This window comes from Pelobates fuscus, chromosome 9, assembly GCF_036172605.1.
Source record: "Pelobates fuscus isolate aPelFus1 chromosome 9, aPelFus1.pri, whole genome shotgun sequence".
NCBI lineage: Eukaryota > Metazoa > Chordata > Amphibia > Anura > Pelobatidae > Pelobates > Pelobates fuscus.
In genome coordinates, this window is record NC_086325.1 from 14,831,676 (window position 1) to 14,953,571 (window position 121,896).

The following is a 121,896-nucleotide window of genomic DNA, read 5'->3' on the forward strand; positions in this document are numbered from 1 at the left end:
ATAGAATCCTAACATGTAGGAAAGTCCTCCAGTTAGTTCCAGAGACTTCAGGAAACGATGTAAGTGATCAGATGGTGCGGGACGGTATGGCCCAAGGATTCCATGATCCTTGCCACAGTAATAAACGAATCCCCTCCTTCTGTGCTATAAGTGGGCACCTTAGGCACCCATCCTAGCGGCCTCTGCTATGAAGCAGCCAACACTGCAAAATCCATGATTAGAGCTATAGAGTAGGCTGGTAGCAGCAATAGATTCTCCCATTTTCTGCAATTTGCTATACCGCGCAGTCCCATGAACTCACTGCTTTTTTTTTTTTTTTTTTTTTTTTTTTTTTTTGAATTCTTTATTTTTGCAGTGCATATGGTGGTAACAGACAGGCACGTGGTACCCCAAAGGCAATCCGCATGCATATTTCAAGACAAAGGGTGATAACATGGAAAGCATTAGGGTATGATAGTACAATGCACTATTTTTATATTTATGAACAGGCTTAGATCACGTTATTTTGGTATGTTATAGATTGTTTTGTGAACATGCTAAACTAGGCAATTTTATGCATACGTTAGTAATCTATTAAACAGACGATTATATTTTTGTTGAACATGCTAAACTAGGCAATTTTATGCATACGTTAGTAATCTATTAAACAGACGATTATATCAGCGTTAAACTCTTTGTAGATAACATTAGCTTGTCACAGTCGCTTAGAACATTTGCTCATACAAGTTGCCTAGAACAATAGTAATACAGCATAGTGGGGTATGCAGCTTGAGAGTGGGGTCTCGTGTGAAGACATACTGTTCTGCTGAGAGGGTGAGAAAGGGGCATCTGGCACCAACCGTGTAAGCCCTAGGTAAGTCCCGTTTTGTCCCTTAGGATGGGGGCTGACAGTGAAGAGTATAGACTGCTAGCCATCCCCAGCGATGGGACTCAGCTCCAGCAGTGCTTGCCGTGTGTGTAGCCTTACGGCTCCCCGATTTGCGGCTGTGGCTTGAAAGGGTGGTGACGAGCTGTGCCCTCTACTGATTCCCTGGTCGGGTGAGTGGCTGCTGTGGCGCATTGGGCTGGTGAGTTCGCTCTCCTGGGTGTGGGAGTAATCATGTGGGTTGCCATTGTAGATCTGCCCAGGTGCAAACTCCAAGCTCACTTGTGGGCTGTGTGTTGCTCCCACCCAAGTGTCATGCTGAGAGGCTGCAGCTTTCCCTTTGTCCTGGGTCCGGTGCGGTCGCCGTATCTGCATTCAGACGGCTGTTGTGGCTCCATATCGCAGGGGCAGTAGTGTAGGTGCTCTGAACCGCCGCCATTGTGGGTTTGGGCCTTGTGTGCCTGGCGCCTTGTAGTCTTCTTGCAGGTCAGTTTGAGTGCGCCCCAGTGTGGACCAGGATGACCCCCCCGGCCCAGAGGGGGGGGGAACAGGACCGGCAGGCATTAAGCACTCCAGCGTGGGGCAGTATAGTAGGGAGACAGGGCAGCGGCCGTCCACCCCGCTCCCCCTAAAGTAGGCCGCGGCCTCCGAAGTCCCGTGCTGCCCGTGTGGGATCCGGAACTCCCGATCTCGGGGTCCGCTACCCTTCCCACCGCTGTGTGAGTCGTTTCTCGCTGGTTGCGGGTTTGGATGACCGCCTATGTTGCCTCCGATGTCGGATTTCTCAGGAGCCCATCCGCCATGCGACCGGTCAGCATGGCGGACCGGCCCCGCCCCCCGAACTCACTGCTTTTGACGCGGTTATCACAGACTAGGTTGGTTTATGGGATCGTTATTCTTTGATAGTTTTGCCATTTTTATGAAACACCTTGCGATGTAATATATTTATGTCAGAGCTTTTGTAGCTGGTTACAGCAATGATACATTGCACGTGTCAATCTAAATACGAAAAGAAGTGGTTTACAGATCAGTTCTTTATATGATGTAGAGACTCGTTTTTAGAACTTTATCTGTAACTTAGAATAGAATGTATAGGGTTACACAGAGGAAAAGAAGGATCCCTCCCATTAAAGGGAAACTGTCACTTCACATGTGAGACATTAATCATGTACCATAAGTCCTCACGGCCAAAACATTGTGTCCTGTTCGTCTTAATTAATCCACAATAAACACTAGTTCTTCTTTTCACCCCACGTTGTGATGCCTGTGGATTTCTAGATTTTATTGTTCCTGGTGGGCGGCCGACCCCTTTCTACAGAGCTCCCTCGTACATCCACTTGTGTGCACTTTATGCAAGGATTTTTAATATGGTTTACTTACCTCTATATTTAACTAATATTTATGGGGTAAGGCACGGAAAAGTAAATTAAATCTAGAAACCCATATAGCTCTTTATCCTGTAACTGGCACCTCCACCTTCGCTCCCTGTCAATCATTGTTATAAGCTCCGCCCATTGCACCTAGCACTCCGCATAGAGAGAGAGAGCATACAGAGAGGAGGAGAAACGAAACAATGTTTCCATTTCTTCTCTTCATTTGCATTGTGGGCCTTGCCTGTGCCTTGTCTGAATTGCATTATGATTTTAATATTAATTTTAAATAAAAACGTTTGATCCTGAAGAAGGTTGACACAAGTTATTTTTTGAATGTTTAAATCAATGATGGTAATTCCAGACAAGTGACAGTTCCTGTTTAAGCATCCCATTACAAGACACATTGAACGAGGTACAGCGCACAGGATGAATTCTACGGAAGAGTTGAAACGCCCTTATTATATACTGATAAACCTTCCTAACTGCACTCCTCTGTGTCTGATTAATGTTAGGTTGTACATGAGGCTGGCATTAGTATAGTTTGTATTTTGAGTTACAGCAAAAACGCTCAGTCATGGAGCAAGTAAAGGGTTAAAGCATTGAAGAGTCTGGGGCAAGGCTCATTTAGAATGCTCCCAGGTATGGCCCTTTGTAATAGAAAGGACCACACCTTCCTTCCCCAGGAACTCAACTGATTGCTACAGGTGACAGCCCGACCAAGAACGAGCAAACACCCAGAATGCTGGAACGGGGACAAACAGCCTGGGCTGAACACAACAAACAGTGACTGAGCAGACCTTATGGGGGTGACAGCCAGCTTCTCGCGCAGGCCAGGCTCCGCCCCAAAAAATGCTAGGCATGGATATGCCAACGACTAAGATAGGGGTGATTAGGCGATGATCAAACACCCATACTGGAAAAGGCAACCACCCAGGCTGGCAGGACTAGACACAACCAAACACCTAGGCTGGTCAGAACTGACACAACCCAAAACACTCCAAACAGAAAGAATGTGCAGCACACCAGAGTTCATAAACAGGAACATTTATTTGGACAAAATGTACAGAGCAACGTTTCAACCAAGATGTAGATCTTTGTCACAGACCCACTGCTGGGTTCAAACATGGCGCAGTATATTTTGTCCCAATAAATGTGCCTGTTTATAAGCTCTGGTGTGCCCAAACCTTTTTCCTTTTTAGGCTGCCTAATGCACGGAGGTAGTGCTGGTCCCTAGTTTGGTTTTGCACCCATTTAGCTCAGTTGGAGGAGTGCGGTTACTGTTTATTTAGTAATAACCAAACACACAAGCTGGCCAGACAAACTCAAACACAAACTCCTACCTAGACTGTCAGAAAATACCTCGAAATAGGAGAAAACTATTTCTGAAGAGCACCAGACGGGTCTCTACCGGTCATAGAGTGATGGTGCCTTTCATGGACAGACAGCAGAGTGTTTGGACAGACACGCAGGATGGAAGGCCCAGGGCTCTTTCCTACCACCAGTTGAGATGGGACACTACTGACAGGGCCTGTTCCTTTATAAATGTTTCAGAACAGTGGGCCATGTGCCATACAGAATTCCACACGGTGGGGCGACATATCCAGCCTGCATACTGTAGCTGATCATACATTAAGATATTGATTATAAACCTCTTGTTCTCCTGCTACCTGTCCCCTCACCCTCCAGGAATTTCACTGGGTCCCTCACATGCCAGGACCTGATCAGCCCCTCAGGGAGGGCTGTGAGGGAGTCCTTGATCTTTACATTATCACAGTAGGTTATCCCGAGCCTGCTTGATCATGTTGTGATGGGGCTGTACAGATAGGACATTTCCTGACTGCGCCCTCCCCCAGTCTTGTTTACGACAAAAAAAAATTTATTGTTAGAATGGAAAGACAAACCTTTTTTCCCCCGGAAACTTACATTTTTTCAGGACATTAGAATTTTAGCCAATTGTCTGTTCGACTCTGCAGAATTTTGAAACTGAGATTTAGAATCAGAAACTGAATCTGGAGAATAAAAAAGGTGCAAAAATTGGCCAGTGTGCTGCAAACTAAACACCATATAACGTTTTTGCTGTACACCGATTTGGGTCACAGATCAAGTGAGAAAACCAAACCAACAGCGGGGAAAATGGAGTTAGAACAGTAAAAAAAAAAAAAAACTCTCTCTCTCTCTCTATATATATATATATATATATATTTCACGGTTTCATTCCTCCCCCCCGTTATTCTTCTCATTTCATCTGTGAAGAAAATCACAATTTTTTGCCGCTAGCCATCAATCATCTCTTTTTTTTGGCTCTACATGCGTAACTCTGAATCGTGACCCCCTTAACATGTTCAGGATTGCGCGGTTCTGTTGGTTCATGATTCGGGTACATTTGGGCTAAGAGTTTGGGAATTTAAAGAGAAACTATAGTGCCAGAGCAACAAGCCCCTCAGTCAAGCCCCCCCCACCCCCTGGGGGAGACCTAATAGGCATGCGTGGCATTGACAAACTCGCATTAGGATTTCACCATACAATGCTTTCCTAGGCATAGCGTGAGGACGTCCAGCATCATTTAGGCGAATAAAAGTTGGCTAATGATCTGGAAGTCCCTCTAGTGGCTGTCTGGTAGATAGCCACTAGAGGAGGAGTTAACCCTAGCAGGTAATTATTGCAGTTTATGCTCAGGGTTAAGGGTGATGGGACGCTACACCCAGACCACTTCAATGAGCTGAGTATTCTGGGTGCTTACAGTGTCCCTTTAACTGATCACCTGATTCGACCAAATTCGGATGTACTGCAGTTTGGCCCCCCCCAAAAACCTGCAAGTCTAGGACACAGTGCTGAAAGTGAAGGGTTAAAACGTTGCAATGTCTGATGTTAAACCAAACACAGCTCCTCTCTCTACAAGCAGGTTTTATCAAACAGGTTGCTGGATTATATAAGGGAAGGTTCGTGTTTGTACTACAAAAAGCTATAATAAATACACAACTGATAAGACACACCTAAGCGAGGTGATGATAAGGGGTGACATGGAAAAAAAAATAAAAAACCTTTACTGTAACAGGGATTGCCATGATGGAAAAAACAGTGGATTCATGGCACAGCCCTCCAGCAGGGTTGGTAGGGGATAACATGATGTAAGAAATGACGCCGGTTAGAATTTGGTGACTGGCTCAGCCCGTTTTACTGGTATTTCTGGCTCTTTCGGAAGATATCATATTTTGCATAATTTCTAAAGATTTATTTGAAAAAGACACACACGGACCTTTCAGACACAGGGAAGACATTCCATCAATCAACTACTTTTCATATTTTACAAATGAGAGAACGCACTATAAGACATTACATTCAAACCCACAAACAGGGCTTTATGAATCAGAAAGTACCTAGAACCCACACAACCTTATCACTGCCCTTTCAACATACCAAAACGTACCCAACATTATGCGTATTTTGTCTCACTGAAAATGCTTTACCCCACATTATATACAGTGTACCCCACAATATGCACACTACCCCCAAATATTATATTGTACCCCACATTATACACACTGTACCCAACAGAATACAGTGTACCCCATTGTACAGCGCTGCAGAATTTGCTGGTGCCATATAAATAATAATAATAATAATAATAATAATAATAATAATAATAATAATACCCCACCATATGCCCAGAATACAGTGTTTCCCACCATATGCCCAGAATACAGGGTACCCCACAATATGCCCAGAATACGGCGCGTCCCACCATATGCCCAGAATATGGCGCGTCCCACCATATGCCCAGAATACGGCGCGTCCCACCATATGCCCAGAATACGGCGCGTCCCACCATATGCCCAGAATACGGCGCGTCCCACCATATGCCCAGAATACGGCGCGTCCCACCATATGCCCAGAATACGGCGCGTCCCACCATATGCCCAGAATACGGCGCGTCCCACCATATGCCCAGAATACGGCGCGTCCCACCATATGCCCAGAATACGGCGCGTCCCACCATATGCCCAGAATACGGCGCGTCCCACAATATGCCCAGAATACAGCGCGTCCCACAATATGCCCAGAATACAGCGTGTCCTACAATATGCCCAGAATACGGCGCGTCCCACAATATGCCCAGAATACAGCGCGTCCCACAATATGCCCAGAATACAGCGCGTCCCACAATATGCCCAGAATACAGCGCGTCCCACAATATGCCCAGAATACAGCGCGTCCTACAATATGCCCAGAATACAGCATATCCCACAATATGCCCAGAATACAGCGTACCCCACAGAACCCCCCAATGTGTACTCACCCAGAAGATGGTGCTGTACACGATGAGAGTGAATTTCAGGAACAGGTAAGGAAACCTGGAGCAATAGCGAACCTCTCCAGACTCCATCAGAAACAAATCTGGTATATGGACTGTGTGTACACTATGTGTACTGGGTGTAATATGGGCTGTGTGTGCTGAGTGTAATATGGGCTGTGTGTATACTGTGTGTACTGGGTGTAATATGGGCTGTGTGTACACTGTGTGTACTGGGTGTAATATGGGCTGTGTGTATACTGTGTGTACTGGGTGTAATATGGGCTGTGTGTACTGGGTGTAATATGGGCTGTGTGTATACTGTGTGTACTGAGTGTAATATGGGCAGTATATTTAATATACAATATCAATGTGTGTAATATAGGCTGTGTGTGTGTGTGTGTAATATATACAATGTATCCTGCAGTGTGAGCGGTTAAATCCCCAGGAGAAAGCTGTGTGTGTGGGAGTGTGTGACTTGGGAGGGAATAACATAACATGGGGAGAGAGAGAGGGAGGGGGGAATGTGTCATGGGGGGAGCTAGGATCAGGTGCAGGACTGAGTCAGGGGGAGGAGGAGACAGGAAACAGAATCAGCTGGAAGATCGAGATAAACTTGAGAGCAGATTGCTGTGTGTGAATGGGGACAGATGGCTGTATGTATGAGAATGGAGAGCAGATAGCTGTGTGTGTGAGAATTGGGAGCAGATAGCTGTATAATATATATATATATATATATGTGTGTGTGAGTGAGAGAATGGGGAGCAGATAGCTGTGTGTGAATGGGGACAGATGGCTATATGAGAATGGAGAGCAGATAGCTGAGTGTGAATGGGGACAGATGGCTGTATGTATGAGAATGGAGAGCAGATAGCTGTGTGTGTGTGTGTGTGTGTGTGTGTGAGAGAGAGAATGGGGAGCAGATTGCTGTGTGTGTGAGAATGGGGAGCAGATAGCTGTATAATATATATATATATATATATATATATATATATATATATGTATATGTGTGTGTGTGTGTGAGAATGGGGAGCAGATAGCTGTGTGTGAATGGGGACAGATGGCTGTATGTATGAGAATGGAGAGCAGATAGCTGTGTGAGAATGGGGAGCAGATAGCTGTGTGTGAATGGGGACAGATGGCTGTATGTATGAGAATGGAGAGCAGATAGCTGTGTGTGAATGGGGACAGATGGCTGTATGTATGAGAATGGAGAGCAGATAGCTGTGTGTGTGAGAATGGAGAGCAGATTGCTGTGTGTGTGAGAATGGGGAGCAGATAGCTGTGTGTGTGAGAATGGGGAGCAGATAGCTGTGTGTGTGAGAATGGGGAGCAGATTGCTGTGTGTGTGAGAATGGAGAGCAGATTGCTGTGTGTGTGAGAATGGGGAGCAGATTGCTGTGTGTGTGAGAATGGGGAGCAGATTGCTGTGTGTGTGAGAATGGGGAGCAGATTGCTGTGTGTGTGAGAATGGGGAGCAGATTGCTGTGTGTGTGAGAATGGGGAGCAGATTGCTGTGTGTGTGAGAATGGGGAGCAGATTGCTGTGTGTGTGAGAATGGGGAGCAGATTGCTGTGTGTGTGAGAATGGGGAGCAGATTGCTGTGTGTGTGAGAATGGGGAGCAGATTGCTGTGTGTGTGAGAATGGGGAGCAGATTGCTGTGTGTGTGAGAATGGGGAGCAGATTGCTGTGTGTGTGAGAATGGGGAGCAGATTGCTGTGTGTGTGAGAATGGGGAGCAGATTGCTGTGTGTGAGAATGGGGAGCAGATTGCTGTGTGTGTGAGAATGGGGAGCAGATTGCTGTGTGTGTGAGAATGGGGAGCAGATAGCTGTGTGTGTGAGAATGGGGAGCAGATAGCTGTGTGTGTGAGAATGGGGAGCAGATAGCTGTATAATATATGTGTGAGAATGGGGAGCAGATAGCTGTATAATATATGTGTGAGAATGGGGAGCAGATAGCTGTATAATATATATGTGAGAATGGGGAGCAGATAGCTGTGTGTGTGAGAATGGGGAGCAGATAGCTGTATAATATATGTGTGAGAATGGAGAGCAGATAGCTGTGTGAGAATGGGGAGCAGATAGCTGTGTGAGAATGGGGAGCAGATAGCTGTGTGAGAATGGGGAGCAGATAGCTGTGTGAGAATGGGGAGCAGATAGCTGTGTGAGAATGGGGAGCAGATAGCTGTGTGAGAATGGGGAGCAGATAGCTGTGTGAGAATGGGGAGCAGATAGCTGTGTGAGAATGGGGAGCAGATAGCTGTGTGAGAATGGGGAGCAGATAGCTGTGTGAGAATGGGGAGCAGATAGCTGTGTGAGAATGGGGAGCAGATAGCTGTGTGAGAATGGGGAGCAGATGGCTGTGTGTGTGAGAATGGGGACAGATGGCTGTGTGTGTGAGAATGGGGAGCAGATTGCTGTATAATATATGTGTGTGTATGAGAATGGAGAGCAGATAGCTGTGTGTGAATGGGGACAGATGGCTGTATGTATGAGAATGGAGAGCAGATAGCTGTGTGTGAATGGGGACAGATGGCTGTATGTATGAGAATGGAGAGCAGATAGCTGTGTGTGAATGGGGACAGATGGCTGTATGTATGAGAATGGAGAGCAGATAGCTGTGTGTGAATGGGGACAGATGGCTGTATGTATGAGAATGGAGAGCAGATAGCTGTGTGTGAATGGGGACAGATGGCTGTATGTATGAGAATGGAGAGCAGATAGCTGTGTGTGAATGGGGACAGATGGCTGTATGTATGAGAATGGAGAGCAGATAGCTGTGTGTGTGTGTGAGAATGGGGAGCAGATAGCTGTGTGTGAGAATGGGGTGCATATAGATGGGTGTGAATGTGGACCAGAAAGTCGTATGTGTGTGAATGGGAAGCAGATACCTGAATATTTGTGTAAATGGAGAGCGGATAGCTATATGTGTGTGAATGGGGAACAAATAGCTGTGTGTGTGAATATGGAGCAGATAGCCGTATGTGTGTGCTAATGGGAAGCAGCTGTATGTATGTGAATGGGTGCAGGTAGCTATGTGTGTGAATGGTGAGTAGATAGATAGCTGTATGTGTGTGTGACTGGTGAGTAGATAGCTGTATGTGTGTGTGACTGGTGAGTAGATAGCTGTATGTGTGTGTGACTGGTGAGTAGATAGCTGCATGTGTGTGACTGGTGAGTAGATAGCTGTATGTGTGTGTGACTGGTGAGTAGATAGCTGTATGTGTGTGACTGGTGAGTAGATAGCTGCATGTGTGTGACTGGTGAGTAGATAGCTGTATGTGTGTGACTGGTGAGTAGATAGCTGTATGTGTGTGACTGGTGAGTAGATAGCTGTATGTGTGTGACTGGTGAGTAGATAGCTGTATGTGTGTGACTGGTGAGTAGATAGCTGTATGTGTGTGACTGGTGAGTAGATAGCTGTATGTGTGTGACAATGGGAAGCAGGTTGCTGTATGTGTGTGAATGAAGAGTGCGGCGAAAGTAACCTCGCCACTGGTTCTTGGAGGGGCCTGTTTGCTATTTTGTTTGGTAGATTGCATTCCCCTCCTATTCTAACATTATCCCGTTTGACTACCGAACAACCGCATGAACCAGAGACCACCCTGGAGCTTGTTAGCCCCTATTAACACCTTGGAACGGTTCTCACCGCAGTGTTCTAATTGTTCGTCTGGGTGGCCGCAATTCCCATGGACAACCACGAGGTGGCGACCATCTTGCTTGCATGAACGCAGGCAGCGGTGTTTGGGCGTGAATCTCATGGAACTAAAATCGGACACAAAAACTCCCGAACACCGCAGTATTCGGTGAAATCATTAGTCTGGATGAGGGGTACAAGCTCCAGGGTAAGAACATTGACTATGTTTGGTAGTTTGTTCGCTTTCCAAACTACCGAACTAGACCGACCGCAAGCCCTGATTCTCTGGAACTGTTTTGGGCATGGAACCATGCATGCGGTCGGTCAAATAAATGGCTATCTGGAAATTCCTGAACTGATTTGAGTGATTTTGGATATGTTAGTCACCTAGATCAGGGGATGTAACTTTTGTGGGGTTTGTGTGTTTTAAAGGTATTTTGGGTTTTTTATAAAAATGTGTGTTTCTCTGCCTGGAGATAATTGGGTTAGCACAGTCCATGACTCCATTATCTCCCAGGCACAGAGGAGGGATTATCTGATTATGTATGGAAGTGTCGTGGATCTGAGAGCCAATGTGGTTGTGTAATTGTTTATACTGTGGTTTGCTCCCAGTTCCAGGGGGGAGTGCACCTTGCATGGGGACTTGCATATAAGGCCAGTTGTGGCTCCCATTAAAGTAGTTCCTGTTTTACCCTTAACATAGAGCCTCATCTCATATGTGGGGGGGAAGGGCTGTATCTACCCTGGGGATTGCTATATCCCTACACTCCTCTGGAGTACTACTCTTCTAAGAGCTGTTCCTGCTACGCTCTCTGGAGTAGGAGAGGTCTGCCCACTGGAAGCTGGATCCTGGTCCAGGGTGGGTGGAGGACGGAGAGACCCCAGCCAAGCTGTAACGCTGGAAGTGGGGACTACAGTACTGATGGTGTTTGGTGCAGTGCTTGTGGTACTTGGTAAGCACTAAGGAAGCAGCGATTGGCACAGGCACCCATTTGGGGTGCCAGGCTATCTGTCACAGGGAGCAGATAGCTGTATGTGTTTGAATATGGATTAGATAGCTGTATATGTGTGAGTATGTAACTGTAGGTGTGTGAATGTGGAGCAAAACACAGTTTTGTGTGAATGGGGAGCAGATAGCTGTATGTGTGTGAGAGCATGTAACTGTAAGTATGTGAATGGGGAGTAGATAGCTGTATTTGTGAATGGAGAGCGGGTAGCTATATGTTTGTGTATGGGAGGCAATATGTGTGTATAAAAGACTGACAGATTGTGTGTGTGGTTCAATAGGTGGAAATTTTGGTCTATTAATGAGGGTGTGGATTTTCTCTGTGTGGGAATCGAAGGGGAAATGTGTGTATGTGTGGGAATGGGTTGAAGAGGTGTGAGAATAAAAGGCAGCTTGATGTGTTTAGGAATGCAGCAAAGCAGACTGCTGTGTGTGAATGGTAGGAAGGCTACTGGGTGTATGAATGGCAGGCAGGTTACTACTTGTGCATGCAAAGCGGGTTGCTGTGTGTGTGTGTGTCTGTGAAAGCAAAATAGGTTGCTGTGTGTGTGAATGAAAAGTGGGTTGCTGTTTATGAATGGCAGACAGGTTGCTGTGTGTGTGTGTGGAAAGCGGGTTGCTATGTGTGTGTCAATGCAAAGCCACGGACAAGTTGCTCTGTGTGTGTGTGCGCGTGCGCAAAGCGGATTGCTGTATGAATGGTAGGCAGGTTACTGTGTGTGTGTGAATGCAAAGCAGATTTGTGTAGGCAAGTTACTGTGTGTGGGAATGGCAAGCAGGTGGCTATGTGTGTGTGAATGCAAATCGGGTTGCTGTGTGTGTGTGTGTGTGTGTGTGAATGGCATGTAGTGTGTGAGTGAATAAATGTAATGTGGGTTGCTGTATGTGAATGGAAGGTGGTTTGCCATGTGCATAAAATAGAGCCCTGTCCCTGAGTGCATAAAATAGAGCCCTCCTCTTCCAAAATCCCATGTAGCCTCTCTAATTCACCCTGTGTGCAGCCATGTCCCCTCCCTCTGAGCTGTCACACAGTACTAACGAGTGCCCTCATCACTGACATCATCCGTCTGCCCTGTGTCTGGACACCATACGGACTGCGTGTGTTACTATATAAACACTGTTACTGCAGGGCTGATTTACTAAACTGTGAATTCTGGGGAAATGACTACGGAATGGGAAACTACACCAACACAGACACATTTTAAATGGTTTTCAGTATTTTCCATTTTGGCATCAGTTTCACAGTTAAGTAATTGGGGGGAGGGAGGGGGTGTAAACTAGCAAGGTGTGACACACATCGCCCCAATTAACAGGGTGACGCAGTCATTTAAGTGGAATGCCTGGAAAAGCATTGTGGGATTTGTAGTTTTTCAATTCCTGGGTCTGGCTGCATTGTGGGATTAGTAGTTCTTCAATTCCTGGGTCTGGCTGCATTGTGGGATTTTTAGTTTTTCAATTCCTGGGTCAGGCTGCATTGTGGGATTTGTAGTTTTTCAATTCCCGGGTCTGGCTGCATTGTGGGATTTGTAGTTTTTCAATTCCTGGGTCTGGCTGCATTGTGGGATTTGTAGTTTTTCAATTCCTGGGTCAGGCTGCATTGTGGGATTTGTAGTTTTTCAATTCCCGGGTCTGGCTGCATTGTGGGATTTGTAGTTTTTCAATTCCTGGGTCAGGCTGCATTGTGGGATTTGTAGTTTTTCAATTCCTGGGTCTGGCTGCATTGTGGGATTTGTAGTTTTTCAATTCCCGGGTCAGGCTGCATTGTGGGATTTGTAGTTTTTCAATTCCCGGGTCAGCTGCATTGTGGGATTTGTAGTTTTTCAATTCCTGGGTCAGGCTGCATTGTGGGATTTGTAGTTTTTCAATTCCCGGGTCTGGCTGCATTGTGGGATTTGTAGTTTTTCAATTCCTGGGTCAGGCTGCATTGTGGGATTTGTAGTTTTTCAATTCCTGGGTCTGGCTGCATTGTGGGATTTGTAGTTTTTCAATTCCCGGGTCAGGCTGCATTGTGGGATTTGTAGTTTTTCAATGCCTGGGTCTGGCTGCATTGTGGGATTTGTAGTTTTTCAATGCCTGGGTCTGGCTGCATTGTGGGATTTGTAGTTTTTCAATGCCTGGGTCTGGCTGCATTGTGGGATTTGTAGTTTTTCAATTCCTGGGTCTATAGACCTCCGAGCGTTCCGAAATAAACATTTAGATATTCTTTACTCACATCTAACAATCTGTCTTTTTCTTACTGTAAAGACATTTCTCTCTGTTATAACGCATTGGAAAATGTCGCCCAGGACAGCTGATTTGGGGCCATTTATCCAATTTATTTAGTATTTTGCTTTTGAATTCATTGCAGCTCATTGAGTGGTGAATGAATTAATCATATGTCAGGCAGATGCACTCCCTGTCAATCATCACAAATTCCGTCCGTTTTAGCCTAAAATAGCCAAACCAAATCCGTTACCCCGGCCTGAAATCTATATTCACCATTTCCTGGTACTTCCCAGCTTAGTGCATCGCTCTGGCAAGTTCCATTTAAACTGTTTCTACAAAATCTCCCACAGTATCCCCATCTGTGCGGCCAGGGGCTCCTGCCCACGCTAACTGATACCAGCCAGGGGCGGACTGACCGGTCGGGCACTTCGGACATGGTCCGAGGGCCCGGCCGGGAGGGGGGCCTGCCATCAGGGGGCCCGGCCGCCCCTTTAAATGCTGCAGCCGCCTGAGCGCTCTCTTAAGAGCGCTCAGGCGGCTGCAGCTTCTCACCTCCCCTCCCCGTAGCGTGGCCGAGCTGCTCTGCGTCCGCGGTGCCGGACGGAGTTATAGGAAGGTGCACACACACTGAGTGTGCACCTTCCTGTCAGTCCGGCCGGGTACAGGAAACAGAAACTCCTGTTCCGCGCGGAACAGGAGTTTCTGTTTCCTGTACCCGGCCGGACTGACAGGAAGGTGCACACTCAGTGTGTGTGCACCTTCCTATCAATCCGGTCGGCACCGCGGACGCAGAGCCTCTCGGCCACGCTACGGAGGGGGTAAAGAGAGAGAGGGAGGGGGGAGTTAAAAGAGAGAGGGAGGGGGGTAAAAAGAGAGAGGGAGGGGGGTAAAAAGAGAGAGGGAGGGGGGTAAAAAGAGAGAGGGAGGGGGGTAAAAAGAGAGAGGGAAGGGGGTAAAAAGAGAGAGGGGGGGTAAGAAGAGGGAGGGGGGGTAAGAAGAGGGAGGGGGGGTAAGAAGAGGGAGGGGGGGTAAGAAGAGGGAGGGGGGGTAAGAAGAGGGAGGGGGTAAGAAGAGAGAGAGGGGGTAAGAAGGGAGGGGGGAGTAAGAAGAGGGGGAGGGGGAGTAAAAGAGGAAGGGGGGAGAGTAAGAAGAGGGGGGAGGGAGTAAGAAGAGGGGAGATTAAGAAGAGAGGGGGGAGTAAAGGGGGTAAGAAGAGAGGGGGGGAGTAAAGGGGGTAAAAAGAGGAAGGGGGAGTAAGAAGAGGGGGGAGGGGGGTAAGAAGAGGGGGGAGGGGGTAAGAAGAGGGGGGAGTAAGAAGAGGGGGGAGTAAGAAGAGGGGGGAGTAAGAAGAGGGGGGAGTAAGAAGAGGGGGGAGTAAGAAGAGGGAGGAGTAAGAAGAGGTGGGAGTAAGAAGAGGGGGAGGGGGAGTAAGAAGATGGGGAGAGTAAGAAGGGGGAGGAGGGAGAGGGGGGAGTAAGAAGAGGGGAGAGTAAGAATGGGGGTAAGAAGGGGGTAAGAAGAGGGGGAGGGGGGGTAAGAAGAGGGGGGAGTAAGAGGAGGGCAATTGCCCCCTCCCCTGTCCGCAGGCACCGTGCGGGCAGCCGGCAGGGGAGGGAGGAAGAGAGGACCCGGGAGCTCAGCCTGCAGCTCCTCTGGGTCCTTCTTGCGCGAGCACAGATCGTTGCCGCGGTTACCACGGCAACGTTACGGCTCTTGCAAGAGTAAACTCTAGCCCTGGAGCTACGGGCTAGAGTTCACTCTCAACACTGTGACCACCAGGTATTCCTGGTGGTCGCAGTGGTGAGAGTGAACTTTAGCCCCATAAACACACTGCCCCCACACCATACACATTCACACACTGCCCCCCATACACACACACTGCCCCCACACACACCATACACACACACTGCCCCCACACACACCATACACATTTACACACATTGCCTCACACACACACACATACACTGCCCACCCATACACACACAGCCCCCCATACTAACATTGCCACACACATACACAGCCCCCTCGTACACACATTGCCCCACACACCCTACACATTCACACACTACACCCCCTCACACACACTGAACCTTTCACACAGACTGCACCCCTTACACATTGCACCACTGCTCCTATACCCTACTACAGCCTCATATCCCAGCAGACCCCAGGTAAGTTGTCAAACTGTTCTTAAACGGTTTGACTACTTACTCTGGGAGGGGGGCCCGGCCCTCCTGGCACCATAACGACTACACAGAGTAGTAGTGGTTATTGTAGCCAGCAAGCCAGCCAACCCACAGGCCAGCCAGCCCACAGGCTGGCCAGTAGACAGCCAGCCAGCCTACAGGCCACCAGTTAGGCTTAAAGCCAGCAACCCCACAGCCTGCCAACCGCAGCCAGCAAGCCACAGCCTGCCAGCCGCAGCCAGCAAGCCCACAGCCTGCCAGCCGCAGCCAGCAAGCCCACAGCCTGCCGGCAGTAGCCAGTAAGCCCACAGCCTGCCAGCAAGCCCACAGCCTGCCAGCCGCAGCCAGTAAGCCCACAGCCTTCCAGCAAGCCCACAGCCTGCCAGCCGCAGCCAGCAAGCCCACAGCCTGCCAGCAAGCCCACAGCCTGCCAGCCGCAGCCAGTAAGCCCACAGCCTTCCAGCAAGCCCACAGACTGCCAGCCAGCAACAGTAATTAAGGTAAGAGGAGCCAACTTGGCCTAGGTATCAGCTATGTTGTGTTGCTATATTGTGAATAGGAACCAGAGTGTTGGAGAGACCCCCCTCCAGGCCCCATAAGACTCCATTGTAGTCTCTAATGGGACCTGGAGGAAATTCTTTCTAACACACTCTCTAAAGGACACTGAGATAGCCTCTGCTAGAAAGACCCCCCTCCATGGCCCATTAGCCCTCAATTGTAGTCTCTACTGGGGCCTTGAAGGGATTATTGCACTTTTGTTCCTTGTGTCTAAAGATTGTGTAGGGTGTGGCTGGAGGCGGTGCATGGAGGCGGGACATAGGTGGCGCTTGCTGCGGAGTATGGGTGGGGCCTGTAAGGGGGCCCTTGATTTATTTTGCCCGGGGGCCCTGAGGGTTCTCAGTCCGCCCCTGATACCAGCCCTAAACCTGAGCCCAAAACTCTGTGTTCTATTAATCACATTGTAACACAAACTGAATTCAGAGAATGACATGAGCCTATAGTTAAAAACGGTATTAGCCCCGATCCATGATGTATTAACACTGTACCCACAGAAACCCCCCACACCGTGCTGTATAATTAACTTAAAATATGGTGTATTGAAGAGGCACTATCATAAATTATATAGTTGCAGGTACGAATTCCCTCTCGCTGTTATCTGAGATTCGGGCTAACTATAAAATGGTCCCAAAACTTGACTCAGGGCTTTTCAGGACCCCGACCTCCCACCCCAGTAATACCCCTGTGCACATTGTCTAAAGAACCTTGTAAACCATTCCCTACAGACACTTCTCATCAATGATAATCTAAACATCTCCCTTTGGGCGGCCCGTGGCACTCAGGGGGCAATCAGTAAATGTAATTTTTGAGCTGGTTTATTCAATGTCCTGGCTAATTCGTAGCATTAAAACGTTCAGCGCAACATACACTGATTGCACAATCCTTTTACTCACTTTAATCCATTAATTCACGCTAACCGGAAGGCACGTCCCCCCGATACTTTAAATGTTCATTAAAAGCATTATAAACACATCCTATTGTTTTGTTTGTGAACAGGAAATGCAGTGTCCAGCCACAGGAAACATGAATAATACACCAAATAAATAGATTTTACTCTAAGGAATTAAGAGGACTTTGATTTATCCAACAGTATCACAATGGAATAGATACAATAATGATCGAAGGCGAAGCAATTCTATAATTTTATTGCGGAGGGTGATACATTGTCCCCCCAATTTCAGCCAGCCAAGTGCATTGTGGGATACTCAGCTGGATGGCAGATTCAAATACTTGGACCCTTTTCAATGGTCGTAACATAGATTTGTATATATATATATTACACACAGATTACTACTGTTCTGGCAGGTGTTAAAAAAACGATGTAAAGTAATTTTTATCAATTGGCAAAATGCAAAGCGAGTGAACAGAAAAATGTAATCAAATCGCTATTTGCCTCCAAAACAGCATCAATTCTTCTAGGTACATCTGTACAGGAACATTGCAGGCTTATAGTCCGGTGTATGATTAGATAGTTATACCAAGCAGATATTTATGATCAATGTGAAGTTTAGTTTGAAACACAATCGTTACGATAATAGAAACAGAAAGTCTGGCAACCAGGTTAGGTTGCTGGTAAGACACACGGTAGTTATAAAGCACGGTCTCTCCCCAGCAGAAATTCCAAGGCAGGTAGGGGGTTTCCAGATGTGCTGTCCAAGCACTTCAGAAGAAGCACAGAGAAACAGGACCTTGATCAGGCCCAGGAAACCTAAACCGCAGCAGATTAAGGATACCTCATGCTTACTTCCCTTCGCAATCGGAAGATGTCCAGTGGTGCCATTAGCTCAGAAATGGTAGAAACTGGTGGGATCCTGGTAAACTCCTCTACCGTCCAGAGACGTTTGGTCAGAAATGACCTTACTAAAAAAAAACTTGTGGTCAAAAAGCCATGCTTTCGTTGTGGAAACAAGGCACTACGACTCAACTATGCATAAAAACAAAGGAACTGGAGTGCAGAAAAATGGCAGCAGGTGCTCTGGAATGATGGGTCCAAATTTGACTGTAGAAGAAGGCAGTTTATTTGCCGAGGGGCTGAAAAGTGGTACAAGAATAGGTCTGCATGAAACAATGAATCGTGATGGAGATTCCTCGCACATTTATGGCTGAATTACTGCACTTGGAGCTGGGGTTTAGGTCAGAATTTATGGTCTCCTCAATCAAAGTACAGTTAGATTACCTACTCATTAAGCAGTACCATCAAGGAGAGATCTGACTGGCCATCTTCAGCGATAGAACAAGGAGTCCTGGAAGTGATGGTATGGCCCACATAGAGACCTGATTTCATCATCAAATCCGTCTGGGATTACAGATCCTGCCTAACTCCACAGAACAAAAATTGGTTAGTTCTCCAAGATGTTCCTTACAATACTATATGCAGTCATACCTTGAAAAATGTATGCTGTTTTGAAGTAAAATGGTGGTATATCTTGTTTGTTTTGTTAATTGATGAAAATAAGAAGATACTAATTTTTTTGCACCTGGCTAAAATGCTTGCACAGTACTGTGTATGTCATATCAACCATTGTATTCACACAACACCCCCTGCCCTAGGGGGTAATATTATAATCCGTGCATGGTCACATGGCACTCCCTACCCCCGAGGGTAACATTATAATTAGTGTATTCACACAGTGCCCCCTGCCCTGGGGGGTAACATTATATTTAGTGTATTCACACAGTGCCCCCTGCCCTGGGGGGGTAACATTATATTTAGTGTATTCAAACACCGCCCCCTGCCCTGGGGGGTAACATTATATTTAGTGTATTCACACAGCGCCCCCTGCCCTGGGGGGGTAACATTATATTTAGTGTATTCACACAGTGCCCCCTGCCCTGGGGGGGTAACATTATATTTAGTGTATTCACACAGTGCCCCCTGCCCTGGGGGGAAACATTATATTTAGTGTATTCACACAGCGCCCCCTGCTGTGGGGACTTGTACATTGCCACCACTCCTGAAGTCATAGGACAGTCACAATGCTTGTTTGGAAACCCACAAGGAGAGAAATACTTGCTCAGCACTGTACGGTTGTTGGCAGTTCTAGACTTTATTGTTTTACAGAACTAAAAAAACGAATTGCGACAGTTATAGTCCCAGCTTGCTGTTTAGACTAAATTCGTTTTTCAAGTCACTTTAATTTGCTGTTTAGTGAATATACCCCACTGTCTTGTTTTGAATATATTTTTATTGGTAATTGTCAAAGAAATTCAATTGGAATCATTCTCCTGGTAGATTTACCTGTGTACTATATAGGTGAGATCCATTCTGCATTGATTTGTTGTATTTCGTTAAACCGGAATTATAATATTATTATTATTATTATTATATATTATATAATTATTAATAATAACATTAATTTATAAAGGTGTCAATAACTGTTGAAATCTGCTCTGTAAGGGAATCCTCCGTTGCCTTGGTATTTGGAGAGGACTACAAATCAGCCTCCTTCCCACCGATTTATGAGCCCTGTTTTGGGGAGGCAGGTACACGGGCAGGGCGGGTGCTAGGATTTTTGACTACACAGGCAAAGATGCATTTTGACGCCCCCCCCCCCCCCCCCCAAAAAAAAAAAAATAATGCATCTTCACCTCTGTGTCTCGTAGCCCCCTTTTGAATTTCTTACCCCCATTAGTGTTGCATATCCACTCTCTTGAATGTCTTACCCCTTTGTGCCTTACACCCCCCTTTAGTGTGTCTCCTACAACCCCTCTTATGTATTTCTTACTTCCCCGCCAGCCCCTTTCTGTCTCTTTCTTCCCCCCAGCCCCTATCTATCTCTCTTTTTCTCCCACATAGACATAGATACAGGCAAAAATACATACATGCACAAACATACAGACACACAACCATACAAGCACACAAACATAATTATTCAGGCACACAGTCACAAAGATATACAGACACATGGTCATAAAAGGCACACAATCAAACACAGTCATATAATCTACACATACAGGTACATTGTCGTACAAACACAGACATACATTCATACACAGGCACACACAGAAATACAAACACAGACATAAAGAAACATAGAGAGAGGCATATAGAGACATACATACAGAATGATACAGAGACATACATACACAGACAGTCATAAAGAGACATACAGACATACAGAGACATACATACACAGACAAACAAAGAACCCTGCACACTAATACCGTGTAAATGCTCCGGCCATCCACAGTGGTGGATGCTCCGTGTAAGGCGGACGTCGCTGGATCCACCAGTAAAGTCTTCAAAAGGAATAAACGCAGGCAACACTCCAATAGTAAGGATGGTATATTTACTGGTAGGTGAACCACCCCATAGAAAGTGCGACGTTTCAGCTCATGCGATAAGGCTCTGCTGAGCCGAAACGTTGCACTTTCTTTGGGGTGGTTCACCTATCAATAAATATACCATCCTTACTAGTGGAGTGTTGCCTGTGTTTATTCCTTTTGAATACATACACAGATCGTCATACAGAGACATACAGACTGTATGTCTCTGTATGACGGTCTGTGTACATACACAGGATGACTAAAAGATTGATCCCCATCTGTCGTGCAACTTCAACAATGCTTTGAAAGCTGGGGCTCTACCAATTCCCCATGCTTGCAGGATTGTATTTAGCACCGAGCAGTATTTGTGTGTTTGACTGTAAGCATGTGTTTGTATGGAATATGTTTGTATGATTGTAGGGGTGTGTTTGTATGTAGTTTTTGCGTTTGAATGCAAGCATGCATTTATGTGTAGTGTTTTTGAACGCAGGTGTGTTTATATATAATTTTGGTGTCTGATACAGAGGTGTGTTTGTATGTAGTGTTGACATTTGAATGCAGGGGTGTGTTTGTATGTTGTGTTGACGTTTGCATGCAGGTGTTTATTTGTGTGTAGTGTTGGTGTTTGAATGCTGAGATATATGCACATATACATATACACATACACTGCCACACACGCACACACTGTGATACACATACACAAAGATACACACATTCAGATACACATATACACATACTGATGCACATTCAGATAGACGGATGCACAGATATACACACAAACACTGACAGACATACAGATAAACACATACACAATGATAGACATACACAAACACAAGTCACACTAACAGACATACACACACACACACACACACACACTGACTTACATATACACACACTGACACACAGACAGACATATACACACACTGACACACAGACAGACATATACACACACTGACACACAGACAGACATATACACACACTGACACACAGACAGACCTCTATATACACACACAGACAGACCTCTATATACACACACAGACAGACATATATACACACACAGACACACTGACAGACAGACATATACACACATAGACACACACACTGACAGGTTCAGGAGGGTGGCTTACCTGGGATCCAAAGTGCTGTCTGAGGTAGTTGGAAGTTGGAGGAGCTGGTCCTGCCCAGCCCCCCTCCTCTCTGCCTTCTCTTGCTCTTGCTGCTCGAGTCTTCTTGGGAGGACTTCCTCCCATGCTGGCGAGAAGGTGGCCTGCGGCAGCTACGTGTCATATCCCCGCCCCCTCCACGCAGTCCGCGGCGCTGCAGTTGGCGCTCGGCCACGCTACAAGAAGTGACCGGCAGGAGAGGGGAGCTGTGCGCTTCCCTCCTGCCGGCCACCCGGACTTTTGCGCCACCCGGCCCGGTGCGCCCTAAGGCGGCCGCCTGTGCCGCCTTATGGACACGCCGGCCCTGTACACGGGGGTCCTTTGGACTTCTTTCCTCCTGGTTTGGGTTTGCCATTGTTGAAAGGTTGGGATACCCTTATTTGCAAAGGAGATTTTTACTTTCAGACAACTTTCGCAAATTTCAAATTCCCCCGAATGTAGACCTGGTTTCTTGCATAGTTACATAGCTGAAAAGAGACTTGCGTCCATCAAGCTCAGCCTTCCTCACATATGTTTTTGCTGTTGATCCAAAAGAAGGCAAAAAAAACAGTTTGAAGCACTTCCAATTTTGCAACAAGCTAGGAAAAAAATTCCTCTTGACCCCAGAATAGCAGTCAGATATCTCCTTGGATCAAGCAGGTATTACCCCACTAATTAGAAATTATATCCCTGTATGTTATGTTTTTGGAAGTATTTATCCAATTGCTGTTTAAACATCTGTATAGACTCTGATAAAACCACCTCTTCAGGCAGAGAATTCCATATCCTTATTGTTCTTACTGTAAAAAACAACAACTTTTCTTTGCCTTAGATTAAATCTCCTTTCTTCCAGCCTAAATGTGTGACCTTGTGTGCTACGTATAGCCCTGTTTATGAATAGATTTTCACACAATGGTTTGGATTGGCCCCGAATATATTTGTATAATGTTATCATATCCCCTCTGAGGCGCTGTTTTTCCAAACTAGAGATTTAAATTGTTTAACTTTCTTCATAACTAAAATGTTCCATTCCTTTTATCAATTTTGTAGCCCGTCTCTGCACTTTTTCTAGTGCCATAATATCCTTCTTTAGAACAGGTGCCCAAAATTGCACAGCATATTCAATGTGTGGTTTTACCAGTGATTTATAAAGAGGCAAAATGATATTCTCATCCCGAGAATGAATGCCCTTTTTCATGCATGACCATACCCTACTGGCCTTGGTCACTGCTGATTGACATTGCACATTGTTGCATCGTTTGTTGTCTATAACAATTCCCAAGTCCTTTTCGTGTGTTATCCCTAATTCGCTTCCATTAAGGGTATACGTTGCTTGTGTATTCTTTACGCCGAAGTGCATAACTTTGCATTTTTCAACATTAAATTTAATCTGCCATTTTAGTGCCTAGTCCCCCAGTCCATCTAAATCCCTCTGCAGCAAAGTCATATCTTGCTCACATTGTATTATTTTACAAAGTTTTGTGTCATATGCAAACACTGAAACATGCTGTCTTCAAGATCATTTATAAACATGTTAAATTGAAGGGGTCCCAGAACAGACCCCTGAGGGACACCACTTGCCACCTCTGTCCAGCTTGAAAATTTACCATTAATTTCAACTCTTTGTACTCTATTTTAAGCCAATGTTCTACCCAAGAACAAGCATTTTCATCGAGACCGATTTCCTTGAGTTTGAACACTAATCTATTGTGTGGAACCGTATCAAATACCTAGGTAAAATACAAATAGATCACATCCACTGCAACACCCTGATCTATACTTCTACTTACTTCTTCATAGAACGCAATCAAGTTAGTTTGACATGACCTGTGCTTCATAAAACCGTGCTGATTTTTGCTGATAACCATGTTCTTCTCAAGGAATTCTTGAATATTATCCCTTTAATAACCTTTCAAATATTTTCCCAGCCACAGAAGTTAAGCTCACAGGTCTATAATTTCCAAGCAAGGATTTTGAATCCTTTTTGAATATGGGAACCACATCTGCCTTCCTCCAATCCTCCGGAACACTTCCTGAAAGAAAAGAATCTAGAAAGATTAAAAACGGAGGTTCACTTATTTCTACACTTAGTTCCTTAAGTACTCGGGGATGGATACCGTCAGGCCCTGGAGCTTTGTTTATATTAACTTTCTTTAGTTGCTGCAGCACCTTGTCTTGAGTTAACCAATTACAATTATTCTGCAAGTTCTTAGCAGCAATCATTTGCACATCTATTGCCATGGGTTCTTCCTTAATATAAATACGGAGGAAAATAGTTATTTAAAATTCCTGCCTTTTCCTGGTCTTCATTAATTAACACCCCTATTCCAGTTTTTAGTGTACCTACACTTTCATTTTTTGTTTTTTTTAGAATTTATGTATCGTATAAGCCGACCCGAATATAAGCCGAGGCCCCTAATTTTACCCCCAAAAACTGGGAAAACGTATTGACTCGAGTATAAGACTAGGGTGGGAAATGCAGCAGCTACTGGTAAATTTCTAAATAAAATTAGATCCTAAAAAAATTATATTAATTGAATATTTATTTACAATGTGTGTGTATGAGTGCAGTGTGTGTGTGTTGCAGAGCCTTGGTGGGGGGTGGGCATTTTTATTATTATTATTTTTTTAAAAAAATTATTTTTTTAAATTAATTTTTAAAATATTTATTTTATTATTTTTTTCGTCCCCCCTCCCTGCTTGATACAAGGGGAACAGTGGAAGGGGCTGGCAGGAAGCACTTACCTCTCCTGCAGCTCCTGTCAGCTCCCTCCTCCTCCGTGCTGGTCCGGTCAGCTCCCTCTGCCAGCTCACACTGTAAGTCTCGCGAGAGCCGCACTATGACCCCGCGGCTCTCGCAAGACTTACACTGGGAGCTGACAGGGGAGCTGACCGGACCTGCGCGGAGGAGCTGCAGGACAGGTAAGTAAACGCTCTGCAGCCCCCTGTCTGTATTATGGCAATGTAAATTGCCATAATACAGACATTGACTCGAGTACAAGTCGAGTTGGGGTTTTTCAGCACAAAAAATGTGCTGAAAAACTCGACTTATACTCAAGTATATACGGTACTTAAATAATGCTTTGGAGTTGCTTGAGTGCAGACCACTTACATTCCCCCAATAACGCCAAGACACCTGAGTATTGGATAAGGGCAACGGCCACAGCTTTATTATTCCAACATATAAACTCAGCCAGCTTTATATCACCACCTGTCGGCTGTTGGGGTGACTACCCAACAGACAGATACACCGGATAATTCCCTGGCAGCTGCGACTCCCCAAAGCCTTGTCTTGCATTACTGGCGCTGGCCAGGACCTCCCCCAAAGCTGTGACAAAAAGAAAAGAGAAACCACAACACCGCAAAAACACAGCGCCACATACATAATCAACCTGAAGGGAGGGAGTGAAGGGAAAACCTGTTTCAGACTTTCTTTCTGGGAATGGTGAGTACCCTCCCCTTGCACACATACTCATACTGTCCCTATATTGCCACAATCAGGGCCGGTGCTTGGATTTTTAGGTACATAGGCGAAGATGCATTTTTCCGCCACCCCCCCTCCCCCCCAAAAAAAACATCTTCACCTATGTGCCTCTTAACCAGCCCCTCTCCCCTCCCTGACCATTAATGGTCCCTTTCTCTGTCCCTTAGTGTTCTTCTCCCCTACCCCCTCTTTTCCCTGTCTCTTGGTGTTTCTCTCCCATTCCCTCCCTGCCCCTTGGTGCACCCCACACCCCTTTAGTGGTCACACTCCCCTTCCTGGTGTGTCAGTGTGTACAGAGTGTAGCGGAGCGGAGCGCCGTACAGGAGCTTCAGTTTTCTGTACCCGGCCGAACTGACAGGGAGTGCTCTCTCTGTGAGCACCTCCTGTCAGTCTGGCCAGGTACAGGAAACAGAAGCTCCTGTACCGCGCTCCGCTACACTCTGTACACACTGACAGTCACACACTCAATGACAAACACACAGACGTCACTGACAGACACAGACTCATTGATCTGACACACACTCATTCATTGACACTGACAGACCCACACTGTTGACATCATTGACAGACACACTGATAGTCACACACAGACTCAACGACAAACATACTCTCACTGATTTGACAGACACACACTCATACACTGACAAACACACTCATCATACACTGACAGACACACACAGACGCACTCACACACACACGCTGTCACTCACAGACGCACACACTCTGTCACTCACAGATGCACACACTCTGTCACTCACAGATGCACACACTCTGTCACTCACAGACACACACTCTGTCACTCACAGACACACACTCTGTCACTCACAGACACACACACTGTCACTCACAGACACACACACTGTCACTCACAGACACACACACTGTCACTCACAGACACACACTGTCACTCACAGACACACACTGTCACTCACAGACACATACACTCACACACACATACACACATACACTCTCACACACTAACACACATACACTCACTATTTATTTTATAAATAAATATTTTCCACCCAGCCTCCCTACCTGGAGAGCTGGTGTGGATGATGAATCCTTCCCTGGGGTCCAGTGGGGCTGCTGGGCGGCGTGCGGCTGTGCTGAGATCAGACGCGGCGAGGGAGCTCTAACCTCTCTGCTCTGCTCCCTCGCGCGCTGCCTGTCTGCTGATACCGCGGGAGCCGGAATATGACGTCATATTCCGGCTCCCGCGGTATCAGCAGACAGGCAGCGCGCGAGGGAGCAGAGCAGAGAGGTTAGAGCTCCCTCGCCGCGTCTGATTACAGCACAGCCGCACGCAGCACCGGGGGCCGAGATGGTGGCCCGGCAGGAGAGAGAGCTTCCCTCCTGCTGGTCACTGAAATCTTGCGCCCCCAGAGCCCGTGCGCCCTAAGGCGGCCGCCTGTGCCGCCTTATGGACGCGCCGGCCCTGGCCACAATGTATCCCTTATGGAGTGGCAGCAGTCATGCCTCCCCTTCCTTACAGTCCAGGGGATCTCTTGACTGCAGACCACTTACATTCCCGTTGCCCCCCAATAACGACAAGACACCTGAGTATTGGATAAGGGCAACGGCCACAGCTTTATTATTCCAACATATAAACTCAGCCAGCTTTATATCACCACCTGTCGGCTGTTGGGGTGACTACCCAACTGACAGATACACCGGATAATTCCAAGAGTCCGTACAGTCTGCCATCAGCCCTGGCAGCTGCGACTCCCCAAAGCCTTGTCTTGCATTACTTGCGCTGGCCAGGACCTCTGCCACCGCGCTGCCGACCCTGCTCTCCATTTGTCGGCATCGCGCCCCCTGCAGACAGCGCCATTTCAATCCCTCCTTGGATATCCACGTTAAATATATCCAGCCCAATAGGATTCAGATGAAACCCTTCTGCCCTGATGAAACTCCGATTGTCCCCTTCCAACTCTGTGTGTTGAACCGACACACTTCCAAGGCATCAAACAAACCTAAAAATCGCAACATTAAACTTCCGCCTCGCCCTCTCCAACCCTTTTGCATGCAGCAAGGCTTGCCAGCACGGACAGGGGACAATCTCTGACCACACCAAACACTCTGCAAATAATGCCATGCACCGAGCCAAGTCCTGCCGTACAGCGTGCATTAAATCCACTGTCCTTACCCTCCCCAGGTCATTACCCCCCGCTGGATTACAATGATAACTGAACCAGACACAAACCTGCTGAGAGAAACGCACTCTGTGTAGATTGGCACCATGACAGACCCCGGATACCCCTCCAATGAACCCTTGCTAACTCGGCTGGGATCCCCAAATTTCGATCATAGGAACGTGACTCTGCCCATCGAGCTGCCCAATAGATGAAAGTGTCCTACAATCCAAACATACCGGAAAGAACACCCTAAAACAGAACCCAAGTTACAGTAAATGAGGGCGCATGTACAGCTGATACCTACGAGATGACCATCTACCCAAGTGCTGCATTGTGACCCCCGAATATCCCAAAACACTAGCCTGAGTGGCTGCTCCGATCCTAAATGAATGAGGAGAGAAACCGGTTGGATCCCGACCACAATACTGCAATGCCTTACCCAGCATCGATGTGAACTGAAAACGCGCCAACGGAGACCCATCCGCATGAACCAGCAAAGCCACAGACGACGGCCGAATAGACAGATACTGACCAAACAGCCGAACCGGGCAGAACACCCCCCCCAGTATGCCCCACCCGCAACCTCGCTGACTGATCTGTCTTAGACCTACGAATATGCAAGTCCACGAACACATCAGACCAGCGGACATCAGACAGCAGTAAAGGGGGAATCGCCTGCCGGGAAGGGGCCACTAGTTCCCCCACCCGAAGCGCACCAAAGAAGCTGTTCCAGCCTTTCTTTCTGGGAATGGTGAGTACCCTCCCTTTGCACACATACTTATACTGTCCCCATATTGCCACAATGTATCCCATAAGTCCACACCCCTTACCGAGTGGCAGCAGTCATGCCTCCCCTTCCTTACAGTCCAGGGGATCTTTTTTTTTTTTTTTCATTTTGAAGTTTAGCAAATCTAATCGCCTTTTTGCACGCAATATTCGCTTCCGTAAATCTTTTATAGGATGCATCTGATTTGTCCGATTTAAATGCTTTAAACGCCCTTTTCTTATTTTTTTATCTCTTGTTTTACTTCTCTACTAAGCCACATTGCTTTTTAATTTGTTTCTTTTATATTTATTACCCAATAATACATACTGAGAAATGTACCTTTCTTATATTTGTTGGAAGATGTTCCATTTATCTCTAAACATGCATGCTACCGATTTTCCCCCTAAAATTAAGACATCCCTCAAAATAAGATCCAGTACGTTTTTTGGGGGGGCAAAAATGAAGAATATAAGACCCGGTCTTATTTTCGGGGAAAAACGGTAGTACTTAAGGTGGATGGTGTAGTTAAGCTATATACTACGGGAGATGACGAGGTTGACTGGGTACGTGACTCTGTTACACCTGTATGCTATCCTTTACATTGCTTTGGGATAATAAAATGGAAGTACTGACTAACCTGGGAGTCAACCTGTTGAGTCTCCCTCCAGGTCAGTCTCCATTGGAAGGGGAGAAATGTAACGGAATCCTCTGCTGCCTTGATACTTGGAGAGGACTGAAGGCCAGCCTCCTTCCCACAGACTGTGGGCCCTAGCATGGGGTTCTGTTTTGTACAGGCTGGTACATGGGGTTATTCGGACTGCTTTGCCCCCTGGTTTGCTAATGTTAAAAGGTTGGGATACCCTTGTTTTTAAAGATATTGTTTTATTTTCAGACATGTGATGACTCTCCATTGCCCTCTGTTGGTGAAATTAAAGAGTGATTTGTGTAATTACAATATGCACATTAGGAGATTCCAAAAACACTGACCAGTTGCATATGTATATCTGTGCTTTTCCATAGTATGGAAAGTGTTGATGGTATATTATAGTGTATACAGTATTATGTTGGGTGTTTTCCAAGTTATGTATGTTTGCATATATTTTTATGGTTTTCACCACATGCTTAAGGACAAGTTGGCAACGACTAGTCCCTGTTCAAAATAAAGTATAGCATGTTAGTTTCTTTTGAAACTGTGTTTCTTTGTTGATTAGTTATGGGGTCCCAGTTAGAGTCTTCTGCCTTGTTGCCTGCATGCTTGGTCCCTGGATCCCGAGACAGGTTAAAAAAGAGCTAGACCTGAGAGCCACAATGTCACATATTCATCCGCACATAAAAATGTGATTAATTGCATTTACTGTTCTGACAGAAAAAGTTGTGCTGAGCAGCAATCAATCCACAGGAGGGTTTGTGCTGAGCAGCAATCAATCCACAGGAGGGTTTGTGCTGAGCAGCAATCAATCCACAGGAGGGTTTGTGCTGAGCAGCAACCATGCAAATAGGAACCTGGTAACTGCCTTTGGGGTCAAAGGATCGTTACAACCAATCAGATCCACAGGCGGGGTATTTAGGCCCAGTTCTCCTTGCTCTGTGCCCTGTCGTGGTTTCACTTGTGGTTGTCCGAGAGCGCGTTATTGATTCTGGTTATTTGACTTTGGCATTGATTTTGACTTCCCTGTTTTCTGCCATCCCTGGCTTTTCCTTATCGTTGTGTCTCTTTCTGTATCCCTTGACCTCGGCTATTCCTGACTATTCTTTGGTACGTTAGTCCGGCCATTCTAAGGTCCGGTATACGTTACCTATGAGTCCTCTGTGTTACACAATTCTACGTGCTGGATCATACTGTAATCCTGACACACAAGTGCCTTTATAAAGGCAGTAGGAGATCACAGTGTAGACAGGTGTGAATACCTGCCTGAGGAAGGATCTGAAGAGGCAAAGGCAGAGTGGATGATACCACCTAGAAGGACAATTCTGACCCCTCAATTTATGGTCCACGCACTCGATCTCCTTATGTTATATTTATTTATATTACAAATTACCTTATATGCCAGTATAAAAGTCGACTTTTTAAGCTTAAAAAATCTCCCCAAAACTAATACGCCAAACATAAAGTTGTTGATACATAGCTTTGGTCTAATACTTTTGATACAAGCAACACTTTCACCCTTCTGATACCTCTTCACCACTTCCAATGTCTCTTCTTTTTTTTATTTTTTATTTTTTATTAAGAAATCGAAATTCAGAAGTCCTTACCATCACTGTTGTCACGTGACTGCGTACACTTAGAAGTCATTATTTACTCTTTATACACAAAGAACTAGACATTAGTAAAATCAGGAATGGCATTACTATTTGCAGTATCATATTACATAGTTACATAGCTGAAAAGAGACAAGTCCAACAAGTTCAGCCTTTCTCACATTTGTTTAGCATTTGATCCAAAAGAAAGGCAAAAAAAAAAAAACAGTTTGAAGCACTTCCAACTTTGCAACAATCTAGGAAAAATAATTTCTTGTCCCCAGAATGGCAGTCAGATTTATCCTTGGACCAAGAAGCTATTACCCCACTAACTAAAAATTATATCCCTGAATATTATATTTTTGAGGGTATTTATCCAAATCTGTTTAAACATCTGTACAGACTTTGATACAACCACCTCTTCAGGCAGAGAATTCCACATCCTTCTTGTTCTTACTGTAAAAAAACCTTTCCTTTGCCCTAGACTAAATCTCTTTTCTTCAAGTCTAAATGCGTGTCCTACGTATAGCCCTGTTTATGAATAGATTTCCAGACAATGGTTTGTATTGACCCCAAATATATTTGTATAATGTTATCATATCCCCTCTGAGGTGCCGTTTTTACACATTAAAGAGGTTTACATTTGTTAACCTCTCTTCATAACTAAAATCATCCATTCCTTTATTAATTTTGTAGCCCACCTCTGCACTTTTTCTAGAGCCGTAATATCCTTCTTTAGAACAAGTGTCCAAACTTGCACATCATATTCAATATGTGGTCTTACCAGTGATTTATAACGAAGCTAAATTATATTTTCATCCCCAGAATTAATGCCCCTATTCATATATGACAAAACCTTACCGGCCATAGCAACTGCAGATTGACATTGTAGTCTCTAACAATTCCCAAATCCTTCTCATGTGGCGTTATTCCTAATTCACTACCATTTAGGGCAGTGATGGCAAACCTATGGCACGCGTGCGACAGGTGGCACGCTGAGCCCTATCTGTAGGCACGCTGCCATAGGTTGCCGGGGGGGGGCCCTGGCACCGGTCTGCTACAATGCAAAGTAGGCGCCTGCCCAAAATGGTAGGCGCTTACTCTGCTTTCATATCGGAGGGACCTGGAGGCAGGGAGAGGGATCTGGAAAGCAGCTTTCCTGTCCTCTCGCGAGCAGGCTGTGTGGAGCGTTGCCTCATGTTCCCATGGCAACGCTCCACACGGCATTCTGCCCGTGGAATGACAGGAGAGCTGCAGCCAGACACATACCACCACCAGGGCTGTTATTTTGTAGTTCTGTGTATATATAGCAGTGTGGGTTCCTTTCATAGCAGACCGTGCAGAGCAGATACAGGTCAAGGGCAGGAGATACGATAGCTGCTGTTGGCTGCTCTACTCTAGTGCGAATTCCCATTCACAAGTTGTGAGAGGAAGTTATCTGAGATCACTTCCTCCAAGTGCTGCAAAGCGGAAATTAAGGAGTGTCCCTCACCACCTGCAATCACAGCTCGTGTTGCACTAGCAGATATCTGAAGTCCCACTGGGACTCCTGTTTGTTTTTGACAATGCTAATAATTATTGAATGGAGTAGGCAAGGGATCAGCAACCTATGGCACGTGTGCCAAGCACCAGTGGTGTATTATGGTTTTGTGCTGCCCTAGGCAGGACAAAATTCAGGCCCCCCCCTCCCCCCCCCGCGCCACCCAACCCAACCCTTCCCCCCCGCCCCGCATTCTAAATACACACACACACACACATTCACTGACAGATACGCATACACTAGCTAACAGAAACACACACACTAACAGACACACTCACACTTAGTAACAGACAAACACACTCACTAACAGACACACTAACAGACACACACTCACTCACTAGCAGACACACACTCACTCACTAGCAGACACACACACTCACTAACATACACACACACTCACTAACATACACACACACTCACAGGCAGACACACACACTCACAGGCAGACACACACAGTCAGACACACACACAGACTAACAGACACTCTCACTGACACAGACACTCTCACTGACACTCTCACAGACACTCTCACTGACACTCTCACTGACACTCTCACTGACACTCTCACTGACACTCTCACTGACACTCTCACTGACACTCTCACTGACACTCTCACTGACACTCTCACTGACACTCTCACTGACACTCTCACTGACACTCTCACTGACACTCTCACTGACACTCTCACTGACACTCTCACTGACACTCTCACTGACACTCTCACTGACACTCTCACTGACACTCTCACTGACACTCTCACTGACACTCTCACAGACGCTCTCACAGACGCTCTCACTCTCACAGACGCTCTCACTCTCACAGACGCTCTCACTCTCACAGACGCTCTCACTCTCACAGACGCTCTCACTCTCACAGACGCTCTCACTCTCACAGACGCTCTCACTCTCACAGACGCTCTCACTCTCACAGACGCTCTCACTCTCACAGACACTCTCACTTTCACAGACTCACTCTCACTTTCACAGACTCACTCTCACAGACACACATTAACATTTTTTTTTAATTTATTTAAACACCCCCCCCCCCCAGCCTCCTTACCTTTGGGAATGCTGGGGGAGAGGGGGGGGTGTTTCCCTGGTGGTCCAGTGGCTGCTGGGCGGCGCGGCCGGCGAGGGAGCACTTCCTCTGAGCTCTCTGCTCAGCTCCCTCGCGCGCTGCACGCAGAGTGAGGCTGGGAGCCGGAATATGACGTCATATTCCGGCTCCCAGCCTCACTCTGCGGGCGGCGCGCGAGGGAGCTGAGCAGAGAGGTCAGAGGAAGTGCTCCCTCGCCGGCCGCGCCGCCCGACCGCCCAGCATGCCGGTTAGCCGCGAGGCTAACAAGGCATTTGCCCTGGGCATTTGGGGGCGGCGTTTTTTGCCGCCCCCTGGAAAATGCCGCCCAAGGCAAATGCCTTGTTAGCCTCGCGGCTAATACGCCCCTGCCAAGCACGGCACCCAAGGTGCCTTCCCACGGCACTTGAGGCTGCCAGAGCTAAACAGGTTCTGGTCTATCAGGAGTCCCAGTGGGAATTCAGATATCTGCTAGTGTAACACGAGCTGTGATAGTAGAGAAGTAAAACAAGAGATTAAAAATAAGAAAAGGGCATTTAAAGCATTTAAATCGGACAAAGCAGAGGCATCCTATTTAAGATATAAGGAAGCCAATAATGCTTGTAAAAAGGCAATTAAAGTGGCTAAACTAGAAAGTGAGAAATTGATAGCCAAAGAAATGGAAAACCATCCCCCAACATTTTTCAAGTACATCAATTCTAACAAAAACTGAAAGTGCAGGTACACTGGAAACAGAGATGGGTCTGTTAGTTAATGAAGACCAGGAAAAAGCAGAAATTTTAAATAACAATTTTTCTTCTGTATATATTAATGAGGATCCTATGGCAAGAGATATGCAAATGATATCTGCAAACAACTTGCAGATAGCTTTTGATTGGATGACTTGAGACAGTTAAAGAAAATTAATGTAAATAAAGCTCCGGGGCCTGATGGTATTGACCCACGAATACTTAAGGAGCTAAGTGGGAATAAAAATGAACCTCTGTATTTAATCTTTCAAGAATTTTTTTGTTTTGGGTATTGCACCGAAGGATTGGAGGAAGGCAGATGTCGTTACTATATTTAAAAAGGGTTCAAAATCCTTGCCTGGAAATTATAGACCTGTGAGCTTAACTTCTGTAACTGGGAAAATATTGGAAAGGCTATTAAGGGATAATATTGAGGAATTCATTGGAAAGAACTTTATTAGCAATAATCAGCATGGTTTTATGAAACATAGGTCATGTCAAACTAACCTAATTGAATTCTACGAAGAAGTAAGTAGAAGTATAGATCAGGGTGCTGCAGTGGATGTGATCTACTTGGATTTTGCCAAGGCATTTGATACAGTTCCTCACAATAGGTTAGTTTTCAAACATGGGCGTCCGCAGGAATTTTTCCGGGGTGGGGGGGGGCATAATTGTAATGACATCCATGCTTGGCCCCTTTTTTGACAGTGTCATGAAGGGGAGGAGCATAGTCATTATCACATAAAGCCAGGGTGAATAGCGTTTTCACAACTATGGTGTTGGGAATACATTCTAGCCACCATAACAACTTCATCTAAATGAAAATGCTATGATGCCAGGAGGCCCCTGGGCGCTCTCTTTCCTTTCCGCTTTAATCCCTAAGGCTTCCTCCAGCTCCAGATCTCCAGGTCGCTCAGTGGTATTTGGCTTCTGAAACGGGGTGTCAGGAAGTGTAGATTGACGTCAGGCATGGGTGCCGCTGATTGACTAGAATGGTCAGCTGACGCTCTAAGCCAATCGCTAGTTCCCAATTCATACATTTTTTTACGTTTTTATGAATGGGGAGCTACTGATTGGCTTAGAGTGCCAGCTGACCGTTGTAGCCAATCAGCTGCACCACTACCTAGCGTCCCTCTGTGTTTCCTGACACTCAGTAAATAAAAGTGAACACATTAACACTGTAAACATGTTTTTTTTTTACCTGGGGAGATGAGAAGGTCCAAAGTTTCCTGTCAGGCCCAGGTACCGAAGCCTTATGATGTGGTGTCCAGAATGAAGTGGAGGGATCACTTCACTTGTCCTTCCTGCTCCAATCTAATTTTCTTCATTTGACACAGTCTTCTTTTTTTTCTGACACTGTCTTCTCTCCTTCTGCTCCTTTACCTTTCTGCTGCTTTCTGCTTATTTTGTGCCCTTCTGCTCCTTTCTCTTTCTGACCCCTCCTGCTCCTTTCTGACCCCTCCTGCTCCTTGCTGACCCCTTCCTACTCCTTGCTGACCCCTTCCTACTCCTTGCTGACCCCTTCCTACTCCTTGCTGACCCCTTCCTACTCCTTGCTGACCCCTTCCTACTCCTTGCTGACCCCTTCCTACTCCTTGCTGACCCCTTCCTACTCCTTGCTGACCCCTTCCTACTCCTTGCTGACCCCTTCCTACTCCTTGCTGACCCCTTCCTACTCCTTGCTGACCCCTTCCTACTCCTTGCTGACCCCTTCCTACTCCTTGCTGACCCCTTCCTACTCCTTGCTGACCCCTCCTGCTCCTTGCTGCCCTTCCTACTCCTTGCTGACCCCTCCTGCTCCTTGCTGCCCTTCCTACTCCTTGCTGACCCCTCCTGCTCCTTGCTGCCCTTCCTACTCCTTGCTGACCCCTCCTGCTCCTTGCTGCCCTTCCTACTCCTTGCTGACCCCACCTGCCCCTTGCAGACCCTTCCTGCTCATTTCTGCTCCTTCTACTTCACCCTCCTGCTCCTTGCTGACCTTTCCTACTTCTTGCTGACCCCTCCTACTTCTTGCTGACCCCTTCCTACTCCTTGTTGACCCCTCCTGCTCCTTGCTGCCCTTCCTACTCCTTGCTGACCCCTCCTGCTCCTTGCTGCCCTTCCTACTCCTTGCTGACCCCTCCTGCTCCTTGCTGCCCTTCCTACTCCTTGCTGCCCCCTCCTGCTCCTTGCTGCCCTTCCTACTCCTTGCTGACCCCTCCTGCTCCTTGCTGCCCTTCCTACTCCTTGCTGACCCCACCTGCCCCTTGCAGACCCTTCCTGCTCATTTCTGCTCCTTCTACTTCACCCTCCTGCTTCTTGCTGACCCCTCCTACTTCTTGCTGACCCCTCCTACTTCTTGCTGACCCCTTCCTACTCCTTGTTGACCCCTCCTGCTCCTTGCTGCCCTTCCTACTCCTTGCTGACCCCTCCTGCTCCTTGCTGCCCTTCCTACTCCTTGCTGACCCCTCCTGCTCCTTGCTGCCCTTCCTACTCCTTGCTGACCCTTCCTACTCCTTGCTGACCCTTCCTACTCCTTGCTGACCCTTCCTACTCCTTGCTGACCCCTCCTGCTCCTTGCTGACCCTTCCTACTCCTTGCTGACCCCTCCTGCTCCTTGCTGCCCTTCCTACTCCTTGCTGACCCCACCTGCCCCTTGCAGACCCTTCCTGCTCATTTCTGCTCCTTCTACTTCACCCTCCTGCTCCTTGCTGACCTTTCCTGCTCCTTGCTGCCCTTCCTACTCCTTGCTGACCCCTCCTGCTCCTTGCTGACCCCACCTGCTCCTTGCTGACCCCACCTGCTCCTTGCTGACCCCACCTGCTCCTTTCTGACCCCTCCTGCTCCTTGCTGACCCCTCCTGCTCCTTGCTGACCCCTCCTGCTCCTTGCTGACCCCTCCTGCTCCTTGCTGACCCCTCCTGCTCCTTGCTGCCCTTCCTACTCCTTGCTGACCCCACCTGCCCCTTGCAGACCCTTCCTGCTCATTTCTGCTCCTTCTACTTCACCCTCCTGCTCCTTGCTGACCTTTCCTGCTTCTTGCTGCCCCTTCCGCTCTTCCTATTCCTTGCTGACCCCCCTGCCCCTTGCAGAACCTTTCTGCTCATTTCTGCTCCTTCTACTTTACCTTCCTGTAGGAAGTCTCCACCCCACCCCTCACTTACCTAAACTGTAGGTTGCCCCCCATGCTTGCTTGCTGTGCTGCTCCCCTGCGGATGCAGTCAGGAGAAAGAAGCAGGGATAAGCTGTAGCTTCCTATCCCTGCCTTTCTTCATTCATAGAGCCACTTACTGGCCGGTACCGGTATTGCAGTTTATTATCACACAAACGAAAAATAGCAGCACAAGCTGAAATATCCGGGTGAGGGGGGGCAAATGCCCCCACCTGCGGACGCCCATGTTTTCAAACTAAAAGATATTGGTCAAGATGAATATTCTTGTTCTTGGGTAGAACATTGGCTTAAGGATAGAGTACAACGAGTTGTCATTAATGGTAAATTTTCCGGCTGGACAAAGGTGGTAAGTGGTGTCCCTCAGGGTTCTGTTTTGGGACTGCTTCTATTTAACATATTTATAAATTATCTTGCAATAGGCATTGAAAGCCATGTATCAGTGTTTGCAGATGACACAAAACTTTGTAAAGTAATAAAATGTGAGCAGGATATTGCTTTGCTGCAGAGGTATTTAGATAGACTGGAGGACTGGGCGCTCAAATGGCAGATGAAATTTAATGTTGAAAAATGCAAAGTTATGCACTTCAGTGTAAAGAATACACAAGCAACGTATACCCTTAATGGAAGCGAATTAGGGATAACAACACACGAAAAGGACTTGGGAATTGTTATAGACAACAAACTATGCAACAATGTGCAATGTCAATCAGCAGTGGCCAAGGCCAGTAAGGTATTGTCATGCATGAAAAAGGGCATTCATTCTCGGGACGAGAATATCATTTTGCCTCTTTATAAATCACTGGTAAGACCACATATTGAATATGCTGTGCGATTTTGGGCACCTGTTCTAAAGAAGGATATCATGGCACTAGAAAAAGTTCAGAGACAAGCTACAAAATTGATAAAAGGAATGGAGCATTTTAGTTATGAAGAAAGGTTAAAAAATTTAAATCTCTTTAGTTTGGAATAACGGCGCCTCAGAGGGGATATGATAACATTATACAAATATATTCGGGGCCAGTACAAACTATTATCTGGAAATCTATTCATAAACAGGGCTATACATTGGACACGAGGTCACACATTTAGGCTTGAAGAAAGGAGATTTCATCTAAGGCAAAGAAAAGGTTTTTTTTACAGTAAAAGCAATAAGGATGTGGAATTCTCTGCCTGAAGAGGTTGTTTTATTAGAGTCTATACAGATGTTTAAACTGCAATTGGATAAATACTTCCAAAAACATAACACACATGGATATAATTTCTAATTAGTCGGGTAATAGCTGCTTGATCCAAGGAGACATCTGACTGCCATTTTGGGGTCAAAAAGGAATTTGTTCCTAGTTTGTTGCAAAATTGGATCAACAGCAATAACAAATGTGAGGAAGGCTGAACTTGATGGACGCAAGTCTCTTTTCAGCTATGTAACTATGTAAATAACACCTTGTCAACCAAAATATTCCAAGAAGTGAAGGAGATCCTTGGGGTCCTAAAACTGCCAATCGTGTAGTTCGAAGGCTAGGGTTAGTGTAGGGCTAGTGTTGGTGTAGTGCTTAGGCAGGGTAGGGTTAGGGTTGGCATAGTGCTAAAGCTGGAGTTGGTGTAGGACTAGGGTTTTTGCAGGGCTAGGGTTGACTTGGGGCTAGGATTAGTGTAGTGCTTAGGCTAGGGTTGGTGCAGGGCTAGGGTTGGTGTAGTGCTTAGGCTAGGGTTGGTATATGGCTAGAGTTGGTGTAGTGCTTAGGCTAGGGTTGATGTAGGTCTAGGATTGGTGTAGTGCTTAGGCTAGGGTTGGTATATGGCTAAGGTTGGTGTAGGGCTAGGGTTGGTGTAGTGCTTAGGCTAGGGTTGGAACAGGGATAGGGTTGGTATAGTGCTTAGGCTCCTGTTGGGGCAGGGCTAGGGTTGGTGTAGTGCTTAGGCTAGGGTTGGTGTAGGGTTACGGTTGGTGTAGTGCCTAGGTTAGGGTTGGTGTAGTGCTAAGGCCTGAGTTGGTGTAATGGTAAAGTTGTGAGATTTAGCATAAAACTAAGGGACACCTGTGGATTGTAACTACTACCACTTTTAGACAGGTTTTCCATAAATGGTAATCGTGGGCGTAAATGCACAGTATATTGAAGACCGACTTTAAAACAATGCAGCAAGCGCCTCTGTGCCCTGGAATAAAAATAAAATGTGTTCTTATTTTTATTATAGCCATGCTATAATGACTGTTTACCCCTGGGAAGTTTATGAATAAGCTTATAGATAATATATAAATGTGCAAGGAATTTGTACTGTGGGAATTGGCTGATCTCCGCTTTTAAATTTGATTCTCGATTTGATCCTTCTATCCTTCTTGTAGACATTACTCATTCTCATTAATTGTTTATATTGTAGAGGTGGGGTGGGGGAGGTGTTGAGACGTACTTAATTTTCAAAAATATTTCTTTAGCTTCCATGTTCAGTCAAATCATTTTATTTCAAACAAAAGAGTAAGGTGGAATGTGAATGTGGCTGTTAATGGTTCTATGTTTGGATTGGATGGGGATCTGGTGATGTCCTACCTGTTGTTATTTTCAAGTTTCTCCAATTTGAGATTTTAATTTTGAGCGAAGCACAATACTTGAATTCTTGTCAAATATAGGAAAACCTTTAATCTTTGTTTTATTTTGGTATTTTGGGTGCAGTATCCAGTAAGTCCTCTGGAGGGAGCTGTTGCCGTAGTTTATAGTTGACTCTGCACAAACAGTCTATTCTGCCCTATTCAATCTTAGCTCCGGCATTCCATAAACCCGGTTCCAAGGTTTTCCTCCTGCATTCTAAATGGAATCTTATTGAAGATTTGCTTCATGTATAAGAGTTGCTTCTCAGCTTGTGTTACTTTAGCGTTTATCCATTAAACAGAGAATTATAGTGAGCTGAAAACAAAAATTGCGTCAGCAAATTCTTGCCTAAAATTTTCTGCTCGTTTTTCATTTATTTATTATGAACATTTATGAAGTGCCAACATAATGTACAGCATTTTACAATATTAAATGGGATAATAAACCGGGAAGTAAATGACAAACCGAAAAAATCTGTCGAATTGGGGTAAAAATAAAGAGGAAGACACATAGAGGTAAGAAGTGGTTGATACATAGCGTACCTGTATGACGTGTGGGGGACACAAGGACATTAACCACATCTGACAAGCCTTCCTAAAGAGATGCCTTTTGCCGGACAGTTCCCCGTCACGAAAATGTGGAAATTCGTCTAGAAATGGTTTATTATAAGCCAGAAGAACCAAACTGGAAAACTTTTCCTTGTCAATGATGTTTCTAATTTAGCTGTTTTGGCAAATACAATTCCCTAACAATTCCCAGTTTAGTGAATGAAGCTGTGCAGAGGATTTATTGACTCTCCATCCATAGGGCTCATGGGGAACATAAGAGTCCATCATATGGGTCATGGGGTACATGCTATTGATCATGGAGTAAGTATTATGGATCATAGAGTACATGGAATATGTGCTATGGATCAGGGGGTACATGGAGTATGTGCTATGGATCAGGAGGTACATGGAGTATGTGCTATGGATCAGAAGGCACATGGAATATGTGCTATGGATCAGAAGGTACGTGGAGTATGTGCTATGGATCAGGGGCTACATGGAATATGTGCAATGGATCAGGGGCTACATGGAATATGTGCTATGGATCAGGGGGTACATGGAGTATGTGCTATGGATCAGGAGGTACATGGAGTATGTGCTATGGATCAGGAGGTACATGGAATATGTGCTATGGATCAGGAGGTACATGGAGTATGTGCTATGGATCAGGAGGTACATGGAGTATGTGCTATGGATCAGGAGGTACATGGAGTATGTGCTATGGATCAGGAGGTACATGGAGTATGTGCTATGGATCAGGAGGTACATGGAGTATGTGCTATGGATCAGGAGGTACATGGAATATGTGCTATGGATCAGGAGGTACATGGAGTATGTGCTATGGATCAGGAGGTACATGGAGTATGTGCTATGGATCAGGAGGTACATGGAGTATGTGCTATGGATCAGGAGGTACATGGAGTATGTGCTATGGATCAGGAGGTACATGGAGTATGTGCTATGGATCAGGAGGTACATGGAGTATGTGCTATGGATCAGGAGGTACATGGAGTATGTGCAATCGGATCAGGAGGTACATGGATTATGTGCTATGGATCAGGAGGTACATGGAATATGTGCTATGGATCAGGAGGTACATGGAATATGTGCTATGGATCAGGAGGTACATGGAGTATGTGCTATGGATCAGGAGGTACATGGAGTATGTGCTATGGATCAGGAGGTACATGGAATATGTGCTATGGATCAGGAGGTACATGGAATATGTGCTATGGATCAGGAGGTACATGGAGTATGTGCTATGGATCAGGAGGTACATGGAGTATGTGCTATGGATCAGGAGGTACATGGAGTATGTGCTATGGATCAGGAGGTACATGGAGTATGTGCTATGGATCAGGAGGTACATGGAGTATGTGCTATGGATCAGGAGGTACATGGAGTATGTGCTATGGATCAGGAGGTACATGGAGTATGTGCTACTGATCTTGGAGTATGTGTTGTGGATCGTGGAATAAATGGAGTATATACTATGGATAATGGGGTATGTGCTATGGATCGTGAAGTACATGGAGTATTTGCTACTGATCTTGGAGTATGTGTTGTGGATCGTGGAGTATGTGGAGTATTTACTATTGATCATGGAGTGCATGGTTTCCATCCGATGGGTCTCTATGGGTCCCTGCTTCCATTTGGTCTCTGCTCTCCAGTGTTCCTGCTAGTGGACCTGCCAGATACTTGTTTCTCCAGCTTGCCCCTGCAGTCCATCACTCGGTATCCTGCAGAAATTTCCAGTTTTCTTAATACCTGATTATTGGTTAAAGCTTATTTTGTCCACTCGTACTGTATTGAAATTGGCATGTTAACCTTTAGGATAAAATAACTGATTTTGGTCAATTTTGCAAACCAGCTAAAGTCACAACTTGAGTTGTGGCTCTACATGCTCAGTGCGTTCTTGGTTCATTCTACCTGCATTCTGGGCCGTCTCCAGATACCCACAGCAGGAGATGCCACCAAATGCTTCACGGGGCTCAAACATTGTCACACCGCTGTGTGGTGACTGCTTTACTCAGTGGCTTTAGGTGTCACATGGCAGTTCCTGTTATTTTTGGTCATCTGGATTAGTCATCTGTCAAGTTAAAGTACTCAGTGTCCGGCTTCCCCTTTTTCTTCATCGTACTTGGAGACAGTTATCGCAGGAGATTATAGATCAGATATGGCACAGAGTGTGCTAATGTTTTTATTGAAGGGGATCAAACCTTGACTCGTTTTGCTAAGAGACTTGATGGGCTAAGTGGTTCTTTTATTTAAATAATGTCCTTCTTTAAATAAAATTTGCTAACATTAAAGGAACACTATAGGGTCAGGGACACAAACCTGTATTCCTGACCCTATAGGGTTAAAACCACCATCTAGCTCGCTGGTTCCCCTCTTGTCTTCCTAAATATAGTAAAATCTTACTTGTATTCAAGTCTGCAGCTGCTGGCTCTGCCCCTGTCTGCGTTTGACCTACCTGCTGTCTGATGACATCATCAAAAGTGGTGGTCTGAGCCAATCACAATGCTTCCCATAGGATTGGCTGAGACTGTCAAGGAGGCAGATCAGGGGCAGAGCCAGCACAAGTCAAACACAGCCCTGGCCAATCAGCATCTCCTCGTATAGATGAATTAAATCAACGCATCTCTATGAGGAAAGTTTAGTGTCTCCATGCAGAGGGTGAAGACCCTGAATGTCAGTGCTGCTCACTGTGCAGCACTGCCACAAAAAGCACCTCAAGTGGCCATCTAAGGAGTGGCCAGTGGAGGTATCCCTAGGCTGTAATATAAACACTGCATTTTCTCTGAAAAGACAGTGTTTACAGCAAAAAGCCTGACGGTAATGATTCTACTCACCAGAACAAATACAATAAGCTGGTAGCTATAGTGTCCCTTTAAGTATAAGAAACACAACACTGAATGACAAGGTATCAACAGCCAACACCAGTAAAATAAGTGGAGCACTAAACATATGCAAAAAACACACTTACCCCTCTTTGGTATAGACTCTAGAGCGCTCAAATAAAACAAAAATGAAAACATATATATGGAATTCTCTAAGGACAATAAACAATGAGAGGGAAGTAAGGTGGAAATATTCACACAGTGTAGGGTCTAAGGTGGATCGGCTCAGATCACGTTGGCAGATGTCTACTGAGGTGACACTAGGCCTCTTCAATCTTCTATCATGAGGAACTCAATGAAAACACAACAGTATGGTATCTAGTGTAGTAAATCAAGTGCGAGACGGTTTAAAAAAGGAGACAGTAGACTGCTCATCTTGAACAGAGCCTTCCAAAACTTGGCTATAGGTAAAATCGCAAATGTGCTTATCATTGAGACATTGCCCTCCTTGAATACAAGACCCAGATGATACAGGATGTCACAGGACTGAAAACCTCTAAAGTATAAAACGGAATTTATTAGTGTAAAGGTAGCACAATAAAAACAATGATTTACTATAAAAACGATAAAAAGTCTTTGGGCTCTCCCCTCTGAGACGCGTTTGCCAGCTAGCACTTTCCTCAATTGGACGTTTTTTAATAATCACCTGCTGTCAACTTTTAAATATAGTTTTTGGGGAAATTGCTTTGGAGATGGGTATGTGGCAGGCGCTAATGTTCACCTTGACAAATCTCTTTGTTTAGTGTGAGAGATGAATATGATGTAGAATTATTAAAAATCTTTATTAAACCTGTATTGAATTATTGTACTAACTCCATTTTAATCTCACATAACCTCACATTATGACAGACCCTCCATTTTGTCCACATTACATGACAGAATTTCCTAACAGCATTTAGTATAATGAATAGAGACTGTATTTTCTATAAAGACATGACTAACCCCGGAATTGCTGAATCTCCTGTAATTTGCAACATAGTATAATCTGAAGGCCATGAGAACACTGTACTAATGAAATGTTCTATTCATAAAAGAACCTTGCACCTGATCACGAGACTGACATCACTAACTACGTAAAATGACGCTCAAGCCCCCCTTTCCACCGAGTAAGCCTCGTGCTGGGAAAGATGACTCTTGAGCCATCCGTCCAAACCCGTGTCCAGAACAATACCACCTCTCGGTGGGAGGACACCTAGCTAACCACTTAGTTTTTGAGCCAATTAATCATATTGATGGGTGGACACTGACAGACACTTAACAATTAATCCAATTAATGATGTTTATTTACTGATATCTCGATAATCAATGATGATGCAAAATTCCCCTTAAAAGGGCCTGCGAGCCCGCTCTTTCCTCAGATGCCAATAAATTTCCTCGAAGTTATTTTAACCTGAACTCCGTGTGTCAGTCTGAATTACTTCTGCGTTTACGCAATATAATCATCTCAAATTTGGACAGGAACAGATAGACATTTAAACATCTTTGTTTATTTCTAAATTATACTATAACAATTACAGCAAGGTGGGGTGTCTGTCTCCAGGACTGGAATCTATGTATCAAACGGTCATTCACGCCGGCCAAATAAAAAAAAAAAAAATTTTTTAAATATAAAACAGTGAGAGCGTTTTAGGGAAGGTTTCTAAATGAGGATTACGAAGACGATTAGTATGGAAATCATTGGCTATTTATCTACAGAATAAAATTCAATCATCTGTTCTAAGGTAGAGATCTGTAGATGGACTGATCGGGGGGGACAATTAGTCAGGAATGGGGTGGGGAGTTATGTATGTGGCTAATTATGCCTTTGTACTGAAAGTTACTAGCAAGGAATATGTGTACATATAATTAGGGATGTGTAAGTGACAAGTTGTGTATATCTAGGTTTGCTTAAGTGACTAGTCGTGTGTGTGTGAGTTCGTTCGTGGCCAGTTATATATATGTTAGAGACTAGTTCACACTGTGTGTGTGTGTGTCTCTTTCTCTGTCTAATGGAATGTGGATTTATGAGTTGTGGTTTGCAGAGAGAGACCAATAGGACAGAATGGGCGTTATTCACTAAACACTAAAACTACTGAAAATTAAGTTGTAAAACTCTAGAAGAAAAAGTCAAGTTGTGACGGTAGCAGAATTTAAGAATTTCTCCAAATTAGCTATATATATATACATATATATATATATATATAAATATATAACATTATACCAACATAAACATCACTTAAAGTGCCAATCATTTATTATAAATTAACCATGGTAGGGGTATACCCAGATACCACTACCCCACCAGGTTCTGAGCCACCAACAGGACTCGAAACCTACCAACTTACCAATAACCATTAACATAACTTTCCTAATGGGGAGCCTATTTCCTCTCCTAGAGCTCCCTATCCCCCGCTGTGCCAAAGCGGGAAACTCGGCTACGGCCAAAACCCAGGGAGGGTGGGACAAACTCAGCCAGGTAGGCAAGCACAGCATTCGACTGTCAGGCAGCACTGCAAAGCGCAGCATTAGACTGTCAGGCAGCACTGCGCAAGCGCAGCATTAGACTGTCAGGCAGCATTGTGTAAAAGCATCATTAAACATATTTGCACAGTGAAGCAGGCACTAGGACCATGCAGAGAGCACGTCAGCTGCATGGTCCTACAGGTTGGGGGCCGGTGGATTGGCCCCTGCAGCATGTTGATAGTGAGTCAATTCGCGCCACTAGTGATGCCTTTTTAAAGGGTCGCCCACCCGTCCCGATTCCATACCTTCCAATACACTTTCCAGGTAATCCTGTTTCCCTGGACATGACATATACGTGGATGGTGTAGAATTAGCACAGGGCAGGAGGGAGATTAATGAATTCCAGATGTGAGGGTAGCCTTATACAAGGAGATGGCCAAAAAGGGACATGAGAGATGGATGAGAGCTCAGAACTGACGCCAGCTGAGAGTTGCTGGAGGTGAATAGAGATTAGGTTCCTTCTGAGTTGAGGAGGGGTTATGCTGAGGGTGTTGGGTGAGGGGGCTCTCAAGAACAAATGATAAGATCATACAGATCGGGTTTATATCGTACAGATCAATCAATCATTATGCAGATATTAACCAGTCAATTGCTGCATGCAGGTCCGGATAAGTCACTTGCTTTGCCTGCATTGAATGCCCAGCTGACCTCAATGAGCTGACTTTTTACACCCATTAATTGGAAAACATTTATTATCAAAGAGCATAAAAATATTCATCAGCTATTGAGCACTGCATGAAAAATGCTGTCTTGCAGTGTGAGCCATTCACTTACTGCAACAGCTGATTCACTGCCATTAGCAAGTCAGAGTTAAAACCCCTTACCCTGCCCAGATCAGAGCTCAGATATCCTACAGCTGATTCACTGCCATCAGCAAGTCTGGGTTAAATCCCCTTACCCTGCCCAGATCAGAGCTAAGATATCATACAGCTGATTCACTGCCATCAGCAAGTCTGGGTTAAAACCCCTTACCCTGCCCAGATCCGAACCGAGCTCCGATCTCCTACAGCTGATTCACTGCCATCAGCAAGTCTGGGTTAAATCCCCTTACCCTGCCCAGATCAGAGCTCAGATATCATACAGCTGATTTAATGCCATCAGCAAGTCTGGGTTAAATCCCCTTACCCTGCCCAGATCACAGCTCCGATCTCCTACAGCTCATCCGCTGCTGTAAGAAACACTTTATCATTTCATTGGATTTTACCTACCTGTGTACATTTTAATTGATTTATCTTTAATCTCTACATCCTTGTCATTGTAACACCTATTACAACCTGAACATGTGTGTGTTTATATATAAATTATGTCTTGCCCAGTATACCACGGTTAGTTTTACCAGCGTTGCTCCATATCTTTGGTTTGTTTACGTCAGTGTTTTATTCACTTATACGCATCTCGAATGACTATTCTCTGTGATTTCTGCACCCCCCTTTCTTTATTGATACATAGCCAAATCTCCCCATTCCATAGCTTTATTGTAGGCCTGTTTGACCCTATTATCTCTCTCCCACAATCTGAATAAAAATGTACCCTGCTTCACCTAAGAACAGAACTCATAACTCCTGCTTCACTAAGGGGCAGCGCTCTTCATGCCCTGCCCACCAACACGTTGAGTTGATAAATTGTAATAATAATATGCGCCATAATTAACATATGTATTGGTGGCCATACCGAGTCCCACCTGGAAAAACCTAGCAAGGCAGCACAGCCCTCAAGGACTCCATCAACCGTTATCTTAGCTGTGAACCCCCTTCCCTTTCTGGCCACTGTGCAACACCACTGACGTAGATTGCGCCATTACACCCATCGCCCTGGTTTCCCCAGTCATGGTTTCCAGTTCCCCAATGTTGGAGGAAGTATGGAGTGCAGCAGGGATCTGGTGCTCAATGTGGGGGAGGTGGGGGGCATCGGAGAGAGTGATGAAGATTGATTTTCCAGGAAGGGGCAAACCTTCCCCCCTCCCTGCTCCATCCAAGCACCCGCCATGTTTACCAGCATTGTAATGTTAAATGGGTGAATTTACAATATCACGCAGTGGGAGGGCCTTGATCCACAAAGAGTGAGAATGTTCCCCATGAATTGTGCACCTTGCAGTTATTTAGGGGTTAGTCTGCAGTTTTGGCCGGGCTATATGTTACTATGTATCTGTAAAGGGCAGATATTCTGTTATAATAACTGTAATTGCAGTATAGAGGGTCACAGCTCCAGCTCTTTAAAGGTTATGGTTTGTGATGTGGCTGCTCAGAGCTTCCTCACCGCAGAGGAAACGCTTTGTGTAAATACTTTGACAGCTTGGATCTCTAGCCAGAGACATAGCGTTCTCTATAGCCAGGGGTGTCCAGTAATGCTGCAGTTTGGGGCCCCTGACGAGCACGGGGAGCTGTGTTGGTGCTGTCTGTGCTGAGCATTACTCCATGCGTCTCTGCCATGTTAAGTAACACCCACGGCACTTCCTGCCATAAATAACGTCATTTATTCACATAACTCCCAATTGTAGAGAACTGAACACAGAACAGCAAAATTCAGGTTAAATTAACTGAGCCGTGACTAGATCTGACATGGAGAATTTACTGTTCATTATAATTGAAGGTTTAGCCAATAAACCACAAAACATGGCCTCCGCCGGGTTAAAACGTGGCCTCCGCCGGGTTAAAACGTGGCCTCCCCCGGGTTAAAATGTGGCCTCCCCCGGGTTAAAACGGGGCCACCCTGGCTTAAAACATGGCCACCCTTTGGTTATAACAAGGCCTCCCTTGGGTTACAACGTGGCCTCCCCCGAGTTAAAACGTGACCTCCCTTTGGTTAAAACGTGCCTCCCCCCCCCCCCCGGGTTAAAACGTGGCCTCTCTTGGGTTACAACGTGGCCTCCTTTTGGTTACAACGTGGCCTCCCCTGGGTTACAACGTGGCCACTGTACGCTTATAGCCTGTTTCTTTTGGAAATCTTTAAAACTAAATCCAATTGGAGTTCTCCACTCGTTGAGGTAGCGTTGTGAATAAACATGTTGCTATGGCAATATAAATTTGGAAAGGGTGGGGGGTGGAGCAGTCTGGGATACAGTGTTACTTCATGCAGGAGAACATTTTCATTGTTGCCATAGCAACGTGTGATATATGAAGTAACATTGCAGCCACTTCAGCTGCCGGATAGGAAAGAGAAATCTTTTCTTAAAGGGACACTATAGTCACCAAAACAACTTTAGCTCAATGAAGCAGTTTTGGTGTATAGACCAAGCCTCTAAAGCCGCATTGCTCAATTCTATGTCATTTAGGAGTTAACTTCTGTTTATGCAGCCCTAGCCACACCTCCAATAGCTATGACTGACACAGCCTGCATTAAACCAAACTGTTTCCTTTTTTAATTAGATGTTAACTTACTTTAAAAGTTTTTATCTCTTCCTCTGTAAATTGAACTTTAATCACATACAGGAGGTAATACATTCTAAATTAGACAGAATTTGCAATACAGAAAGTATAAACATTAGATCATTCTTTGCAGGAAGTGTTTACGAAGGCTGTGTAAGTCACATGCCGGGAGGTGTGACTAGGGCTGCATAAACAAAGTGATTTAACTCCTGAATGGCACAGAATTGAGCAGTGAGACTGCCACTACTATGATCTATACACCAAAACTGCTTCATTAAGCTAATGTTGTTGTTTACCCCAACACTATGAGAATCTGCCAATTTTCCCCAAATCTCTGACTCTGGTTGGCTTAGAGGCCAATTAATCAAGACGCTCAAACTGACATTGAATAGCGTGGGGGAAATTTGCTTGCCGTGTAATAGCTGACATAACTCTCATAGAGGAGAATGCCATTATAAAGAGAGATAACTGTGGTGTTTTATTCTTTAAAATTTTATTAATTCACGTTTTTGGATTTGTCTCAAGTTTTTACATTTTTCTTTTTGAAATTATTAGTTTTTTATTAGTTTTGTTGGGAATTTTGGATTTGAATTTGGCCTTTTTTGGGGCTGGAGAAAAGGAAAGAAAGAAGACTTCAGATGGCAAGTATAACTTTTTTTTTTTTTACACAGATATTATTTTAATAATTAATAATAGTGTGGATGTGGAAGAAGAGTTTTTTTGTTGTTGTTTTTTTTTACTTTTAATTGGGGCTGGCTAAGAAATTGCAGAAATGCCACTATTTGGGGGGTTGACAATGGCATAGTTGGCATAGTGTGTCTGTTTGTCTGTGTACGTGTGTCTGTCTGTGTTAACCAGACAAAGTGTTTGCTTACACTTTTGACATGCTGTGTGTATATATAGTGTGTGTTTATTACTTTGTGTGTTAGTGTGAGCCAGACACAGAGTGCTCGCTCACACTATTGACATGCTTGTGTGTATATATATATATATATATATATATATAGATATATATATATATATATTGTGTTTATTACTGTGCGTTAGTGTGAGCAGACAGAGTGCTCGCTCACAATATTGACATGCTGTGTGTGTATATATAGTGTTTATCACTGTGTGTGTTAGCGTAAGCCAGACACCGAGTGCTCGCTCACACTATTGACATGCTGTGTGTGTATTGTATATATAGTGTGTTTATTACTGTGTGTTAGCGTAAGCCAGACACAGAGTGCTCGCTCACACTATTGACATGCTATGTGTGTATTGTATATATAGTGTGTTTATTACTGTGTGTTAGCGTAAGCCAGACACAGAGTGCTCGCTCACACTATTGACATGCTGTGTGTGTATTGTATATATAGTGTGTTTATTACTGTGTGTTAGCGTAAGCCAGACACAGAGTGCTCGCTCACAGTATTGACATGCTGTGTGTGTATTGTGTGTAAATATAGTGTGTTTATTACTGTGTGTGTTAGCGTAAGCCAGACACAGAGTGCTCGCTCACACTATTGACATGCTATGTGTATGTACATGCTCTGTGGCTCACTCTCAGGAAATGAGAGCGAGCTATAAAAACATACTGGGGAGGGAGGGGTGTAGAGGCAGCAATTTTTCACACTCTGAGCTGACACTCATTCGCTCACAGACAGGCTGGAGGATGGATGCCCAGGGTCGCCTGGCATTGGAGATTTCCAGCAGGGACCCCCAAGATGACTATGAGCTACTCCAGCGCCTGGGGAATGGCAGCTATGGGGAGGTTTACAAGGTAAGCTTGGGGTAGTGGGATTCAGAGGAGGAATTACTGTGTCAACCATGGAAATGGTTAACTTTGGAGTAAGACTGAAGCATCAGTGACTGACACTCAGTGAGCAAGTTTGACACTCCATAAGGCTGACACTCACTGAACACGTTTGCCACTCTGTGAGCAAGGTTGACACTCTGTGAGTAAAGCTGACACTCACTGAACACGTTTGCCACTCAGTGAGTAAGGTTGACACTCTGTGAGCAAGGTGGACATTCAATTAACAGAAGTGTCTTCCAGTAACATAGATTCCAACATAGCATGTGGTGTGTACGAGTGTACACTCACTGCATATTGGTAAGCATGTGTCAGACACATCATATTAGTATGAGTATACTATTCAATCAATGTGAGTAGGAGTGTGCAGTCACTCCATGTTAGTATGCTTGTATTGTCCATAGGGCTGCAACTGATATGTTTGTCTGAATGATGTCACAGCATCATTATTATTATTATTATTATATTTATAGAGCGCCATCAAATTCCGCAGCGCTTTACAATGGGTGGACGAACAGACATGTAGTTGTAACCAGACAAGTTGGACACACAGGGACTGAGGGGTTGAGGGCCTGCTCAATGAGCTTACATGCTAGAGGGAGTGGGGTAAAATGACACAAAAAGGGAAGGATAGTATTAGACATCATAACCTCTCTATTCTGCCCCATCTATCACCTGGCCTCTCTGTCCCTCATGCTTCTTACCACATACTAGCAGGCCACCATGCTCCCTGATGTATCAATCCAATAAACATCCAGTTCACTCTACTTTCTGCCTCATCAGCTGCGACGGTCATGTCCTCCATGCTCTCTGTCCTCTCTGTTCTCATGTTTCATGTTCTCTGCTGTATAAATTATCTGATGGATTCCTTATGTTCCATGTTCTATTGATCCTCTGATGGCCCACCCATGAGACATGCCACACTGATCTTCTGATAGCCCTCCCCCATGCCATATCAACATTCTGATGGTCCTCCCATGCCATATCAACATTTTGATTACCTCTCCCCCTCCCCCCCATGCCAAAACAATCTTCTGGTGGTCCCCTGTATGCTCCATGCAATGTTGATCCTCTGATGGTCCCCTCATGCTACCTGCCCTACTGATCCTCTGATGGTGCATTAATTCTCCCTGCCCTACTGATCCTCTGATGGTCCCCTCATGCTCCCTGCCCTACTGATCAGAGGATCAGTAGGGCAGGGAGAATTAAGGCACCATCAGAGGATGGTGCCTTAATTCTCCCTGCCCTACTGATCCTCTGATGGTGCCTTAATTCTCCCTGCACTACTGATCTTCTGATGGTGCCTTAATTCTCCCTGCCCTACTGATCCTCTGATGGTGCCTTAATTCTCCCTGTCCTACTGATCTTCTGATGGTGCCCTCATGCTCCCTGCACTACTGATCCTGTGATGGTGCCCTCATGCTCCCTGCCCTACTGATCCTGTGATAGTCCCCTCATGCTCCCTGCTCTATCGCTCTTCTGATGGTGCCTTAATTCTCCCTGCCTTACTGATCCTCTGATGGTGCCCTCATGCTCCCTGCACTACTGATCCTCGGATGGTGCCCTCATGCTCCCTGCCCTACTGATCCTGTGATAGTCCCCTCATGCTCCCTGCTCTATCGCTCTTCTGATGGTTCCCCAGTGCTCCATGCTCTATTGACTCTCTGATGGTCTCCTCATGCTGCTTTCTCTATCTGTACTTGGCCTTTTCCGAATCTTGCAGGTATCTGGTGTCCAGGTTCACACAAGGTACAAATAGTGAGTTGTGATTGCTAACCATGGAGTTTTTTTACCTGGGTGACTGGATGTAGTAGAAGGCACGCTATATGAGAAGACGTAGCTGCCTGAACAAGGTGACCAGAGAGGAGGAATTAGAGAAAAGGCTATTGTTGCGGGGTTGTGAGGTGACATGAGCTCTTTGTAATGCTATAATGTAAGCTAAATTGTTAATGTATGTTATACAGACAGTATTAAGATGTACAGAAATGTTGTTGTAGGTATCATGTGTAGGATTGTGTTGGTGTGTCGAGAGATGTGGTTAGGACGGAAGTGTCATGGTTGGTAGCCCAGGATCTTGCACTGAGCCTAGGTATGTACATTAATAACCTTACAGTATTACAAAATGTAACACATTAAAGCTTTTTGTGTATTCTATTACTTTGTGACCTACCTGGGGCCTATTTGCTGGTCAGGCTAATTAGCCAACAGTGCAGAGGATCTGACTATAATATGGGCCGTTGGACAGAGTCACTGGTTGTAATAGGAGGGCGTTTGATTGTCGATGATACTTACAGGGTAGACAAGAAAAATTGCTGGCCATGCCCTATCTAATTACCAGGAAACAAGACAGTGAGTGGATTTCAGTCATTGGAGTGGCAGAGTTAGATGCTTACTGGTATTTAGAGTGGAAGGGCATGTACTGATTTTAGAGTGGCAAGGCTAGGTGGATACTGATTCTTAGTGCCAAGTCTAGGTGGATACTGATTTGTAGTGGCAAGGCTAGGCGGTTACTGAGTTTTAGAGTGGCATGGCAAGGTGGGTACTGATTCTTAGTGGCAAGGCTAGGTGGTTACAGATTCTTAGAGTGGCAAGGCTAGGCGGTTACTGATTCTTAGTGGCATGGCTAGGCGGTTACTGATTCTTAGTTGCAAGGCTAGGTGGTTACAGATTCTTAGAGTGTCAAGGCTAGGCGGTTACTGATTCTTAGTGGCAAGGCTAGGTGGTTACTGATTTTTAGAGTGGCATGGCAAGGTGGGTACTGATTCTTAGTTGCAAGGCTAGGCGGTTACTGATTCTTAGTGGCATGGCTAGGCGGTTACTGATTCTTAGTGGCAAGGCTAGGTGGTTACTGATTCTTAGTGGCACGGCTAAGCAGATACTGATTCTTAGTGGCAAGGCTAGGAGGATACTGATTCTTAGTGGCCAAGCTAGGCGGTTACTGATTTTTAAAGTAGCAAGGCAAAGTGGGTACTGATTCAAAGTGGCAAGGCTAGGTGGACATTGATTTTAGAGTGGCATGGCTAGGGTGGTACTCATTCTTAGAGTGGCATGGCTAGGCTGGTACTCATTCTTAGAGTGGCATGGCTAGGCAGGTACTGATTCTTAGAGTGGCAAGGGTAGGTGGATACTGATCCTTAGAATGGAAAGGCTAGACGGTACTGATTTTTAGAGTGGAAAGAGTAGGTGGATACTGATTTTGTAAGTGGTATGGCTTGATGGATACCAGTCCTTAGAGAGGCCGACCTAAATGCTTAGTAGTCCTTTAGAGTGATCCTCAGACTGGCCAGTCCTTGCAGGCCAGCCTGAGAGCTTACCGGTCATGGCTAGACAGGCCACAAAAAAGGTGAAAATGACAGAGAAAGGGTTTATAAAGCTAGTTTGTGCATGGTTAGTGAGGGTTTTGGAAAAGATAAATTGGTTTTAGTTTGAGCTGAGGAGCTAACATGGACTATAAACCGGTAAAAATTCTACCCAGTATTTGTTTGCTATGTACTATGAGCACCATTGCTTTAAATTGTTAAAAATAAAGTGATTGTGGTTGAAGGTTAAAGCCTGGGCATTTTGTCTTAACAGACTAGAACAATGTATAACCCTTCCATATTTGAAGTGCAGGGCTTACGTTTTCGTTTTATCTGCTGGGAATCAGTCTGTTTGTAATTATTCTGAATAGGACCATTTATTGCCCACTGTAACTATATAAAGCTAACCCCAACACGTCTAAACTGGCTCGTCTAACGCCATATTTCTCTTCTCTTCGTTAAAATATATAAACATTTATTGGTCACTATGCATAAAGTGAAAACAATTGTTGGATACACAAGCATACACAGTGAAACTATTTTTCATAAATTACATTTGGAATCAGACTGTCACGCAGGACTGAGTGAGCATATGACATGAAGGTAAACAAAGACGCTAAGGTCCACAATCCAAGTACATAGCATATTGTGCAAATTAAGCACTCTTCTACAACCTAAAGTGGTGCCACGCTCCGGTAATCGATTCCTTTAAGGGTGTAGCAAGGTACTCTTAACCATACCTCTGTCGGACTAATCCCCTAACCATTAGGTTAACCCATAATAGGGGTGTCCTCATCTGCTGCAATAGCTTTGTCTCCCTATCAGGGTAAGAATTGGAGTATCGGAATATAAAGAACTCCTCTGTACTTTCCCGGAAGGGGAGTGCTCGCGACCCGCGACCACTTTCCCCACTGTGCCGTCAGTCCCGTATATCAGCAGAGCCTGAAAATCAGCGACCGTCAGCCAATGAGTCCAAATGTCTACATAAGATTAGGTGTAATATCTCCAAATAAAGCGTATTGTTTTATACTGCTTTGGAGACTCTAGACCTATCTTTGAAAAAATATATTTTTTTTTATCCTGGCATTTTTTATCCTGGAATTTTATCCTGAAGATTCTCACAGGAACATCCTCGGTGGGGATCATACCACCCAAGCCTTATAGGATTGAGCAATACCTTTATTTGCTCTCTGTTTGTGAGGTATATTTTATTCCTTTTTTTTTTTTATTAGCTCATTACATACAGAGAGCACTATAGTCTGTTTTTATCTTCCCCTGTATACTGAGGACATTTGACTGCCGACCAGTGGTACAACAATTCACAGCCTGAGAACAAAAAACTCCCCAAGAAGTACCTGGATCTACCATTATATCCACAGACGGGGATTGTTCCGTCCATGCGCATCAATCTGGAGCTGAACATAAGCTCCAGAAAATTATCACTGGATCTGGGAAATTCTACCCCTTTCTGCATAAGATTGGGTGTGCCCGTGGGCCATAAATGTCAGTTCTTCAAGCCGTCTCAGTTCTTCCATTTTGTCGAATCACAGTGTCAGTGGAGGTGGGTGTCTCCTTTTTCCAGTAGAGGAGGACTACTTGTTCGAATGGACATTGATTTCTTGTATCTACCGGTCATGGTGGTGGTGTGATGTAGTAGAAAATATATTTTTAATTTTGTAACTGCAATATAGGTCTGAGTAAAAATAGTTTCACATCAGAAGTTGGAAAACAAATACATCCAACTCAGTTTGGCCTATTTTAGGTTTAGGTTTGCAATTCTGTTATCCATTCACTATAATTTGAGGTTCATTCATGCTCACGATTGTGATGCCCTGATGGTGCGCACGTTATTTCTGTGTGGTTTTGTGGCATGCGAAGCGTACGAGCTTACATTACAGAAATTACAAACGGTTCTAACCTTGTGTGCAGTAATATATGGGATTCCTATTGTCTCTTTCACCGCTGGAAGTGGACACAGAAGGGGAAGATAAATTTGACTTTTATGTCAAGCATGTTATTTGCTTTTTTTGCAAAATCCATTTTTAACACTTTTTGGACAATTTTTTTAAATTTATAAGTTAGGTTATAAGGCCAGAGGTTCTCTTTGCCAAGTTGCAATATTTTTACAGGACCGTTATGAAATGAGCATTCTGATGGCCATCAAACATGTCATCAATCATAATTCATTCCTAATACTTAAATGATACCTACCCTAATCACACCTAAATTAATGAATACCATCACACCGCACCTAGATCAGTGATTCCTAACTCCATCGCACCTAGAGCAGGGATTCCTAACTCCATCGCACCTAGAGCAGGGATTCCTAACTCCATCGCACCTAGAGCAGGGATTCCTAACTCCATCGCACCTAGATCAGTGATTCCTAACTCCATCGCACCTAGAGCAGGGATTCCTAACTCCATTGCACCTAGATCAATGATTCCTAACTCCATCGCACCTAGAGCAGGGATTCCTAACGCCATCGCACCTAGAGCAGGAATTCCTAACGCCATCGCACCTAGAGCAGGAATTCCTAACGCCATCGCACCTAGAGCAGGGATTCCAAACTCCATCGCACCTAGAGCAGGGATTCCGAACTCCATTGCACCTAGAGCAGTGATTCCTAACTCCATCGCACCTAGAGCAGGGATTCCAAACTCCATCGCACCTAGAGCAGGGATTCCGAACTCCATCGCACCTAGAGCAGGGATTCCAAACTCCATCGCACCTAGAGCAGGGTTTCCAAACTCCATCGCACCTAGAGCAGGGATTCCAAACTCCATCGCACCTAGAGCAGGGATTCCAAACTCCATCGCACCTAGAGCAGGGATTCCAAACTCCATCGCACCTAGAGCAGGGATTCCTAACTCCATCGCACCTAGAGCAGGGATTCCTAACTCCATCGCACCTAGAGCAGGGATTCCGAACGCCATCGCACCCAGAGCAGGGATTCCGAACGCCATCGCACCCAGAGCAGGGATTCCTAACGCCATCGCACCCAGAGCAGGGATTCCTAACGCCATCGCACCTAGAGCAGGGATTCCTAACGCCATCGCACCTAGAGCAGGGATTCCTAACGCCAGGAGCAGGGATTCCTAACTCAATTAAAAATTACATTAAATGTACCTAATTCAAGCATCTCTTACTTGATCATCCTAGCTCAGTCCCTACTTAACCCAATATCACCTACTACAAACACTGCACTTAATCATTCCAGAGATTATTAGTTAAGTATCCTACCATGGTTCAGTGAGTATTAGATATCCCTATCATTATCACAGATTATTAGAGATCCCTATCGTTATCACAGATTATTAGAGATCCCTATCGTTATCACAGATTATTAGAAATTTCTTTCATTATCACAGATTATTATATTAGAGATCCCTATAATGATCACATATTAGAGATCCATATCATTATCACAGATTATTATATTAGAGATCCCTATAATGATCACATATTAGAGATCCATATCATTATCACAGATTATTAGAGATAAGGAATATAGATTCCCCTAATTGCTGTCAGATACGATTAGAGAATTAGAAATTAATATTATTGTTATTAGATATTATATTACATTATTATTATATCGGATATTATAAAAGATCCCTATCTCAAGCATATCCACCCATCCCCTGTACTACCCCTCCAACCCCTGGTCTCCCTGCCCCCCATCCCCTGTCCCCCCCCCCCCATCCTCGGGTCTCCCTGCCCCCCATCCCCTTTGCGCCCCCCCTTATCCTCTGGTCTCCCTGTCTTTCCCCCCATTCTCTATCCTCCGTATCATCCCTTGGTCCCCCGTGTTTCTCTGATCTGTCTGTCCACATTACATGTTCTATGGCTTACTCATGCTGACTTCCTGTGGTTCAGCATCTAACAGGTGCACTCAGCATCCTCTGCGCTTCCTGTAACAGTCTCTGCTTCTTCCTATCAGCAAGTAACCGCTTCACTGCCAGAGACTGCACTCACCTTGCACCCTGCACTCTCCACTCACCCTGCACCCTGCACTCACCCTGCACTCTGCACTCTCCACTCACCCTGCACTCACATTGCACTCTCCACTCACCCTGCACTCACATTGCACTCACTCTGCACTCTGCACTCTCCACTCACCCTGCACTCACATTGCACTCTCCAATCACCCTGCAGTCTCCCTGCAGCATGCACTCACCCTGCACTCTGCACTCTCCACTCACCCTGCACTCACATTGCACTCCCCACTCACCCTGCACTCTCCCTGCAGCATGCATTCTCCCTGCACTCACCTTACACTCTGCACTCTCCACTCACCCTGCACTCACATTGCACTCTCCACTCACCCTTCACTCTCCCTGCAGCATGCACTCACATTGCACTCACCCTGCACTCTGCATTCTCCCTGCACCCTGCACTCACCTTGCACTCTCCCTTCACGCACCCTGCACGCTGCATTCACCATGCACTCTCCATTCACTTACCCTGCACTCTATATTCACTCTCCATTCACTTACCCTGCACTCACCTTGCACCCTGAACTCTCCATTCACTTACACTGCACCATTCACTTACCTTGCACCCTGCACTCTCCATTCACTTACCCTGCACTAACTTTGCACCCTGCACTCTCCATTCACTTACCCTGCACTCACAATTCACTCACAGTGCACTCTACCCTCACCCTACATTCAACCAGCATTCGGCTCATACTGTGCACTCTGCTTTCACCCTCCACTCTGCTCTTACTCTACATTTAACCATTTTCTGCTCTATCCTCCTGAGACACAGCCCATTAACTTGTGTCCTCTGTAATGGACATTTCATTCACATGCATCTCCTTTTATTCTTTTGAGCTTCTCTATTAATCCCTGCTGTATTGTATAGAGGACTTCCTGAGCTTTCCAATGATATATCATTTTATAGGCTGGGAACTTACTTTCCATCAAAAATTCTGAGGAGGCTATAGAAATGAACACCATACTCTAGGTGAGATCTTACTGGGATCTATGTCCTCCTATGTCCTCCTGGGATCTGCTCCATAGAACTGCACACAATACTCTAGGTGAGATCTTACCAGGGATCTATAAAGTGCTATCACTACCTCTCTATGTCCTCCTGGGATCTGCTCTATAGAACTGAACACAATACTCTAGGTGAGATCTTACCGGGGATCTATAAAGTACTATCACTACCTCTCTATGTCCTCCTGGGATCTGCTCTATAGAACTGAACACAATACTCTAGGTGAGATCTAAACGGGGATCTATAAAGTGCTATCACTACCTCTCTATGTCCTCCTGGGACCTGCTCTATAGAACTGAACACAATACTCTAGGTGAGATCTTACCGGGATCTATAAAGTACTATCACTACCTCTCTATGTCCTCCTGGGATCTGCTCTATAGAACTGAACACAATACTCTAGGTGAGATCTTACCGGGGATCTATAAAGTACTATCACTACCTCTCTATGTCCTCCTGGGATCTGCTCTATAGAACTGAACACAATACTCTAGGTGAGATCTTACCGGGGATCTATAAAGTACTATCACTACCTCTCTATGTCCTCCTGGGATCTGCTCTATAGAACTGAACACAATACTCTAGGTGAGATCTTACCAGGGATCTATATAGTACTATCACTACCTCTCTATGTCCTCCTGGGATCTGCTCTATAGAACTGAACACAATACTCTAGGTGAGATCTTACCGGGGATCTATAAAGTACTATCACTATCTCTCTATGTCCTCCTTGGACCTGCTCTATAGAACTGAACACAATACTCTAGGTGAGATCTTACCGGGGATCTATAAAGTACTATCACTACCTCTCTATGTCCTCCTGGGATCTGCTCTATAGAACTGAACACAATACTCTAGGTGAGATCTAAACGGGGATCTATTAAGTGCTATCACTACCTCTCTATGTCCTCCTGGGACCTGCTCTATAGAACTGAACACAATACTCTAGGTGAGATCTTACCGGGATCTATAAAGTACTATCACTACCTCTCTATGTCCTCCTGGGATCTGCTCTATAGAACTGAACACAATACTCTAGGTGAGATCTTACCGGGGATCTATAAAGTACTATCACTACCTCTCTATGTCCTCCTGGGATCTGCTCTATAGAACTGAACACAATACTCTAGGTGAGATCTTACCAGGGATCTATATAGTACTATCACTACCTCTCTATGTCCTCCAGGGATCTGCTCTATAGAACTGAACACAATACTCTAGGTGAGATCTTACCAGGGATCTATAAAGTACTATCACTACCTCTCTATGTCCTCCTGGGACCTGCTCTATAGAACTGAACACAATACTCTAGGTGAGATCTTACCAGGGATCTATAAAGTACATTCACTATCTCTCTATGTCCTCCTGGGATCTGCTCTATAGAACTGAACACAATACTCTAGGTGAGATCTTACCCGGGATCTATAAAGTACTATCACTACCTCTCTATATCCTGGGATCTGCTCCATAGAACTGAACACAATACTCTAGGTGAGATCTTACCGGGATCTATAAAGTACTATCACTACCTCTCTATGTCCTCCTGTGATCTGCTCTATAGAACTGAACACAATGTTCTAGGTGAGATCTTACTGGGGATCTATAAAGTACTATCACTACCTCTCTATGTCCTCCTGTGATCTGCTCTATAGAACTGAACACAATATTCTAGGTGTGATCTAACCGGGGATCTATAAAGTACTATCACTACCTCTCTATGTCCTCCTGGGATCTGCTCTATAGAACTGAACACAATACTCTAGGTGGGATCTTACCGGGGATCTATAAAGTACTATCACTACCTCTCTATGTCCTCCTGTGATCTGCTCCATAGAACTGAACACAATACTCTAGGTGAGATCTTACCGGGGATCTATAAAGTACTATCACTACCTCTCTATGTCCTCCTGTGATCTGCTACATAGAACTGAACACAATACTCTAGGTGAGATCTTACCGGGGATCTATAAAGTACTATCACTACCTCTCTATGTCCTCCCACGATCTGCTCTATAGAACTGAACACAATACTCAAGGTGACTACAAAACACTATCATTGTCTTTATTATTGGTATATATTGTGCAGAGATACAATTTGTGCTCTTCAGACCGTGTTGCAGATCTGAATTTCTCCACCCAGCAGGAGACCCTCAGACGTTTGGGATTCCCCTGCTGTGGTATGTGGGGGCGAACCTGTTCCTTTTCACTGGTCTGTTTATTCTGCAAATGTGCACACACATGACATTTAAGAGGAACATTGCTCTACGTGTGACGTTACAATGTAGAACATATTATATTAATTTTATTTTGAACATCTCCAGTGTAAAGAGTGGCTAATAATTTTTTCTTCTTCTCAAAGACAGGTTTTTTTTTTATTGTGAATGCAAGATTTAATTGACATGTCATGCGCAGTTTCATCAATAATTAAGGAAATAGAGTAGAACAACAATGTTGATCGAGCATATGAAATATTTTGCATTCGCATTTTCAACAGTAAAACATTGCGAGTAAATCAAAGCAAAGAGGAAAACAAGAAAGATAACCTAACTGTCCAGTTCATCTAAGTAATGCTCAGTCCAGATAGCCACAACAGTGCTCAGAACCTCCGGGCAAAATCCCACTTGGTATTGTAAAGGAAAGTAAAATATCACCATATTTATTGTTTAGAGATTACGGCATTGGAGTTATGATATCACTTAGTAAGATTTCAGTCACTGCTATTAACGCCCTTGAAGAAGGTGGTAGGGAGTGGGCATGCTTCTTGCAGGTTAGAAGTTAGGAAGGAACTCTCGTCCCCAAGAGTCGCAGGCTGTACCATCATCTACTATTTAAGGCTGCCAAGCAAGGCAACAGTAAAACACATTGCGGCCACCACCAAACCTGCGGCCGATGTCATGGCACACAACCAGGATCGGATTAATATAACCATATGCTGATAAAATTGAGGGAGTAAGTGGGTTATAATAACTTAATCTGATATTCATGAGAGATTCTTAATAGATAAAGAAGAAAGTCACTGGGAAGCAGCAGTACTGAGTAATTTAGTGAAAGTTAAAGGGACACTATAGTCACCAAAACAACTTTAGCTTAATGAAGCAGTTTTGGTGTATAGATCATCCCCTGCAGTCTCACTTTGTATAACGCTAGTCACACCTCCCTGCAGGCGACTTGCACAGCCTTCCTAAACACTTCCTGTAAAGAGTCATCTAATGTTTACACTTCCTTTATTGCAAATTCTTTCTAATGTAGAATTTATCTCCTGCTCTGTTAATAGCTTGAATGCGCATAGTCGTCTCTCGGCATATGCCACAAATGATCTGAATTTACTCCTTTCCCAGAAAGACACGGACACTAAATTAAAGTGGGTAAATGTCACAGCTTTAATAATTTATAAATAAATATATATATATATTTAATTACTTTATTTCAGATACCTTACCAATGTATAGTTATTAAAACTATTACATAAAATAAGCAGCTTTGAGGTCTCTCTATCATCATTAATACAATACTTCTTCTTTTTTTAACTATAGTAAAACTTCATTGGTTTAACCTTTAATTCATTGTATGTTCCCCTTTTTCTCCGCTCCCTATCCCATCCCTATCCTAATTATCCCTATAATAACCCTTTTAGTCTCACTTTCCTATCTGACTTTTCCCTATCTTTATTTGGAGAGAGAGCGACATTTTGTCTCTTTGATTGAACTAATATCGTCATCAATTTTTTTTGTTATATACGCCAGTTAGACCCATTCATTTCCTCTTTATTTAATTGCTTCTTTTGTCGGACATGGAAGGCGGGTGTATGGGAAAACCCCTTGCCACCTCATTACATAACCTACTATTCATCTCTCTGTCCCCCTCCTTGTTTCATTACATTTACCTGGATGAGGGACCCTCTATGATAATTTTATTTTAAAAATTCTAATTTATCAATCCAAGTATCCCAATATTCTATTTGCGTGTAGCCGTTTTCTAAGCTCTCTAAGATGCCTCTTTCCATTTTTGCTTGCCACTTCACTTCTCTGGTGGAATGGATTTGTAATTTTTTCCAGTTCTGTGCTATCAGTAATTTGGTTGCTGTAATGATGTGTAAAATTAACATTGAATCCTTTTATCTCAATTTTTGCCGCAATTAAATTTAATACAATTATTCCTGGATCCATTGTTAATTTATTTCCTGTCATATAATCAATTAATGTAATTCTATCTTTCCAATAAGTAGATATCGGTTGGCAGTACCACCATATGTGTAATAAGGTGCCCTGATCAATGTTGCAGCGCTAATATCTATTAGATGTATTTGGTTATATTTAATTTAGAAGATTCTGTGTCAAGTACCATCTATTCGAAAGTTTAAACTGTAAATCTGTCAAATTTAAGCAGTGGACGTGTTTATATAATTTAATAAAATTACTTTTCCAATCTTCCTTATCTATTTGTATATGAAGATCTTTTTTTTTTTTTTTTTATTCTTTATTTTTGCGTGTTGTTTAACAAAGGGTAAATTTACCACATGCAATAGTGAACATTAACATATATATATTAGCTTCTGAGTGTCAACGCATATGTTGTAAATTGTCACAATTTTTATATTTTAGGAAACGTTGTAAGGCCTAGGTAGTGGGTTGGTGTAATACTAGGTATGGTATTCTATTTGGTTTGTGAGCATCCATCCCTAGGTCCTGGTTTGGTAAAGAAGGTGTGGTCCATGTCGGGTGGATTGTACCAGGTCAGCGTTAAGCTTGAGGTCGAGGTTTTCTAAGGAGGGTATGTCCCCTGTATGGATCTGTGGTTCTGACAAGTGGTCTGTGGTGACGGTCGGTTCGTCTTGGAAGTAGTTAGTCGGGAGGTTTCTATTTTGGTCTGTTTAGACTAATCTTGAGGTGTGGTCGCCCTAACCTAGGGGCTGTCTGGGGGGGGTGTGTGTGTGCGCCTTGTTGCAGCACACACTCCTCTGGCGTACTGGCGTGCCAACGCCATCCCTGGCATGCTGTTGGGGCGTCACCAGAGCCGCGTTACTTAAGTCATGGAGAAGACAACAGAACTTTTTAGTATTAGAAGGTAAAAAGTGATAGGAGGGAAAGGAGAAAAAAACATTGGTAAACGGCAAATTGCAATATTTAGCCTGTGAGCGGGTTGGGGTAGGAGACTTCTCCCCATTCCCGTCAAGTGGCCTGAGTGTCCATTCTCTGTGTCCTTGGGATGAAAGGTTCGATCGTCTCTGGGTCCCATGCAGGAGAGGCGTTCTGGGTGGTCTTGGTCGGTAGACCCAGTTTTGATAGGAGCGTGGCTGCTTCAGCTCCTGTAGTGATTTTGTACGTTTGTCCTTGTTGTGTAACTAGGAGGTGGCGTGGGTTTCCCCACCGGTATGGTATTTCCGCTGAGCGCAGCTGGCTGGTGAAGTCGTTGAGGGTTTTTCTCCACTGGAGAGTGGCTTTGGTTAGGTCCTGGTAAAAAGTCAATTGGGACTCTTCAAAGTCGAGTGGCGTTTTGCCCTTGAGTGCCGACATTATGTGACCCCTGTCTTGGGGGAGGATGCAGCGGATTATTACGTCTCCAGCAAGGGGTGTGGATGCCCGTGTTGAAGTGGATAGTCGGTATATTCCGGCAAAGGTGAGTTTCCTTGCCACCCCGGGGGGCAGTATGGACTGCATGAGACGTCGCACATAGTGTGGTAAATCCTCCTTGGAGACTGAGGCAGGGATACCACGTATTTTGATGTTGTTGCTTCTGTGTTTGTCTTCCTGGGCTGCTATTTGTACCTCCAGATTTTTTTGAGTGTGTTGCATCTTGGAAAGGGCTTCTTGCAGTGAGGTGATTTCTTTTTGGATCCCTTTTACTTCTCCCTCAGTGTGTAGTACTTTATCAGTAATTTGTTGCATGCTGGTTTTAACGGTGGGTAGATCTGCAGCCAGTAGGCTTTGTATTTCTTGTAGCATTTTTTGCATGTGTTGTAGGTCATGTTTAGTGGCCAGTTCAGTGATATCTTGCTGGGGTGTGAGTTTTGACAGTGTAACCCTTTGAGGGCTATGCTCCACTGAGGTAGGCTCTAGAGGGGGAACAGGGCCTTTTACGGCCGCCATTTTGGCGGGTGTTTGTTTCTGCAGCAGTGTGCCTATATCAGGCTGTGCTGTACCTGGTTGGGGTTTCTGCGACCTGCGTCCCATTTCGGAGGTTCCGTGATCGGAGTTGTGCAGGGATGTGTCCCACGCGTCCTCCAGGAAGTCCCCGTCAAATAAGTAATCCAGGCCGTGGTGGGCTGATGGAAGGTAGGCCCGGGCTCTGGATTTCGGCTTTGCCTGCTTCGGGGTGTACCGGAATGGCATCAGTCGGTTCCGGGGGTTCCCCTCTGTGCTATGGTGGGATTTTCGTTGGTGGATGGTGAGAGTGTCTGCCGATATTCGTAGGATTGAGCCTGTGATTGTCAGAGCTCACGGCAATGGCGACCGGCCCGTTTCGCTGCCAGGCTCCGCCCCCCTGAAGATCTTTTTTTCCCCACTTTTCAATTGCTCCAGAAAGTTTATCATGTCTTAACTTATAAAATATTTTAACAGATTTAGACAGCATATTTTTACAGTTTTTTTTTAGTTCGACAAGTTGAATAATCCCGTCTATTTTACACACTCTATTCTTAATCATATACGCTGAGGCAAACCCTTTAATTCTAAGGTAGTTAAAGATAGCATTTGGTGGGATACAGAATTCCTCACCTATTTGTTGAAAGGGCTTGATTTTATAATCCTCTGTTATATCTATGATTTTATTTATTCTCGTGCTCTTCCTAGATTTGATATTAATATTATCTAGCATATCATTAATCACCAAGATTGGTAGTGCATCTATCATTCTATTCTTTAGTCCGTCTTTTTTTCCAAATATATCCCACCAACCTGCTAGATCTCTAATTATGTGTGATTTGGATCATGCCTCAGCTATAAAGTTTTTATTGAGATCTAAAATCCAGAATAGAGAGGCTAAATTCTCTACCTTTGTGCGGTCTTTCTCTATTAAATACCATTTTTCCTTTTCTGCGGATGTATTCTGTGATTATATGAAACCGTCTACTGGCCTGGTAACATTGACGGATTTCTGGGTAACTCAAACCTCCACAGATGGCACTTATCCTGGCAAACATTTTCATTTTTACTCTTTTTTTTTTTTTTTTTTTATCCCAGACAAATTTAAAAAAAGAGGCATGTAATATTAGTAACCAATTTTCGGGACAGTTAAGAGGGATCATTCTCCATAAATAGAGCCATTTTGGTAAGATATAAGCCCTTAGTATATTGATTCTGCCCGACCACGAGAATCCCAACCCCCTCCAATCCCGTAAGTTTTTATTGGTTTGTTTTAATAAGGGTAAGAAATTAGCTTCTTCTGATGTAAGTAAAACCATTTCAAACCATTTTTGTCTTTTGGAAGTCCAACATTTTTTATAAGGAGATTAACTGATATCTTACTCATGTTCTTGGCTATAAATACTGATTTGTCTAAATTTATTTTATAACCCGATACTCTAGAGTACTTTATTTATGTCTTTTAACACTTCCGGAATAGAGGTCTCTGGCTCTTCAAGAATCAGTAGTATATCATTCGCATAGAAATTTAGTTTAACCTGCCCCAACGGATATCTATAGCCTGTAATTTTTTTTTATTTCATCTTATAGCCATGGCTAAAGGTTCTAATACTAATATGTAAAACAGTGGGGAGAGGGGGCATCCCTGCCTTGTCCCGTTGTTAATGTTAAAAATTTGAGAGGTAAATCCAGATCCTATGACTTTTGGACTTTTGCCTGTGGAGAGTCATAGAGAGCAGATACCACTTTTAGAATTGGACCTGTAAATCCAAATTATTTTAATGTGACTGACATAACGGCCCACCCTACCCTATCAAACGCCTTCTTTCTGTCTATTGATATGAGCATGAGTGGGATCCTTTTCGTCTCTGTTGCCTCCAAAATGTCTTTTACTTTCCGAATAATGTTAACTGATGACCAGCCTGGAATAAAACCAACCTGATCGTTGTTAATGATATCTGGTATGACAGATTTCAGTCGTTTCGCAAGAATCAACGAGAATATTTTGATGTCTGTGTTTATCAAAGAAATCCGTCTAAAATTGTTTAGCAGTTCTGGATCTTTATCTGATTTTGGAATTAGGACGATATTTGCTCTCAATAACTATCCAGGGCACCTTCCTGTATTTTACATGCAATTAGAAACATATTTGTGAGTTTGTCTTTTAATTGATCTTTCATAATTTTATTAAAAAAATTGTAAAGCCATCTGGGCCCGGGGCAGTTCTTTCTTTAGCTTATCTATTGCTTTAATAACTTCTGTTTCTGGTATAGGTTGGTTTATTGTTTCTAAGTGGTCGGGCAGAATTTCGGGCATCTTTATATTTTCAAATAATTTTTTAATTTCTTCATCACTACCAAATAAATCCTCTGGTAGGGTATACAGATCTCTCAATTTTTCGAATGTTCCGCGTATTTGTTCTGGGGCCATAATGTATGTATCTTTATCCCTAATTCTAGATATCACTCTTATTCGTTTTCCTTTTTCAACTTGCTAGTGATAAGTGCTTCTGGCTTATTTCCTTTTTGGTACCATTTAGATTGAAAAAAAGTTTTTGCTATTTAGTTGGATAATTGCAAATGTATGTTCTATTCTATTTCTGATATTTTCTTTGCTATTTCAGTAGAAGGTTTTATTTTATTATGTGTCTACTATTCATTTAGCGCTATGTATAGCTCTTCTTTCTTTTTCATTCTGATTGCCATCCCCATAAGGTGGCCTCTAATTATGCTTTTGTAAGCACACCATATTCCAATATCTGATGTCCCATTATTTTTGTTTTCCAAGTAAAATAGTTATTTTTTTATCTGTTCAATATTATGGTTGTTATATAATACATTATCATCCAATCGCCAATCCTTACGCAACTTGTCAAAAGTGTCTTTGTAATCCAGTATGGTTGGGTTATGGTCTGACCATGTTATATCCTATATTATGATCTTTTTAACAAGGTATAGCATGGCAACATCCACCAGAATAAGATCGATTCTGGAGTAGGAATTGAATGTTTTTGAAAACCATGTGAATTCCAACTCCAATGGATGAAACGTTCTCCAAATATCCCTAAGATTACATTGATTTATCAAATTTTGTAATCTATCTGAAGTTCCTTTATTGATCTTTTTTCCATTATAGTTCCTCCTATATTTAAAAGGGTCTATTACACAGTTGAAATCACCCATAATTAATAGCACCCCCTGTTTGATTTTTTTTTTTTTTTGTAAATCTTTCTTTTATTATGGCACATGCGTTATGGGGTACAGAATAAAGAAAGGAGGCAATGTGGGGTAACAGAGGTGAATGATAACAAGAGGGCATTTAGTGCACTCCGAAGAAAGATTGCCATATTTTTTGTATTTTAAAACATCATGGGAACAGTATAATGATACAAGCTTGGTAACTATAATGAGTTAGGTTAAATTAAAGAAAATAGTTGTTGCTTAACAGTTTTTATGAAATAGGCAGATTCATCCAAACAATACTAGCCTGTTTAAAAGTGACCACGTTTTTAACCCCTAGTGTACTTTAAGGTTAGACATGCTTGTAGAATAATGGCATGTTAGGAACTTGTAAAACAAGACTATACTTCAGCGGTTAGCCAAGTCTAAGCTGATGTGGTAGATGGGGTTATAATATGCTTAGACCCACTAGTTGGTGCTTAAAGGACCACTCTAGTGCCAGGAAAGCATACTCGTTTTCCTGGCACTAGAGTGCCCTGAGGGTGCCCCCACCCTCAGGGACCCACTCCCGCCCGGCTCTGGAAAGGGGAAAGGGGTAAAAACTTACCTTTTTCCAGCGCTGGGCGGGGAGCTTTCCTCCTCCTCTCCGCCTCCGTTCCTCCCCGTCGGCTGAATGCGCACGCGCGGCAAGAGTCGTTATACATATGGGTGTCATATACTAGCTAAATACAATCATTAGACGATATCCCTAAGCCTTGTGTTACGTGTGTCCGTGGGTGGAAGTCCAGCTAGGGGGTTTTGTGCCTGCCATCCGGGCCAGGACCCCCAAAGTCATCGTTGTGCGTGTTGGCAACCGGGCTGTCAATCCAAGAGGTTAGTTTAGCCTATGCCGCTGCTGGGTAGGGCCGGCAGAGTGGAATGTACGGCACCGTCGTCTTGGGGATTCCTCAAGGCTGCAGCATGGTGCGGGTTGATGGCAGCCGCCCTCCGGCCCCAGGTCTCCACAAAGGCCTGCACCCGTGATCCACCGACTCTGTTGCTCATAGAGGCCGGGTCGACCCTTCGTCGGGCGCCATGTGAGGCCTGGGTGTTCTGCCGCCGCCAGCGGCGGGCAGGCCTCCGGCAGTGTGGTCGGTGCCTCGGAATCTGATTCCCTGTGGCCTTCAACCTGGGAAGGTATTGTGGGCGGCCCACGGTAGTGGCTTCCAGTGGATGTCGGAAGCTTTGAGTGGTTCGCCGTGGCAGTTTAGCGCCGCATCCCTGCCGCTGTATGTGTAGCTTTGGGCTCTTAGGTAGGCCTCTGGATCCGGCTGGGTGATTTTGAGCCTGGCTTTGTTGTCTGGTCCAAGGTAGGGTCACCGCCTTCTTCAGGGCGGTTGCATCCTTCTTGCATTTGGAGCCTGTCATTGTCGGGGGCGTGCAGGTAGGCTTGGGTCGTAAAGTGGTAGCAGTGATATGCGCTCTCTCAGAGATCCTAGCCCAGAAGGCAGCAAAGATTTTGTCTAGCTTTGTCAGCGGTTTGTATGTCGATTCGCCTTCCGTACCTGTGTTTGCCGACTGGCGCGTGGCATCCGCCATTTTGGAGCCAGGGGCTCCTGATGCATGCAGTCTCTGGGACGTTAGTGTCCACGGTGAGTGAGCTGTTGGTGCCGGGATAACCCCCACCGGCAGGGGGGGAGGGAGGAAGGCTAGTGGATGGTTCCTCGCAGTTTTCATGTCAGCATTCAGGGCTGGGTGATCGGCCGCCTCACCCTTTCCCTTATCTCCGTGTAGGTCAGTCGTTTCTGCAGTAGGCCCCAACTTTGCAGACCGCGTTAACGGTGGCTCAGCTTTTCAAGAGTGGTCTCGATCTGTTCTCTCTTGCTTCCCCTTCGTGGGTGCTGTGTTTTTAGTCGATTTTGTAGCTGGGGAGCAAGGATTATATCGAGGTAAATAGAGTTTCAGGCGGGAGCTTGTGCTGCACGCGTCTGTTCAGCTCCACAGCCAGGCTCCGCCCCCCCCCCTGTTTGATTTGATCAATTTTCTTCATAATCTTTGTTGTAAATTTTATAGTAGACCTATTAGGTGCCCATATATTAGCTAATGTAAAAAGTTAATTATTTATTTCGCACACCAGGATAATATATCTTCTTTCTTTATCAAGATATTGGTATTTAATGTTTATGGATATATTTATGGAAAACATAAAGGCCACCCTCTCCCCCCCCCACCCCCTTTTTTTCCCCAGCGCCGCGCTTATAATAAGCGGATAACTAATAGATCTTATATTAATTCTGTCAGTTTTTATCCAATGTGTTTCTTGTAATGCACAAACTTGTATTTGGTTTTTCTTCAGGAAATCCAGAATTAGTGATCTTTTAAAAGGTGAGTTAATCCCACGGGCGTTCAGTGATGCTAGCTTAATATAACAATTTCTGCCTGCTCAAACCCCCCCCCCTCTAATTTCTTCATGTCACCTGCTGTCTGCCATTTCTAAATGTATTAATTTTTAGTCTGCTAGTGTATATACTTCCTCTTTATATTGTGTACATCTATAAATCATAATTCACCACAACTACAAAAAATAAAATGAAAAAATAAATAAATCTGCAGATGCCGTTGCTTCCCCTTTTCCTCCCTTGCCGTATTGAAGTTTAAGGTCTTGCCTTCATGCAGTATAAGGATCTTTGTGGGAAACCCCCACTTGCCACCAGTATTTTATATTCTTGGATCTAAGTTCTATTGTACTATCTGCAAAGGACTTCCTCTTCTGTCTAGTATTCCATGACAGGTCCTGGTAGACCTTTAACGCTTCATACTCTCCTGAAACATTGATCTTTTTCAGTGATCTCAGGATCTGTAACTTGAGTTTAAAAGAGGAACAGCAAACCAATATATCTCTTGGGAGGTGGTCTGGTACTCCTTTTGGTTTGTTAACTCGGTGACATCGTTACATAGTACCATAGCTGAAAAGAGACTTGCGTCCATCAAGTTCAGCCTTCCTCACATTAGCTTTTTGCTATTGATCCAAAAGAAGGCAAAAAGCCCAGTCCGAAGCGCTTCCAATTATGCAACAAACTAGGAAAACATTCCTTCTTGACCACAAAAAGTCAGATGTCTTCTTGGATCAAGCAGCTATTACCCCACTAATTAGAAATTATATCCCTGTATGTTGTGTTTTTGCAAATATTTATCCAATTGCTGTTTAAACATCTGTATGGACTCTGATAAAACCACCTCTTCAGGCAGAGAATTCCATATCCTTATTGTTCTTACTGTAAACAAACACTTTTCTTTGCCTTAGATGAAATCTCCTTTCTTCCAGCCTAAATGTGTGACCTCGTGTCCTATGTATAGCCCTGTTCATGAATAGATTTCCAGATAATGGTTTGTACTGGCCCTGAATATATTTGTATAATGTTATCATATCCCCTCTGAGGCGCTGTTTTTCCAAACTAAAGAGATTTACATTTTTTAACCTTTCTTCATAGCTGATATGTGTTCCATTCCTTTTATCAATTTTGTAGCTTGTCTCTGCACTTTTTCTAGTGCCATGATATCTTTCTTTAGAACAAGTGCCCAAAACTGCACAGCATATTCAAGGTGTGGTCTTACCAGCGATTTATAAAGAGGCAAAATTATATTTTCATCCAGAGAATTTTTGCCCCTATTTATACATAAAACCTTACTGTCCTTAGCAACTGCAGATTGACATTGCTTATTGCTGCCTAATTTGTTGTCTATAACAATTCCCAAATCCTTCTCATGTGTGGTTATCCCTAAGTCACTACCATTTAGGGTGTAAGTTGCTTGTGCATTCTTGACCCCAAAGTGCATAACTTTGCATTTCTCTACGTTATATGTAATCTGACATTTTAGTGCCCAGTCCCCCAGTCTATCCAAATCCCTCAGCAGCAAACTAATATCCCGTAGGGATGTGCATGGGGAAAACTTTCCGAAATTCTGGACTTCGGCACTTCAGTTCGGTGGTTCGGTGGGGGCCCTAAATACCAATGGGGGGGACCTATTGTCCTTCCTCCTTGCCCCCACCCCTAAACGGTGGGTGGGGACCCTAAATACCATTAAGGAGGGTGGACCTATTGTCCTCCCCTAGCCCCCACCCCTGAGCGGCGGGTGGGGGCCCTAAATAAAAATGTAACCCCCCAGGTGACTAGGGGTCCCCAAACCACTAGTCCCCCTCCTCCCCAAAAAATAAATTAACCCCTACCTACCCCTCTCACCCTAAAGATAATGAGGGAGGACCAATAACTAGGTACCTGTAAAAAAATAAAAATCCATAATTACCGTCACACTTTGAAAATAAATAAATAAACCAGAGCGCCAAAAAATAGTCCATCGTCACCCACGGAGGGCAACGTGCAGACTGAGCTCTGCAAGGCCCCCACCCCTGAACGGCTGGTGGGCCCTAAAGTAAAATAAGTCAAATAAGGGGGGGACCTATTGTCCCACCCCCGGCCTGCACCCCCGAGCGGCAGGTGGGGGCTCTAAATTAGAATAAGGGGGGGCTATTTTCCTCCCCACCAGACCCCACCCCTAAGCGGCAAGTGGGGGCCCTAAAGTAAAATAATGGGGGGGACCTGTTGTCATCCACCAGGCCCCCACCCCTGAGCAGCGGGTGGGGGCCCTAAGTTAGAATAAGCGGGGGACCTATTGTCCTCCTCCCCCGGCCACCATCCCTGAGCGGCGGGTGGGGGCCCTAAATACCAATAAGGGGGGGACCTATTGTCCTCCCCCCCTGTCCCCCACCCCTGAGCGGTGGGTGGGGGCCCTAAATTAGAATAAGGGGGGGACCTATTTTCCTCCCCCTTGGCCCCCACCCCTGAGCGGTGCGTGGGTGCCCTAAATACCAATAGGAGGGGGAATCTAATGTCCTCCACCCTGGCCCCCAGCCCTGAGCGGTGGGTGGGGACCCTAAATACCAATAAGGGGGGGCGGACCTATTGTCCTCCCCCCCAGCCCCCACCCCTGAGCGGCGGGTGGGGGCCCTAAAGTAAATTAAGGGGGGACCTATTGTCCTCCCCCCAGCCCACACCCCTGAGTGGCAGGTGGGGAACCTAAATACCAATAAGGGGGGGCGGACCTATTGTCCTCCCCCCCAGCCCCCACCCCTGAGCGGCGGGTGGGGGCCCTAAATAAAAATGTAACCCCCCAGGTGACTAGGGGTCCCCAAACCCCTAGTCACCCCCTTCCCCCCAAAAAAATTAACCCCTACCTACCCCCCCTCACCCTAAAAATAATGAGGGGGGACCAATAACTAGGTACCTGTAAAAAAATAAATAAAACTTACCATTTGATGTCTCCTTTTTTCTAAAATCTTTGTTTTTCAGCCCCAAAAAAGGCCAAATAAAAATCCATAATTACCGTCACACTTTGAAAATAAATAAATAAACCAGAGCGCAAAAAAATTATCCATCTTCACCTACGGAGGGCAACGCGCAGACTGAGCTCTGCAGGGCAGATGAAGGCTTATAAAGCCTTGCCCCGTCCTGCAATTAGGCTCAGAGCACTCTGGTTGGTTTAAGCCATCCAGTCAAAGTGCTCTGACAGGTAAATGAAGAGACTGACAGGTAAGGCTCTACAATTACCTGTCACAGCACTCTGATTGTTTAGCTTGAAATCCAGCCAATCAGAGTGCTCTGTGTCATTTTACACAGCGTGGGAAAGTTCTTTGGAATTTTCCCACGCTGTGTAATTTGACTCGTAACTCTCTGAATCCTGGCTATGTTTGTATACTTTCTATTTAAACTTATATACAGTGAAACATTCTTCATTCTTCCACTGGGTAGGTATATTAGTACTTCAGCAATACTGTGCTTCGGAACTTCGGCAACTTTGGAACTTCGAAAATTTCGGAAATTCGGCAACTTCGGCAATTCAGCTATTCGGACATTCGGAAGTATCCGAATGTCCGAATTGCCCGAAATTCATCCGAAACGAATTGCACGTGTCTAATATCCTGCTCACATTTCATTACTTTACAAAGTTTTGTGGTATCTGCAAACACTGAAACATTGCTTTCAATATCATTTATAAATATGTTAGATAGAAGCGGTCCCAAAACAGAACCCTGAGGGACACCACTTAGTACCACTTTTGTCCAGCCTGAGAATTTACCATTAATTGCAACTTGTTGTACTCTATCCTTAAGCCAATGTTCTACCCAAGAACAAGGATAATCATCTAGACCAATTTATTTTAGTTTGAACACTAACCTATTGTGAGGAACCGTATCAAATGCCTTGGCAAAATCCAAGTAGATCATATCCACTGCAACACCCTGATCTGTACTTCTACTGACTTCTTCGTAGAATGCAATTACGTTAGTTTGACATGACCTATGGTTAGAAACATAGAATGTGACGGCAGATAAGAACCATTCGGCCCATCTAGTCTGCCCAATTTTTAAAAATAAATTAATTAATAAACCCTTCTCTTCCAATAAATCATAGGTCTATGACCTTACTAACACACTGAAGATTAATTAAAAATCCATTTTTTAATTAATCAATATCAAGACATATATAAAAAGAAGCTTTCATCTGTTACAAATAATATGTCTATTAAAAATTACTAATAAAAGCCATACAAAAAGTCCAGACCTTATTCGAAATGCTCGGCGTCCCGAGTCAGCAAAATGTATGATGCTGAGAAATATCAAATAGTAGTCCTCTTTGAAGTAAAAATGATGGCTGATATCGATGGGAGTCAGACCCCTCCAGACGCGTTTCTCCGCTTCGGCGGCTTTCTCAGTGGATGCCGTCTGTCTCTTAGTGCTCATTTATATAGTGTCTGCCGGCTTTCATTTGATCGCGGCAAATTCAGAATCAGCAATGTGTGTTGCAAAATCCAACTATTCTTTATGTAACTAAACAGTCATATTGTATCAAACTCAGAAACTCGATAAAATGACTACTTATTATTTCAATCGGCACAATGTATAGCTATTTTGTATTTACTGCCGTTACTATGGTAACACCCGCTTGAGCGGGTTTAAATGTAACTGCTGTTTTCAACTGGTTAGACAGAGGAAGAAATAGGATGAAAAATAAGTTTATTATAAAATAAGGTTCTTTCCTTAGATCTTCTGCTATGCTCATTTAAATGTAAGTAATTGCTGTATTGCAGCTGAAAACGATACTTTCGATGTGAAAGAATTGTTGAGGCAGTCTAGAAATTCTAGTCTTAATACATATACTGCCACTACTTCGTATCAGTTCATTTCAATGTGAGCTTAGGACCTCAAAATGTATTATATAAGTATATTCATCTTAAAAGGACCCTCCCTATATTACTCAGGTTAAAGGAGACCTCAATGAAAACATTGAAAGCTAAAAATAGCAATCTTAATAGAATCCCTACAGATTAATTTCTTAAAAGGCCAGGCACACAAAAAAAATGTTATTTTTTTTCAAATTTTAAAAATTTATTTCCACCATTATAAGAAAAAAGTAATCCCAAAAAATGACAAAGCTCAAACTCAGCATTTAATCCCTTAGGCTGCAGCGTATCTAATTTATATATCCATTTCAGCTCGGTAATGCCCAGTTGTTTATTGTGATCTCCTCCTCTCCAGTTTTTATTTACTCTACATATCCCCTTAAAATTCAAAAGGCTCATGTCCGAATTGTGTTGCTGTTTAAAATGGGCTGAAACCGAGTGCTGCATATATCATTTCCTTATATTCAGCATATGTTCTCTGATTCTAACATACATTTTCCTCTTGGTTCTTCCTACATACTGGAGCCCACACTGGCACTCCAGTACATAGATCATGTTTATACATTTTTAAAAATACTTTCATTAGTCCCTGGCCTTATCTTATAGTTAGGATAGCCTTATGCATATCCCACACATGCTTATACTCCTTTACTCTGTTAACCTCTTCCACCTCTACTATGGTTCATAAAACCATGTTGATTATTGCTAATAACAAAGTTCTTCACAATGAATTCCTGAAAATTATCCCTTAATAGCCCTTCAAATATTTCCTAGTCACAGAAGTTAAGCTCACAGGTCTATAATTTTCAGGCAAGGATTTTGAACCCTTTTTAAATATAGGAATGACATCTGCCTTCCTCCAATCCTCCGGTACAATACCTGAAACAAAAGAATCTTAAAAAATTAAATACAGAGGTTCACTTATTTTTCCCATTTAGCTCCTTAAGTACTCGTGGGTGAATACAGTCAGGCCCCTGAGCTTTGTCTCGAGTTATCTGTTTTTGGCAGTATATATTTTCATTAATATATACTGAAGAAAAATTATTTACAATTTCTGCCTTTTCCTGGTCTTCATTATCTAACAGACCCATCATAGGGCTTTTGATATCCCATTCCACTTTCATATATTTAAAAAATTATTCTATATATGTTTCCAATTCTTTGTCTTTATTTGTTCTGACACGCCTCTAATTCTTAGGCTGTTCCTCCTTGATTTGTCCTCCAGATCTATAATTTTATTTTCCAGATCCATTATTTTTCTTTGCAGAATTACATGTTCTTTCTGGTGGGAGTTTCTCACATGTTTGATCATCTCTAGTTTTTCTTGAATACTTTGGATACTTGGGGTTAATAAGAAGAGGTCTCTCCTGATGTCCTGTGTATTTGCTTGCATTTCCACCTTAATTTTCTCGACTTGTGTCTAGATTACTGAGTAATCGTTCATATAGGTTTTCTTCCTGTCTTGAGTTACCATATGCTTCTCTGTTTGTGTACTGCTCGTTTCTCCTTCTATCGGATTAGCATATGGTATGACACATCCAAATATGATTTATTCCCACCAACAGACTCCAACCTCCCAAACACAAAATCCAACCAAGTAAATATTGGTACCGATCTACCAAGCTCCCAGCTACCATTCCTACCTGCCCCAAATATTTCTACATCCCCCACCACAGCTCAGAGCTTGAAGCCTCAAGCTATCTGAGCCCCCCACCCACTCATAAACAATGCTCGCTGTAAGCCTTCCTGGAAACCCATGTTAAGGAAATCATTACCAATGTCGGAGAAGTGCACCCCATCCCACCTGAAATAACCCGGAAGCATCGATTCCAAGTCAACATGCCTGTCTATCCCCCTGTACCCCCCGGTCTGTCTGATAAAAATTGATACCATTTAATTAGCCTTACCCCTCATCTAGGCTACTGCCCTTGGATCCCTAGCATGCTGCCAATGTAACCGAGGCACCATCTCTGACTAAATAGTAGTAATGCCCGGGACAAGACACCTCAACCTTTCCACATCCCATTTTATACGGTGTACCAGCTACCTCTGTGGCACCTGACCTAACTCATTCCCCCCCGAGTGGATCAATAACAAATCAGGGTATTGCCCAAACCTAGGGTCGGCCCAAGGCATTGTGCTGCCTGGGTCCAAGCATGAAATGTTGCTCCCCCTCCAACAAAACCACACCAACCAAAACACGCCACGTCCATTATGTTATGCAGTGTGTGTAGTAGATGCAGTGTGTGTGTTGTGTGTATTTGTGTAGTGGATGCAGTGTGTGTGTGTATTGCATTGTGTGTGTATAATGGATGCACAGTGTTTGTGTGTGTGTATAGTGGATGCAGAGTGTGTGTATGGAAGTGGATGCAACGTGTGGATAGTGGATGCAGTGTGTGTGTAGTGGATGCAGTGTGTGCGTGTAGTCACGTGGGTGCAGTGTGTGTAGTGCATGCAGTGTGTGTGTGTTGTGAATGCAGTGTGTGTGTATAGTGGATGTAGTGTGTGTGTAGAGTGAATGCAGTGACTGTGTTAGTGAAGTGCATGCAGTGTGTGTTTGTGGTGATAAGTACATGTATGGGGGTGAGCAGTTTTAAATTTTTTAATTTTAACTTATTCCCACTCCCTGCATTTATTCCCCCCTCCCTGCGGGCAGGAAGGTGGGATACATGATTCCATGGTGGTCCAGTGGAGATGGAGGACAGTGAAGAGGGAACCCTGATAGTAATCTTACATCCCCAGCAGCAGCATGGCAACCCGTGGTAACACTCTCGCGACTCGCGAGAGAAGAGTACCTGCTGCTGTTGGGGATGTAAGATTACTATCAGGGCTCCCTCTTCACTGTCTACACCAGCAGGGCCCGGAACTGCACATACGTATAGCGGTAATAGCTATATATATGTGCTAATAGGTGGCCCCGGGCGATGCTCTAGATTTCTTAACGGTACAGGGGCAAAATGTCACCCCTGTCATAGTGCTTGCTTGGAGCCGTGGCCCCACTGGGGCCAATGGATGGGCCGGCCCTGCCCAGAACCTATCCTAAAAACCTTACAACAAAATTCCCTCCAACTGAAACCTCTATAGCCAAACCAACACAATTGAACCACGCACTGTGGAAAGCCCAGCTGTCCTGCTTGTTGCCGAACTGCAGCTCTCTGGCACGCCCAATGGATGTATGAATGGCCCACCAACCAGGCGACCCTACTTACAAAAGAAAGATACATATTACAAAATACAAAACAGAGGAACCTACCGTCCCCTTTTAAACCGGTCCAGCCTAATATATAATATATGACCTGAACCCCACAGACTCCCACCAAATCTTTTCAATAATTCGTCTCCCAAACCCAGTCGCTCTGCCTCCGTCGCAGCCCCAATCCTAAACGAATGCGTCCTGAACTGCATGGGATCCAGACCCAAACGGCCCAAGCTCAACCGTAAAACCCAGAGAAATTGATATCGCGACAGGGACGACCCATCAACATGCATTAAGAAGGAACCCCTAACCTTGGGACAAACCTCCAAGTAGGCAGAAGCACAAAAAAACGGACACAACAATGAACCTGGCAACAAACGAAGATCCACCAGGCACCCTTTGCCAAAGACGTCTGTTTTTGACCGTCATAGCCGAATCGACACCCTGCTACCTACGACCCAACTCCACATCCTCTGATTGAATGCCCCACCTGCTCGATTAGTACTTACCAATTCACTCACCCTAAAAGCCCCAAAGAAAGCCCAGAGGAATGCCAGTGTAAACAACCGCACCTCATGATGAAAAAAACAAACATTCTGCAGCACCCCGATCAGCCCCTCCAAGACTGCAAAAGAGACTGGCCTCCTCATATCCGGTTTGCTCTTATTTCCCTTACGAAAATATTTTAATGCCTGCCGAACCACAAAATTATTTGTGATATCCTTCCACTCGTTCAGGTTAAACAGAAACTCTAACGCCGCTGAATGCAGATCTACATCTGAAGGCGAGGCTCCGATGGAAAATAACTTGTGCAAATACCACAACAGAACATCCAGCCGTACCTCGGATGAGCGATATCTCCCTGCACAAGCCCACACCTCGTCCCACGCCCTCCATACCTCCTCCTCTATTGGCTGGCTAGAGGGACTTCCGGCTTCTTAGATGACTTTTGCTCCGTTATCGAAGCTGGACGTCATCACGCTCTGCATGAGGACCTCCAGCGTCGCCGGAATCCCCATTGGAAGGCATAGAATAATGCTTTGCTATGGGGAGATCCTAATGCGAGTGTGGCTATTGCCGCGCATGCGCATTAGGTCTCCCCCATCAACGGATGTTGGCGAGGGAGGAGCGTGGGCGGAGCTGAGCCCTCGCTGAGGGACATCGGCGCTGTTCCCAGGTAAGTGACTGCGCCGGGGGAGGGGGCCTTGACAAAGGGGGAAGCTATAGTGCCAGGAAACCGAGTTTGTTTTATAGTTTCCCTTTAAGTGAATAAACCATCATCAAGAAATTTAAAAGTGATTTTCAACTTTTAGGTCAAAACAGCCAAATGTCAACATTCTACCAATCAGCCATTTCTGCAGCTTTGCTTCCAGTTTGGAACTTTTGGGGTAAATTTTTAAATCCACGATGTATTACCGAGAATCCACACTTAAAGGGACATTCCACTGCTCAAATCTTAAAAAAAAAATCAAAAAAAAAAATTCACTTTTTAGTAGATAGACCCCCAATAAAAGCAATGCATTCTTTAAACAACATTTTAGTTCTATAAATTGTTACTAGTAAGAACAGCCGTCCCCTGGCTACACCCCCCCTCACACCCCTAAAATGAGTGTCCCCCTGTCCACGTGAAATGTTAAGGGTTCTGCCCTCCACGTATTGTGTTCAGCGAGCGGATGGTCAATATGAAGATCTAATCAGTGGGTGAGGAGGCTCTATCTCTATAATCAGTGAACGCTTGCATTATATTTATGAAGTGTTACTCTTTCCTTCACTTCCTTTTCTTATTTTCAGTGACAGGAAGGGCTTTGTACAAACTGCATAGTTGCATTAAAAATGATGTATTTTTTATCTATTTAACACCAACATGATCTGTAGTTTTTTTGTTTTGTTTTGCAGTGTGCTTTCTAATTCATTCATTTATTTTCTTCAACAGGCCAGGAATAAGATCAGTGGGGATCTGGCGGCGGTGAAGATTGTAAAGAAGGAATCCGGTGAGTCCTGCACCGGTACATGTGGCTCTGTACCCCTGTCAGTCTCACAGCCCTCCAGTTTCCAGCTCGTTTTAAGCACTCTCATGGCAGGCTTTGCAGGCTAGAGGTGTGAATAGGAAATGGTCAAATATAGCTCCCAGCTATTTCAGGGTGTAGTTTGTGGTCAGAGACCGACAGTGCGTGTTCAATGTGTGAATCTAGCTGCTTGGGACTCAGCGACACCGCTCGTTATTTTCCTGGATTCGAAATCTCTGTGAGAGCATTAATCTGATTATGATCATGTAGAGACAGCGGAAAATCTCAAATATATTGGTGTGTAACTTGTAGCGATCAGAAGGCAAATGGCGAACTGAGAGGCTGCCCTATAAACTGGCATTGGTAGGGTGCCATTGAAATCGGCACAAATTATCTGCTCACATTCACGCAGAATAAATATTACGGTATCTGTAATAAATATCACACTGTGCAGCGAGTCTGCGCCATCAGAGTTGCTTTAAAACGCCATATAATCTTATCAGCCCCTGGAACACGCTACTAAATTTTTATTAGAATGGGGGATTTAATCGCCCCTTGTTTAGCAGCCTTGAAAATGGGGGAAAAAAGCAAGGGGCACCTACTGGCCAGCACTTCACATACCTCACGGGGATCCTCTCGGTTAGACTGATCAGCTATTGTGTTTGTAGACAGAGTGACCTACCGCATTTTATTCCATTTTCTCAGATATTGAAAACAGTCTGGGAGGAGACGGCCGCCTTCTCCCAGCTCCGTGTCTGTTGCTTGGATCAGATTGGAGCGCTGTAACGTGTCCAATCATTCCGCTACGAGAACTCTATTGTAACTACTTTTATTTAAAGGAAGATTCTAATTTATAATATATAAATGTTTAAATAGGAGTGTACTTTAAGATATATATATATATATATATATATATATATATATATATATATATATTTAAATTTGGTTAGTCTCAGGTAAACTTACCTGTAATCTATTACCGAGACCGACTCGTTGCAGCCGCTCGACCATCTTCCTGTGATGTCATCAATCCTGATGGCTTTTGTCCAATCAGATGCTTCTCACAGAGAGGACCCTGTGTCGGCATACTCTGTGTGCTGACGCCAGATAGTAATAACTGAATCTATTTCTATTGGGAGCCCCTAGTTCTTGTTTCTCTGGCCACACTAATCAATCGAGAAAAGTGGCCTCACGATCCCGTGACTAAAATCGAACGCAGTGACAGTCTTTCTAAATGTTGTTATAAATGACAGCAGCGTTACCCCATCCCTATCAGAAAGGTCCGCAATGTGCTGTATGATAGTTTTATGATGTGGCATTCGATATCACAAACGGTGGGAATCAGGAGCTTCTGATTGCTGACAGATGCTGGATAGAGATGTGTTGTGGGGGGATATGAGGGGAAGGAGGTTTGTTCTGTTTTCAGTTCGCCCAAAATTCAGCAAATATCAATTTGGATAAAGGTTTTGTTAATTTCAGATGCGGTTGGCAGTTACAACGTACCAATTTGGGGTACACTGCTAAAAGATCAAAGTGCATTCATTTTGATCTTTCAGGTATTTAGTAGATAGATCCCTAATTTCTTATACTTATATGCCAATTACCAACTAAGGAAGCAATCTGCTAAACAGTGTCCTAATTTGTTATCCTTAATTCTGGCGATCCCACGTAAGGATACCAAAAAAGGGAGTTATCTAAACAGCTAAAAGTGCAAAACTTCGAAAAACCCTTTTCTTAATTTTATGATTGCAATATTAAAGGATATGAAATTATCTACTACCCTTTCTATATCGCTGTTATTGCTCCCACTGGAAGGCTATTCCTTGTATCTACTACCCTTTCTATATCACTGTTATTGCTCCCACTGGAAGGCTATTCCTGGTATCTACTACCCTTTCTATATCACTGTTACTGCTCCCACTGGAAGGCTATTCCTGGTATCTACTACCCTTTCTATATCACTGTTACTGCTCCCACTGGAAGGCTATTCCTTGTATCTACTACCCTTTCTATAGCACTGTTACTGCTCCCACTGGAAGGCTATTCCAGGTATCTACTACCCTTTCTATATCACTGTTATTGCTCCCACTGGAAGGCTATTCCAGGTATCTACTACCCTTTCTATATCACTGTTACTGCTCCCACTGGAAGGCTATTCCAGGTATCTACTACCCTTTCTATATCACTGTTATTGCTCCCACTGGAAGGCTATTCCAGGTATCTACTACCCTTTCTATATCACTGTTACTGCTCCCACTGGAAGGCTATTCCTGGAATCTACTACCCTTTCTATATCACTGTTACTGCTCCCACTGGAAGACTATTCCAGGTATCTACTTCCCTTTCTATATCACTGTTACTGCTCCCACTGGAAGGCTATTCCAGGTATCTACTTCCCTTTCTATATCACTGTTACTGCTCCCACTGGAAGGCTATTCCAGGTATCTACTACCCTTTCTATATCACTGTTATTGCTCCCACTGGAAGGCTATTCCAGGTATCTACTACCCTTTCTATATCACTGTTACTGCTCCCACTGGAAGGCTATTCCTGGAATCTACTACCCTTTCTATATCACTGTTACTGCTCCCACTGGAAGACTATTCCATGTATCTACTACCCTTTCTATATCACTGTTACTGCTCCCACTGGAAGGCTATTCCATGTATCTACTACCCTTTCTATATCACTGTTACTGCTCCCACTGGAAGGCTATTTCTGGTATCTACTACCCTTTCTATATCACTGTTACTGCTCCCACTGGAAGGCTATTCCAGGTATCTACTACCCTTTCTATATCACTGTTACTGCTCCCACTGGAAGGCTGTTCTAGATATCTCCTGATCTCGCTCTGTATAATATAACTTCTGTTTGAACCAGATGAAGATTTCTCCATTGTCCAGAAGGAGGTGTTGATGTTAAAGGGCTGTGCACATAGAAACATCGTGGCCTATTACAGCAGTTACATAAGGTAGGAAGGTGTCATGAGCGTTACTCAGCCTCATTATAAGAAGAAAAATATTTGATCAAAGTATTTCAGAAAATCCATGAATTTAATGCACAATTATTATAATAACTGCAATTCCTGCTTTGCTGAAAACCCACTAAGCCGCTTCTTTAAGATGTCATTTTTTTGAAAGTTTCTAAAACTATAGCTCAGTTATATATTTTATATCCGATAATTCAATAAAATATTGCATTGTAATAAGAAATCCCCAACAGCTTGATTTCCTCTGTTAATTCCTGCATCGAATACCATCCTGTAATTAATGCACACACCGAGCAACATGGTGACGATTTGAAGGACAACTGTCACCTCAAAACTAGTCTTTAATATAATAATCATTTCATCAGGTATTGGAAGGAAACATATATTTTTTTTAATGTATTATTTTTTTAAAAGAATGGCAAAAACTCATCCCCATTACTATACCTTTACTCATCATCCATATACATGATTGAATATATCCACCAAAACAATTTTATCTTAATGAAGCAGTTTTGGTGTATAGATCACGCCACTGAAATCTCACTGTTCAATTCTCTGCCATTTCGGACTTAAATCACTTTTGTTTCTGTTTATGCAGCCCTAGCAACAGCTCCCTTGGCTGTGACTGACACAGCCCGTATGAAAACAAAAAGTTTAATTTTCCATCAAATATAACCTACTTTAAAATTATTTATCTCCTGCTCTGTAAATTGAACTTTAGTCACATACAGGAGGATCCTGCAGGGTCTAGCAAACTATAACAGAGAAGGAGATAATAAATTAAAATAAAGGAAGTGTAAACAATAGATGACTCTTTACAGGAAGCGTTTAGGAAGGCTGTGTAAGTCACATGCAGGGAGGTGTGCCTAGGGCTGCATAAACAAAGTGATTTAACTCGTAAATGGCAGAGAATTGAGAAGTAAAACTTCAGGGACATGATGTATACACCAAAACTGCTTCAGTAAGCTAAAGTTGTTTTGGGGGCTGTAGTGTCCCTTTAAGTCGGCCAGTTTGTTAGTTCCTATGATCTTCCTTGCTTCACTCGGTGCTCAGGAACATTGACTGACTGACTGTCTGTTTTCAAGCACTCTCCGAGCCAGGGTGCCTGTGTATGGCTGAAAAACCTGTCATACACTAAACGTAGAGGTGAGGTTTTCTTATTTTTTACATATATTTCCTTTTTTTTTTTTTTTTTTTTAATCTACTTTCTTTCAAAACACGAAAAAAGGTTTATTCTATGAAAAATAGTTTTGAGGTGGCAGTTGGTCTTTAATTTGCAATATTCTATGAATGATACTTTATAAAAGAAACAAACAGTAAAGTCAATAGAAATGATAAAAAGTACATTAACGTAATAACTCTCTGTCATTTTATGTGTTCGATATACAGTCACACGAGACAAACTCTGCTTTTAATCGAAATGAAATCGGCAGTAAAGAGGTTAAAAAAGGCTTATTTGCATAAAACACAAATACATAATACACAAGAGACTGTCACATTTCTACAAATTACACCATTAAATACATTTAGAAAATCCCCCGTAACCTCATTCTAATGAGTTGCTTTGTTTTTCTTTAAAATTTGCATTAGAGATATACTAAATGGCGTCAGAATCCAGGCTAGTCCTGACGCAGAAACTTTGGGAATTAGGTACAAGTGTTGCTTTTCCAGTGATTTTTCTATTTGTTTCGATTGATTCCCTTATTGGCAACAAAATATTCCTTACTGCCCTCTTGGGTCATTATATATATATATATATATATATATATATATATATATTTACATTCTTTCTTTTATTGAGATATAGAAATAATCCTACAAAAGATAAGTTCGGGGTTACAGCAATAGTATTCATGGGACAATTTGTAAGCAAAAGTCTAGCAATATGTAAGGTAGGGTAAACTCCGGTCTCATATTTTATGTAGTATATTAAATACAAACAAGCTTAAATCACATGTCAAAACTGAACAGGAACCGGTACACCTATCCTGATAGAATCAGCATCGGGTGAAGCGAGCCAGTCAACTTTAATGAATAATTACTGTGCTGGTGGACACTGGATAGATACTCATTCTAGCAATGTATTCTCAAACCGTATTGGACAATGCTAAAATATCTTGTGGTGCCGACAGGACTGTGTATTCAATGCAAATAGGGTACACCAGAACAATACTAGCTCTAGACATGGGGTACTATACAGGTCAGCATACTAGCTTCAAGCTGGTTTTAGTATGAAGTGCACTGCATCAAACAGACAGCGTAATCGTAAAAATAATAATAAACTGGAGCCTGATGCTTAAAACAAATTAAATATCTCTGTAACGGACACCTTCCGTTGAAGGATGCTCCTAGCGCTTCCTGAGGACTCCCAGCACTGCAGACGACACCACAACCACCGCAGACTCCACAACCGCCGTAGCTTAACTGGAGCCGCGCCGTCTTCCTTCCACCCTGAATGAACCTCTAGCATTCAGCAATCCCCAGTGTGATATAGCAGTTCCCTCCAATAACGAGACAAGGCTACGTATTGAGGGTCAAGAAGAACTCAACTTTTATTCACCTTACTTCCTTATAAAAGATTCTCCCATGCAAGGGAGGGATTTACAAGAATTAAACAAGACACCAATCGTACATGAGTTACCTCCCACACATCTCCTCCCCTCAGATAAGCAAGTAACACAATTAACAAGCACACAATTTTACCCTAGTTTTGGATGTATCCCCAGATAGCCCTAGTCTGTGGGTACAACATAGTCAAAAATCATCCCATTCGGTAAAGGGGTTCGGGAGATATGGAGCTACAAAAAGGTTTTGACCGACCGCACAGGCACACTAGCCGAAAATAGTTCCATAAGATTTGGCCTTGCGGTCGGTCCTCGTTCGTGCGGTAAAAAGGCATGAAAATCTTGCCATCCATTCGGTTCTTGATGGTCGCTAGAATCCCCATAGTCTATTAAGTCTTTCTACCGAACAGCAGGGGGTTCGGTCGTTTTGTCACAAATTCCCGGTGTTATGGAGGTCTCAGCGGTGTTCGCCTACTCGAGTGTCCGATTTTGGTTCCAGACGTTCAACGGCAAATCACCGCTGATCGGGACTAAGATGGCCGCGGATACGTGTAAAAGTCCAGAAATTGCGGCCACCTAGTACGTGAGACAAGGAATTTGTGCGTTTGTATACGAAGAGCAAAGGTCGACCTGGGAGGTAAAATACCACATAATTAACAGCAGGGTGGTCCAGTGTTCGGTAGTTTGACTTGGCAACAAATATTCTCAGGTAATTGTAAGGTTCTGATTACAGAACTGCAGGGCCATAGTCGCAGGGCAGGAGGCTAGCAATAAGTCCTCTCCAATGCCCAGTGGCAAATGGCAGTTTGTCACAATCTCCCATGGTGGGTGATCAGGGAAGTAGCTCAGGTCTTGTTGGCTAGTTCAGCTGACCCCCATAGGTGGCAGAGCCACAAGTCCACCAGGGAAACCACCACATCAGGATGGGGTGCTCCTCCAGCCCCAGGCCAGTACGAGGGCCAGCATCAGTATGCCACAGATCCTGATACAGTTGAGGTCGAAGTCTAACCCCTTCTGGGGGAGGTCAGAGGATTGAGGGGATAATCGTCGCTTTCCACGGGCAATCTTCCGCCTGTATGGGCGATGCATTGAGACAAAACCTCGGGTGGCTCCCCTCCCAGGAAGCAGAGGATGCATTCACTTCTTTTTTCATGTTTTGCCCTGAGGAGGTCCCTCAATCTCCAGGCACATGCCTTTCTGGTCTCCCTGCAGCTGTCATAGGCCGTGTAGCTGGTAGGCAGCATGGATCAGAACCGTTGGGAAATTTTGTTGAGTCACAGCAAGCAGAGTGAAGTGGCATCGTGGCAGGCCTTTTGTGTTCAACGTACACCATTTGAGTCTGATAGTGAGGATGTCGCCATCTTGGTAGGATAGAGCAGGCCAGTATCAGCTCTTTTTGAGCAGTAAGTATAGTATATCTAATGTAACGACCTCACGTTACCAGGACAGGCCCAGACAGTGCTGGGTTAAATCTAATGTAACGACTGCACGTTATCAGGACAGGCTCAGACAGTGCTGGGTTAAATCTAATGTAACGGCTGCACGTTATCAGGACTGGGTCAAGCAGTGTTGGGTTTATATCTAATGTAACGACCGCACGTTATCAGGACAGGCTCAGACAGTGCTGGGTTTATAGCTAATGTAATGACTGCACGTTATCAGGACAGGCTCAGACAGCACTGGGTTTATATGTAATGTAACGACCATACGTTATCAGGACTGGTTCTGACAATGCTGGGTTTATAGCTAATGTAATGACCACACGTTATAAGGACAGGTTCAGACAGTGCTGGGTTTATATCTAATGTAATGACTGCACGTTATCAGGACAGGCTCAGACAGCACTGGGTTTATATGTAATGTAACGACCATACGTTATCAGGACTGGTTCTGACAGTGCTGGGTTTATAGCTAATGTAATGACCGCACGTTATAAGGACAGGTTCAGACAGTGCTGGGTTTATATCTAATGTAACAACTGCATGTTATCAGGACTGGGTCAGGCAGTGCTGGGTTTATATGTAATGATCTGACCACATGTTATAAACAGTTGGGTTTGTAATATTTAATTCTATCTGTCAGGGTGAACAAGCTCTGGATCTGCATGGAGTACTGCGGAGGGGGTTCTCTTCAAGACGTGTATCAAGGTATTCAGTTTCTGCCTTTTATAAGTCTAGTCTTTACTCCCTCTTTTTATACTAGAAGGGGTGTGTGCAGGTGTAGTATTGGGGTATGCAGGTGTAGTATTGGGGTATGCATGTGTAGTGTGGAGTTGTGTTGGTGTAGTATGGAGGTGTGATTTGATGTAGTGGGGAATGTAGGTTTAATAGGGGTGTGTGCTGCTGTAGTATGGAGGTGTGTTGGTATAGTATGGAGGTGTGTTGGTGTGGTATGGAGGTGTGTTGGTGTAGTATGGAGGTGTGTTGGTATAGTATGGAGGTGTGTTGGTGTAGTATGGAGGTGTGTTGGTGTAGTATGGAGGTGTTTTGGTGTAGTATGGAGGTGTTTTGGTGAAGTATGGAGGTGTGTTGGTGTAGTATGGAGGTGTGTTGGTGTAGTATGGAGGTGTGTTGGTGTAGTATGGAGGTGTGTTGGTGTAGTATGGAGGTGTGTTGGTGTAGTATGGAGGTGTGTTGGTGTAGTATGGAGGTGTGTTGGTGTAGTATGGAGGTGTGTTGGTGTAGTATGGAGGTGTGCTGGTGTAGTATGGAGGTGTGCTGGTGTAGTATGGAGGTGTGCTGGTGTAGTATGGAGGTGTGTTGGTGTAGTATGGAGGTGTTTTGGTGTAGTATGGAGGTGTGTTGGTGTAGTATGGAGGTGTGTTGGTGTAGTATGGAGGTGTGTTGGTGTAGTATGGAGGTGTGCTGGTGTAGTATGGAGGTGTGTTGGTGTAGTATGGAGGTGTTTTGGTGTAGTATGGAGGTGTTTTGGTGTAGTATGGAGGTGTTTTGGTGTAGTATGGAGGTGTTTTGGTGTAGTATGGAGGTGTGTTGGTGTAGTATGGAGGTGTGTTGGTGTAGTATGGAGGTGTTTTGGTGTAGTATGGAGGTGTGTTGGTGTAGTATGGAGGTGTGTTGGTGTAGTATGGAGGTGTGTTGGCGTAGTATGGAGGTGTGTTGGTGTAGTATGGAGGTGTGTTGGTGTAGTATGGAGGTGTGCTGGTGTAGTATGGAGGTGTTTTGGTGTAGTATGGAGGTGTTTTGGTGTAGTATGGAGGTGTGTTGGTGTAGTATGGAGGTGTGTTGGTGTAGTATGGAGGTGTTTTGGTGTAGTATGGAGGTGTGTTGGTGTAGTATGGAGGTGTGTTGGTGTAGTATGGAGGTGTGTTGGTGTAGTATGGAGGTGTGTTGGTATAGTATGGAGGTGTTTTGGTGTAGTATGGAGGTGTGTTGGTGTAGTATGGAGGTGTGTTGGTGTAGTATGGAGGTGTTTTGGTGTAGTATGGAGGTGTTTTGGTGTAGTATGGAGGTGTGTTGGTGTAGTATGGAGGTGTGTTGGTGTAGTATGGAGGTGTTTTGGCGTAGTATGGAGGTGTTTTGGCGTAGTATGGAGGTGTGTTGGTGTAGTATGGAGGTGTTTTGGTGTAGTATGGAGGTGTGTTGGTGTAGTATGGAGGTGTTTTGGTGAAGTATGGAGGTGTGTTGGTGTAGTATGGAGGTGTGTTGGTGTAGTATGGAGGTGTGTTGGTATAGTATGGAGGTGTTTTGGTGTAGTATGGAGGTGTGTTGGTGTAGTATGGAGGTGTTTTGGTGTAGTATGGAGGTGTGTTGGTGTAGTATTGAGGTGTTTTGGTGTAGTATGGAGGTGTTTTGGTGTAGTATGGAGGTGTGTTGGTGTAGTATGGAGGTGTGTTGGTGTAGTATGGAGGTGTTTTGGTGAAGTATGGAGGTGTGTTAGTGTAGTATGGAGGTGTGTTGGTGTAGTATGGAGGTGTGTTGGCGTAGTATGGAGGTGTGTTGGCGTAGTATGGAGGTGTTTTGCTGTAGTATGGAGGTGTTTTGGTGTAGTATGGAGGTGTGTTGGTGTAGTATGGAGGTGTGTTGGTGTAGTATGGAGGTGTTTTGGTGTAGTATGGAGGTGTGTTGGTGTAGTATGGAGGTGTTTTGGTGTAGTATGGAGGTGTTTTGGTGTAGTATGGAGGTGTGCTGGTGTAGTATGGAGGTGTTTTGGTGTAGTATGGAGGTGTTTTGGTGTAGTATGGAGGTGTGTTGGTGTAGTATGGAGGTGTGTTGGTGTAGTATGGAGGTGTGTTGGTGTAGTATGGAGGTGTGTTGGTGTAGTATGGAGGTGTGTTGGTGTAGTATGGAGGTGTGTTGGTGTAGTATGGAGGTGTGTTGGTGTAGTATGGAGGTGTGTTGGTGTAGTATGGAGGTGTGTTGGTGTAGTATGGAGGTGTGTTGGTGTAGTATGGAGGTGTTTTGGTGTAGTATGGAGGTGTGTTGGTGTAGTATGGAGGTGTGTTGGTGTAGTATGGAGGTGTGTTGGTGTAGTATGGAGGTGTGTTGGTGTAGTATGGAGGTGTGTTGGTGTAGTATGGAGGTGTTTTGGTGTAGTATGGAGGTGTGTTGGTGTAGTATGGAGGTGTGTTGGTGTAGTATGGAGGTGTGTTGGTGTAGTATGGAGGTGTTTTGGTGTAGTATGGAGGTGTGTTGGTGTAGTATGGAGGTGTGTTGGTGTAGTATGGAGGTGTGTTGGTGTAGTATGGAGGTGTTTTGGTGTAGTATGGAGGTGTGTTGGTGTAGTATGGAGGTGTGTTGGTGTAGTATGGAGGTGTGTTGGTGTAGTATGGAGGTGTTTTGGTGTAGTATGGAGGTGTGTTGGTGTAGTATGGAGGTGTGTTGGTGTAGTATGGAGGTGTTTTGGTGTAGTATGGAGGTGTGTTGGTATAGTATGGAGGTGTGTTGGCGTAGTATGGAGGTGTGTTGGCGTAGTATGGAGGTGTGTTGGTGTAGTATGGAGGTGTGTTGGTGTAGTATGGAGGTGTGTTGGTGTAGTATGGAGGTGTTTTGGTGTAGTATGGAGGTGTGTTGGTGTAGTATGGAGGTGTGTTGGTGTAGTATGGAGGTGTTTTGGTGTAGTATGGAGGTGTGTTGGTGTAGTATGGAGGTGTGTTGGTGTAGTATGGAGGTGTGTTGGTGTAGTATGGAGGTGTGTTGGTGTAGTATGGAGGTGTGTTGGTGTAGTATGGAAGTGTGTTGGTGTAGTATGGAAGTGTGTTGGTGTAGTATGGAGGTGTGTTGGTGTAGTATGGAGGTGTGTTGGTGTAGTATGGAGGTGTGTTGGTGTAGTATGGAGGTGTGTTGGTGTAGTATGGAGGTGTTTTATGTAGTTTGGAGGTGTGTTGGCACAGTATTGGTGAGTGCTGGTTTCTAGTGAGAAAGGACTGAGCGTGTTTTAGATGGATGACCTTGCTGTTTAATGCTGCTATTGTTTCATTTTAAATGATTTTTGCGTCCTTTTTTGCATCAGTGACCGGAGCCCTCTCTGAGCAGCAGACAGCGTATGTGTGCAGAGAGACCTTACAGGTAAGACATTATCAGAGTCTGGGACAGACCAGCAGATACTGATGGACAGACAGGCAGACATTGATGGACAGGAAGGTGGGCATTGATGGACAGACAGGCAGACATTGATGGACAGACAGGCAGACATTGATGGACAGACAGGCAGACATTGATGGACAGGCAGGCGGGCATTGATGGACAGACAGGCGGGCATTGATGGACAGACAGGCGGGCATTGATGGACAGGCAGGCGGGCATTGATGGACAGGCAGGCAGACATTGATGGACAGGCAGGCAGACATTGATGGACAGGCAGGCGGGCATTGATGGACAGGCAGGCAGACATTGATGGACAGGCAGGCAGACATTGATGGACAGGCAGGCAGACATTGATGGACAGGCAGGCGGGCATTGATGGACAGGCAGGCGGGCATTGATGGACAGGCAGGCGGGCATTGATGGACAGGCAGGCGGGCATTGATGGACAGGCAGGCAGACATTGATGGACAGGCAGGCAGACATTGATGGACAAACAGGCAAACAGTGATGGACAGACAGGCAGTCTGAAACAGTTAAGAATCCCAAACGAGTATAATTTCTTACTGTGACTGTGTTGAATAACTCTCTATAGTATGCTTAAAGGGAGCAATACACACTCACCCTTCCTTTTTCCTATACACAGGGTCTGTTTTACCTCCATAACCAGGGGAAGATACACCGAGACATTAAGGTAGGTACACCAAGACATTAGGAAGGTGATGGTGATTTTATTCCTACTTCCTTACTCTGTCCTCGTCCATGTTTTCACCAGAACATGTAGATTGCAAGCCCTCTGCTCAAACAATGCAAACAATACCAATGTGATTACATTCCTTGTGCGTCTGTTTCAGGGAGCAAACATCCTTCTCAATGACAAAGGGGACGTTAAATTAGGTGAGTGTCAGCTCTTGGGTACGAAAGATCCCGGGCAGTTGAGTTTTGTCTTGAAGTTAATTATTTATCTCAAGATCTTTAATTAGCGGTCTGTGGATGGTGCCATCAAGTTTGTACCAATGTTTTTGGCTTTCTCAGCCGCTCTGTTGTCGCCTCCCGCTGAGGTACCCCCTCACATTCTCAGAACCTACACAATCCCCCAGCTCCCTTCTTCCATGACGCTCTTCTTTCTCTTTGCAGCGGATTTTGGGATATCCGCGCAGCTCACGGCCACTTTCGCCAGGAGAAATTCTTTTATTGGGACGCCATATTGGTAACGAAATAAAAAAAGGGCCTATAGTGTCATGTACTGCTCATAACTTTCTATTTCCTTGTTATTTGTTTATTTATTTTTTATCCTGCTTTGGAGTGAAAATTCTGCTAAATAAATGTTTTTTTTTTAAAAGAACAGACGTCGCACACAGAACTTTTTACCCTCCACCAAGTGGGCTCACAGAAAAGAGTGCATCATTTCAGGCTAAATGATTCAGTGGATAATAAAACAGGGATAACCATTGCCCAACTCAATGATTCTCATTTTATTGGCCTCAGAATGGTTGAAGGCATCTCTTCCACTGAGTCTGTCCATTTAAAAACGCAAGCGTCCATAGGAAAGCATTGTAAATGCTTTCCTATGAGACCGGCTGAATGCGCGCGCAGCTCTTGCCGCGCATGCACATTCAGCCGAAAGGGAGGATCGGAGGCGGAGAGGAGGAGGAGAGCTCCCCGCCCGGCGCTGGAATAAAGGTAAGTTTTAACCCTTTACTCTCCCCAGAGCCCGGCGGGAGGGGGTCCCTGAGGGTGGGGGCACCCTCAGGGCGCTATAGTGCCAGGAAAACGAGTATATTTTCCTGGCACTATAGTGGTCCTTTAAAGGGACACTCCAGACACCCAGACCACTTCTGCCCATTGGAGCGGTCTGGGTGCCAATTCCCACCACCCTTAACCCTCAAGTGTATCTATCAGAAAGCCACTAGAGGGAGTTCTGTTTTCTTAGAACACGAAAAGTGTTTTATACTACGCTGGACGTCCTTACGTTATGCATGAGGACCCCCAGCGTCGCCAGAATCCCCATAGGAAAGCACTGAATAATGCTTTCCTATGGGGAGGTCTAATGTGTACGCGGCCATTGCTGCGCATGATGTCTCCCCCGCCGGCTGATGTCGATGGGGAAGGATTGTGGGCAGAGCCTGACCCAGCACCGAGGGTCATCGGCGCTAGATTCAGGTAGGTCACTAAAGGGGTTTTAACCCTTTCAGCAACATGGGGTGGGGGCGGAGGGGGGCACTGCAGGGTCCTGCAGTGCCAGGAAAACGGATATGTTTTTCTGGCACTGGAGAGTTCCTTTAAAGCAGTGTGCTTGACTACAGAGCTTACAATATTTTCTTGCAGGATGGCTCCGGAAGTGGCGGCTGTAGAACTGAAAGGCGGTTATACAGAGCTGTGCGATATCTGGTCTCTCGGGATCACAGCTATTGAGCTTACAGAGCTGCAACCACCCATGTTTCATATTCACCCTTTACGGTAGGTGTCGGGTCACTAATTCTCGAACAGAACCAAGAAAACACTAATCTTAATTAATGCGAGGAATGGGCACATTACATAAAAACCAAGAGCTTCAATTTCAAATTATGTTGTTTCTTGAATTCGGATTACAGTATCTTTCTGATTGGAGAGTTGTGTTTGTTGATTTAATGGTGGGATTTGTTGGGTGATATGGTGTTGGAATTTCGCACACACCGGTAGATTTCTATCACGATGTAGGGTCTCACAAACATCTTCCTTTTTTCTAGCGTTCTCTTTTTGATGTCCAAGAGTGGTTTTCAACCTCCGAAGCTTAAAGACAAGTCAAAATGGTGAGTATCGACTTCTCCAAAGCAGTAAGTTCTTAATGGCAATCAGAGCGACGTCCACCGCCTCTCCTGGTATCTAAATTCTGGGGGGAGATCAGAGGATTAAGAGATTATAGTATTCAATAAACCTTCTGTATTATGTTGCACTAATTAGTGACAAACAATGCCGCCACATAGTGTTATTGGCAGAACTAATTACAGCTGGTCTAGTAGGAAATAAACACCTGTCAACAGGTCAAGAACAAAAAGTTCAAAGCTTAAATTTAACAAAGCAACACATTCAAGTATATACAAAATGTGCAAAAAAAAATAAACTATTGAATGAGAACATACAAACTATACAATACTGTGGGGAAAATGAAAATATTTAAATGTACAAAATATGGTTGAAATTTTGAAGAGATGAAAAAAGGAATAAAAATATTGCATTGTGTCGCAAACCCCTTAAAATGAGAAAGAGGTTCACTGCATCAACTGAAAGAAGACCCATGATGTAATATTAAATGAAATGATAGACACTGGCTGGAGGTTGGTGATCAGACCCCACGTTGATGTAATATTAAATGAAATGATAGACACTGGCTGGAGGTTGGTGATCAGACCCCACGTTGATGTGATATTAAATGAAATGATAGACACTGGCTGGAGGTTGGTGATCAGACCCCACGTTGATGTAATATTAAATGAAATGATAGACACTGGCTGGAGGTGGGTGATCAGACTCCACGTTGATGTGATATTAAATGAAATGATAGACACTGGCTGGAGGTTGGTGATCAGACCCCACGTTGATGTGATATTAAATGAAATGATAGACACTGGCTGGAGGTTGGTGATCAGACCCCACGTTGATGTGATATTAAATGAAATGATAGACACTGGCTGGAGGTTGGTGATCAGACCCCACGTTGATGTAATATTAAATGAAATGATAGACACTGGCTGGAGGTGGGTGATCAGACCCCACGTTGATGTAATATTAAATGAAATGATAGACACTGGCTGGAGGTGGGTGATCAGACCCCACGTTGATGTAATATTAAATGAAATGATAGACACTGGCTGGAGGTGGGTGATCAGACCCCACGTTGATGTAATATTAAATTAAATGATAGACACTGGCTGGAGGTTGGTGATCAGACCCCACGTTGATGTAATATTAAATGAAATGATAGACACTGGCTGGAGGTGGGTGATCAGACCCCACGTTGATGTGATATTAAATGAAATGATAGACACTGGCTGGAGGTGGGTGATCAGACCCCACGTTGATGTGATATTAAATGAAATGATAGACACTGGCTGGAGGTTGGTGATCAGACCCCACGTTGATGTAATATTAAATGAAATGATAGACACTGGCTGGAGGTTGGTGATCAGACCCCACGTTGATGTAATATTAAATGAAATGATAGACACTGGCTGGAGGTTGGTGATCAGACCCCACGTTGATGTGATATTAAATGAAATGATAGACACTGGCTGGAGGTTGGTGATCAGACTCCACGTTGATGTGATATTAAATGAAATGATAGACACTGGCTGGAGGTTGGTGATCAGACCCCACGTTGATGTAATATTAAATAAAATGATAGACACTGGCTGGAGGTTGGTGATCAGACCCCACGTTGATGTAATATTAAATGAAATGATAGACACTGGCTGGAGGTTGGTGATCAGACTCCACGTTGATGTAATATTAAATGAAATGATAGACACTAGCTGGAGGTGGGTGATCAGACCCCACGTTGATGTAATATTAAATGAAATGATAGACACTGGCTGGAGGTTGGTGATCAGACTCCACGTTGATGTAATATTAAATGAAATGATAGACACTGGCTGGAGGTGGGTGATCAGACCCCACGTTGATGTAATATTAAATGAAATGATAGACACTGGCTGGAGGTTGGTGATCAGACCCCACGTTGATGTAATATTAAATTAAATGATAGACACTGGCTGGAGGTTGGTGATCAGACCCCACGTTGATGTAATATTAAATGAAATGATAGACACTGGCTGGAGGTGGGTGATCAGACCCCACGTTGATGTGATATTAAATGAAATGATAGACACTGGCTGGAGGTGGGTGATCAGACCCCACGTTGATGTGATATTAAATGAAATGATAGACACTGGCTGGAGGTTGGTGATCAGACCCCACGTTGATGTAATATTAAATGAAATGATAGACACTGGCTGGAGGTTGGTGATCAGACCCCACGTTGATGTAATATTAAATGAAATGATAGACACTGGCTGGAGGTTGGTGATCAGACCCCACGTTGATGTGATATTAAATGAAATGATAGACACTGGCTGGAGGTTGGTGATCAGACTCCACGTTGATGTGATATTAAATGAAATGATAGACACTGGCTGGAGGTTGGTGATCAGACCCCACGTTGATGTAATATTAAATAAAATGATAGACACTGGCTGGAGGTTGGTGATCAGACCCCACGTTGATGTAATATTAAATGAAATGATAGACACTGGCTGGAGGTTGGTGATCAGACTCCACGTTGATGTAATATTAAATGAAATGATAGACACTAGCTGGAGGTGGGTGATCAGACCCCACGTTGATGTAATATTAAATGAAATGATAGACACTGGCTGGAGGTTGGTGATCAGACTCCACGTTGATGTAATATTAAATGAAATGATAGACACTGGCTGGAGGTGGGTGATCAGACCCCACATTGATGTAATATTAAATGAAATGATAGACACTGGCTGGAGGTTGGTGATCAGACCCCACGTTGATGTAATATTAAATGAAATGATAGACACTGGCTGGAGGTGGGTGATCAGACCCCACATTGATGTAATATTAAATGAAATGATAGACACTGGCTGGAGGTTGGTGATCAGACCCCACGTTGATGTAATATTAAATGAAATGATAGACACTGGCTGGCTGGAGGTTGGTGATCAGACCCCACGTTGATGTAATATTAAATAAAATGATAGACACTGGCTGGAGGCTGGTGATCAGACCCCACGTTGATGTAATATTAAATGAAATGATAGACACAAGCTGGAGGTGGGTGATCAGACCCCACGTTGATGTAATATTAAATTAAATGATAGACACTGGCTGGAGGCTGGTGATCAGACCCCACGTTGATGTAATATTAAATGAAATGATAGACACTGGCTGGAGGTGGGTGATCAGACCCCACGTTGATGTAATATTAAATAGAATGATAGACACTGGCTGGAGCTTGGTGATCAGACTCCACGTTGATGTAATATTAAATAGAATGATAGACACTGGCTGGAGGTGGGTAATCAGCCCCCACGTTGATGTAATATTAAATGAAATGATAGACACTGGCTGGAGGTGGGTGATCAGACCCCACGTTGCTGTGATATTAAATAAAATGATAGACACTAGCTGGAGGTGGGTGATCAGACCCCACGTTGATGTGATATTAAATAAAATGATAGACACTGGCTGGAGGTTGGTGATCAGACTCCACGTTGATGTAATATTAAATGAAATGATAGACACTGGCTGGCTGGAGGTTGGTGATCAGACCCCACGTTGATGTAATATTAAATGAAATGATAGACACTGGCTGGAGGTTGGTGATCAGACTCCACGTTGATGTAATATTAAATAAAATGATAGACACTGGCTGGAGGTGGGTGATCAGACCCCACGTTGATGTGATATTAAATAAAATGATAGACACAAGCTGGAGGTGGGTGATCAGACCCCACGTTGATGTAATATTAAATTAAATGATAGACACTGGCTGGAGGCTGGTGATCAGACCCCACGTTGATGTAATATTAAATGAAATGATAGACACTGGCTGGAGGTGGGTGATCAGACCCCACGTTGATGTAATATTAAATAGAATGATAGACACTGGCTGGAGGTTGGTGATCAGACTCCACGTTGATGTAATATTAAATAGAATGATAGACACTGGCTGGAGGTGGGTAATCAGCCCCCACGTTGATGTAATATTAAATAAAATGATAGACACTGGCTGGAGGTGGGTGATCAGACCCCACGTTGATGTGATATTAAATAAAATGATAGACACTAGCTGGAGGTGGGTGATCAGACCCCACGTTGATGTAATATTAAATGAAATGATAGACACTGGCTGGAGGTGGGTGATCAGACCCCACGTTGATGTAATATTAAATAAAATGATAGACACTGGCTGGAGGAGGGTGATCAGACCCCACGTTGATGTAATATTAAATAAAATGATAGACACTGGCTGGAGGTGGGTGATCAGACCCCACGTTGATGTGATATTAAATAAAATGATAGACACTAGCTGGAGGTGGGTGATCAGACCCCACGTTGATGTAATATTAAATAAAATGATAGACACTAGCTGGAGGTGGGTGATCAGACCCCACGTTGATGTAATATTAAATGAAATGATAGACACTGGCTGGAGGTGGGTGATCAGACCCCACGTTGATGTAATATTAAATAAAATGATAGACACTGGCTGGAGGTGGGTGATCAGACCCCACGTTGATGTGATATTAAATAAAATGATAGACACTAGCTGGAGGTGGGTGATCAGACCCCACGTTGATGTAATATTAAATAAAATGATAGACACTGGCTGGAGGTGGGTGATCAGACCCCACGTTGATGTGATATTAAATAAAATGATAGACACTAGCTGGAGGTGGGTGATCAGACCCCACGTTGATGTAATATTAAATGAAATGATAGACACTGGCTGGAGGTGGGTGATCAGACCCCACGTTGATGTGATATTAAATGAAATGATAGACACAAGCTGGAGGTGGGTGATCAGACCCCACGTTGATGTAATATTAAATTAAATGATAGACACTGGCTGGAGGTGGGTGATCAGACCCCACGTTGATGTAATATTAAATTAAATGATAGACACAAGCTGGAGGTGGGTGATCAGACCCCACGTTGATGTGATATTAAATAAAATGATAGACGCTGGCTGGAGGTGGGTGATCAGACCCCACGTTGATGTAATATTAAATGAAATGATAGACACTGGCTGGAGGTGGGTGATCAGACCCCACGTTGATGTAATATTAAATAAAATGATAGACACTGGCTGGAGGTGGGTGATCAGACCCCACGTTGATGTGATATTAAATTAAATGATAGACACTAGCTGGAGGTGGGTGATCAGACCCCACGTTGATGTAATATTAAATGAAATGATAGACACTGGCTGGAGGTGGGTGATCAGACCCCACGTTGATGTGATATTAAATGAAATGATAGACACAAGCTGGAGGTGGGTGATCAGACCCCACGTTGATGTAATATTAAATTAAATGATAGACACTGGCTGGAGGTGGGTGATCAGACCCCACGTTGATGTAATATTAAATTAAATGATAGACACAAGCTGGAGGTGGGTGATCAGACCCCACGTTGATGTGATATTAAATAAAATGATAGACGCTGGCTGGAGGTGGGTGATCAGACCCCACGTTGATGTAATATTAAATGAAATGATAGACACTGGCTGGAGGTGGGTGATCAGACCCCACGTTGATGTAATATTAAATAAAATGATAGACACTGGCTGGAGGTGGGTGATCAGACCCCACGTTGATGTGATATTAAATTAAATGATAGACACTAGCTGGAGGTGGGTGATCAGACCCCACGTTGATGTAATATTAAATGAAATGATAGACACTGGCTGGAGGTGGGTGATCAGACCCCACGTTGATGTAATATTAAATAAAATGATAGACACTGGCTGGAGGTGGGTGATCAGACCCCACGTTGATGTGATATTAAATTAAATGATAGACACTAGCTGGAGGTGGGTGATCAGACCCCACGTTGATGTAATATTAAATTAAATAGCAGACACTAGCTGGAGGTGGGTGATCAGACCCCACGTTGATGTGATATTAAATGAAATGATAGACACTAGCTGGAGGTGGGTGATCAGACCCCACGTTGATGTAATATTAAATGAAATGATAGACACTGGCTGGAGGTGGGTGATCAGACCCCACGTTGATGTGATATTAAATGAAATGATAGACACTAGCTGGAGGTGGGTGATCAGACCCCACGTTGATGCAATAGGCTGATATGTAAGATGTTACAGTAATGAAACAGTCGGTTGTATTGCTTTGCTGTGTCCGTTCATATATAGGAAACACATTCCCAACTCAATGCTTTCTCTTTCAGGTCTGGAGGATTTCACAACTTTATAAAGGTGACATTAACAAAAAGCGCCAAGAAGAGACCCAGCGCCTCTAAACTGCTGACTGTAAGTGCCTCAGTAATTAGGGAAAACACTAATTATACAATAAGGTGCAATAAAAATATAGTCTCTAATAATACATTAAGCTGTAATTCTAGAATAAGCTGTAATAATATACTCAGCAGTTATAGTACAATAAGCTGTGGTAATATTCTAAGCTGTTACAATAAAATGAGCGTTAATTCTAGAATAAGCTGTAATAATATACTTAGCAGTAATAGTACAATAATCAGTAGTTTTAAATGTTTGCTCAATCCATATGGAAAATGACTGTTTTATTCTGCATTTATGTTCCATCTGTGTATTTCACTTCTCCAATAAATTTTATAGTAGGTCTATTAAATGAAAAAAAACTACATTCCTTTAGGCTTTAATTTAGAATCCTATGCGGATTCTTAGTATTTCACCCCATTGCATAAAATGACACCACTCATTCTCGGTTTTCTCAACATTCTTATAGATGTCGAGGATTAATATCAGAGGTCTCCTCACTTTTCCCCTGATTTTTGTCCTCACAGCACCAGTTTGTCGCTCAGCCCGGACTCAACGCTTCTCTCACCCAGGAATTGCTGGAGAAGTTACGAAATCCTGAGAAGCAGAGGGAAACTCCTTACCCAGAGGAAGAAGAGGATTTTGAGGAGGTGAAGGAGATTTCAGCTAATATTTTAGATGGATCTACAACTGTGGCATGGTCACCAGTGGTCTGGTGGGTGGAGCATGTGGTCTTTAGTATTGGTGGGTGCAGACTACTTTTAGAACACCCTCTGGTCCTGCATCAATTAGAGCACTCAGGATGATAACCTAGATGTGGTGCTCTGATTCACAGAAAAAAACAGACTTAGAAGAACTGGCAGTGATGTTCTTCTAAGTCTGTTCCTATCATTAGTATTAGTATTCATTAGCTGTTCCTATCATTAGTATTTTTTGATCTTCCCATCTACAGGGAGCTGTAAGAGTTAATCTATAAGCTGGAGGTCCAAGTAGATGCTCAACTCTCTCCGTTGGCTGTAAAAGTATAGTTTCTTATACTAACTAAACTCTTAATATCCTTTTATTCTGACAGGTCCATCCAACATTCTCTCGCATCCTTTCAAAAAACCGCCACTCCAAAGCCAGCCGTTCTTCTTCAGACATACAGCGTAGGTACTGGTGGATATGAGAAGGACTTGATGAAGCCTTTCTGAATACACGCAGTCTAATGATATCTTTGTGCTCTATCTTTCTAAGTGCGCCAGATCCATTTCCAGAATTTGGCCGTAAAGGAGGGGGTAGAATTTGGATTCTCATTGGTAAGAATGATTTCAATATTTCTCTAACATGCATATCCATGTACTACATCCCCAACCCATCTCACTGCTACCATCACACTCCAACCCATTTCACTGCTACCATCACACCCCAACCCATTTCACTGCTACCATCACACCCCAACCCATCTCACTGCTACCATCACACCCAACCCATCTCACTGCTACCATCACACCCAACCCATCTCACTGCTACCATCACACCCAACCCATCTCACTGCTACCATCACACCCAACCCATCTATCTGCTACCATCAAACCCTCCTCCAATCTCACTGCTACCATCACACCCTTCTCCAATCTCACTGCTACCATCACACCCTCCTCCAATCTCCCTGCTACCATCACACCCAACCCATCTCACTGCTACCATCAAACCCTCCTCCAATCTCACTGCTACTATCACACCCCAATCCATCTCACTGCTAATATCACACCCCAATCCCTCTCAATGCTAACATCACACCCCAATTTATCTCACTACTACCATCACACCCTCCTCCAATCTTGCTGCTACTCTCACACCTCAATCCATCTCACGGCTACCATCACACTCTCCTCCAATCTCACTGTGACGGACTGCCTGGCACCCCAACCGGGTACCTCTGTCAATCGCTGCTTCCTAGTACTTGTGAGAACCATAAGCACTGTCCTGGAAAACCATAACCACCGTAGACTCCCACAAACCGCCGCAGCTTGGTTAGGGATCTTGTCGTCCTCCACCCACCATGGACCCAAGACCAGGATCCAGCTTCCAGTGGGTAGACCTCTCCTAGCCCAGAGAGCGTAACAGGAACAGCTCTTATAAGAGCTAGTGATTATACTCTGGGGAGTATTGTGATATAGCAATCCTCAGAGTGTATGTAGTTCTCCAATCCCCCAAACATGGGCCAAGACTTCATGAAGGGGTAAACAAATTTCTCTTTAATGGGAGCCACACTTGACCTTTTATGACAATGCCTATGCAAGGGGTATGCCCACATAGACCTTGTTGGGGACTCCGACACAAAGACACAGACCAATAAGAGCAGTGATTTAAATGCACGACACTCCCATACACAGCACACAATCAATTAGAATTAGATAATTAGATCAGTAATTGTACTAATTCTAATCCAATTATCCAAGCATATGGTCTATGGTTCGTGCGGCTGTTTGGTAAACGAACCATATAGTTCCAATTGCACAAACAGAGCCTGTTTAAAGTATTTTAGCCAGGTCTATTGCAGGGGCCATAGTCACTAGGTAGGAGGCTGGCAAACAGGCCCCTCCAAAAACCAGTGGCGAGGTTACTTTTCGCCACACTCACTAATACCATCACACACACTAACCTATCTCGCTGCTACCATCACACTTTCCTCCAATCTCACTAATACCATCACACTGCAACCCATCTCGCTGCTACCATCACACTTTCCTCCAATCTCACGAATACCATCACACTGCAACCCATCTCGCTGCTACCATCACACCGCAACCCATCTCGCTGCTATCATCACACCGCAACCCATCTCGCTGCTACCATCACACCGCAACCCATCTCGCTGCTACCATCACACCGCAACCCATCTCGCTGCTACCATCACACCGCAACCCATCTCGCTGCTACCATCACACCGCAACCCATCTCGCTGCTACACTCACACCGCAACCCATCTCGCTGCTACCATCACACCGCAACCCATCTCGCTGCTACCATCACACCACAACCCATCTCGCTGCTACCATCACACCGCAACCCATCACGCTGCTACCATCACACCGCAACCCATCTCGCTGCTACCATCACACCGCAACCCATCTCGCTGCTACCATCACACCGCAACCCATCTCAGTGCTACCATCACACTGCAACCCATCTCGCTGCTACCATCACACCACAACCCATCTCGCTGCTATCATCACACCGCAACCCATCTCGCTGCTACCATCACACCGCAACCCATCTCGCTGCTACCATCACACCGCAACCCATCTCGCTGCTACCATCACACCGCAACCCATCTCGCTGCTACCATCACACCGCAACCCATCTCGCTGCTACCATCACACCGCAACCCATCTCGCTGCTACCATCACACCGCAACCCATCATGCTGCTACCATCACACCGCAACCCATCTCGCTGCTACCATCACACCGCAACCCATCTCGCTGCTACCATCACACTGCAACCCATCTCGCTGCTACCATCACACCGCAACCCATCTCGCTGCTACCATCACACCGCAACCCATCTCGCTGCTACCATCACACCGCAACCCATCTCGCTGCTACCATCACACCGCAACCCATCTCGCTGCTACCATCACACCGCAACCCATCTCGCTGCTACCATCACACCGCAACCCATCTCGCTGCTACCATCACACCCCAACCCATTTCACTGTAACCACTACAGTTAGTTATTTATGGTATCAATGCTTCGACTGTCCTCTAAGGTTAATTAGAGAGTGAGCTTAGGGGTAAACCAGTAGCTGTGCATTGGAATCACTCATTAATTCATAAATGTCTGACTATAAATAACTACTACACACACTGTTATCAGTAGATTCAACTTTACGTGCAAATCCAGTCCATTTCAGTAAATTTGTCATGATTCTGTTATCATTTTTTTTTTTTTATTATCTGTATTTGGATTTTTTATTACACTTGGTTATCTATATTGAGTACCAGTCAGTGTTTGTCACAGATATATATATGTATGAAACACGTTTATGTAAGATGCTTCTCACATTTCTCCTACCGTTATATATGTCTTTTTTTGTCTTTTCTCCAGAATAAATCGTTTGAAGGAGAAAGTGATGTATGTCAAGCTGTGTCTGGCCGAACGCCCTGCATCAGGTGAGCTCTGAGGCCGGGAGAGAAGTCACATTAAAGGACTTTTTCACTGAACCCTGAACCATGTATCATGCTAAGTGTGATAATCCCATCTGTCCATTAATACGTGTTTAGCTTATAAGGAAGGTTAAAATGTTAGTCATGACACCCCATTTAGATTGGAGAGCAGGATTACGGGAACCATCAGATAAGGTTTTAACCTCTAGTTTCCATTTAGAGATTTTTACCTCAAACAAAGGGTTAAACGCACAGGAAATGTAATGAAGAACAAGCCAGGACGATGGACTCTGTATTGCTGTGTTTGTTGTGTATATGTAAAATGATCAATCCATTAATATTGCAGGGGAGAAGACTCTGATGATGATGACGATGATGATTACGATGATGTTGATATGTAAGTTTGCAGGGAACTAAGAGCCTCTTCCCTCTCAGTTAGTGAGACCATCCGCCTCAGCAACTTGACTCCACTCCTCACTTATTTTCATTTACAGCACTTTGATGGCAAATGAGAAGGTTAAGTACTGGTTTTAACAATGTTGCTCACTAGTGCCACCTTCCTGATTTATACGGAAATGTAGGAACCAAGTTGGAGAGTGTTGGCACATAGCAGCAAAGAACAGGCCAGTGCCATTCATGAAATGGCCTCCAGAGGGTAAATAAATATAGCAGAAAGTGCACTGTTTGCAGGGTCCAAATACTAAACCTGTATCACATCCTTATCGGAGTTTGGTCGAAAGACCATATTTTAGGCTATAATCTAGTATGGAGCATTTTCTAAAACTGTATTTGATTTTCCCACAGACCGAGTGCTGTTGATCCCAGTATTGACATATTGCCATCCGAGGAAGTCCCCCCTCCTCTCCCACCCAAGGTGAGGCAGACACCCCACTTTGTTGTTTACCCTTCCCCTACACTGTAATTTATATTCATTCCCTCCTCCTGTCTCTGCCCCACACGCAGCCCAGATTCCGCACCTCGTCAGCTGAAGCCGGCATGAAGCCGAACAGATTACATACTCCTCCCACACTGGTGCGCTGCTCTAGTGGTCCCAGCGTCCCCAGGAACGCAGAGCAGGCATGGCCGCAGTGTGTATGGAACCCGCTACCTGCTGCAAGCTCTGGTGAGGATAGGATGCAGGCCGTGGGGAGGGGTAGGGTTCATGTGAACCAGGTCTAGTTTAACAGATCAGGCTAGATTCGAGCTCCATAACAAGCAGCCGTAATCATTCCCCATTAGAATAGCAACCATGAAAATCTATCAAGGCAAGATTACTCCTTAATTCTAAGTAAAAAACGAAAAACAGCGTTATGGCAGACATATGTCGCAATTTAATAAACTTTAAAAGATTCATTACTATTAGAAATAATTTTTTTAATTAATTATCGAAAACCCCCATAGATGTTAACAGTGACTCCTGTAGATAAATCATTTGAAAAGTTCTTGTCTTTTTAGCAGATTATGATCATTTGAGAAGCTTATTAAATTTAGTTTTTTTTATATATCCATATAGGTTTTGAAAATTTTAACATTTTGAAAAACAAAATAGTTTTAAAAGTTTATCCAAAGATCATTTTAAAGCATTTAATTAAACAATAGTCGATCAAGACTCCGGATGTGAACACTGTTTTCGCTGACTCTTTCAGTCGTGGCTAACCGTAACTTGCTGTATTTGCTGTCTGCCAAGTTCCCCCCTGGTTTTTTTTTTTTTTTTTTAATTCTTTATTTTTGTTGTGCAGGTAGGTACATGGTTAGGTCAAGCGCCACAACAGCGCACACGTTGTATACATAGAAAACAGTGGCAGCAGTACATGCACATTTTTATGTTTAGGATTTTAACAATTCTATCTGAACCAATATAGTGTGCTTAATAATAAGTAGTATACATGGTAGGTAATGGTGAAAGGTTAAGGAGTTATGCCTGTGAAGGCTTGCTAGGTGTAACAAAGAACAAGTAACTTATACGGTTAACTTCGAGTATGAGCAGGTGCGTTGCCAGAGTGAGGTTACATATAGTATTACAAAATTTAACATCGTATAACGTAGTAATGATGTTGGTTGCAAGGAACAGTAGTTTGGTCGGGGCCCTAGGGTGAAGGTGGATGGCTATGACGATAAAGTGCCGTCCTGCAACCAACACAGTGAAAAAAGAAAAAATTAAGTCTGTCCTGCTATATACATACATGCGGCTCTTATTAAATAACATTCTTTCTACGAGAGACTAGATACATATGTCTGAGTGCAACGTAAGGCTAGAAACAAATGCCTGTTGGGTTCTACTCTCTTAATGGAGAGGATAAAGAAGGTTTCCTAAAACGTAAAGCAAGTTCGCTTAACGTAAACTGCACATAAGGCAAACATAATTGTGACGTACAAGGTGGAAACAGTTGAGGGTCATTCTAGGCTAGTTTGTCTAGTTCCTTGATGCTTTAGCTGTAGCTGGCTCTGACATTGACATTTAAATGGTTAGTACTATGTTTTAGGGAATAAATGTTAAAACCACCATGGAAGTGGGGCACTATACACGTTTGTGGGGCACGAGTATCCCCCTGGTTTTTGAAGGCTTAGACTAGGGCACGCGATCACAAATCTATATGTTTAAAAAAACAAAATGAGCTTTCAGTTCATGGAAATGCCATGGAAGTGGTCAGGAGCTGCCGCAAGCTTCTCTCCCGCCTGATACGTCTTATTAATGGGATTTTGCATATAATAAACCTAGAAGCTATTCACAAGGTGTTAGAGAGTACTGAGAACAGCTCAATTAGGCTGCACTTTGGTGGGTCCCCGCTCAGATCTCAAGCTGGTTTAAGCTCATCTTGTGCCATTACAAAAAGAGCCAGGGTCATTTGCATATCAGACCGATCCCACCCAAAACGGTAATCCAGATCTGAAATGCAGGTCGTCTCTCTCTGCACGAGAGATGCAGCAATCCCAGATGATCGTTTCAGCCTTGTAAGGCCTCGTCAGTGAGGTATAGCTGACTCCTTGGTCACGGTGCCTAGAGGAGAATCAGCATTTTGGATCTGTTCCGCTCTTTTGGGTGGGATCAGTGTGATATGCAAATGAACCGGTTATTTTTGTCACGGCACAAGATGAGCTAAAACCAGCTTGAGATCTAAGCTGGGACCCACCGAATGGCAGGTTATTTGAGCTATTGTCTCTTCTCAGTATTTTCTTGCACCTTGTTTTTTTTTAGAAACTATTCACTAAGGATCAAATTGGTGAGTACTGACAACTGAATGATACAATTCAGTTAAGGTTGCTCTTATTTTGTATTGTACCTCAAACTATTTTTAGAGAGAGATCTTTAATATTCTACAACAGAAAAATAAATGATGTCCTTAGCAGGAGGGGGTGAGGTATGCGAGGATCTATAATATTATACAATAGAGGAGCGATAGAATGTGTCCTTAAGGTCGGGGAGGGAAACCTGATAGAAGGAGATAGAATGTGCCAATGAAGGATGCAAAGCTAATAATATAGGGGAATTCTGGTAATATTTTCTGGCATCCACTAAACCATTCTCTTCATTTCAGAGCCATCTCTTGTAATACAAGATCTTCCATCTATACTGCCACCAACTTTACCCCCCAAAAACAGAAAAAATCAGGTAAATCCCAGAACAATAATTATGAAAATCTTGCAAAATAAATTTTTTTTCATAAATTAAAAAAGTGCATCCAAAGAATATGAAATAATTTAGAAAACTTATCCAGCAATATTAAATTGAGGCAATAGTTTGTCGTGATGGTCAAGAGATCTGCCCAATTATGTGGTCTTTGTCTCCTGTCCAATTAAGAGATGGGAAAAAAAAACGATGGTTGATGGTTAGGGCACAGTAACTAAATGCTGATTTTATTCACAGATCAAATGAGAAGTGAGCAATAGTGGGGAAAAGAGAGGAACAATAATATAAATATATATATATATGTGCAAGCAGGAATTTGCAGACAAATTGACTTCAGCTACTGATGAGAGACCAGCAGTGATTGTGTGTTTTTACTTCTCACTGTGTCTGTGTCATTGCGCTTAGTGTGAGGCTGGTGACGTAGTTAAGTTACTGCTCTGCCTAGCCAGTGCCACTGCCACCAACTTTGATTCACTGATTTAGAATTATTTCACTGTTTTAAAAAAAAAATATTTCAGATTATATGATTTGTAGTGCGCTTCTCTGCCACTGCTTGGGCTTTGCAAGTTGCAATACTCACAATTAGCATTGCAAAAATACATGATCGAGCCTATCCATTACGCTAGGTAATATTTAGCCGGTTTTGCATTGCAGACACTTTTTCACTCTATTTTGGTTGGCCAAAATCGATTTTCCTGAAATGATAGTATTCACAAAATTCATCAAAACCAACATATTTTTCTAGACAAATCAAATCAGATGAACCAATTTTTTTTGTTCTATACACAACTCTAATGTGAGTCCCCCATAGTATTTATGTATCCCTGAGTACTGTGCGAGTCCCCCATAGTACATATGTATCCCTGAGTACTGTGTGAGTCCCCCATAGTATATATGTATCCCTGAGTACTGTGTGAGTCTCCCATATTATATATGTATCCCTGAGTACTGTGTGAGTCTCCCATAGTATATATGTATCCCTGAGTACTGTGTGATTCTCCCATAGTATATATGTATCCCTGAGTACTGTGTGAGTCCCCCATAGTATATATGTATCTCTGAGTACTGTGTGAGTCTCCCATAGTATATATGTATCCCTGAGTACTGTGTTATTCTCCCATAGTATATATGTATCCCTGAGTACTGTGTGAGTCTCCCATAGTATATATGTATCCCTGAGTACTGTGCAAGTCCCCCATAGTATATATGTATCCCTGAGTACTGTGTGAGTCCCCCATAATAAATATGTATCTCTGAGTACTGTGCGAGTCCCCCATAGTATATTTGTATCCCTGAGTACTGTGCGAGTCCCCCATAGTATATATGTATCTCTGAGTACTGTGTGAGTCTCCCATATTATATATGTATCCCTGAGTACTGTGTGAGTCTCCCATAGTATATATGTATCCCTGAGTACTGTGCGAGTCCCCCATAGTATATATGTATCTCTGAGTACTGTGTGAGTCTCCCATATTATATATGTATCCCTGAGTACTGTGTGAGTCTCCCATATTATATATGTATCCCTGAGTACTGTGTGAGTCTCCCATAGTATATATGTATCCCTGAGTACTGTGTGATTCTCCCATAGTATATATGTATCCCTGAGTACTGTGCGAGTCCCCCATAGTATATATGTATCTCTGAGTACTGTGTGAGTCTCCCATAGTATATATGTATCTCTGAGTACTGTGCGAGTCCCCCATAGTATATATGTATCCCTGAGTACTGTGTGATTCTCCCATAGTATATATGTATCCCTGAGTACTGTGTGAGTCTCCCATAGTATATATGTATCCCTGAGTACTGTGCAAGTCCCCCATAGTATATTTGTATCCCTGAGTACTGTGTGAGTCCCCCATAATAAATATGTATCTCTGAGTACTGTGCGAGTCCCCCATAGTATATTTGTATCCCTGAGTACTGTGCGAGTCCCCCATAGTATATATGTATCTCTGAGTACTGTGCGAGTCCCCCATAGTATATTTGTATCCAAGAGTACAGTGCGAGTCCCCCATAATAAATATGTATCTCTGAGTACTGTGCGAGTCCCCCATAGTATATATGTATCCCTGAGTACCGTGCGAGTCCCCCATAGGATATATGTATCCCTGAGTACTGTGCGAGTCCCCCATAGTATATTTGTATCCCTGAGTACTGTGCGAGTCCCCCATAATAAATATGTATCTCTGAGTACTGTGCAAGTCCCCCATAGTAAATATGTATCTCTGAGTACTGTGCGAGTCCCCCATAGTAAATATGTATCTCTGAGTACTGTGCGAGTCCCCCATAGTAAATATGTATCTCTGAGTACTGTGCGAGTCCCCCATAGTATATATGTATCCCTGAGTACTGTGTGATTCTCCCATAGTATATATGTTTCCCGGAGTACTGTGCGAGTCCCCCATAGTATATATGTATCCCTGAGTACTGTGTGAGTCTCCCATAGTATATATGTATCCCTGAGTACTGTGTGAGTCTCCCATAGTATATATGTATCCCTGAGTACTGTGTGAGTCTCCCATAGTATATATGTATCCCTGAGTACTGTGTGAGTCTCCCATAGTATATATGTATCCCTGAGTACTGTGCGAGTCCCCCATAGTAAATATGTATCTCTGAGTACTGTGCAAGTCCCCCATAGTATATATGTATCCCTGAGTACTGTGTGAGTCTCCCATAGTATATATATATCCCTGAGTACTGTGTGAGTCTCCCATAGTATATATATATCCCTGAGTACTGTACGAGTCCCCCATAGTATATTTGTATCCCTGAGTACTGTGCGAGTCCCCCATAGTATATTTGTATCCCTGAGTACTGTGCAAATCCCCCATAGTATATTTGTATCCATGAGTACTGTGCGAGTCCCACATAGTATATTTGTATCCCTGAGTACTGTGTGAGTCTCCCATAGTATATATGTATCTCTGAGTACTGTGTGAGTCTCCCATAGTATATATGTATCTCTGAGTACTGTGCGAGTCCCCCATAGTATATTTGTATCCCTTAGTACTGTGCAAGTCCCCATGGATACAAACTGGGCACTGTGTAAGCCAATGTTAAAATAGATCACAGGTATTGTAAGCATGACTCCCTGTAAGTCTGGTCCTCCGTTCCCCTGTGATATTTTGTATATTTTTCAGAAAGAAACCAAATTTAAAAAGATTTTTAATGGATGCCCTTTGAAAATCCATTCAGCCACGTGCTGGGATCATCCTACAACAAAAGGTATGTGCAGTTCCTGGATAGTCTCACTGTGCTGTGCCCCGGGACAAAGCCATTGATCAATGTTCTATCTATTTCAGATTCACACATCATCCTGGGATGTGAAGAAGGAATCTTCACCCTGAACAGAGCTGAATCAGAGGCTTCTCTCGAACTGGTAAGGTATACTAAAGTCTGTTAGTGAGGTTCCAGTATGATAATGGCCTCCATCATATTTATTATGTATTTATTTATTTCGGTCATTGATAAACAAAGGCAGCCATTCAGTTTAAAGTGAGATTTATTACAGATCTCAATCCTGACCTCACACTGCGTCTTACATTACCCGCTTCCTGGTCAGAATCTGCAAATCGCAGCTGGTGTATTGGTTCTCACTAAGTGCTTCTCTCCCTTCTTTTTCCTTGTCCTGCTGTCTAATCTAGCTGTTTCCCGGCCGGACGATATGGGTCCATTCTATCAACAATGTTTTAATGTCCATTTCTGGTAAGAAAAGATATATATATATATTTATATTAATTTTGGTCCTTGTATTACCAGCACGTCACTCACTATCTCATGTCAATGCCAGGTAAAGCGTCCCACCTGTATTCTCACAATCTGACAGCCCTCCACGAGCAGTCACGCAGAGAGTCACGACTGGTTCACATCTCCACACACAGACTTCTTCCCAGGTACTTCTACTTGGGCACTCCAACCCTGGGAACTAATACCTGGGTATTTCAACCCTGTGTACACTGACCCTTGGAAATCCAACCCTGGTTCCTCCTAGCTGGGTACACCAACCCTGGTTCTTCCTAGCTGGGTACACCAACCCTGGTTAAACCTGCCTGGGTACTCTGATCCTGGTTACTCCTATCTGTGTACTCTGAGCCTGGTTACTCATATCTGGGTATTCGGACTCTGGGTACTCTGATCCTATCTGGGTACTCTGATCCTGGTTACTCCTATCTGTGTACTCTGAGCCTGGTTACTCATATCTGGGTATTCGGACTCTGGGTACTCTGATCCTATCTGGGTACTCTGATCCTGGTTACTCCTATCTGTGTACTCTGAGCCTGGTTACTCATATCTGGGTATTCGGACTCTGGGTACTCTGATCCTATCTGGGTACTCTGATCCTGGTTACTCCTATCTGTGTACTCTGAGCCTGGTTACTCATATCTGGGTATTCGGACTCTGGGTACTCTGATCCTATCTGGGTACTCTGATCCTGGTTACTCCTATCTGTGTACTCTGAGCCTGGTTACTCATATCTGGGTATTCGGACTCTGGGTACTCTGATCCTATCTGGGTACTCTGACCCTGGTTACTTCTGCCTGGGTACTCTGGCCCTGGTTACTTCTATCTGGGTACTTTGACCCTGGGAACTACTGGTAGATGTTTACCCAATAGCTGGAAGTAGAGAATGGATCAGAATTGAAGAACATGGGTTAACTGTACATAGGGACCGGAGAATGGTGAGAAGAATGGGAGTCTGGGCCCAGGATTGAGAGAACAATGGGTCGCATGGCACATGGGTGGGAAAAGAAATGGAAACTGTCACAGGAACAAAGGGATAACTGGTACTATGCACAGCAACGGGAGAAGGTGTAAATGGGCACAGGAATGGGCCATTAAGGGGTAACCTGACAGGAATGGGGGATTAGGGGTAACTGGGCTCAGGCATTGGAGATTAGGGGTAAATGGGCACAGGAATGGGAGATTAGGGGTAGCTGGGCACAGGAATGGGAGATTAGGGGTAGCTGGGCACAGGAATGGGAGATTAGGGATAGCTGGGCACAGGAATGGGAGATTAGGGATAGCTGGGCACAGGAATGGGAGATTAGGGGTAGCTGGGCACAGGAACGGGAGATTAGGGATAGCTGGGCACAGGAATGGGAGATTAGGGATAGCTGGGCACAGGAATGGGAGATTAGGGGTAGCTGGGCACAGGAATGGGAGATTAGGGGTAGCTGGGCACAGGAATGGGAGATTAGGGATAGCTGGGCACAGGAATGGGAGATTAGGGGTAGCTGGGCACAGGAATGGGAGATTAGGGGTAGCTGGGCACAGGGATGGAAGATTAGGGGTAGCTGGGCACAGGGATGGAAGATTAGGGGTAGCTGGGCACAGGGATGGAAGATTAGGGGTAGCTGGGCACAGGAATGGGAGATTAGGGATAGCTGGGCACAGGAATGGGAGATTAGGGGTAGCTGGGCACAGGAATGGGAGATTAGGGGTAGCTGGGCACAGGAATGGGAGATTAGGGGTAGCTGGGCACAGGGATGGAAGATTAGGGGTAGCTGGGCACAGGAATGGGAGATTAGGGATAGCTGGGCACAGGAATGGGAGATTAGGGATAGCTGGGCACAGGAATGGGAGATTAGGGATAGCTGGGCACAGGAATGGGAGATTAGGGGTAGCTGGGCACAGGAATGGGAGATTAGGGGTAGCTGGGCACAGGAATGGGAGATTAGGGGTAGCTGGGCACAGGAATGGGAGATTAGGGGTAGCTGGGCACAGGAATGGGAGATTAGGGGTAGCTGGGCACAGGGATGGGAGATTAGGGGTATCTGGGCACAGGAATGGGAGATTAGGGGTAGCTGGGCACAGGAATGGGAGATTAGGGGTAGCTGGGCACAGGGATGGGAGATTAGGGGTATCTGGGCACAGGCATGGGAGATTAGGGGTAGCTGGGCACAGGGATGGGAGATTAGGGGTAGCTGGGCACAGGGATGGGAGATTAGGGGTATCTGGGCACAGGGATGGGAGATTAGGGGTAGCTGGGCACAGGGATGGGAAATTAGGGGTAGCTGGGCACAGGGATGGGAGATTAGGGGTAGCTGGGCACAGGAACGGGAGATTAGGGGTAGCTGGGCACAGGGATGGGAGATTAGGGGTAGCTGGGCACAGGAACGGCACATTAAGGGGTAACTTAGAGAGAGAATTAATTTTTTTAAAATGTATTTTAACCCCTTATTACAGGAGGAAATCCACATCCAGCAAAGTGCCAGACACTAAAGGCAGCAAGAAGTGTTGTGTAGGTGAGTGCTTTCCATATGAAGAAAATATTTAGTTTCTCTTCGTTAATTTTCAGAAGCAAAACTAAATTTTGGACGCTATTATTCTCATTAATCCAAAAGGTATCAAATGCTGTTTAGCAGAGTACCAAATTAGGGAGCTATGTAGTAAGCACAGCCCAGAGAACAAATTCATCAAAGTGCCTTGTTTTGTTTTAATTTTGATCTTTCAGCGGTTTGGTTGATCACTCCCGAATTTTCCTTAAAATACCATTCACAAATAAGGGTACCAAATGAAGGAGTTATTTACTAACAGCTCCCTAATTTGGTTCCCTTAAATATGGCAATCCCACTGAAAAGGAATGAATTCGGGAACAAAATCCCCAAAAATATTTTGGATCCATTTGTTTCTATAAGGAGAACAAATTAGGGGCTTATCTACTATGCAATCAGAACAGCAAACATAAGAAAAATCCCTTCGCAGATAAGTCCCTAATTTGCTATCCTTATAAAAACAAATGGATCTGAAATAATTTGTTTCAATTTGTTCCAAACTGGTTTGTTTCATTTTGTAAAGAATGTAGAAATGTTCACTGTTCAGATTTCAAATTTAACAAATTAAACGAAAATCTCTCTCTCTCATTCATACATGGTCTAACACATTACTCTCTCTGTCGTTCGTACATTGCATCCGGTTCCTCTGCTGTCCATCAGTTCACAATGATGCGTGTGACACCTGGTTCCTGTGTGTTGCCCTGGAGAGCAGTATCCTCCTCCTAGAATGGTACCAACCTCTCCAAAAGTTCATGTTGCTCAAGGTAACAGATTGAACCCCCAAAATAAGTCTTACTTCTCTAACGCCGAATGAGTATGACATTATATCAATGTAAGAAGAAAAAACTCACAGGCACTCCAACTTCAAGCCGCAGGCAGATTTATTATGACAGAATGCAACGCAACGCAACGTTTCGACCGGAAAGGTCTTTTTCAAGCTTGAAAAAGACCTTTCCGGTCGAAACGTTGCGTTGCATTCTGTCATAATAAATCTGCCTGCGGCTTGAAGTTGGAGTGCCTGTGAGTTTTTTCTTCTTGGATTATTGTACTGGGATTGCTGGTCCTGCTCTGGAGCACCCTTGGCCGTTGGGACTGAGTGCGGTTCTCATCACTTACTCTGCTCAATTATATCAATGTAGTCACGCTCTACAGAATGGAGCGTCCTACTCATTTAGCGTTAGTCTGGCTCTATAGAATGGAATATCCTACTCATTTAGCATTAGCTGGGCTCTCTAGAATGGAATGTCCTACTCATTTAGCGTTACATGGGCTCTGTAGAATGGAATGTCCTACTCATTTAGCATTAGCTGGGCTCTCTAGAATGGAGCGTCCTACTCATTTAGCGTTACATGGGCTCTGTAGAATGGAATGTCCTACTCATTTAGCATTAGCTGGGCTCCCTAGAATGGAGCGTCCTACTCATTTAGCGTTAGTCGGACTCTATAGAATGGATTATCCTACTTATTTAGCATTAGCTGGGCTCTATAAAATGGAATGTCCTACTCATTTAGCATTAGATGGACTCTATAAAATGGAATACCCTCTGCATTTAGCATTAGATGGGCACTATAGAACGGGATGTCCTACTCATTTAGCGTTAGCTGGGCTCTATAGAATGGAGTGTCCTACTCATTCTGTGTCCGTCAGTCTCTCTAGAATGGGTTGTTCTACTCATTTAGTATTTGCCAGGCTCTATAGAATTGAATGTCCTACCGATTGGTGATTGTCCATGTCTACTTTCTCTTTTTAGCACTTTGATTTCCCCTTGCCCTGCCCCCTGAAGCTTTTCCAGATGTTTGTAGTCCCAGGGGAGCAGTACCCACTGGTATGTATTGGGGTTCAGAAAAGTTCTGCCCCAGGTGCTCGAGTTCAGTTTCAAACCATCAACCTGAATTCATTAACATCATGGTTCACGGACTTCAGTGCTGGTGAGAGATCTTGTGTGTTGATGTATATCAGTGTGTATGTATGTGGATGTACATCCTTATGTGCATGTATGTCAGAATGTGTGCGGGAGGAGGAGGGGGTGCGGGGGCGGGCATATTGCATATATGAAAAATATTACTGAAGATGTATTGTGTTTTTATTTTATTTATTTTAATTATTATTTGCAGACAGTTCATGGTCTGGGCCAGTACAATTGATACAGACGAGCAATGAAAGTATCTTGGTGCTGACAGATAGTAAGACTAATTTATATCGAACAAACATCCAAACTGTATGGGAATTTCTGGAAATACATCTTTCTGCTGCTATAATCCCTTAACTTCCATGTCTACTTCTTCAACTTCCTTCATTAAAAAGGCATATCCACTATATGCTGTCCCTATCCCTCAACCATTTTCTCTTCAACTCCTATCTTTCAACCTCCCTCTCTTCTGCTCCAGTACCCATCTCCCTTTATGCTGTCTCACAAATTCCATGTCCGTCACCATCCCTGGTTCTATCAATCACACTCCTTGATGTTCTTGTTATCCTTGGACCTCGCTTTTGTGCTGGTTAAGTCCCTAAATCAACCTGTTTTCTGCTCTTCTTGTCTGCTGTCCCAATCTGTGAGCTTTGCTCACAGTAACTGATCTTCACTGTTATTGCTCCCGGCTATGACTGTGCCAAACGGTCTTTTATTTCTGTTACTTGCAGACACACTAAGTTTTGTGGACCTTCATGGAGATCCCTTGCATGCGTGCCGTGTCCCTGAAGTATCTTTCAGCTTCTCAGTGGAATCTGTAGGTGAGGTCTGCCACCATCCTTTCTAGCAATAATTGACAGAACCATCATTGTGTGTCATGGCTACTATTTTACAATTTCTTTTTTTGTTCTATGGGTCTCTATCGCGATGTTCTAATGCTGTGACCACCATGTGTTCTTTATAGGTCTCTATTGCGATGTTCTCTTGCTGTGCCCACTATGCATTCCTTACAGCTCGCTATTCTGCTGTGCCCACCATGTGTTCCTTACAGTGCTCTATTCTGCTGTTCCCACCATGTGTTCCTTACAGCTCTCTATCCTGCTGTACCCACCATGTGTTCCTTACAGTGCTCTATCCCGATGTTCTCCTGCTGTACCCACCACGTGTCCCTTACAGCTCTCTATCCTGCTGTACCCACCACATGTTGTCCGATGTTCTCCTGCCGTACCATATATTTCTCACAGGTCTAGGTTCGATGGTCTCCTGTTGTGCCCACTGTATATTATTTATAGATCTCTATTCTGATGTTCTCCAGTGAGCCTACCATGTGTTCCTTACAGCTGTATGTTCCGATGATATTCCAAAGAGGGATTAGGCCAGTCTTATCATTTGTGCTTTGTCTAAATGGTTTGTCAGAAAATCATCATAGTCGTATTTGTTTTCCAGCTATTTATGGAGACAGAATAATTGTCTTCCGCAACAAAGGCTACCAGGAGTTGGATATGTGGTCTGCAGAGGTGAGATTGATATGTATATTGCATGTACATGTCCCTATTCAAAAAGGCACCAAATTGCAGGAGCGTGAAACCGAAGTCACGCTAACCAGCCAACCTGTGACTGTAGTCAAGGTGGAGATTGTGTCCATTTAGCTACTTTTTTGCCCACATTGTGAATTCGATTTCCAGTTAACCACATTTTTTAGGATTTCAAAGAAATTATTAGTTAAGAAAAACACCAATATACTTTCCTAATGTGTTATATAATTCTAATATACAGTTTGAAATGTTCCAATAAACCGAAATCAATAAAGAGTCTCTTTTCCCTTGATCAGGTAGTAACTGAATGCTGCGATCGATCTTTCCGCCTCTTATCTTCAGACAGGTAAACATCGGCTAGTGCCCAAGTCACCTGTCTGTCTCCTCACTATGGACAGTACCCACTCACCTGTCTGTCTCCTTACTATGGACAGTATGCTCTCCCCTGTCTATCTCCTCATTATGGACAGTGCACTCTCACACCTGTCTGTCTCCTAACTTTGGACAGTCCGCTCTCACCTGTCTGTCTCTTCTCATCAAACAGTGCGCTCTCACCTGTCTGTCTCCTCAAATTGGACAGTACTTTTCTGTCTCTCTCTCTCCATACTGGACCATGTGATTGATTCTCTCTCCATACTGGACAGTGTAATTCTCTCTCTTTCTCTTTTTCCCCCAGCAGTGTGATTATTCTTGAAGCATCGAAGGCCGTCCATCACAGTACAACCAACCTGTACATTCAGGAGTGCTGACGTGTGGTCCAGCTTGTGTCTGGGACCATGGGGAGTAGTTTTAACCCTGTGACATGTGAACGTCCAATGGGATTTATAGCTGATCTCTGTGAGTTTTGGGTCAGTTTGGAGGGAGGTGTTCTGCATGTTCCTGTCTCTGGGCCGTAGGAGACGCTCTGTATACAGTAAAACATTTCATGCACTATTACCCCAAGCGCCTGGTCATTCTTACAACAGATCCACGGACAAAAAAAAAATATGTATCTGCCTGATGCAATGGAATTAAATAATCAGCATTAATTGGTATTAAATCTATAAGGTCCTACGTATTGATTGGGAGGGGTTGTTTCTTGTAAATATGTCCTTGTGAATTCTGCGCAGACAATCTTTCCTTAATATATAGGGTCCCATGAACGAATCAACTAGCTAATACAAATCCCAGATATATTTATATTTTAGTCATTGAACATCCCCCTCCCCACCTTTTCTTTTGCATCAAAAAGAGGGGATAAACTGCGATTTTTCTGTTGTTAGTGTAATTGGGCGTCTTGCGTGACTATCACGAAACTGCTAAGCAATCTTGGTTGTCCAGTAATTTTCTGTTGGAATTCTGTATGTAACTCACAAACCTTTGCACAGCACGGTTAGTTCCGAAACGCTCAAGTAGCTTCATTCATGAAAAGAATAGAATTAAACTAGCTAGACGAACTGAAGATTCTGATATACAATTCCTAGATTTTACTAATAACATGACGTAAAGTCATGATTTTATTAATGACACGGAGGCGAGTATTATGCTCTTTCTTACTTTATTCCTCAGCAGCAAAGAGAAAATATAACTGAAAGAGAAAAAATGTAAAATATGAACAATATATAACAGATACAACCAGATCTGCCTAGTAACAGGGCAGCCAATCTTGCTATGTACTTCCACTTCCTCTTCTTTGCCTTCTGAACCGAAGACCCAACAACCGAAATATCCACTTCAGGAATTAACAATCGCCAACATGGTAGACGTCATCACAACGGAATCAAGCTGTAAAAACAGAGAAATAGGTGGTAACATCCAAACTTAGGATCTGAGTGTAACATATCAGAATCATTCGGCACGTATAACAAAATACACCACTATCAGTATATCACATATATAACAAGTAAGTTATGGGTACTTACCGTAAGAGAAGAAGACCCCCCGATTAAACCAATATTGTAAATCTGACCCAGACCCACGGGTGGGTGGGCGGGAATAATACTTGCCTCCGTGTCATTAATAAAATCATGACTTTACGTCATGTTATTAGTAAAATCTGGGAATTTTATTAATGACACGGAGGCTCCACAATGCTAGTTCAAAGCTGAGCCACAACTAACGAGGAAACATGGTCAATCGGGTGAAAATAAAATCGCAGAACGTAGATTCATTAGACCAATCCGCCGCCTTCAAGATATCATCCAGGCGACATCCCATTGTAGAAGCCTTCGAGGCCATGGCACCTCTAACCGAATGAGCCGAAAAAAATGAAGTATCAATCCCCGCAGCGGAAAGGAGATTCTTAACCCAACGAGCCAACGTAGTCGAGGAGACCGGGAGAAACGGCGTCCGAAAGGAAATAAACAGTTGGGACAAATCCAATGACCTCAACTGGTGAGTGCGATCCAAGTAAACTCGGAGGCAAGCCACTGGGCACAGAGCAGGCCTGACTGAACACCTTGGGTAGGCCACCGACTTAGAAGCCGTCTTAGTCCTCCTCGAGATGTTAAACGACACACCCTCGGGGGTGAAGGATATCGCGTTCCAGTCCAAAGCTCTGACATCCGAAACTCTCTTGCATGAAAGGAGACACAGGAGCATAACCAATTTCCATGATAATTGTTTCAACGTCAGCTCCTCATTAAGGGGCCACGACTCCAAGAACAACGTTAACATCCCAAAACGATGAATATCTGGATCTCGGAGGCCTAGAGAAACGGATACCCTTCAACAATCGACACACAAAAGGGATGTTGTCCAATCGGAGATCCGTCAATTCCCAGATGACCGGCAGAGATGGCCGATCTATAGACATAAATAGTGCGGTAGGCCAAACCAGATTCAAAAAGTGTGGTCAGGAAACTGAGCACCTCTTTCAGAGGGGCAGAAAGTGGATCCAACAGTCTTCCCACGCACCAGCCAGACCACACGCGCCATGCAGATTTGTAAGCTGTTCTGGTACCTGGTGCCCAGGCATTCTCCAAGAGTCGTGTAGTAGCTTGCGGAACGTCCGCAACACACCAGGGTCCCCTGAGATCAACCAAGCCATGAGCTGGAGTAGGTCCTGATCCACCAATTCGTGCGAGTTCCCATCCGGATCCAGAAGCACATCCGGTCGCATTTTGATCACCCGTGGGAAATCCATCGCCATCTCCAGGAGATGGGGAAACCACGGCTGAGTTTGCCAGAGGGGAACTATGACCACCAACGTGCAATCCTGCCTGGACGAGTACGCCAGTGTCCGAGATATAGATTGAATGGAGGAAACGCAAAGTGGCGCCCCCGAGGCCACGTTTGCAGGAACGCATCCACCGCCGTGGCCTCTGGGTCCGGTCTCCAACTGAAGTATCGGGGCAGTTGGGAGTTCAGTCTGGACGCGAACAAATCCAGTTGCAACGGACCCCACAACCGATCTAACTGTTGAAAAATTGAAGGTAGCAGATGCCAATCCCCTGAGTCTTTCAAGTGACGCAAATTCCAATCCGCCCATTCGTTGTCTAATCCCGGATTAGGTGATTTATATACCTGACCGCGGACACATTGTCCATGCGCAGAAGAATGCAACAGTTTCCTAGAGTTGGAGACAGACTGCGAATGGCGAACGAACCCGCCAGCAGTTCCAGACAATTTATGTGTAGCATCGACTCGACTTCGGACCACCTTCCACCTGTGGAGACATTGCCGCAGCAAGCGCCCCAACCATGTAGGCTGGCATCCGTCTCAATTACCACATCCGGAGCGGTACCGAAGATTGCTTGACCGTTCCAAGCCTCCATATGGTCTAACCACCACAGTAGTTCCTCTTTGGAATCCCTGTCCAGGCTCAATTCGCTTTCGTACAAACTGCCTGCCCGAAGATGGGATCCCTTCAGACGTTGTAGGGCCCGATAGTGTAGTGGTCCCGGAAAAATCGCCTGCATCGATGAGGCCAAAAGACCGA

At 44.2% G+C, this 121,896-nt stretch overlaps 2 protein-coding genes across 5 annotated transcripts in view; one reads left to right on the forward strand and one right to left on the reverse strand.

The window, feature by feature from the left end:
- LOC134572341 (tetraspanin-15-like) overlaps positions 1-7,016 on the reverse strand; it is a 19,050-nt gene extending 12,034 nt beyond the window's left edge. The window contains exon 1 of the mRNA XM_063431245.1: positions 6,536-7,016. Coding sequence (XP_063287315.1) covers positions 6,536-6,622 — 87 coding nt within the window. The 5' untranslated portion in view covers positions 6,623-7,016. The remainder of the gene's footprint in view (positions 1-6,535) is intronic.
- A 2,942-nt stretch (positions 7,017-9,958) lies between these two features.
- Positions 9,959-118,941, forward strand: MAP4K1 (mitogen-activated protein kinase kinase kinase kinase 1). 4 transcript variants are annotated; one of them, XM_063431256.1, is made up of 31 exons: positions 9,959-10,376; positions 80,257-80,314; positions 83,210-83,300; positions 87,965-88,029; positions 91,352-91,407; positions 92,069-92,116; positions 92,277-92,319; positions 92,560-92,632; positions 93,751-93,882; positions 94,152-94,214; positions 100,405-100,486; positions 100,999-101,121; positions 101,544-101,619; positions 101,708-101,769; positions 104,566-104,630; positions 104,971-105,021; positions 105,429-105,498; positions 105,588-105,747; positions 108,161-108,234; positions 111,399-111,483; positions 111,561-111,637; positions 111,903-111,963; positions 112,049-112,151; positions 114,445-114,503; positions 115,194-115,297; positions 116,284-116,461; positions 116,648-116,716; positions 117,174-117,263; positions 117,889-117,959; positions 118,274-118,323; positions 118,654-118,941. In XM_063431256.1, the coding sequence occupies exons 1-31, from the start codon at positions 10,356-10,358 to the stop codon at positions 118,724-118,726; spliced, it is 2,433 nt and encodes an 810-aa protein (XP_063287326.1). In that variant the 5' UTR covers positions 9,959-10,355; the 3' UTR covers positions 118,727-118,941. The 4 variants fall into 4 exon arrangements, with proteins under 4 accessions (XP_063287326.1, XP_063287324.1, XP_063287325.1 ...); XM_063431254.1 differs by lacking the exon at positions 9,959-10,376 and adding an exon at positions 50,202-50,311; XM_063431255.1 differs by lacking the exon at positions 9,959-10,376 and adding an exon at positions 50,202-50,311 and having other exon boundaries at positions 118,657-118,941.
- The last annotated feature ends 2,955 nt before the right edge of the window (positions 118,942-121,896 follow it).

Coding starts and splice junctions, on each gene's coding strand:
- MAP4K1 (XM_063431254.1), top strand. CDS start 50,204: ATGGATGCCCAGGGTCGCCTGGCATTGGAGATTTCCAGCAGGGACCCC. Junction 92,633..93,750: donor TTTATTGGGACGCCATATTG/GTAACGAAATAA, acceptor ATTTTCTTGCAG/GATGGCTCCGGAAGTGGCGG. Junction 101,770..104,565: donor TAGAATTTGGATTCTCATTG/GTAAGAATGATT, acceptor TCTTTTCTCCAG/AATAAATCGTTTGAAGGAGA.